The sequence below is a fragment of the Ictidomys tridecemlineatus genome, chromosome 6 (assembly GCF_052094955.1).
Source record: "Ictidomys tridecemlineatus isolate mIctTri1 chromosome 6, mIctTri1.hap1, whole genome shotgun sequence".
In the NCBI taxonomy this organism is placed as follows: domain Eukaryota; kingdom Metazoa; phylum Chordata; class Mammalia; order Rodentia; family Sciuridae; genus Ictidomys; species Ictidomys tridecemlineatus.
The window spans coordinates 67,719,721-67,849,694 of record NC_135482.1 but is presented as its reverse complement, the minus strand read 5'-3'; the positions used below and the strand labels follow the sequence as shown (position 1 = coordinate 67,849,694).

General features: G+C 38.3%; 1 long non-coding RNA gene and 1 other non-coding gene across 3 annotated transcripts; both read right to left on the bottom strand.

The window, feature by feature from the left end:
* Positions 1-17,726: 17,726 nt before the first annotated feature.
* Positions 17,727-106,134, bottom strand: LOC120888322 (uncharacterized). Of its 2 annotated transcripts, XR_005731860.2 has the most exons (4): positions 105,918-106,134; positions 61,860-62,070; positions 20,096-20,211; positions 17,727-18,266 (listed from the first exon to the last, which is right to left on the bottom strand). It is a non-coding gene; the product is annotated as an uncharacterized LOC120888322 (long non-coding RNA). The 2 variants fall into 2 exon arrangements; XR_005731861.2 differs by lacking the exon at positions 61,860-62,070.
* Trnav-aac (transfer RNA valine (anticodon AAC)) lies at positions 99,273-99,345 on the bottom strand. Its single transcript has one exon. It is a non-coding gene; the product is annotated as a tRNA-Val (tRNA).
* Positions 106,135-129,974: the final 23,840 nt, after the last annotated feature.

The window sequence follows — 129,974 nt, the reverse complement described above, 5'->3', positions numbered from 1 at the left end:
CCAGTCTTAGCTTTTGGGAGAACACAACCGGCCCATCAAACCCTTTCTTGCCAGTGAATTTTGAGACTTATTTTGGGATTTTCGCTCACAAATTTCGCTCGCAAACTTGGTCCAACACAGCAAGGTTGCCTTCATGGTGGATTTCTGTTCTCGTTCTTTCTTTTCCACCTAGATCAGGTTTCACTTTTACAAACTATCCTGGTTAGGTCGGTTGGCAGCATCGTTTTGGGATATACCTTTTGTACGGACATGGAAAATCCTGCTAGGGAAAAGTTACATTTTGACCAGCAAGCCAGAGGGGCCTCTGTTGGGGGGGCCTCAGCTCATCTGAGGACGTTTAGGAATCCCCAGTTTTCCCTTGGCTGAACATTTCATTATTTCACCACCCCATCCGCAATTTGAGAGCTCTTCTCTCCCTCCTCCCCTTTACAAAGGCGCTGCCTGTGTTGGAATGCTGGTCTGAGAAGCTTTCTCCCTAGCCTTGTCCTTTCCTTCAGTGGTGATGTGGTCTTGCTGAGCCGGGCAACTAAGGGGCCCCTTCGCTGTGGAATACTTGGTGCTGCCGGAAAGGCAAGAGTCCTTCCCTTGCTGCAAACAAAGACCCCTCAGGAGAGAGAAATGTTAGTTGAATAAAGGAATAAACAAACGAGTTTGACCTACTGCTCCCTTCCTTTTGGAGACGTGGGAGAGATTGGGCAGGGCATAGAGGAAAGGGTTGGGTGTGATCACAATTTTTGCTTTCAATGTTTTCCTGAGGAAATTTGTACAGCTGCCTATTTCCGCTGCACGTGAGACTTCGGGTGCCTTCAGCCTGCACCAGTGTCGATGATTGATAGGGGAGGACCTGATTTCCCCTTTAAACTCCTGTATTCCCCACCCCAAACCTTCTATTCTGGTCAGACCAGTCGGACTTAAACAATAGTCTTTTTTTGCATAGTGCCCAACCTCCCCTCACCCCTCTCAAATGCCACCATCAGTCAAGGCTTAGTCATTGAGCCCTAGCAAAGCCTCGATCTGCCTGCCTTAAGCCCTTCCTTCACAGACCTCTTTTCGCAGGTACTGTTTTCTAAACCAAGCGGTGCAGGACTTTTTTTTTTTTTTTTTAATTAAACCTGTTTTCTGTCTTGCACAGTACTCAAAATTGTCCATATTTGTTAACAGTCCTTTCCCCAAGGAGATTGTGAGCTCCACTGCAGGTTTGGAGTTTGGCATAAGATCAGGGCTGAAAAATCTTGATTATCTTCCTTCTATATACATTCCCTAGTAAAGTCAATCAACTCCTTTTGTCAGAAGAACAATCTGATGGTGGATTAAAGAGAGTCCTAGGAAATGCCTTTATATCTGATTTCAAATGATAAAAAATCAAAAGGTCTCAAAACACTTTTTCATTCCAGGTAAAGCTCAGGTCATTCCTCTGCCTAGTCTGAGGTGTTAAGGAAATCCTCAGGGTTAATGGTTATGGTTGGTGATTTGTGGCCACAATCAGAACTCTTGTCCTTTGGATGTTCTAATGTTTGATGGTTCCTATTACAATATATATTTAAGATAAGTGCAATACTTGTGTAAAATGCAGAACAAATTGTGTGTGCTGGGGTGTGTTGTTGGGAGTGTGTAATTTTGATTTGATGGCTGTATAGTCAGGCTCTGAATAGCAAATAAAAAACAAAAACAAAAAGGTGCTTTTCAATTACTAATTTAATTCATTTTCTCAAGAGTCAATCCGAGGAACATATGCTAACACAAGGCCTGAAGTGCTTTGAGATTTTGTTGTTATGCTTTGATTAGAATGCATAGGACACTGTTCTAGTTCAATTACTGGGAAAACTATATTCCGAAATACCTAATGTTCAGAACATTACCATATTGTTTGATTTCTAAGCTAATGTTCTAGAACAGCAGTATTTTTCAAGTTGTTCCAAAATGTAACCAAGTGGTGGAAAGTGAAGAATTCAGTGAATTATTACCAGTTTATTTTCTTCTTTAATGAAATAGGATAGGGAAAAAAATCAGTGTGCCATACATAATAGCACTATATTCTATTAAACTTCTATTTTGCTTATGTACAAATGTGTATATATATTCTTCTAATTTGTGATGTAAAATGTATTTCTTGCTGTGGGTTTGGGACAAGAGAGTTTTGAAAGCTACTGAAAGTGTATCTTATAGCCTATTCTAAGACAGACAACCAGTCGCAAATATTAGTCGGCCATTCTGGATTTTCATGAGTGCATTGTCAAGATAGGTTGTTAGAAGTTTTTAGTGAGGGCAGATAGCTATCTTCTATATAATTATTTGATCATCATTACCTGATAAAATAGAGAGCTTTTTTTGGGGGGGGCACTATAATTAGTTAATCCTTCCAACTTGTTAAACAGCTGGCTTTTAGGATGACACTCAGATTTCTATTTATCCAACACTTCAGTTTGACTAAAATGGCTTAAATGTTAAATGTACTTTCCAATTGAATGGTTTCCCTCTCTGGTTCATTTCCATGGCTTTCTTTGATCTAGTTCCACCTGTAATTCCAACCTTATCTTCCCTTATTCCTGTGTAGGCAGCTTCTAAGATAACCCCTGTGAATCCCACCTATTCATATCTTTTTTTATAATCCCCTCTCTTGAATATGGGTTGGCCTTCCATTTGGCAGAAATGATGGCATGTCACTCTAAGACTAGGTCACAAAAAGACGGTGTCTTCCATCTTGTTGTCTCTTGTCCTCTCTTTCTTGCTCTCTCCTGCATCTGCTTTGAGAGCAACTGGCTACTATCTTGTGAATTGTCCTATAAGAGGCCCACGTGGCAAGGAGCTGATGTCTCTGGCAACAATTAGGGAGGCCTGCCAATTGTCACATGAGGAAGCTTTAAAGAAGATCCTGCCCAGTTGAACCTTTAGATGACTGAAGTCCCAAGTAGTACCTTTAACAGGGACGGGGGTAAGCTCCACCTGGATTCCACATGATGATAAATGTGTATTTTATTTTGTTCTTTTGGTACTAGGGATTGAACCCAAGGGATTTTAACCACTGAGCCACATTCCTACCATTTTTAATTTTGAGACAGGGTCTTGCTAAATTGCTTAGGGTCTCACTAAATTGTTGAAGCTGGCCTCAAATTTGCAATCCTTATGCCTCAGCCTCCGGAGTTGTTGGGATTACAGCAGTGTACCACCGTGCTCAGTTGTTTATTGTTTTAAGTTACTAAGTTTTGTCACAGTTTATTATTTATCAATACATTATTAACTTTTTCCCTTTGTATACTCAATATTTTTGCCAAAATATATTGTTCAGTGTTCTCAATGCAAACCATTTTTCATTTTAATCATTCCAACTGCTTGAAATATTCTTTATGCCTCCATTTCCCCACAGTTCCTTTATATCTAAATTCTCTTTCCTTTGAGACCAAACTTAAATTCCACTCCTTTTATTAACTTTTAAATTGATGAGCCCATTTGAAATTGATCCCATTCTTCTTCTTTCAACTTAAGGCTTTACAAATATCTTTTTTTATGACACACCTTTTTGTGTTTTTTATGCACTGAAGTTTTATTAGTATCTTTGTTTGTATTAGTAGAGTCTGGCACACCCAGCTAGGTCACTTGTAAAAAGAAGGTCCTTTTTGGTATATAGATGAATTAAATATGCTTTTTTTTTCTTTTTAGTACCCATCACTACCTGAAGTCATTAAAATTTATTTATTTATTTACTTGTTTATTATTTATATCTTCACTAGAATGTAAGCCCAGAAGAGCAGGGATTCAATCTGTTTTGATCACAGTCAGGCACTGCAGATAACAGATTTTTTTCTGATGAATAAATGAGAGAGTAAATGTTTTTGAGTTTCTCTAGAATCAAGAGAAACCTATTATCAAATACACCTGAAAGGCACCTATCTTATTTTTTACTGGCCAAATAGAACCCTTGATTTCTCTATCAAAACTGTTTCTTTTCTAATCTTTCTAATGTGGAAGAATAAGACCATGATTCATAAGGGAGCTCAGGTCCAAACCATGGAGTCATCTTGAATTATCATCCTGAATCCTACTTTCTTTCAAATATCAGATCCATCAGCAAGTCTCAGGGCTCCTTCTCTAGGTATATGCAGAATCCTTCCTCTTCTTACCAGTTGCATTGCTCTGGTCCTAGTCTCAGTGACCATCCCTTCTCTTTGGGATCATAGCCGACTCACTTTTGTGGGTTTCCATTCTCTACCGAGTGGTAGAGTTAGAAAGATCTTCTCACAACATAAATTTGTTGTATAAAGGGATAGATCATTTCTCTTACTTAAAACCTTCCAGTGAGTTCTAATTGCAATCAAAATAAGATCTATGTTCCTCACTCAGCGGGGCCTTACCTGGTTATGCCCTTGAATGCATCCTCAACCTCATCTCCTACCAGTCCTTTTCCCTTTTCACTATGTATAAGTCACATTGATTTTCTCTCTCTCCCTAAAATACACTAAGTTATTTCCTTTCGGAGCTTTGCATTTGTTGTTCCTTCTACCTACTTTCTCATTATTTAAATCTCAGCTTCAATGTCACTGCCTCAAAAAAATCTTCCTTGACTATTCTGGCAAAAGTTAACACTTGTACTCAAACTCTAGTTCCCCACTGTCCGATTTAATTTTTATTGCATGACTACATGAAATCAAAACATATTGTTTAATTGTTTATGATCTTTTCTTTCTGCATCTTTCCTCCAAAATCCCTTTCTACAATTAACTCTGAGGAAAAGACTCTTGTTTTGCTTATCATTGAATCTTCAGTGCCTAGAACATGCCTGATACATAGGACAGTGACAACTTGTTTGTTGAATTAACATATTTAACTTTCTTTCTTAGTGCCTAGAAAATAAACTGAAAAAATGTCCATTGCAAAGGTTTGATGGTGGAACAGTTTTTTTTTTCCTCCTCTCAAACTCAGTCCTCTGTAAGCCATAGCATAAGAAAGAATACCAAGATTTGCTTTCTAATGACTTTGTTCCACCTAATCAAATGACCCTTTGCTATGCAAACAGCCAGATTCTCCTGTTCCAAGAAGGTGTCATTCAAAATTCAAGCTTGAACACTGGCATTATAGAGAAATAATAAAATTACTTTTCCTCCTGTTTCCTCCATACCATACACTTCTCCTTATTCTCATGAGTTCCATACCTTCTTTTTAATTTAATTTTAAAATTAACAAATAAAAATGTGTGATATTTTGAAATACGTACACTGCGTACACGTTGTGAAATAGCTTAGTTGACCTAACATATGCATTACTTTACATACTTATTTTTGTGATAAGAATACTTAAAATCTATTCTCTTTGAATTTTCAAAACACAATATGTTGTTATAAATTATAGTCCCCATGATGTACATACACTATATCTTGAACTTATTCCTTCCATCTGACTGAATTTTATATTCTTTAACTATCATTTCCTCAACCCATGCTTTCCCAGGCTCTGGTACCCACAAATCCATTCTCTACTTCTATGAATTTAAATCATTTCAGATTCCACAGAGAAGTGGTTTGACAAGGGCTGGGGCTGGGAGATCTGCTTCCAGGGTCATTTACTTACATGCTGGCAAGTTGGTGCTGGCCAGTAAGTTCTTGTTGGATCATGTTAGTTGGATCATGAGATGTTGTCTTTCTGTGCCTAACTTAATTTACTTAGCATAATATCCTCCAGGTTTATCCATATTATCCTATTCCATATTTTCTTCCTTTCTTTTTTTGTTTTGTTTTGTTTTTGGTGGGACTCGAGATTGACCTGGGGGCCTCACACATTGGGCAAGTGCTGTACTACTGAGTCCTCAGCCCTTGTATTTTTTTTAATGTTAATCTTTCCCAGGAGCCAGTAAGTTCTTCTCTCAACTCCTTTTCAGTCTTATTGTTTTCTACACCCCTCCCCCACATCGTGTTTAAAAGGTGTTCAATAAAAGAAAAGTTGTATCTAATCTTTGTAAGACAGCTCCCAAGCCTAAAGTAATAGTACTTCTGTGAGCACTTGGCTGACTTTGGTATGCCTTTCTGATGTTGAAGGATATGTTATTTAATACCAATTGAATCGGTGTAACAAATTATTCCAAAATTTAAAAAACAACAATAACTAATTTTCTCTCAAAGTTTCTATGAATCAGAAATTCAAGAGTTGCTCAGTTGGGTTTCAGGCTGGGAGTCTTTTATGAGGTTTCAGCCAGCTGTAAGCTGGGCTGTAGTCACCTGACACTTCCCAGTGTCACTCACTCACATGCTGGCCAGCTGTTCTTCTTCAGGAAAGCTCATCCACAAATATGATTGAGCATCCTCATGATATGGCAGCTGGCTTGTCCTAGAGCAAGTGATCCAAGAGGGATCCAGAAAAGCTGCAATGCCTTTATGAACTTGGCTTCAAAGTTACCCTTTATCACTTCTGCTATATTCTATTAGTCATAAAGGCAAGCTCTGATTCAGCATAGAAGGGGACTCTACAAAGACATGAATACCAGCAAGCTAGAATCCCTGGGAGACATCTTGGAGTCTGGCTCCCCAGAAAGGTTGTCAGCAGCAGGAACTTTTTATTTAGTAAACATGCTATGCAATGAAAAGTGGCTTAAAAAATTACACTCAATATTGCATATAATAGGATGTCTGCAGATAGTTCTGGGGTTAATTCTTGGCTTTGATAGTCTCCTCCATGAGTAGGAGCTCTGACAACTTTAACATGCTGAGGATGTCTCCCATCATGGTCATATGTTGGCTACAGAGGATTGGCAGACAGGGCTGCATTCATGGGGTGGGGGTATATGTAAATCTGTGAGTCAATTTTATTATGAAAGATAACATTTACTGGGAAGTGCTATTATCAATGTCTTGTATCACACTAGCCAGGATCTGGTACTGTAGTCATGTGTAAAAAATACATTATATTGCAAATCTATATATTTGTAAGCACTAGTGTTTTGAGAGTGCTTGTTCATTTTTCAGCAAAATTAAGAAAATTATAGTGCCCATAGAAAATTAGTCTTAAAATTTTTCTGAAAATATTTGGATAGTATTACAGATCTTTTAGTATGAATATAACTAATAATGTTTAAAAAGAAAAACTTTCCAGGGACCTGGTATAAGAACTCTGTTTCCTTTGTGTCCTCCCCAAGTCAAAGTGGGGTAGGAATGGCTTGACTCTTAAAGCTTTTCTGTGATGCCATTGGCCTTCTCATGAGACCCTGAAAAGGTTCATTCCACTAGATGTAGTATGTGTTAATGAATGTAACAAAAAACAGTAGTAGAGAGATGAAGGATTTATTGACCAGGCTCTTTCACTGAATGAACACACACCTGCTAATTAGCAGCAAATCGGTTGGAAAGTGAAATTTGAAAGCAAAATCCCAGGTGTGAGTTCACATACATGCTTTCAGATTATTCAGAATGCACTAAGGTTGCACTGAGAATCAAGGATTAGATCAGAAAACAAGGTGTGTATAAGCTTTTCAAAGAAAGATGTATATGTTTTATAGAATATTACATTATGTTCCATAGTTTTGAAAATTAAAATCCTAGATCCTTACAATTTTTCAAAATAGGACAACTTAAAAATACCTTTATTTTTACAACTTAATCGTTAGCAATCCTATCTTGTCCAAAGACAAATGATAGCAACTAAGTCAATGTATTCTGCCCAAACACTCTTTGGCCATAATGGACCCACATTCCTGGCCTTCTCTCAATTTCCGGATCTTTCTTTGCTCTGGGCCAAGATACCGAAGTAAGGATTTATTAAAATTAGCATACCTGCAATTCTGGTTCTTAGAGGGAAAGTACTTAATATACGGGCTTGGTTTTGAGATCTATACTCCCACTGTTTTGGCTGAGATCTTTGGCAGTTTGTGTCCTAGACGCCGGCATCCGGTTCCAAGTAACCTCTTTTTGGGACACCTGGTGCTGCTGCCATTCTCAAGCCCTCTCCATGTTCACCAACACCTATCTGAAACAACCGCCCAGAACCAACCAGTTGCTGAAACTATTAAGTGTTTTCTTCAGGTGAACTACGCGTCCAACGCACCCCTTTTGAGTGAAATAATATTGTAATCCCGGGATGAATGAGGTCAAACTCCTCAAAATTGCTGTCTCAGGAATAAATTTTGTTTGTGGCTGGGAAAACCAAGTGGGGAATGTTATGGGATAGGGAAAATAACTTGTTTATTTTCCTGGTGGTTAAGTGGGGGTGGATAAAAAACAGTTGGGCCGTGGATGTGCTTTGTTTAAAACGACGATGCAGTGCATTCAGGAGCCTATGAGATGCCCAACCCAACAGCCACCTCCCTTTGTCCTACCGTCTACCCTGGAGGTGTGGGGGACCCGCGCAATGCGGATCTGGGGTGGCGGGGCTGGAGGGGCCGCGGCGCCCCAGAGGCCAAGGCGGAGGCGCCAGGACGCCGCTCCTCGCCTCTCAGGATACCAGGCGGCTACACGCAAGGTCGGGTGCAAGGCCGCCCCGCGCGTCGGAGCCACGAGGAGGGGCGAGAAGGAAGCGGGGGGTGGCGGCCCGAGGGCAAACGGCGCGGGCGGCGCCAGCCTGGGGGCTGCAGCGGGCGGGGCGTGCGCAGCACATCCTCAGGGGAGAAAGGAGCCTCCGCAGTGGTGGGGCGGCCGGGGCCGCGGCCGGAAGGCGGGGTGGGGGAGTAAGGAGGGAGGCGGGCGGGGCCTCCTGCGCGCAGCCCCAGTAGGGCTCCGGAAATTTTCCACTCAGGCTCGGAGCGCCAGCGCCGCCGAGGTGCCGCCCGCCCTAGCGCACCCAGGACCCACGTGACGGTGATTCACCAGGCGCCGCCTCCCGAGCCCAGAACCGTGAAGCGGAGGAGGAGGGGGCAGAGAGAAGGGTGCTGAGGAGAAGGGGGTGGGGAAAGGATGGGGAGAGAGGTGTAGGAGCCCGGGGAGAAGCGAGGCGCGGTGGCCCGGCGGGTGCTTCGAGCCTGCTGCGCGCAGGTGGGGGTGGCGGTGGAGGGGACCACCACTCCCCATCCGCCCCGCCTCCGTGAGCGAAGAGGCTGCCTAGTTCGGGCCAGCCACGCCGCTGGCGCGTTGCTTGCTCGCTTGCACGAACACGACACGAAAAACCTAGAGAGCCCTAAAACGTCAGGGCTAATCTGGGGTGCTTTGAGGAAAGCCTCCTGGAGGCCTTCAGGTCCGGCTAAGTTTTCACAAACGGGCCGGGCCGTATAGGGATGCCCTGCTTGGGAGACTGCAGTCTGGGAAATGGTTAGGCCATGCTGGCCTCTGTCGGCAATTGTGGTGACGTGGAGAAGTGTGACAGTGGGGAGCGTGCACCCGAAGGAAGGGGTGCAGCCTGGGCTCATTATCTGTGTCCAGGAATCCCCAGCCTCTCGTAGTTGTCAGGTTAAATCCCCAGATCCACGAGGAAATCCCTAAGGCGTGGAATTGGGAGGGCAGCTGCTTCTAGAAGATTCCCCATAAAGACTTTTTGAAATCAGCATACCAAAGATTTCCTCTTATCTCTCCGCTCTGTTCAGTGGATATTACACAGACACCCCGCCCATATCTCAGCTCTTGTAAGGAAACATTTATTGCAAAAATACTGCAACCGTTTCATCTCATATCCTTTTAGATTCTTTCTAGTAATTTTGACCTTTTTTTCTTTTAAGCTGTTCCGTCAAGGTCTTGGAAGCAAATTACCTCCCTCCCACCGCCCCACCCATCACTCCCCCTCCCCCCCCCCAAAAAAAAAAGAAAAAAAAAAGAAAAGACACACTGGCCTGAATTGGAAGTTAAAATCTTTGTTTATGGACACCCTTTCCTGGGAGGAAGACAGAGTTGTGGGTCTGCTCTGTTCTTTTTTCCTCGCAGCCTTGTCTGGGGGCAGGTTTCTCTTTTCTACCTCCACCTTTCACACTGAGGCAAAGAACTGAGAGGAGAAAGCCCCTGAACCTTCTGGGGGTCCCCTATTTTCTACATTTCTTTTAAATTCTCTGAAACTATGTGTATTTTCTCATAGTGTCTTTGTAATTAGAATTAGCTGTAATAAGAATGCAATTATATATCGCTAAACTGTAATAAGAATAGCAATTAGATATCGCTTCCGGATGACACTGTTTTACAATCCCTAAAACGTGCATATTCTTTCATAGACTCTGTGAGGTAGGATCTACTCATATCCTGTTATCTGCCTTTTACAAAAGAGGAAATTGAGGAATAGGACAGTTAGGTAACTTGCCCAAAGCCATCCAGCCTGTAAATGGAGGAACTGGAGTTTGAACCCAGACAGAAGAATCCCATGCAATGGTTGCTATGCTATAGGAATTTCCTATTAATGAATTTAATAATATTGAAATTTTAAAGTTACATTTTGGTAGATTTTTTTCCTTTTATTTATTTAACCTTCATGAAGTTTATTTTGGGGAGTTGTTTAAATTTAGTTTGTATAGGAAACCACACAATTTAAAAAAAAAAAGAACTCCTATGAAGAAATCATGCATTCCAAGGCAATATTGCATTTTTCTTACTTGGAAGATCATTGAAATATTTGACCTAGGAACTTGTTTTCTTTAGGAGAAGTGCTTGGCTTCATATAATGTTAGACCATAGCACATGGTGAACTACAGAATAATGACAGGTTCTTTGATCTTCAGTGTTCAATAAATACATATTGATTGGAATGTACTTGGGAAGTGAACACCCTTGAAAGGGTAGATAGATGATGTAATGGCAAATGAGAGGAAATTTCCATAAGACACATAAATATTAGAGAGATTCACTTGAAAGATACTACTGTTTTTTTCTTTCTGGGACTTTCCCTAACAGGCCAAAATTTGATTTGGAGCCTCTCCTGTGTACTGATATCCAGGATCTACTACTGTGGTGCTATCTCCCACATTTTCCTCATTGCCTAGCAGTACTTGCCTGAAGGGCAGGCTTCTTGTCCTGCTCCATGGTGTGTCCCTAGAGCTCAGCATGGTTATGTGTCCTAGAGTGATGGGAGTTTTGGAGAACAGCAGTACTTGTTCACAGGATCAGTTTACATGATTGGTCAGCCTTGTCTTGTTAGGTGTACTGAATTGGGATCTAACAGAAAGCAAGACTAATATACTTATGAACATTGTTCCTCTTCAGTCTTAGAGTCCATACTGAACAACCTCCACCAGCACTTCTTTCTCACATTTCCTTGTACTTTTTCATCCATCGTCCATGTGTCCATCCATCTTTACCGCTAGATATAAACTGCCTGTGATCAGGTATATGTATTTTATTTGTCTCTTCTGTATCTATCCCACTGCCCATATATTTTACACATGATAATTTTGGGTGTTTATTATGTAACAAAAACAACCTTTGAAACTTTTGTGTCTGGTTAGTTAACTATATTTCAGCACCCAGTGAATGGTCAGAGGTTTAGCTATAGCCTTAATCCTGGTCTTACAAATTAGGGTCTTTACAATGATAGAATCACAGGATTTTATTTTTTTCATTGCTGACAGAGACCTTATAACTGCTGTGTCCAATATGTAATTAATAGCCACACATGGCTATAAGTAGTTAAAAACTAAATAAAATTAAAGATTAAGTTCTTCACTAGCATTAGCTACATTTTAAGAGCTCAATATCGTGCCACAAGTGGCTATTATATTGGATAGCACTGGTACAGATATTTTCATTAAGGGAAAAAGTTTTATTGGACAGAACTGATAAGTTACAAAAAATAGGTAAAAGTATTGTTTTGTTAGTTTAAGTATGTTGTTATTACTGAAAATAGTTGAGAATGCTTAGTAGTAGCATTTTTAAGAACATCAAATTTCTATTTCAGATGTCTGTTGTTTCATATAGGATAAACATTTTCTTCCTTAACAGTGGTGTTTAAATTAAATCATGTTTAAACATATTTAGCAGAACCAGTGGTTCAAAAGGACTCCCATTTATTTTCCTTTAAAGTAACTATTCATCCCAGATGACCCTTTGTGGATCTTAATTTTTCTCTTTAAAAATACTGTACTTAGCCAGGTGCTGTGGTGCCTGTGATTTCTTAGCAGCTCAAGACATTGAGGCAGGAGGATCACAAGTTCAAAGCCAGCCTCAGCACTTTGCCAGACCGCCTCAAAATAAAGAAATAAAAAGGGCTGGGAGGTGGTTCATTGGTTAAGCACCCTTGGGTTCAATCCCCAGTACCAATAAATAAATAAATAAATATATATATATATATTTTAATCGACTTGAGTCATTGCATAAGTTTAACATTCACTGGATTTGCTGTGCTTTTTAAGCTTGCATGATTGAGAAACTAAAATACTCAGTAATGTTGGTAAAGGCCAAATGCCAGATAGTTTTGGGCAGACCAAATATATATTTAATGACATCACACATACAATACAGACAGTTCTCAATTTACAAACATTCTATTCAGAAGCAGGCCAAATATAAAACATACTGCATATACCTTCTTTAAAATTCTCTATAGCACAGAATCACCAAGGTAGTCATTGTATAAACAAACAAATTAGTAAATGAAAAGTAAATTAAAAACACATGTTGGGATTCACAGAGAATGTGTGGCTTGAGTTTTGGCAGCAATGAAGAGACTGCAAGAAACTCGGGGAGTTTGTCGAGGTTATTTCAACAGTAGAGCACATTTGCTTAAGTGGTAACTCCCTGACAAAAATAGTCTCCTTGCATCTCCAGTCCCCCATGCTACACCCCTGTGGGCAGTGCATTTCCCCACTAAGGCTCTTCAAATTCTCCAGTTTCAGTTCTGCCATTTTTAAGTTTTGTGACTTTGGGCAGGTTTAGTAGCTTCTCTGAAGCTCCAGTTTCCTAAACTATAAAATAGAAGTAATCACCTGCCAAGTGCTAAGAATTAAAGAAAAATTTATATGAAGATATAGATTAGAGAAGTCATATAGACTCAAAGGATTATGATTATAAGTAATTGTAAAACTCCAAGACACTCCCCTACCAAGGTCAAAGTGGCTATCAGTATATGCACGTGATGAGAATCTGTTCCATCAAAATTTTTAGAAGGGGCTAGAGATGTAGTTTAGTGATGGAGTGATTGTCTAGCATGTGTGAGGCTCTGGATTCAATCTCCAGCACTAAAAACAATACACGCACACACACAGATACACACATGCATATATATATATGTTTGTGTATGTGTGTGTGTATATATATACACACACACATGGATATATATATACGTATGTGTATATATGTATGTGTGTGTGTATATATACACACATACACACACACAGTGAAGGTTGATGGCTTGAAGTTTCTAGGGTACCTTGGGAGGTGGAGAGAGATTTAAAAAAAGGAGATGAAAGACTGAAAGAAAACAGTTGAAATTGGATAGCACCTAGGTAAATGCCACCTTTTCCTTTAAGGAACAAATGTAATTGCTTGCATTTTCTCTGTACTTCCGTCTTCTGTTTCATTGATTATTCCTAAGGCTAAAGTTTCTACTTCACATTCTAATTCTTCTGACATAGCTTGTTTTTTTCAAAAAACAGTGTTGCTTACTTTGATTTTCCAGTTGTCTTTTGCTGATGGAGTTTCTGTGAAGGGCAAATTCAAAGTTCAGCTAGCTGCCACAGGGCTGTGGTAGGGAAGTGGTGGTCCTGGTTACAGGGGAACCTTGGTAGCTCCCCTAGAAACAATGTCAGTCAGCAAATGCTGGTCTAAGACACGGGCAGCAGTAATTAGACCATACCAAATAAAATGAAAACAAACAAATACAAGGAGACAGAGAGAGAGAGAGAGAGAGAGAGAGAGAGAGAGAGAGAGAGATACACACACTTACACACAGGAGTGGAAGGAGGTGAAGGTGGAGGAGGCAGCGACATCAGGGGGAGGGACACCAAAAAGAATGGTAGCTACATGCAAATAGTTCTAAGCACGGTACCTGTGTCAATCATTTAAGCCTCATGACAAGTACATTATTGTTATTATCCCCAACTGAGGCACAGAGTGACTGTACCTAAAGTCACACAACTCTGAAGTGGTAGACGTGAGGATTAAACTTAGGCAGTTGGCTCTAGTGTTTGTCCTCTAACCACTGTATTACTAACTCTCCAATTCTCTGGTCTCAGGACCCTTTGTACACTTTTTTTTTGTACTGAGAATTGAATCTATGGGCACTCTACCACTGAGCAGTATCACCAGCCTTTTCCCCCTTTTAAACATGTTTAGACAGAGTCTCACTAAGTTGCTGAGGCTGGCCTCACTCTTTTGATCCTTCTGCTTCAACCTGCAGAGTCACTGGGATTATAGGCATTTGCCACCATGACCGGCTTTCATGTACTCTTAAAAAAATTATTGAGCACAAAAAGTTTTGTGTCTACTGATATTTACTATGTTAGAAATTAAGAATGAGAAATTTTAAAAAATCATTGATTTATTTAAAAGAGTAATAAACTGATAATATGTTCACATGAATAATACTTTAAAATGAAAATAGTGCTGGGGATATAGCTCAGTGGTAGACCGCTTGCCTAACATGCACATGACCCCAGTTTGATCCCCTGAAAACAAAGATACACACACACACACACACACACACACACACACACACACGATTATATTTCTTAAAACTGAGAATGTCATCAAAGAATGAAGATTCAAGAATGGCATCATTTTGAAGTTTTACAAATCTCTGTACTGTCCTGTACTTCTTTGGCCATGACAGTGGTTAAGAGGAGAGGACTACAAGGTATAAGTAATGGAAATTCAGATGTGTCTTCGGGGAGTGCCCCATGTGGTCTATCTGACGAAGAAGAGGAAACTAAAGAAGATAGAATGGCATCTGGATTTTCATGCTTATTTTAAACTGTAGAAGGTTGTTTGGGTTCTCTCTCATTATCTGTCTACCTAATTACACCCCCCGCCCCACACCCTCTGCCACATATACATTCATTTGAGATCAGTTAAAAAAATTTACTCAAATAGGCCACATGGGATACTCACTGAAGACAGGCCTGAGTTCCCATCTCATATACCCTCTAGTCTCTCATTTCCTCTCTTCTTCTTGACCACTGTCACACCGAAAGAGATATAGTCAGTGTAGAAATTTGCAAAACTGTGACAATTTTGAGTTAAGAATTCAAGGTTGGAAGTGTTTTTGGAGATTATCTGACTATATTTCATTAGGGATGGCCATATCTGAGGCTAGGCAGGCAGATGATTCACTGTTGGTTGAATTGCTGGTTAGTGGCAGGAGTGGTGGTAGAGAAGCCCAGTCTCTCATCTCCTCATTCCCACTCCTGTCATGTTATTAAAATTAGTAAATCAAATTACTCAACCATTAGAGATATCTATTTTCACCCTAAAACTTGTGAGTCAAAACCCATATGGTTTGTGATAAATTCATATACTTCCTTAATGCCATGGTGAAAAATTACCTCTCTGCTTCCTAGATTGCCTTTCCCCAAAAATTCTTGGTCTGTTTCTGTTTTGTTAGGATTTGTTACAACTTCTTGCTTGTTGCCTTTTGCTTCACAGGCAGTGCAGAAGAGAGGATGAACTTGATATTGGAAAGAGGTTAAGAATATGAGAATGAGCAGTCCTGTGACCTGCGAGAAAACTGATTGGCCAGTTCCTGTTATCTGTAGGATCTGCTTTTCTTAAGGATGAGCATATTTTGGTCCCTAAGTTTCCAAGACAAGCACATTCCTGCCAACATGATCCCTGGACAAGCTGTTCTGGTATTTAAAATTGCTACTGAAAGGGGGTGAAGTCCAGGACACACACACACACATTCAGTGGGGGGCGAGCTGTAGTTGGCTATGTTAGCACCTCATTATACAACAGTTCCAGGATAAAGTGATTCCAGATGTGCTATCAGCAAGTAACTAGTACTTAACATTTTTAACCCATTAGGCCAAAATCCACTTTCAGAATTTTGGGGAAGTCAGAAGTTAGTTAATTAGCTAGTCATCCCTAGTTACTTCATAAAGTTGATTCTAAGTTGACTATAATTTGCAGTATATATAATTTGTATATATACTTCAAGTTAGATGGTAATGATTATAACCATTTAAAACATGTATATAAATATATACATACATATATATAAATATTCTACACATATATCTTTGATGATAATTAGGTTTTAATTTGTAGTACTGTTTTAGTGATCATTAAGTTTTCCTTTGTCCTGGAAATTTCATTTAGAAAAATGTTTCTAACAGGTAGTAGTCTAATTTCCTTCCTCTGAGCATTCAAGCTATAACACTACTCATTGTGATTCCTAAACTTCATAGGTAAGTCCTGGGTAAGGACCTCCCTTGCTCTTTTGTAAACCAAGATTCAATTTTTTTCTACACCATAAGCTTTGTAATCCAAATATACAAAAAGGAGTTGAAGAGAAAAGATGATAAATGCCTTTTCTGATCATTTGTATTATTAAGAATATGGGCTGTTTGCATCATTTGGCCCCTAAAGATGAGCAATTGAGGGCAAACATTTCATTTGCTTCCAAGTATATCAGAGTTGTCTGCTGAAATTACATTGTCTGATGAACATAATGGAAAACATCTTAGCTATTTTTTACTTAGTTGAGAATATTGTATCTTAGTAAGCTCTTTGATATAATATTAAAATAGGAGAAAGATTTTGATTTTATATCTAGCTTCAGGGATGCTGGGTGGGAATATTAGAAAATGTTCTTCAGTGGTACCTGTTATGTTGCAAATGGAAGAGCCCCTATAGCAAGGCAGTCTAGGTGTGCGGAATGCTAGCTGTGGACTGCCCAGCTTGATGCCTGCCTCTGTGTTTGACTAGCTGTGTGCTTTAGTGTCACCACTGTAAAGGATGGATAATAACTCCCGAGGGTTTAATGAATCCATTCTTGAAAAGAAAGCACTTAGATCCATTCCTGGCATGCATTTAGCACCATATAAGTCTTAGCTTAAATAAGCAAAAAATCTCCAATTTTGTCTTTTCCATATCAGAAACTTGCGAACAATGAGTGGCAGCTTAAGCAATATGTACCCAGTGAAAGAAAAAACATCTTTGGGATTAATCCACTCTTGGGGAATGTTTTGTAGGTGTTTTAGTCCAACTGGGGTAAGGCTGGAAGAGAAGAAAGTGAAGAAAGTATGGGGATGTGCGAATGCCACTGAATCCAAACTGGGACTGGACCTTGCTCTATAACAATTTCTTCATTATTCATGATGGGAGATGGAGACCCTTGGTGCTACTGATCAGCATGAGATGGACTATAATCTGTGTGTAGATTGTCAAGCATTTGTAGTTTAACAGTGTGAAGGGCTTTCTTTAGAGGGACTGAGAACATTGTGATTTTCTTTGAGTGATTTAGAAAGTCACCCCTGAGCTAGCCAGGTCTAACCCACTAGAGTATACAAGTTTGGTGACAGTCAGCCTGGTGCTCTTGCAGCCCTTCAGGCTCACGTGGACTTTGCTTAGAAGGCCCACCTCCCTCCTGGTTCCCACAGCCCCATCCTAGAACCAGGCTTGACGAGTGGGGTACAGGTTAGATTTCAGCCTCACCACCTCTCCATGGAGGACTTAGTTCAGTAAACAAACCACACTTTGAATGTGGTAGCCATGAAAAGAGGCTTTTGTATTTTGCTTCATATGGTTCAGCTAGAAAGTTATGTTGTTCCTTCTGTTCAATCTTAGTCTGCTTAAATAGCTCAATAGGGTGAAGAGATTGTTGAGTATTTTATCATTGAACCCCATGGTTATTACTCATTATTACTTAAAACAATCCCCAAGCATTTTGTTGACAGCCCAAGACAGTTTTCTATGGGAGGTTTTATTCAATCACTTAATTTAGGGTTAAGGTCCTGCTGAATCTTATTTAAGTCTACAATCAAGGAGAAAGACACCAGAATATTAGATCCTTATAGCTATAGGTCATATTTTTTTGCAAAGCCATTACTGCTTTTTTTCCTACACCCTCTTAATGATTTAAAATGGTGCATTTTATTTCCAATGGTTTGCAAGCTGTAACTGAAAGACTGAGGGCTCTGGAAAAGGCCCTGGCTAAACACCAGTCAGTCTATTGACAGAATCATGTTAGGAGTGTCCTCATGAGATTTGTGGGTTTTGGCTTCTCTTGTTTCTCATCTAATATTTCTTTTCAGTATTATCACAGTTAAATTCTTCATTGGACATGCAATAGATTAAAATCACAATAAAGTTTGGGCTTCAACCAAGCATAGCAGAAAGTCTTGATTCTTTGATATTACCTCCCAAGGTTCTTCTATTAGAGTGTCAGTGCTCCTGAACTTTGGAAGATGCAGGTCAGGGAATCATCCCACACAGAAAGAATGCTACCTGTAGGAAGATACAGAGAAGGACTTGTCTTAAACACACGTGCTTTCATTCCTAGGGACACTGAAGTGATCGATTCTACTGTTCTATTTTTATCCCTTTTCATTTAGAAAACTTTCATTTTGATTCCCATCTCCTGCCCTGAGTCTTCTCCATTCTGAAATGGGTAGGAACCCTGTTTCTCATTTTACTTATGGCGTAAGCATATCTCTAGAAACACACACTTAACACATTAGTTTCTAAAACACTTTTTCAAATGTATTATCACATTTAATCATCAAAATATTTTAAGATGGCTGTTAAAACTTTTTGTTTTTACAAATTGGAAAATTAAAGCTCAGAAATTCATATGTTGTTCTACCCAAAGGATATAATTGGAAGAGAACTGGATTTTTCATCCTTTGTTGAATAAAATAAAGAGAGATGTTCCTACATTTTCCATGGGGTTAACCATGGCTAAAATCTTAAAATATCTTTTGCTCAATTATGTGTAGCATAGTGGTATGGCCTAACTTAGGAAATTAGCTGTATTATTATCTACCTGTGAATTTGTCTCAACTAACTTAGAGCCTCTTTTGGAATGATTTCAGCTTGACTAGACAGGCACACATACACACATACACACAGATATAGAATTAACAATCCTTGGGCAAAACTTGGGGTAGTTAGCATATATGCAACCTTTCAAAGTAGTCAGAGAACCTTGAATTTCTGGTTTTACTTCTCATGAGCCCCAGTTAATCTGATGTTTTAACTTTTTCTAAAAACATTTTATTTTTCCCCCAGTGGATGTTGACACTCAGTTTAATTTCAAGCTTATTTTAAGAATATCTAGGCTTGGGAGGCTGAGGCATAAGAATCATGAGTTCAAAGCTAGCCTCAGCAAAAGTGAGGTGCTAAGCAATTCAGTGAGACCCTGTCTCTAAATAAAATACAAAATAGGGCTGAGGATGTGGCTCAGTGACTGAGTGCCCCTGAGTTCAATCCCTGGTATCCCCCAGTCTCCCCCCAAACAATATCTAGCACCTGGAATATCACAGGCATTTAATACATTTCAAATAAATGACTGAATTTTTCACTGTATGGACAAAGGCAATTTGTACATAGTCATCCACATGGTATTATAGATGGAGCAAGGACTTTGGAATCTGAAAAGATCTAGGCTTGAATCTTCTTCACTCTACCACTTCCTGATGGTTGTACACCTTCCTTAGGAAATCTACAAAACTTCCCTGGTCTTTGTTCTCATCACCTCCAAGTTTGGTGTTACGTTGTCTACTTTGCCATATTGCATAAGAATCATCTCAAATAATGTATGCAAAGTAACTTGTACAATGCTTGACACATAAAGTATGCTCAAAGTTCATGTTTAGAATTTGAAAAAGACAGAAATAGCTTTTTTTGGATTGAAATTATTGTAATTTTAAAAAAGCTGCTTTTTTTTAAAGTTTTTTTTTTAATATTTATTTTATAGTTATCTGCGGACACAACATCTTTGTTTGTATGTGGTGCTGAGGATCAAACCCGGGCCGCACGCATGCCAGGCAAGCACACTACTGCTTGAGCCACATCCCCAGCCCTAAAAAAGCTACTTTTGATTGTTGTTATGTAGTAAGCATGTGAGAGGAATGCAAAAATGTATATAATATCATAGCTCTGCAAGAGTGTTACATTTGCTGTTGAGGCAGTGACAGCCTTAAAGTTCCTGAAGATAAACAAAGACTAATTTAAATTCCATCAGAGAAGTGTGGCTATTGTTGACTCTGAGGGGCTGGCAGCTTGGAGGTGTTAGGCAAGCAGTGTAGATGAGGCTGAACATTTTTGCATCTCACCAGCCAGTTATCCAGTGGTAGGGCTTCCTCATGTGTCTTTAGGAACTTCAGAAGCTGCTGCCAACTGTTGACACTGATCAGGAGGGTGAAGAATTATTAGCCATTGGTTGCTGATGCTAGAATTGTACAAAGCACAGGGAGATGGTCAACTCTCTTCAAGGGAAGACTCAAAGTCTGCCCATGTTCATAATCAACCAAAGTCATATAGCAATCATTGTTGATATGATTTGAAAATATGACATTTTTAGAATTTATTTGTGTAGACAACTTACTAGACAAGCTCCCAGTTGGAAATATTTTATGTTTTCTGTTTAACATTTGTGTATAAAATCCAGATGCATAATCTATCGTATAAAATACTCATGATGATAGTGACAGTTCAACAAGCCTATTGTAAATTTTACTTAGAAAAATGAAGGACCAAAAATAAATATAATTTGAAGGACAAGTATAGCTTTTTACTTGAATATATATTTGGATTTATGAGCCAACCCTCACCTTTCTTTCCTTTTTTCCTCTCCAGATGTCACATATGACCTTTGATCTTCTAAGTTTGCCTTATTTTGCCTAACATAATGTTCTCAACTTACAACCATTTTTTTTTCAAGTGACATATTTTTTTTAAATGGCTGAATAAAACTCCATTGTGTAGATAGACTGCATTTTCTTTATCCATTCATCTGTTGATGGACACCTTAGTCTGGTTCCATTGTTTGGGATTTTGCTGTTATAAAAAGGGTGTGCATGTATCACTGTAGTAAGACTTTAATTTTTCAGGATAAATACTGAGGAGTGGTATACCTGGGTCATAGTGATTCCATCCCTAGTCTTTTGAGGAACCTCCACACTGATTTCCATAGAGGTTTTATTAATTTATAATTTCATCAACAGTGTAAAGTTCCTTTTTCTCCACATTCTCTCCAGCATTTATTATTATTTGTATGTTTTTTTTAAAGTTTCACAAATTTATTATTGAACCAACCCAAATGAGTACTATAGTATCTTCATGGCTAAGGAAATATTATATTCTCAGTTAAATATTCTCAACTGTCCAGATAGTGGTGACATTTTCATCTTGATGTGACAAGATGATCATAACTTTGAACAGAATAAATATGTGTGCCATTTCATGTATAATTCCTTATAGACCCAGCTTGATTCTCCTCTAATGTCTCCTCTTGGAGTTGTACCTGATTTTATTACCAGTTTTCATTCAAATTCATTGGAGAATGGGAATGTTTTTGTTTCTTGGCCAGGAATTTCTTGATCATTAAAGTCTTGTGAAAAAACATTGTAAAGAACTGAATCAAGTACATTTACCACAATGGCAAAAAACAAACAAACAACAAAAAAAAACTAAGAGCTTGTTTGTGTTCTTGATGCCTGCCATTCTGACTGGAGTGAGATGAAATCTCAGTGTAGTTTTGATTTTTGTTTCCCTAATGATGTTTACCATTTTTTTCCATATATTTGTTGAATATTTGTATTTCTGCTTTTGAGAAGCATCTTTTAGTTTATTTGCCCATTTATTAATTTGGTTATTCATTTTTCTGTTAAAAGTTTTTTTGAGTTCTTTATATATTCTAGATATTAATTATCTGTCAGAAGAATGGTTAGCAAAGATTTTCTTCCATCATGCAGGTTCTGTCTTCACATTCTTAATTGTTTATTTTGTTGTACAGAAGCTTTTTAATTTGATGTCATATCATTTATTAAATTGGCATTATTTCCTGAGCTTTAGGTATCACAGTGAGGATGTTGCCATCTGTGCCTATATGGTAGAGTGTTGACCCTGTGTTTTCTTCTGCATAATTTCCTGGTCTAACTAGGTCTTTGATCCATTTTGAGTCAACTTTTGTGCAGGGTAAAAATTATGACTTATTATGAAGTTGTAGTAATTGAGGCAGGGTAGAAATGGCAAAGGCAGAGATATATGCTGATGGAGCAGAAAAGAAGTTAGGAAAAAGATCCATAATGTATGAAAACTTGATATACATGACGGGTAATATAGGGGAAAAGTTTGGTGACTCAATAATGGATTCTGGTACAATGAGGTATTTTATATGGGATAAAAGCAAAAGCATATCCTTATATTTTGCCACACATAAAAATCAGTTGTAAGTAGAGTGAAGATCTAAATATGAAAACACAGCTTTTAAACATCTAAAAGAAAATATTTTATGACCTTGGGATAGGTAGGAATTTCTTAGATAATACTCAAGAAACATAAACTATAAAAGATGGATTAATAAACTTGACTACGTTCAAATTAGAAATATCTGTAATTAAAAGGCACCCAAACAACTGAACAGATGCATGAGTAAGAAGCATAAACATACAAAAATTTCAACACAGTATATAAAGAATCTGTATAAATCAATAATAAAAAAAGAAAACACAATTGAAAAATAGGTGAAATTTTTGAATAGGCAGTGGATAGAAAAGAAAAGCTGTATGGTCAGTAACCATGTGATCATTATGATCAGGGAAATGCAAAATTAAAACTGTCATAAAGTAGGATTTTATGTCCACCAAAACCCAAGTGCTGGTGGCGATGTATAGAGCAGGAAGTAATCTTAATGCATGGCTCATAGGAGAATTCCACTGGCACTACCATTTTGGAAAACAGTTTAATGAAATTTAGTACAGTTGAAGATGAACCTACTGTGTAACCTGCATCTCTGCTGCTAGGTCTAATTCCTACAGAAACTCTCTCAGCAGCTGCCATAGTTCCTAGGGCAGAGAAAGAGATCAGTAAATAGATAATGAAGGAAGGAAAGAAGGAGGAAAAGGAACAAGGGAGGAAGGGCTATTTGTGATCATTGTCCTTTTGCTTTGTTCTGGGTGTTGTGGGACTGTTTCTTCCTTGCCAGTGCAGTCCCGAATCACCCCAAAGATCTCTCAACTCCAGTGCAACTTTGGGACTCTCAGAAGATTATCCTTTACATATAAATTTACATGGAAATGAAAGTGAGGATTTTCATAGCTGATGAATTGAATACATTCTATAAATGTATTTCCTTACAGAATTCACAACGGTCCTTTAAACAGTAAGCTCTAATTGCATATTTAAAATGAATCTACTGTGTAAAATGAGATGTACCAGCATATTATGTGTAGCATAAAATATAGTTATTACTGGATATTTACAATTCTATTGGCAAAGAAAGATGAGACTTGATGCCTAGAGAAGATAAAATGTATTTGATGGGCTCTGAGTAATCAAAATATATTTCACAGGTTTATAAAGAAATGTATATTCTTTTTAAATAGTAAATATTCATATGTACTAAGCCAACCCTTTTATAACATATATTCCCTAGAGCATAGAAAACATGGCAACACTTCTCACTGCTGCAAGAATGTGTGGTTACCCCGGCAACAGCATCTTAGTTTCTGCTTCCAAGTACCACCTGGTGATTTCAAGTCTTCCAGCTGTACAGCATCTATATTTCCATTGAGGAAATAAAATGCATTCATGCATCATCTCATGGAGGATTTAAGAAGAAACAAGCTTGCAAATTTGTGGAAAGAAGAAAAGAAAAAGCAATATATTCCAGCAAAGCTGACTGAGGTTTACAAGTCCTAACTATAATCTTGGAAGCATGCCCAAAGCAGGCAAGACCACTGCATTAGGGCTTAGGATTGTGAGGCAGATTTCCCACCAGAACTTTCAATGTTCACATAGGCTTAGCAACCTAAGAACATTTTCTTATCCCTTACTTGAAGCGCAAACTTTTAAGTGGAAATTATCACTTTCCATATTAACAGTCATTTAGACAAAAACATTTGTGTTTCATCACTGTGTGAAGTATAGAAATATGAAGAAAATAGTGTCCTTGGTTTCATGCTTGTTTCTCAGTGCTCCTAATTTTACCCAAAGTTGTGAGGGCTTCCTTAAATCTAGTCATATTAAAAAGGCCAAATCTTTCAATAATTTCTAATGAAATGAGTCTTGTGGAACTGAAATAGATTTCCATTCATGTTTGAGTTTGTCAGGATGAACCCAACTACTGTGTATAACCTTGAAGCTTTAATAAAAAAGAAGAAAAAAGAGTCCTTGGGAATTTCTGAATTAGTTAGATATGTACTTAGGGGAGGAATAGCATTACTGGACTACAGGGGGACAACAGTTTGGGGACTGATGGACAGAGAGAAAGAGGTATCTGGAGAATATGAACACCCAGCTTAAGGTGTGTATTTAAAGTTTTAACTTTCCTTTTCCCCACTTATTATGATTTTACAAGTACATAGAGAAAAAAATATATGAGAACAAGAGAAAAAAATCACTGAAGATACTAATATTGTTAATCTATTGGAAAATTTCTTTTAGTCTTGTTTATGCATTTTTTCACCTTTATGCTACATTTTAGAAGAGATACTCAAGTTTCATCTATATCACAATTGATTTTCTGCAGAGCTAATTATGGTCTTTACTGCTTCCATGGAGTACTTTAATTCTGGTGTGACATTTTGAGTTTCCTTGCATTTTTTTCTTATTCCAGTCACTCAGTGTTTTTTTTTCTCCTTTCCTCTTAATCTACTCATTCTTGGATTTCTTTCATCTTATTTCATAGTGATTGTATTTCCATATACATCTGTTTAGGATATCTAACAGAAGTTATTCAGAAGTTTCTTTAGTTTTGTAGAGTCTTTTTGGAGGTATCATGTTGATTTCATCCTGTCTCATCCTTGGACAAGGAGAGGTCTTTCCAGTCTAATGTAAATAAGATGTACACAATGTCCCTTGTACTGTCCCCTTGCATTTTGACAACTTCTCCCTCTCTGAAGTAAACATTGGAGGAACATTGGAGGCTTTTTATGTGTACAACCTTTGTTCAATTTTCAAGGTTTAAGATTTCCTCTTACTTCATAAATACCTGTATCTCTTTGCTATGTACCAGATGCCATTGGTACATTGTAGGTGCCAAGGACATGGCAGTGGACAAACCAGCTTATATAAAATAAGTGAGCCTATGATCGCATAATGTATAATACAAAGCTTCTGCTGAGGGAGATAGGAAGTTAAAGAGGCAGTTACTTTCTAAAACTCCCCACAGTGGATTTTATAAAAAGACTCACAGGCCAGATGCAGTTGCGCATGCCTGTAATCCCAGTGGCTTGGGAAGCTAAAGCAGGAGGATCACAAGTTTAAAGCCAGCCTCAGCAATGAAGTGAGGCCCTAAGCAAATTAAGTGAGACTCTGTCTCAAATAAAAATAAATAGGGCTGGGATTGTGGCTCAGTGGTGGAGTGCTCACCTAACACATGTGAGGCACTGGGTTCAATTCTCAGCATCACATAAAAATGAAATAAAGATATTGTGTGTCCACCTACAACTAAAAAATAAATATTAAAAATAAAAATAAATAGAGCTGAGGGTGTGGCTCAGTGGTTGAGTGCCCCTGAGTTTAACCTCCTGGTTAAAAAAAAAAAAAGGTAATATTTGAGCTGACAGAATTGAGGAGATGAGTTCTTTGGTTATCTGAAGGAAGAGCATTCTCAGAAGAGGATCAAAGCTGTTCTAAGACTTTCCCTTTGATTCAGAGCAAGATAGTACACCATTCTAGGGTTCTTTGCAGAGTGATGTCTCAGACACTAAGTGTATCAAGTATTTTAAGAAAAAGGGAGTGATGGAGTCTGCCAGGGGTTGCTGACAGGGTGAGTGAGGGAAAGCCTTATAACTGTCTATAGGATATAGCAACATTTAGATCATTGGCACTTTCAACAAGAACAACTGCAATGAGATAATGAGGGTGAAAGTTGTCTGGGATGGATTCCAGCAGGAATGAGAGGAGCGGGACTAGAGGCAGAGTAGATGCCATATGCGAGTGAAGTTTTACTCCAAAAGGAAGAGAAATTAGGTGGTAGTTAGAGTAGGACATGGAACTAGGAGAGTTTTACTTTTTTAAAATGGGAGAAATGATAATGGTACATTCATATGCTGTGATCCAGTAGAGGATAATAACAGTGATGAAAGAGCAAAAGGACAATGGCTAAGGCAAAACCTTTAGGTAGGTGAGGAGGGGTGGACTCCAATGCAGAAGTGGCGGGGTTAGTCTTATTTAAGAGTGTGGAATTTTCATTCGTGTCTACAGGAAGGATACTGGATATATAGGCACAGAGGCACATTCATGGTGGGAACATAGGCATTCACTCAGTGTGGCTTAACTGGCAGTTAGAACATTTGGCAGATGAAGATACAGTCTGCCATTCTTTGAGCTGCATGAAAGGCCAGCCCTCTGCCTCCCACCCAGCCACACACAGACATAGGCTCTTCCAAGGTTTGTTCTTGATCTTAACACTTGGTTTTGGTAAAGTAAGCATTGCCTTTATGTCCATCCTGCAGATTATAGAAACCTCAGGTCAGACTGGTTTGGCTTCAAACAGAGGGTTGCACACTGATAAGTGATGAGCAGGAGATTGAACACAAACTATTTCTGGGTCCTTCCACACTGTAACCAGTTATCTCAAAGAAACAGGGAAAGGTATTTTTCCTTTCAAAGACTCTGAGATTCATTTTTTCTCTCTCTCACTCTTGCCTTCATTGAAACTCTTAGCCTATGGGATAATTGTGCAAGCGCTCAGCTCATTCAGGTGCATGGAGTGCCTTTACCAGATGGAGGGCAGGTGTGTGCAGTGTACAGATGGCCTCATTAGCCCATTTGCCGAGTAAGCACTAAAGCCTTTGAGGGACTGTGCTCCATCTGTGCTTCCTTCCTTTACCTTTAAGGTACCACACCAATCTTTCTTTTTGTTCTTCAGATTTAGGAAGAAGCAGAGTTTTGTGCTCATTCTGTTGTCCCTAGCCAGAGAGTTTTTGAACTAAAAGAAGTCATTCCAGAATTTCTGGTCTAACCCTCTTCATATCCAATCTGCCTTCTTCAGTTGCTTGTGTTGACATCTCAGGGACCATATAGGATGTGATTTCAGAATTTTCTACCTGGAACATAGAAAACACACACACACACACACGCACACACACTCACACACTCACACACACACACACATATATGCACACACACGCACATACAGAGACACTAACAACTGCCTTGTTAGTTTTTGGAAGAAAACTGTAAGTTGAATGGTGTGAGAACTTAGCCTGGAAACAGCTTTCCCTGCTATTCCAAGGGCTGTCATTGCGCTTATCATGTGGGGGCCACTGGAGGCGGGGCGTTGGTGTGCATCTGGCAGTTACACTGTTCAAGATGCATTCTTCTCAAAATCTGCTACTTTATACAAGATAAACTTTATGTTCCAGGGGGAAGTTGCTTTAATCTATACCTACAGAGTTTGTATGAAGTCTCCATAGACTATTTGTCATTTCATGGCTACTCAGTTCAAACTTGTAATTATAATGGAGATGTTATACAGGTTCAGAGGTGTAGATGAAGGAAAGGGGTGTTTCATGTAGTAATATAGGACTTGGGGGAGTATATGTAGATGACACTTAAACGTTCCTTAAAAATTAAAGTTTAAAAGTTAAAATATTTAGAAAAATTAAGTTTTAGAGTATTTGAATATGTATATACAAACTATTTTTGGAGCAATACATGGATGCTCTTGGGCCCCAGAAGCATGCCTTCTAGAAAACATCTTGGAATGAAAGATGTTCAATTCCATCCCCTCACAGAAAGTTCTGCAGGAGCTCTCAGTTGCATTTGCTGCACTTTGCAATCTCTTGCCCACAAGGCCTCCTTCCACTGGGGAAATGCCCTGGCCTGGGAATGAGAAAAATCAGTCGTTTCCAAGGGTGAGATGATGGCTTTATTAACATTTCCATATATGCTGATTGTGTGCAGGGGTGGGGGGCAGGGTGGAGAGTTAGGCAAAAGCTAGAATTAGTCATATGAATTATGGGCTTGTTTGGAATCTGGGCCACTCCTGCCCTAATCAGTGCCAGTAAATCCTGCAGACAGCTTCAATACCGCCACTCTGTTTCTGTCCCACTCGTATAAAAATCCACGCCAAGGTACAAACCACAATCCTCTCTTTCTTGGCTTTTCATGCAAAAACTATTTTAGAATAAATTTAAATGTCAAACCTTCAAGAACTTTGAACAGAGGAGGCTTCAGCTCATTCAGTTCACAGCCTAGCTAAAAAAAATTTTTTTTAAGAACTTCTGATTGAAAGTATTAACATTTTAAGAGGTCTATATTTTTCACTGAATTTAAGTTCCAGAGAGAAACAAAATTGCTATGTTGAAGGAAGAGGATAAAAGAAGAAACATTGAGAAAAGAGTAAATGTCAACAGCAGCACTTTCAAGCCTGGGAGAGGTTCAGAGGCCCCATGAGTAAATCATGTGGCAATGGCTGCTTTATGTCGTATGTCAATAAGCAGTCTCCACACATTTATAATATTCAACATGGATCTAAAGAGGCATAGACATAAAATGCCATTCCAGACAGACATTCATGAATGTACACATAGAACACACTGCTGGAAGAACTTGGTACAAATATTTTATTATGTACACATTTCAGGTTAAATACACTTTCAGTGTTCATAGTCTGAGCAATGAAAAACACATTTTAAAATCAGTGCTAGATGGCAGGAAAACTTCCTGCAGAAGCTCTAGAAGGTTGATTTTTAAAAAAAATTTAACAGATGTTTATTGATAATAAGAGGCAGGAAGTTACACGATATGTCTCTAGCTTCAAAGAGCTTAAAATATGGTAGGAATCTTTAGGGGAGTTTGGTCATCAGAAAATTTAAGAGAATTTTCATATACCTAGGGGAGAAAGCCATAGAGGAACCGGGAGGCCAAAGTGGCGATTCCAAAATTGCAAAGTAAAAAGAATATTCAGGTAATCTAGACATTGTGTCGATGTATCTTCCCACTTTTGCTTAAAATGTCAGGGATTTGGTACCTGGGTCTAAGACTTTATATTTTAATATTGGTAGAGTTACATTTGCCATGGTTAATGTATAATAATAATTTATTTACATTTCTGTCTTCTCTGCTAGAAAATAAGCACTTGTACAGGATTTCATTTTGTTTGATCTTTTATTCAAATCACTTTCTGTTTAGCATTGTGCTTGTGACAACAGAAGGTCCTACACCTGTTGTCTGCCCATATCAGTGTTTAGTGTTAGGTAAACATGGCATCTTCCAAATGTTGGTTGTTTTGAGTGACACCCTCATGATTTTTAACATAGATGTTTACCACTTGTATTATTATACAAGATAATGATCTTTAATGATAAATAGTATTAATTAATATCAAATTTCAGAGTGCATGTTATCTTCATTCCATTTTATTTCAACTTTATGTCTAGGAGCAAGTTGCAGTTTAGTTCTGGTGTATATATCTTTAATATCCCTCTTATAGTTGGAGACCTTCCTTGCATATGTAGATAGCACTATTTGGCTAGAAGTGAATAACATGGCTTTGTTTCTTCTTTCATTGTTTTAGTTTTATGGCAAGTGATATTATTTTTCTATTTATGGAAGTGACAAAACATTTATTTTGACATATACTTCAATTAAAAAAAAGTCAATTTAAAGGAAAGTAGCATATCATTCATCTATTGTTGTGTATTAGTTCCTAAATCATAGTGGTTTAAAAAGCAGTGACTTATTAGGATTCTGTGTGGTGGCTGGGCTCAGCAAGTAAATTCTTCTTTTCTATGTCATGTTTGTGGGGGTCATTCCTGTGGCTTGGGAGCTTGGCTGGGCTGGAAGTTCCATGATAACTCTACTTGTTGTTTTTGTTTGAAGGTTGTTTTCCCCTCCAAATTCATATGTTGATACCGGAGATGACAGTTCTAGGGCATGATGAAGTCATGAGAGCTCTGCCATTGGGAATGGTATTAGTGACCTTATAAAAGAGAGCTACCCTTCTGTCATGTGTGGACACAGCAAGAAGATGCCATCTATGGAGCAGGTCAAGCCCTCACTGACACTGAATCTGATAGCACCTTGATCCTAGACTTCTTAGTCTCTAAATTGTGAGCATTCTGTTGTCTATAAATTACCCAGTCTCAGATTTTCTGTTACAATAGTGGGAATAGATGAAGATACGGGTATGTCTGTTACCTAGCAGGGGTGGCCAGAATGGCTGTGACTGGCTGAGCCTGCTTTGCTCCTAAGGGTCTATTCTCATTGGGGAGTCTGGCTTGGGCATTTTTACATCATGGCTGGATCCAAAACCCGCCAAGTCTCTTAAAACCTAAACCTGGAAGTCACAAAGCATCACTCCTGCTACATTTTATTATCAAAGCAGGTGATAGAACAGGGCAGGATTCAAGGGGAAGATTCATCAACGTCCCATATTTTGAGGAGGTTAATGGGTCATGTGTTCAAGGATGGGAGGAATCTTTAGTGAAGATTTTATAAACAGTCTACACGAATGTTAATTTGTGTAAGATGGGTTGTAGGAGAAGTGTTAAAACTTGTGAGAGTGTTATCAAATGGCTGATGTTTGGAAGGTGCTGCATGACCCTGGCACCTGAATATCACACTGGACACTCAGTCAGTGGACAGTTTTTAGTATCTTGTGAATACTCATCACAGTGCTAGACACCAAGAGGTTTAAAAACAGGTTGTAACATGATGCAAATCTGGTAAGGAAGGCAAGTATGTAAATAAATAGGTATAACACAACAAACATGATGCATGTTACAACAAAGTGTTTGAAATAACAGTACTGACATTTTATGTGAAAGATGTAGTGCATGTGGGTTTTCTTGGGCCCATATTTTTTAATAGATCTCAAAAAAAGCGTGAAACCCTAAAAGGACCTAAAAGAGACACACAATGGTGTGAAACAGAGAGATCAAAGCTATCAACTGAAAGTGGGGGGTGAGGAAAAGGCTTCACAGAATGAGAGTATTCACAGATGATAAGTGGGATGATGGAGGGGCAGACATTGGCTGGAGTCGGAAGCCAGTCAGAGGTGGGGAGGTGAGATGGGCATGGGAGAGGCAAGGGGAAGGTGGTGAAGGGGGATAAGAGTCTGTGAAGTAGAGGGAGAAGTTAATTCAAGGATGACTGACTTTTTCTAGCTGGGGGGAATAGAAGACTGTAAGAGTGGGTTCTCTGGGACCTTAATTTCAGAATTAATCTTGTTCAAGTTGTAATTGAGGTGTCCATGAGACAAACCAATTAACAATCAGAAATGCAGGCCTGGAACTTCCTACTTGCGCAAGGTACCTTTATAGGAACTGGATGGAAAGCAGTGAATATCCTAAAACACTCCACTGTGGTTAGCAGGTGTGGGAGAGGAAGGTGCCAGGGAAGGTGACTGACCATTAGTATGTAAAGAAGTTAAAAGGAATTTTATCTAATGTTAAGTGTAAAGAATAAAATAAGTCTAATTAGTGGGATAGAGAGGGTTGGGCAGCTGCTTTTTCTAGGGTTGCATGGAAATCAAAGGCAACTTTTTGAAATACAACTTAGAGCTGGAAAGGATGCTGCCTGCCTTCTGTTAGCTTAAGTAACTAGGAAAATTATACTAGCAAGAGATGACCTTTGCCATTTAAGGTGGTCTTTCCCAGAGACCAGATCATCATGAATGATTCTTCCCTAACCACCTCATCCACAGACATCTGAATCTTCCCTCTCTAAGTGTTAGAACAATACAGAGCAGATAATGAGTATAAATGAAAATCCATTCTAGTGGCTAGGATACCAGAGTGCAATGCAGGAAGGGAGGAACCATGAGATGGGGAGAGAGAATGGATGGAAGAAATTGGATGAGGAATCACTCACTGACTACCGAGGGATGAACGTGATCTGGGATTGAGTCCCACTCCCATAGTTATTATCTGGGAATGAGGTTCCTTGTCTAGCGATGTCCTTCTTAATTCCTTGCACACTTTGGATATTGTCCAGGATGGATTGCGTCAGTGTAGGGGATGGATTACATCACTTGAACTTGAATGAAGAAGTGATTGTCTAATATTCTGGGTTTCAGGTGAGCCTATTTGAGGTAATGGGTAGGACACAATCTTTTATTCTTACCCACCTGCACAAGTCTGGGTCCCTCCAGTGAGCAAGACTGGGTGAGAATTGAGCGCCTCTGGGCCAAGCTTTGCCAGAAAGGTGTCATCTTCAGATTATTCTACTCCAGACTTGCCAAAGTAAGGATATATTCCATTTTAAAGAAAATTGTACGTTAAATTACTAAATTATTTATTAAATGTTATATTAAATTATTTATTCTGATTTTTCAGTTACTTGTCTCTGAACACATTTCATCCTCCTTGAAAAATATGAAGTGGGTTTTCAGTGATTCTGATCCTATTTACTTTGTCAGGATGTACCTCCAGATTTAAGGGGAACAAGGATAAATTAGTTCAATATATTTGTTGAAATTATAGGATCCCACAAATAATACCTTTTGATCAGATCATATCATCATTTTAGAGCACATAAAGGTTCCAAACATTGGGTGGAAAAAAAGAATTTAAATGATGGGATCTATTATCAATTTTCAACTTTAGGTAAAATATCATTTCAAAGCCACCATCTTTGAATGCTACTAGATGCAGAGGGCAGAAGAGGTAAATGCTGTGCCAGCCTACCTGCCACACAGCGCAAGACCTTGATGAGGGAAGGGGTTTGGATTTGGAAATTATTTAAAACTGTTATTTTTCTGTCATTTACTATTATTGTGTGCTTCAACCTATAAACTGGCGTTATTCAAAATAGGAATGTTATCAGAGAAGAACTAATTCACCAAATACAGGGACTGTATCAGACTCTAAAATGCTAAAAAGTACACTTTAAAGAAAAGTTGGAAGAAATTTGGGATTAGTGGTGTGGTGCTGCTGTTTCCCTTATCCCATGGTTTCTGACCTTGCCTATTTCAATCATGAATTAAATTCATGAAATCAAATCAATGGCATGCTTGTGAAATTCTTGGTCACATTTTGTGGTTATTAATGCTCTAGAAGTGGCAAGGACATTTTCAACATAAAGTGTCTCCAAATGAAAACCTTCCAGGAGTTCCAGAGTGCTGACACTGGGCTGGGCTATCTGTCTCCCAGCATAGACATACAGTGAGGACCTGAACTTGGAATGCTGCTATTAACAGTAATAATAATACAGAAAATAGTTAGCAATGCCTCTTGTTTATTATTTTCTAGGAACTATTCTAAGCTCCTTCCATACATTAGCCAATTTAATCCCTGCAGTGGCAATGGATATCATTACTAACCTCCTCTTACATGTGAGGAAATTGGGGCCCAGAGAGGTCACACAGCTACCAAGTGAAGGGGCTGGCATAGGTGTCTGGTGCTCACAGGTGAATGACACTGATAGTAAAACTGAAGAAGATACAATTTTTCTGCAAGATGAGGAAGATCACATGAGATAAGCTGCTATATTTTTGAAGTCACTGTGCACACTAAAAGGGCCAATGTCAGCCTCTCAGCCCCAGGTTTTTCAGCTGCCTGGGCTGGGTCCCACCTCTGTGAGGGGACCCTAATGGGACAGAAACTTTGAGGGCTGCTCCTGAGGCTCTTCTCACCTGAGACTCTTCTCACCAACATTCATCCTAGAATTATGAAAGGCTTGAGCTGGAAGGATGGTTAGGGACCACTGAACTCATTTTACAGAGTGGGCCTTAAGGCAGCACATGACCTTATTGTGTCAGTGGTAGGGATTCTTTCTTTTTTGGATACTGGGAAAGAAGACTTTTTTCAGGGGGACAGTTAACCGAGCAGGATCTGGAACCCCACTTATCTAACCTTGTGTCCTTGACAGACAGGAATCACAAAGATAAAACTTAGGATAAAAGAGAAGAGATAATACCAAATTTTATGGAGAAGCATGTGAACAGGAAGGAGACCTTCAGGCGGGATATATTTATAGCTCTGTGGAGACTGTATGGACCTGTGTGTGTGAGTAGGGAGTATTCAGGAACTGTGATGTTTAAGTTCCTTTAATGTTCTTATTTGGTGCCCAAGAGGATTCACTATTTTAGTTTTCATATTGATGCTGTTAGGAAAAGTCAGAAACTTCCAAATATCTCATTGGTGCACAGAAATTCTTGCTGGCACCTCTTTCTGAATTATTATACCTGGGCATCCCTTGGTGCTCCACATTGTGGACAAGGGATCCTGACTCTTACCTGGACACCTGGGTATGGACGGAGGCTCCACTCAGGCATGTTGGAGTAGAGGAATCTCCTGTTGCTGCCAGCATTTTACCCTAGCTCTCTCATTACTGTGACCAGGAAATTATTCCTTTGTCACTCCTTAATTATGCCTCTGGGTACTTTATGGTAGGGGTGACATTTTTCTCTTGACAGTATTATAGTATAGAACTGTCCTTGTCACTCTTTATTGCTTTTAATAATATGAGATCTCTTACGAGATGTATAGAGCTCCATAAACATATGTTGATGGCACTCTTTTATCCATCCTGAAATGGTCAAGGTCACAGACAATGTGCCAGAGGAAGGAAGACAGTGAACACACTATTATAAATAGATGTGCAGCTCGAGAATGACCCTTTCAGACATGGGGACATTAGTTGGCAATAAGGAAGGAAGTGATGAAATACAATAATAATTTTGTTTTTTTAAAGGAAAGTTTCCAGGTGTGTGCCAAATGTTTGCTATTGTATTTAATCTGATTGGCATCTTAGCATGTCAGAGGTTTAAACATGTATCATTTTTTATTGTAATGAAAAATGAATTAAAAGATAAGAATGGAATCGAAGTGAAGTCTGCATAGTCACAAGTTAGCATATCATATGTAATTTTAACTTAAGAATTGTAATAAAACATATAAGAATAGTATCCCTTATATTTTGTCCTTCTGAGCTTTTAAGACACATGCATGGGATACCACCATTTTTAAGTAGTACTGAATTTCCTGATCTTTTGAGTCCTCATTCATCAGCAGCAGAAGAAACATCTGAAAGGTATGTAGGTTTTGTTATTTGGTACCTAAAAATGTCTCAAGGCATTGGTTTAGATTTACCAGTAAATGGGTTGATGACTTGTGTTTATTATACCTCAAAACTCTCAGCACCAGGGGAAAGAGAAAGATAACAAAAAAACAGTATTGCTTTTGATGTTTTCAAAAGTAATGACAATAACATTAGTTGTGTGTCCTTATACATTAATCTTAACTCTTTAAATACTTGTGTAGGCAGGTGTTATTATAGTCATATAAAGGGTCAAGAGTTCAGGCACTCAAGTTAGACTTTGGGTGAGTTAATTAATTCCTCTCTGAGTTGCAATTTCCTCATCTGTAAAGGAAGAATATACTTTAATAATAATAATAATAATAGTAGTAGTAGTAATTATTATTAATTGTCTTAAAGTTTTTTCCTGAAGATTAAATGAGTAATGCATATAAAATACTTTGCACAGTGCCTGTTTTATTATTGCTAGTTATTATCATCTCTATCTTTGTTCCAGTTTTTAGATGAAGAAGCTCAGGCTCAGAGATTCAGGAAACTGGAAAATGGAAAGCAGGAATGGAGCACTGAGGTTTCTGACTCTCAAATCTCTGCTGGTTATCAACTTTGCACTACCTTACTACATTAGGGAATGTTGCTGTGTGTGGAGCACGTGGGAGTGGAGTTCAGCCCTCGGGCCAGGAATCTAACTTTGGGAAAAGGTGACAAGGACATGGGGAAAAGTTGTTATTTATAGTTCGGCCTCAGAGGTGTCAGATGTTGCTTCTGATTGTTGCTTTTCTCCTTCTATGTCTCCTGATGGTATTGTCATTTCCAAGTGTCATGATTCTCCAACCCTAGGAAAATGTTCAGTGGAGAAGGCCAGTTTCCTTGAACATGATTAATTCCATGGATAATAAAAAGAAGTGAGGAAGGCTAACTTCTCAGCCAGATATCTGCTGCCATCCCCTTTTATGTTGTATAGCCTGGATGCTTAGCTTGTCTGTACAATTCTAGTCAATTTGCACGGCTTCATTTGTAGCATCTTGTGGAAAAGACAAAATAAGTGCTATTCCCAAATGAGAGTCATCACAGGCAGAAACACAATAGTCACTGTGGTCTTTTATCTATTTAGTTCCTTTTGAGAAAAAAAGTAAGCATACAAGCCATGCAATTCCCCACCCATTGCAAAAAATTGGATGGGAAGATGCTTTTTATGGTTGAAGATTTCTTTGCATGACATTAAGTCTTCTTGATTTTGCACTCTGTTCTTTTAAAGTGTTTCCAAGAATGACATTTTTCTGTCGTATAATCTCTTGGTAGGCATTTGTGAAATCATATCCTTATTGGTATTTGATTGCTTTTCCCTCTGTGTTTCTATCTCTTGGATTTGCCCTTATGTGAGTTTTGGTTGTTTGCATATTTGTTTTCCTTTGATGGGATATAAGCTTCTTGTAGGCAAAAATAAAGACAGTGTCCTTTTCACTTGCTGTGCATTTAGTACAGTGCACTTCTCAATAAATATCAGAGCACATAGTTAAGTGGATCACTGTATACTAATTTGGATCAAATCTTGTTGGCCACTACCTGACAAAAGAATGAAAAGAGGGGAGCACATAATCTTGACTTTAGGAGATATAAATGATTTTTCAAATTTGGGTACCTTTGGGAGTCACTGATACCAGCATAGGTGTGGAAGAGACGGAAAGGGAGAGAAGAGGGTAAAGAAGAAGAAAGATGCAGAAATGACATGAGGATGAAAAAGAACTAGGGTAAGTAGAAACACATTTGACATTACCAGTTATTTCTTCTTGTTCCCAACCCATCTTGCATCAGTAAGCTTTGCCGTTTCCCCAGCTACAAATGTTCTCATTTATTGTTTTTTTAAATCTTGGATTTCACTGGGCTCTCAAGTGAGAAAGAAATGGAGGATAAAGCTACTTAAGCAGTGAAAAGAATGCCACTATCCTTCCTCTGGACAGGTCAAGAGTTCTAGTATTAGCATGAAGCTAGATATGTAAATCTGAATATCTGGAACAATTGATAGGAAGATTGAGAGAGGAGGAGGAAGTGGGTTCCATTGAGTAGTTTGAAGTAATTATATAATAAGGCATATGTTAGTTTGGGGGAATTACACATAGTATATCAAGAGGAAGCTTGAGGTAGACTTATTACTGTATAGGTAAATATAAATTTCAGTTGATTTCAATGGGTCAAACTCTTGTGTAAGCAATGTTTTGAAATTAATGGTCTTCTTTGTCTTCTTCTTCTTTTTTTAATAAGCTCTTCTTTCTTCTTTCATTTTACTTTGATCTTTTCTTAGACTAACAAAAATGAGGAGAATAGGAAAAAGGGAATGCCTGGTCTTTAAAAAAAAATTTTTTTTGTAGTTGTAGATGGACAGAATGCCTTTATTTTATTTGTTTATTTTTATGTGGTGCTGAGAATTGAACCCAGTGCCTCATGCATGCTAGGTAGGCACTTTGCCACTGAGCTGCAGCCCTAGCCCCAGAATGCCTGGTTTAAAAAAGAGAGCATAAGCAATTTCCTAAATGTAGGCACTAGAACGTTAGCCCTGGGTTCTTTCACTCTAGAAAAAAAAAATGTTATCAGACTTACTTCTGCCATTAGTGGTACTTTTAGAAATATCTTTATTTAAATTTAATTGTTTCTACTGATTATTATGACTTCAAAAAACAGGCTGCTTTGGCACTCCTAAACCTTATTATAAATAGAATAGCTTTATTTCATAGAATTTTGTAGGGTGAGGGCCATTTGTTTCCTGTGTAGATATATCTCCGAAGAGAAAAGAAGGAATGTGAAAGAAAAAGAAAAAAATTATAAAAACAGGAAACAAAAAAACAAACCAAGCATGAGTAAGGAGGAAACATTTTTTAAAAGGTGAAACACTAATTGCCATTGATTGATACATCTGATTTTTGTTTTAATGGAGAGTACATCAGCTTATTCCTAAAGATAAAAGCAGTTCAGTTGGCTTGTTCTGCACACATGGGTGATAGATAGTCTTTGCTGGTCCCCTGCCAGCATTTCAATGTTGACTGTTTCTGGACCGTGGGGCGATGGAGAATGCAGCATTCTACTCATGTTCTCAGTGTATTCCATCTGTAGTGCTTTCTGTCATTTAGTTTCCAATTTGCTCAAAATAGTATTATTTTCTCTAAAGTAGGATGTTGCTGTGTTGCCAGTGACAGGCTCGCAGCTCCATTCTTACAGAAAATTCTGTCACTGTAGTATTAGAGAATAAAATGCTAACAGGTGGAAGTCGAATAAAGCCAGCAGCATGCACAGATGGCAGTGCAAACATCTTAACTTGATTCGCTTTGGGTGTGCTTTGTATTTCCAGGCTCTTTCTTGGTTCAAGGCGATCATTTAGCGAGGCTCTTTTTAATCCACACTTGTGTGAGAAGCAAACCTAGAATTTCATGTGTAGTGGTTTGGTTTCAACGTTTTTTTTTTTGTTGTTGTTGTTTGTTTGTTTTATTTATTTTCCCCCCATTCTCTTATGTCATCTGTTACTCAACTTGCTAAGGAGTAACACAGAAAGTCCTAAAAATTAGTGAACTGGTCCAAAGTTTGGGTGCAACCCTTGTTTATTGCTTCTCCTTACTATGTTCAGCATCAGGACTTCAAATATGGTAAGAGCATCTGTTGTTTCTGATCTCACCAGGTTCACAGTGCAGCCAAGAGAGAGAAAGTCTAAAGAAGCAACTGCTCAGGTTGAGACATTGTCTATGCTTCACAGTATTTTAAAAGAAATGAACCAAGTGCTAGACTTCTTAAACATTACTGTCAATCCATTTTAGTAATAAAGGGGGGAGATGGAAAGCCCCAAGAATGAGAGAAGAAAGGGGAAATTTAGTGGTGGATGCTGTGTAAGAATTTTAAGAGGCTGAAGGGAAGTTTTCCTTCTAATTTTTATAAGGAAAAATTTCAAACTTACAGAAAAAGAAAATATAAAAATAGTATAATAGGTTTCCATAGATTCTTTACACAGCTCCACCAATTGTTAATGTCTTAACAATTCATTTGTATTATCTCTGGGTATAATTTTTGAACTGTACAAGTAAGGGACAGTTATCTTGAGGCTTCTCCCCTCAGTTGTTTCATAGGCATGATCACATTCAGGGAATAAGCAACACCTCCAAAACAATGCTCTCTCTTATGGAATTCACATTCAGATTTTCCTAATTGCTCATGAGTCAAGCAAGGGTCACTTTGCCGTTAGTTGTTGTGACTCTTATTCTCTTGGGATTTGTATTTTTGTTATGCTTTGTTTCATGACATTGAATTTCTCAAGAGTTTTGACTGGTTAGATTGAAGAATGTCTCATATATTGGGTTCATAGGTTTGATCTTCATGAATAGGATCAAGATAAACTTTTTTTGGGGGGGCGGGGGGATAAGAATCCTCCATACAGATATCGTCACAGTATGACAGATTTAAATCTAGAGTTTATGGACTTTGTGGGTTTATATATATATATATGTATGTGTATATATATATATATATGTATGTGTATATATATATATATATATATATATATATATATATATATATATATATATATATATATATAATCTATGTATTCCACTGGGAAGAAGGCTTTAGTTTTTAACCAACTTTTCAAAGATATCTAAAAATTCAGAGTCCTTAAGAGTGAGATTGGGGAAGAGGTAAAATAAGTTATTATTAGTGGGATGCAAGTAGGTATTCAGTCTATAAATTGAAAATTTTAAAAATATAAAATATAAAATGTGAAATCTTAAATTTTGTTAAAACATTAGATTTTATGTGCATTTTAAAATAGTGTTTTAAAATAATGCATAAACATAATAAAAATTTAACTAATATCCAAATGTTACAGTAAATAGTGTCCCTTTGACTCTTGTTCTCCAGGTCTTCTGTCCTTCTTGGCAAAAGAAATTTGTATTCCCAATTTCTTGAGTGTCCCTCCAGATATTCTGTGCATAGGTAAGTAGAGATGTGGACATGTATGCTTTATTTACTTTACACAAATGAGAAAATTTATTGTGGAGGTCTGCCCAAAGTGAAGCTGACTTGCATTAAGGCAATGTACTTGACAAAGCAAAGATTTAAAAAGTGAACCAAAACAAGGCCAGAGAGACTCAGCACTAGGGACCCATGTGTCATTCAGCAATGACTGAGCAGAAGACTGACACATGGAGTGTTTAGTTCCTTCATCTTTACAAAAAATTATTTCTAGTTTTTGTTTTATTGTGGTAAGAACATTTAACATGAGATCTACCCTCTTAACCATCTTTTAACAACAAAATATTGTTAACTGAGGCACAATGTTGGATATCATCTCTAGAGCTTCTTAGTCTTGTGTAATCAAAAATTTATCCATGTTGACTTGCAGCTCTCTGTTTCTCCCACCCATCAGCCCTAGGCACCTACCCTTCTCCTCTCTGACTACATACTTAATATAAGTGGAATCCCATATTTTTGAGTTTCTGTGTCTGGTTTATTTCATGTAGCATAATGTCCTCCTGGTTCATCCCTATGGTAGCAAATGGCAGGTGTTCCTTCTTTAGACTAGGTAGGCCTTAAAGTCTTACTTATCACAAATGTGGCCCCTAAATGGAAGCAGCTTCATCTGTGTGCAACTGAAGAACCAGAAAAGCCTTTCAGTGCCAAGGGAAACACTGTCTCTGTTCAGCTCTTGTTGACAGAGGGCTCCTGAGCCTCCAGACTGGTACTATCCCAAGGGGTCTCAAGAGTCACCTGGACTGTGTGCAGTTCCAGTCTTACACATGGACTTGAGGCCCCATATAGGGGCCTTCTCTGCTCCTGGTTTAGCTCAGCTATGCTTTTCAAAATCAGCAGGCTGTCTTGGTTCTTCCACAATAGGGGAGAGGAGGGAGGGAGAGAGGAGGGGAGGGAGGGAGAGAGGGAGGGAGGGAGGGAGGGAGGGAGGGAGGGAGGGAGGAGGGAGGGAGGGAGGGAGGGAGGGAGGGAGGGAGAGAGAGAGGGAGGGAGAGAGAGAGAGAGAGAGAGAGAGAGAGAGAGAGAGAGAGAGAGAGAGAGAGATCTGCTTTATTCTTTTAAAGAACTAGGTAGTATTTCATTGCCTACATGTACCAGGATTTATTCAAAAGCTGTCCTTTATTGATGAATATTTAGGTTGTTTTCAGACTCCTGCCTCAACAATCACAAGGCTGCAATGAATGAGGTATCTTCTTTTAATAACACATTTTTGGGATCCTGAATGACCAAGTGACCATAGGAGAACAATTAGAATATTTTTTTTTGTTTATTTTAAAATATGGGACCAATTTTCTTCTTTAGTTACTTTTTGTACTGAATAGTTTTGATCCCAATTTCTATGATTTCAAAGTTTTAAAATTTGAGCTTATTTGAGCATAGTTTAAAAATACATTTAATGGCAACTTGACCCCAAAAGGTAACTTACCAAATATATAGAAGTTATTGTTTATTCAACAGATATTTCGTCTGTACCTTTATATGCCAGAGATTACATTAAGATTTTTAATGCATTTTATATTTCCTAGTATTGAAATTCTGCTGAAATTTAGAACTAAAACTATCATTTAAGTTATTGACAATACATTATACCAGTGGGGGAGAGAGGTAAGGAAGGAAAATATTCTAATTTTATTTTAATGTATTTTCTAGATATTACTTATAAGAACTGTAAATTCCTCCCCCTCTTTCTTCCTTCCTTCCTTCCTTCCTTCCTAAGACAGTGCATATACTGTGCTATGGCTTAATATTAAATGTTTTGGAAGCTATGACTCCTAGATTTCTAGTATGAGTTTTTCAAAATATTCTTGATTTAAGACTGTAAGCCCAATATATCTGCATAAATTGATTCTAGATATTTAAATGCATTGATATGCTTCCTTTAATTTTATAGAGCAGAAAATCAGTTATAAACTCTATTCATCCGATTAACATTTATATATTAAAATTATTTACTTATTTTTGTACGGATTATACATACATATGAAAAAACTTTTAAAAAGATAAAAAAGGCATGTGGTTCTGTTCCCCAGAGTCAACCAATGTAGCCAATTTCTTCTGAGATGTTTTGTGAAGATGCAGCAATTATTAAGTGTGCATTTCCTTCCTTTCCTCCTTTTCTCTCTCCAATTTCAATAATTGGCATGATCAGTTCTGCCTCATTATTCTTATATTTTTCCCTAGATGCTTTTTTCCTCACTCTTATTACCTTTTTGGTTTTATATAGGAAATTTAAAATGAATTTGTCTGAATTGAAAAAAAATATCCTACTAATAATTTTGGGGGTGAATACACAATATTTATAAATTAACTTTGAAAGAATTGATGTTTTAATATTCTGAGCCCTTTAAAACAACGACATTTACTTTCTACTTGCTTCAATTTTCTTTTTTTTTATGACTGTTAAGTTAGTGTCAAGGAATTTTTATCTTTTTTTTTTGTGTGTGTTTATATATATAGGTGATTCCTTCTATTATATCTTTAGGCTGTTGTTCAGATGTGGGGAGATTTTTGATTCTCTGCATTATGTTTCTTAACTAGGCCTCATACTGGGTTGTTTTTCATAGTTTGAATAGTTTTTTAGCCGATCTCTTGAGTTCTTTAGCTAAGCAATCATTTTATCTGCACATATCTCTACAATCATATTAAATAAGGATGATTAGGTTGCGTGGCTAGGTTAACTTATTTATGAGCACATTTTATGGAGTGTCTCCAGGTAACTGCATGATTGTAAAGCAATGTAGGCTGTTAAACATGAACACACACAAAACAACCAAACTATAGGTACAACAAAACAAGCTTGCAAGTGGTTCTCATATGCAATTACTTGTGTATCAGACATGTCTCAAGTTAGTGAAAACAAAACGGGATGAAATAAATTGGATACTGAGGTTAAGATTTGTATCACTATTATGAGTCGCCTTCAATTAAAAGGTTTATGTGTTCTTTAAAGCTCACTATTCTTATTAATCTCATAATAAATATACATGTTACAAATTTGAACTGATAAAATATTCTAACAAAATATTACTTTTATTACCTATTGTTCGTGTTGTAGATTCACAAAAGATTTTTTTTGAAAACCAAGTATGGTTGACAAGAAAAATGGAAACACTCCAGTGCAGTTCTCTTGACTCTCAGTTTATCGACATAGAACTTGTCATGGCACACCCAGAGTCAGTAGGTCAGTGACCTAAGAGTCCCTGTCCTTTGTGCTGGAAATATCTGCCAAGAGGGAATTTTAAATTCTTATACTTGAAATTCCCAACAATACTGTTTGTCTACCTGTAACATACGGATTGTTAAGATAAAGCAGGGTGGGAATCTGACCTAACCAGGCGTAGGGTTCCTGTGAATATGAAGGAAATGATTCATTGACAACCCGAGTAAGACCTTGCCCAGAAAACACAGCTCAGCACTGGATCATCAGCATTTGAAAACAAAGTGTCTGAGAGGAATGAGGAAATTGGTTGGAAATCAATCCCTATCACTTTCTCTTATTAGTTTAACAATTTGTTTGTGTTAACAACCAATTGCCACTTGTGTTCTGTTTCACTATTTTTGAGTGTATTTTGGGAACCTTTGTGGTGGTGAGGTCAGCATCTGTACTCCCTCACTGCACAGGTGAGGGAGGGAAGGCTCACAGAGGCTCAGCAGTTTGCCCAGAGTTGGTAGGAGGGAAGTAGTGGAGTCAGAAATTACGATATCTAGTTCTATCTGGGAAGTGGAGGGCCTGGATTGTGTGGTTTAATCTTGTAGAAACTCAATTTTCTAATCTGTAGAATGACTGTAATACTCATTTTACAGTATTGTTATAAAAATGAATGAGATCATATAAATAAAGCATCTAGGTCAGAATTTTCAGGTATTTGGAGTTCAATACATATTTATCTCATTTACATTTAGCTCTTTATTCTCTGCCATGTTGATAATCCTGCAGTTGTAACCTTAATCTATATTTAAAATTTCCACTGCCTAATTCCCAACATGCACAGTAAATTAGGGCATTTGTATATTGAATCCTCAATATAATGCTTTTCCTGGGGACTAACTTACAGCAAGTATCTTTTGGTATTTTATTTACTTACTAACCTCTTTGCTCACTTTTGGATAAAAGACCAAGAGTATTTTGAAGGGATTAAGATGAATCTACAATTTATTAAATCATACCATTAAATAGTCGTAGAGAGAAGTCATAATACATTTGCAAGGTGACATATCTAAAGGGACAATAAGCAACAGGCATAAGCAAAATCATAAAAGTCCATTTATCAGCCAACATGTTTATGTGAGAGATTACACTACTGGTCAGGAATTTCCTGCTGTATGTCATTTTTTTCTATGGAACTTTTCAATAGCTTGTAATGGGCTCTTGTGCTTCCTCTTCAGGCCAGCCTGTTATCAGTTCCACTCAGATATTCCTTCCTACTCAGTTTGGGGTGCTTTGTGACACTTAAGAATGGGCGTGTCTATTTTTTAAGGATTAGAATGTTGATTTATATCCTAGAAGACTCATCATTTCTGCTTCTGCACACAGGACTTTTGTAAGAATGTAGTCTTTTTTTTTTAAAACATATATTGATTCTTTCAGCTTCTAAAAAAAGGGGCCATAAAAATAAAAAATTGACGTGTATTTTATTAAAAAATATTTTCCTTCTAAAATAATATGCAAAGGTAACAATTGAAGATAAATTATTCATTACAGAGAAATCAAATTTGAGGTTTTCTAATTGCATAGATAATGCCACGTGACAGACAGCACCATGGAAAGGGCACGGGAGGTGGTAGAAAGTGGAGTTTGAGTCTAGACTCTGCTGACCATAAAGCAGGCTTGGGCAAGAGGCTTAGGGATTCAGATTCATTTTTTTCTGGCTTTGCAAGTGGGCACTCTATCATTGTTCTTAATCTCTGTTTTGCTTTATTAGGACAAATGTAACACCCTAGAAAACCCTAGTTTGCAGATGTTACATGAAACCTTATTTGTGCAGCCTCATTTCAGTGTGCTGGGATATGCAAATTAAATCTTCAGCTATTTCAGTGTTTGTACAGATAATTGGTAAATAGAAAGCAATGTAGAAGAGATAAGTAGATTTAATGTTTTCTAACTTTCAATGGAGAAACATGACCCTGTTTTTTTTTTTTTTTAAATGAACTCAACAGTAGCCGATTTGATGAATTACTTAGCTTCCTATACACGAACCAAATTTAACCTTCTTTTCTTTTCTCAATTTTACAACAATTTACTAGGAAAGAAGAAAAAATAGTATTTCCTCAAAATGTCTGTTGCATCAACTGCTTAAAACTGTCTCTTGTATCCTGTTAGATGTTTTGACTTACCTAAACTAAAATTTCTGACATATCATACAGGCTTAAAGATTAAAAGATACATTTTATAACTTTTCTCACTGACTATAAAAATGGAGTTAATTTCCAGAAATGCTAGTGTATATTTATATCCTTTTTCAGAGATTCTTTTGGAATACTTCATTTGCACTACTGGACATGGGCACCTTTGGAAAGGAGTGGGCAAAATTATCACTATTTGTAGGTGATCTGATTGCCTCTGTGGTCAAACCAGAAATTCATTAACACTCTTAGAAACAATTAAAAGAATTTAATAAGAAGGCAAGTTGAAATTTAAAATATACAAAACTCAATAGCTTTCTTACTCAAAATTATCAACTAGAAAGTACAGGGAAAACAGAGTTCTACTTTCAACTATAACATAAATTGCATGATGGTAAAAACTATCTTTGTTCACTGCAGCTTCCATAGCTCCTAGAATAGTGCCTGTGGGAAACTAGAATAGTATATAGTGGGCAACAATAGATAGTCTGAATAAATTAATGAACAGTAACAAAATCACAGCAAAATGATTAGAAATCATCTTAATGTAAAATACATAGGTCCTTAATGAAGGAAATTGTTAAACTATACTAAGAGACATAAATGAAAAAAACAGCTCATTCTTACTTGGGAGTATTCAATACTGTGACATCTTCAATTCTCCCTAAAATAATCTACTTATCTAATGGACCAGTCAAAATCTCATGGATATATTTTTTTAAACTTGTTGAACTAATGCTTTATTTCATGGAAGAATGGTTGTGTAAAAAGAGTTGGAAAATCTTTAAAAGGAAGGGTAAGGAGTGGAATATAGGAGTTTTTCCTCTTCTAGACGGTCATTAATTTGTCAAATATGTTAGAGCATTATTCAGTGCTTTGGCATTATTCTAGAACTGGGGATACAAAAGTGAATCCAAGAGACCAGAATGGTTTTTCTCATGGAACTTACTCTCTAGCTTGGAGATACAGACAATATGCAAACAAAAAAGTAAAATGTATAGATGTTAGGTGGGGATGTGTTAAGAAGAATGAAGTGAAGAAGGGGCTACAGACTGCCAGAGGTAGGGTAGGAGGTATGAGTGGGCAGAAGTTAAAATTGTCAATAGGGTTCTCTGGGAGAAGGCAGTATTTGAGTAAAGACCTGAAGTAGGTGAGCCATGAGGATATCTGGGAGATTAAAAGCTACAGTAGTTAAACAGTCTGGTCCTAGCTCCAAACAGACAGAAAAATGGAACAAAATGTTGAGTTCAGAAATTGGCGTAAATAATATGAAGATATAGCATGTGGTAAAGAGGTCAAGAAAATGGACTCTCTATAAACAGTGCTGGGAGAACTTGCTAGCCATTTGGGGAAAAAAAGGTAAGTTGAGATCTTACCTTTGTAAGCAAAGATAACAAATGATTAAAAATTGTCATGCTAAGAAACACATTAAATTGCTGAAAGAGTTTTTATGTAATTAAAAAAACCCCACATCTATTCTTTAATTAGAGAAGGCCTTTTAAAGCATGATAACAAAGCCAGAAATGAACAAAAATTTGACCCCATGAACATTTAAGGTAGATGAGCTGGGGGTGTAGCTTAGTGGTAGAGGGCTTGCCTTAGCATGTGTGAGGCCCTGGGTTCAATCCCCAGTACTGCAAAAGAGTTTAAGGTAGCAAAAATTAAACAATTCATCAAAATTACCACCCACAAAAGTGCAAAAATGTGAAACGCCCCACATATCACAGAAACACTGTATTTTCTTATTCTATTTTTTTTACTCGCTTAAGTTAGTGTGTAATTTTATCTGGTCATGCCTTTTTCTCCTTGCTCTTAAGAGCTGTTAAATTGATAGTACATATTCTAATAAACTGCCTGTGCGAGAGTAGAAATAAAGTATGTAAAAAGCTTTAGAAAGCAAAATTCTCTTTTGCATATTCTAATCACAACCGTAAAAAGAATATGAACACAATTCGTAAGGAAAGAAATAAAAACTGGCAACCAGCTGGGTGCAGTGGTGCATGCCTGTAATCCCAGCAATTTGGGAGGCTGAGGCATAAGAATTGTAGGTTTGAGGCTGGCCTCAGCAATTTAGCAAGGTCCTAAGCAACTTAGGGAGACCCTGTCTCAAAATAAAAAACAAACTGGGCTGGGGCTATAGCTCAGTGGTAAAGCACCTCTGGGTTCAATCTTCAGAACCAAAACAAAACAAAACAAAACAAAACAAAACAAAAGCAACTGGCAGTGAAAAGATGTTTAATTTCTTGAGTAATTTAGGAAAGTAAGCTGAAACAGCATTGAGATGTTTTTTACCAATTTGAAGGACTAGTTTGAGGAGAATCAATAATGATACAAAGGGGTGGGGCAGTGGAAAAGAAGATCGGGATTCTTTGGAGAATATCATGAAAACTGTGGCCACCCAGAAAAATGGTTACATACAGATACACTCATCATTTCATATCCCAACCTCCTGTAATAAAAAGGATATATTTATTCTCATTTTAATAGCTCAGAAAATTAAGGGCTCAGAGAGAGATTAAATGATTTGTTCAAGGCTTCTCTGTCCAAAGGATTTGTTCCAGAATTAAAATACCGCTCTTCTGACTTTAAATCTGCTTCTCTGTTTCCTCCATTCTGGACTGCTCTACTCTTCAGACTTTGTACACTCCAGAGTTGAGTAAAACTGCTTAGGTGGGCCTTTCTACTCTTAAAATCTGGTAGTGCCATAGCAAATATTCTAGCCTATATAGAATAATTATTTAATGAGCATTTGCAGATAATATTTAAATTTTATTTGTGGCAAATTCTGGTGTTGTTAAATACTATCATTTCATTACTTATCTACAGATGTCTATATGAAGTTGTATATTTTGGTAACAATTAGGTCATTTTGATCAAAGCAGATACCGGGTAGTTGCTATAGGGCATTTTACTCCCGCCCCCCCCCCCCACTCCCCCGCCACTCCCCACCATGATCAGATAGTGAAATCTGAAAAACTAAGCATTAGATGTTCATATTTGAAGATTAATTTTTTTGGGGGAGGTATACTGAGGATTGAACCTGGAGTGCTCTACAACTGAGCTACACCCGCGACTCTTTTTAATTTTTTTTTGAGGTAGGGGTTCTGTCTCAGCTGCTGAGGTTGGTCTTAAACTTGCAATCCTCCTACTCAGCCTCCCCATCACTGGGATTATAGGTGTGTGCCAGCACTCCAGGCTGAAGATAGACTATTTTAAAAACAGTCTTTTTCCTTGTTTGGTATTATATATGAAAACCATTAAGGGTAACAGGAAAGGGAAAAATGTCACAGAGGACATTCCCTTGGGATGAATCTAAAAGGTTCCTGTTGTACATAAGGTGCCTCTTTTCAGAAATTTACCAGTGGCACCATTTTTTTCTTCCAGTAAAGCAGAGACATACTTCTCTTTCATACATCTGACCTCTGTAAATTACTTAGTGATGTCAAGCAAGGGTATCCCTGAAGTGTGCTTATTGAAATATTTTCAAAGTATGCAAAATTCTCCATTACTGAAGAAATTGTTCCACAGGAACTCAAGGCTGTAGGATATTGCTTTACAATGACACTTTACTGAGCTTTGCTGTTTGGGGATGAACCAGATCCATAACTAGAGATTAATGTAGAGAAGCAGAAGTGGGGAACAGAACAGAGGTAGAGGATGTGATGTTGAGCTCTCTGGGAATTAGGGTCCTGGAGCTGCTGGAGGGGTGTGAGGTGCCCCTTGAGGCTCTCTGAGTCAGCCAGGCTGTGTGCTAAGTGCTCTGCCCGTATCTCTTCTCATTATTCTTCTTTCAAGCCTATGAGGTGGCAGGTACTGTTATCCACATTTAAAATATGAGGAAACTGGCTCAGACAGGTTTGCATAAATAACCCAAGATCACACAGCTAGTAAATAGTAGGGTCAGGATTTGAACTCAGGATATTTGGACCTGAAGCTTGTATGCTTCTACTGTGAAGCCTACAACATCTAAATCATGCTGACATTTCTCCCAATTTGGTTTTTGGTAAACTGCCCGGAATTTTTAAAACACAAGTGCCACATACTCTAGGTTATTTTTATTCAGAGATAAGAGAGAGAGGTGCAGCTCCTTTTATGGTTTGTTGAAATTTATTCTGTATTTACTACTTTTTGTGCATCAAAACTACCTTATTAGTTGAAAAAAGAGGCATTAATTCCTGTGTAGGATCTGAATAATGTATGCTGTGTAAATTTCTAGTTTTCCTTTGGAGTGTGGTAATTTGCATTTGTCTCTTGCCTTGGTTTTTGGCAGTAGCTGGTAACTTCAAGTATTAAAAATCAGTGAACTACTACATATAATTTTCTATATTGTATGGAAGACAAAAAGTGAACTTGGGAGGCAGATCCTAGTGATCTGGGATTCCAGCTGCAGTCTTGTGTCCTCCTGGGGAAAGTCACAGCAGTCTGAAGGTACATAGAGAGGACTCTTGGCTGCTATCAGTTTACTTGTCAATATCTGGCTCAGAACACAGGAAGAACACCATAGAAAGTCTGAACAGTTTTTCTTCTGCAAGAGAAAAAATTTCACAATAGTGGAAATGTTATGAACATGCCCCATGTCTGATCATTGTTTATTCACTGAATATTTGTTGAGGAGCAGATGCAGGAAATACAATGATGATTTGATGATCTAGTTGTCGTTTCTGCTTTCAAGGAACTCATGGACCAGAGGGGAAGATAATCTATGAATAAATTCCAGTACAAAGTGTCAAGGCCTGTAGTCACAGGGCCATAGTACCTAGGAGAGGTGCCTAGCTCCACTAGAAGCATAAGAAGAAATGTTCCAGGGGAAGAAACATCTATTCTGAATCAGTCTGGCTGCATAATTAGTGGAGTCCAGTGCAAACTGTTAAATTCAGATCACCTGTTTAAAAACTATTAAGACTTCAAGATGGTGACAACAGAGCATTAGATCAAGCACGAGCACTTCTAACTCAATTTTCTTCCACTTGGACCGTAATACCCACACAAAGGGAAAATTCCAAACTATTGTTTAACAAAATGAAGTCAGTCTGGGCATTGATGCTATCTGTTTCTTTTGAAGTATTGTTATTATCTTTCTAAACTCAGTGGGTCTAAGAAAATAACATTTAAATCAATTTGGTATGGCTATAACAATTTTGGAGGAACCATAGGATATTAGAATGGATCATGGAATGTTTATTATTTATTGTATTTTCCCCAGAGAAAGGCAGTTTTGGGAACCTCAGGGAATATGTAATACTTTCTCCAGCAGACCGTGCCTCTTAAACAAATAATTTATTCAACTGATGAAAGGAAGTATTAATATTCATTGGAAACTAGAACAATAACAAACAAACAGACCCCACATGTTGATTACAAAAAGCAAAGAACATGGCATCTGTGAGAGATTCCACACACTTCATGCTGTAAGAGTTTTTATCCATGCTTGCCTGTAGCCATGCAATTTATAGTGCCTCTCAGTGTGTTATGGTTTAGCTATGTCTCCAGAAAGCTCATGTATGAAACAATGCAAGAAAATTTAGGGGTGAAATGATTGAATTTGACTGCTTTGACCTAATCAGTACATTGCTCCAATTATATGGATTAGATGGCTGATAACTATAGGCAGGTAGGGTGTAGCTGGAAGAGGTAGGTTACTATAGGTGGCATTGAGGTATATGTTTTGTACCTGATGGGCAGAGCTCTCTCTCTCTGCTTCCTGGTGGCCATGTCCTGAGCACTTTTCTCTTCCACCATGATGTTCTACCTCACTTTTGGCCCACAGCAATAGAGCCAGTTGTCTATAGACTGATTCTTCTGAAACTCTGAGTGCCCAATAAATTTTTCCTCCTCTAAAATTGTTCTTGTCAGGTCTTTTGGTAACAGTTGTGAAAAAAGCCATGAAAACATTGTAGAAGGAGCCTACCCTACCTTTCCCTTTGAGATTGGGCTTGGGCATGTGACTCAATGTGGCCAATAGTGTGAGGGAAAGCCATGTGAGCCAGGCCTGAACAGACATTCTGGGCAGACACATTTGAAGCAGGAGAAGGGGTTAAAATGGACAAGCAGAAACTTGGGCTCCTTCAAGGTCAGATTTCTATTTAGCAGGGCTGAGAAAATACACAAGGCCTCATCAAGGTCAGGCTGACTCTTGTGTAAGCAGAAAAAACTGATAGTGAGACATCTGCTGTCTTTTACCTGGAGTTCCATCAAAAAAGGAAGCATGGTAACCTAATTGATCCAAAGAGTGTGTGAACAGCTCATGGACACTGAGTGCCTTATCCAAGACTGGGCTGGGGGCTAACTTCCTTAACCCTTTAGGTCCATATAAACTCCTAGACAATAGCCACTCTCCGGGATGCCTCTCTTATCACCTCTGCTTTCTTTCTATTATTCCAACAAATCCTGTTATTTTGATCTCACCCTTGTGTCTGTGGATTTCATTCTTTGAATTCATAAGACAAAGAACTCAATCCCAAGCTCTGTGCTACATTTTTAGGGTCATGGTGACTTGTTTCTCTCTTTTTTCCTTGCCAAGAATCCAGCATATTCCCCCAGAGGAGTTGTTCCTTCATCCTGGATACTGAATGAAGAAGTCCCAACATGTAAAATGTGAGAGAGAAATCTTAGTTGTGCAAAAGCCACTGAGATTTGGGGGTTATTAATCATGGTAACCTGATGAAAGCTGGCTAGCACTGTGTTTTTTTTTTGGGGGGGGGTTACTGGGGGTTGAACTCAGGGGCACTTAACCACTGATCCACATCCCCAGCCATATTCTGTATTTTATTTAGAGACAGGGTCTCACTGAGTTGCTTAGTGCCTCACTGTTGCTGAGGCTGGATTTGAACTGTCTCAGCCTCCTGAGCCACTGGGATTATAGGCATGTGCCACCATGCCTGGCTCAGTGTTTTACTTTTAATGGGGCAATGTTTACAAATAGAGTGTTTGCCTAAAGGACTTTAAGTAAAAAGGGCCAAAAAAATTTGTAGTTCACCACAATCAACTTTTTTTTTTTTTAAGATTACCCTGCTGGTGAAGTGAAGAGCAGACTATTAATTCTTACCTCCTACTTCTTCCTCAAGCCTAATGAGCTCTTTTAAGCAGGAAGAACATGTATCTTTCTGTCTACCCTCATCTCTATGTATCCTCAGTTATGCTACTTTTAGAGGATACATTATTTTATCTTAAAATAAAGTTAAACATCAGCTTTCCCTTCCCCTTAAGGCCAGTATTTTTTAATAAACAGAGCACTGCAGTTATGTTTTGGAGAATACCTTCAAACCTCTGTTTGTTGCTTGATAGCTTAATAGCTGCATGAGTTCTAACAAGATACTCAACTTGTGTGAGCCATTTCCTTAAGTATGAAAGCAGGAAGTCCAGCTTTAAGATTTTATGATCTCAAATTTTGAACAAATGGGGTCTGGCTTCATGAATTTTGCTATACTTTGCACACTGATACAGATTCTCTGATGTGCACAAGGGTTTGTGTAACTTGGCCTACTTCCTCTCGGCGCCCCAGAGAACAGAAGACTGAATCCCTGAATCTGTGCCTTATGAGAGAAAAGCTCTCCCTTCCTCAACATCTCACCTTTAGTACTTTTTCAGGCTGGGGAAGAGGTTGCCTGTGGTATGTCTCTGACCTTGAGGGTAAAGTGACTTTAAATGTTGATCAAGGAAGCAGAAACACCAGGGAAGTATCATTTTTTCCCCCTTTAGCTGTCTGGGTAAGTATAGCTATAACAGAGTGTTGTTCAGGAGGGCCAAAACACTTTGGAAGAGGTGATTCAATTTCAAGTCACAAGATCAATTATGAAAAGTTCTAGAACTACTGATACTCTTACGGCAGACTCATGGCACAGGCTCAGAAGGTGACTCACAATGTCTCTTTCCTTGGACATTGAAGCTCATTACCTGAAAATTACTCAGCCTTGGCCTTTAGGGAAGTCTTAAGTGCCCAGCCCAAATGGCATAATCTTATTTGAAATACCAAGATCTCATGATAATGATCAATGTTGAAAGAGAAAGGGCTCTTGTCTGGGTCAGACCTCATCAGTTTGATCATTTCTGACAGAGAATACATCTACAGGGAACTACATCTGTCATGTGAGGGGTCTGTGCACTTCTGGCTGCATGCTTAAAGTAAGTTATCTCAAGAAAACTAGACTTCAGGTAGAAAGAGAGGCATGCATGCTCGCGTTTAATGCTTCTAACTATAAACAATCTCTGGTGGAATGGACTTCATTTGATGATAATTTATATTTGTGCTTGCAAACCAGGATTATTAAATCCTACCTCACTGGGTGTGATGCAGATAACATGGAGCAAGGTAGACGAAGGCCTCGCCTGGCGTTAGGTGTCATGGGGAGCAGATCCAGTTTTCCCCTCACACTTTGCTCATTACATACCTATCTGTGCCTTACAAACTTGGGGGAATTGTTTGAACCTGTCCTCAAACAGCATGTGATTTAGGAAGGAAGATGAGATGCAGAAATAGACAACTCCTCATGGGGTTTGAGGAGCCCAAGAATCAGCATCTGTCCTGGCTGAAGTGAGGACCAGGAGATGGAGAGAGGAGGGAGGGGTCAGTGGATTCTAGCTGGGGCATGTTGATACGTGCTCTTACCATTTTACTCATTAATTCAATTTCTGGGAATTATCTTAAGGAAATACTTATTAAAAGTAACATAGGTAAGAGGAAAGTAATTACTACCATTTTCAAAATGTAGCAATATCTGGAAATTACATAATTGTTCATCATTAAGAAAATGATAGCTAAATTATTACATAATGACTTCATTAAGTGTTCAACACTGGAAACTGATCATTGTAAAGCCTATGAAGAAACAGGTAAAATGACAAAAAAAAAAATCAAATGAAGAAATACGTACCAGGATACTACAGAGAATTCATTCACTGATGCTGGAAGGCAGTGTGAAGAGGAACAGAGATTTATAGGTTGGAGCAGTAGAAGTCCGAGTGTTTTCTTTTGTAAATGTGGTGGATTGTCTCTGATCTTGTCTCACAGCTAATCCCACCTTACCCTCTGTGGACCTGAGAGGAAAAGAAACCTTTCACTTCCGGCCAATGAGCTGGGGGTGCTGTCTGCCTGGAGTTGTCAGTGGCTTTGACCTTCTTTCCTCTGCTAACTGGAGGAACCATGTTTGCAGTAAGAGAAAATAAAACACTGGAGTGTTAGACTGGGAACTGGAAGGATGGATGGAGGTATAGGGAAAGGGGCAGATAGCCTGGCAGATCCACCTGAACACAGTTTTGAAGTTCCTGAGACAAACCTCTAAATCTGACATTCATGTGATCCCATGAAATTCCTTTCTTACACTAGTTAACCTTGTGCTAGTCACTTGCATTTCAAAGTGTTTTGATGGTGGGACTGATTTAATTTTACAGTGTTTTTATTTGATGTTAGGACTTGCCAAGATTGTTATTTTTTTTTGTTTTGTTTTGTTTTCAAATAAACCTTTGCTGTATGATATGTCAAGATCATTGTATTGTCTTGAGCAACTAATAAAAAAAATAAACCTTTGCTTTCTGAAGTACTAGAACATTTTCTATTGTGTGTAAATGCTGCATTTGTGAATCATTTCCCATTAAATCACTGATAGAATTTTGGTCTCTATTGAACTGCCATTTCCTCTCCTGTCCTTCTTGCTTTTCCTGCAACATCAGCCACATTAACTGTTTCCTCACATCCTGCTTCTGACAATAGTCAATCTGAGAATTCTTTGGAAAGAGTAGCCTGAACCACAATGTGAATTCAAATCTGTACAAGGCAGGAATCTAGGGGAAATCCTGAATCAATGGATAAACACAAATTGAGCAGCTACTATGTATCAGGCACTGGGGCTACAGTGATAATAAAAGTAGATAGAACTTCAGTAAGCTTCCTTTTTAAAAAATATTTTGAGTTATAGATGGACACACTACCTCTAATTTATTTATTAATTTTTATGTGGTTCTGAGAATTAAACCCAGAGCCTCCCACATGCTAGCAAGAGCTGTACCACGGAGCTACAGCCCCAGCCCCAACAAGCTCCCTCAACATGGTTCTTAAGTTCCTTCACATGCTTACATCTGTGGGGTGCATATGTGCATTCACAGAGTTCCAGAGGTGGTTTAGTGTGAGTTTATTTAGAAGTTATTATTTACTTAATACCTTGGTAAAAGGGGGCAATAGGATAACAGGTAATATTTATTAACCTTTTACTATGTCACACCTATATACATTGAGTATTATCTTTCCTGTTTTATCAGATGAGGAAACAGAGGTTCAATGGGGATGTTTAATCTAACCAAGATTACAGAGTCAATAGGTGGTAGAGGTGGATTTCACCTGAAACAGTATGGTTCCTTACCATTGGATAATTCTGCTCACACAATATCATAAGAAATCTGCTCAGAAGGGAGGGTAGAGGGCAGGAAGGGAGATAAGGAGGCTGGTTAATGGGTACAAAATCCAGTTAAAGAGGAGGCATCATAGGGTAACAATAACATCATAGGGTAACAATAATTTATTGTATATGACAGAACAGCTAGAAGAGATATAGTTCTAGGTATAGGAATGCTTGTTAGCAGTACTGACTAAATCATGATGATATATATTAATTCCAAGCACTATCCTCAGGTTTTTCTTGAAATTTAATCACTTGCCTTCTTTTCTGATGCCATTCATTGTTGTAAACTTCTTGGAAGAGGTTTTTATATTCTCAACAATTGGTTCAAACCTATGGAAAAAGTTACTTCTGAGATGGTGTTGCATATTCTTCAACTGGAATATTTAAAAATAGATATTTAGGAAAGTCTATTTCTAGTTTTTTATTAATTGCAGGTAGAAGAATTTTCTTTCTTTCTTTTTTAAAGTGAGACAGTCATATTATTTCCAGTCATCAGGTCAGTGATGGGGAGACATTTCTCCAATTCTATCAGTTATCTCTTACTGCATAACAAATGACCCCCAAAGTTAGTATCTCAAAAGAGTAGACATTTATTATTTGTATTTCTGTTGTTTGGGATTCTAAGAGTGGCTTAGCTGTTTCCTTTAGCTTAGGGTCTCTCACAAAGCTGCGGTTGAGGTATTGGCCAGGCCTCCAATCAGCTCAAGGCTGGACTAGGGAAGGATCCGCTCCCAAGTTCACTCATGTGCCTGTTGACAGGCTTCAGGTCCTTGCTGGCTGTTGGCCAGAGACAGAAAGTCCTTGCCGCTTGGCTTTTCCATAAATGGGCTTCTCCATAAAAGAGTTAGAGGGTGAATAAGTTGGAAGTCACAGCCATTGTGCAACATAACCTAGAAATAACTTTTTTTTTTTCCATATTCTTTGTGTTAGAGTCACTAGGTACAGCCCACACTCACGGGGAGGGGATTATACTGGGCTTGGAGACCAGAAATTGGGGGTCAGCAGGGGTCATCTAAGAGGCTGCTTACCATGGCTAATTTCAAGATAACAAATTAATTTAGAAAAGCAGTTGCTTTTTCATTCACCATTAAAATACCATATTTACCTTGAAGAGACATATAAAGCATATTTATTTTTCTGAAAATATCTGTATGATCCTGGAAGCCCCTAGTCATCACAGGAAAGGTTGGACAACTTGGGAGTTTGTCTTTATAAAAGAAGAAAGTCATCCTTTAGTTGGACAACTCTTCTAAGTCTTTTGACATATAATAACTAGTCTACTAGTATGGGTATAAATGTTTCCATCTAACTTTAGAAAAATTATAAAGACTATATAAAGGGCTTAATTAGATTAGCCACTGATGGCATCTGCTGGCAGGTGGAATGCAATTCATTCCAACCCACCCAAAGGGAAGAAAAATGAGCAGAGCTGCCACCCCAAGCCTCCTGGTGAAACTCCTTTTCTTCCTTTAGGGAAATGTAGACATGTCAGTGAAGGACAGAGAGCAGGTATCATTCCATATATTCAACATGACTGCGCCTAAATCATTTTCTCATTTTTCTCTTCAGTTTTGTTAAAGACTGAGGATATGTGAAAAGTGAAATGCTAATAATGTTTTCTAACCTATTGTAGATCATTTAGGGAACACCCTTTGGAGACCTCAGCTCTAGGCCCAGGATTGTTAGCTCAGGATTTAATGCTTATAGGTGATTTGCTTTCAAGTGTTGAAAAAACCGACTGAAGCTCTAATCAGATGTCCAAAAACCATGAAGAATCACTTTTCTAGGTGATGGACCAAGAGTGAAAAATTTTAAGGAGAATGTTAAGGTTTTGATCTTGAATGTCCCCAAAGGCCCATATGCTGAAAGTGTGGTCACTAGCCTGTGACACTATTGGGAGTTGTGGAATCTTGGGAGGCTTTATGGGAGGCAGTTTGGTCATTGCTAGGTGGGGAGGGAGGGTGTGCATTTGAAGAAGATACTGGGGTTCTAGACCCTTCCCATCTCTCTCATTGCTTTTCAGCCACCATGAGCTGAGCAAGTTTTCTTTGCCATATGCTTCTGTCACATGTGCTGCCACAATCTCATAAGCAGTGGAGTCAAGTGACCCAGGACTGAAATCTCTCAAACTGTGAGACAAAATAAATAATTCCTTCTTATAAGTTTTTTTTTTTTTAAATGCCAGGCATTTTGTCATAGTGACGGAGAACTAACACAGAGAACGTGAAAAGTTTAAAATTCAGAATGCTGCTTGGGCAGCAGCATAGAGATGACTGGCACATAGTAATCCTGGCACAAGGAGAGAGGCACAGGGCCAGCTCTCTCAGCAAGGCAGAGGGGACTGTGTGTGTAGAGGTGGGGGTGCAGCCAAGGCAGTGAGAGTTGGGAGAGGCACAAAAATCAGAATGTGCCACGGCAAAAGGGTGCAGATTCATTAAGCCCAGTGTGGGTTTATAAGACAGTTTAGAAAGAAAATGTGTCATTGAGAAGGAATTAGAATTCAGATCTAAAGGCAGTTTAGGTCCTCTGACTTAAAAACAAACAATACAACCTTTTCCTTTTCTCTCCTCCTATCCTCTCTCTCTCTCTCTCTCTCTCTCTCTCTCTCTCTCTCTCTCTCTCTCTCTCTCTCTCTCTCTCTCTCTTCTCCTGCAGATTAAAACTGGAAGAGAAAGGTAAAATTCATAGATTATATTTTAATATTTTTAAAAATTTAGCAATATCAAAGAAGGATGTTTGGAAAGAGGGGTTTCAGAATGATATTGGAACCCCAAATAAATTTGTGGTTAATAGACATTTTCTAGATTGGGAATATAATTGCTTTGAATTTCAAGCTGTGTCTTGTTTAAGCAAAGGGAGGTGATTTAAAAATTTTTTGTTTCATTGTTGATGGACTTTTATTTTGTTAATTTATTTATAAGAAGTGCTGAGAATTGAACCTAGTGCCTCACACATGCAATGCAAGTGCTCTACCACTGAGCCACAACCCCAGCCCAGGGAGGTGTTTTTAAGATCTCCCCCCTGTTTTCTTTTTGATTTATAATTTTTTTCTATTATGATCTGTCCAGCTCTGGTTTTGTCTAGGTTGCACAATAGCTCCTGGTCAGTCTTTCATCTCTCTCTAAATCAGAAAGTGACAGGCCTCACCTAGCCCGTCACATTCACTTTCCTATTTAAATATTTCCTTGGTCATTGCTCTGAATGTCTAATAGCCCAACTTGCTGTCCCAGTGGATTCTCAAGCCTGTGGTTATAGTTTTCCTGGGGTTCAGATAAGGAGATGAGTGCGGTGCAGGAGCCGTGGGTGTCACTCTCAGAGAAGCTGCAGTTCCATTTTAACAAGGGTCTCTTTCAGACCTTGCTTGGCCTCCTGTTTCCCGAGGCCTAGACTTGCTAACCTTTCCAGAAACAACACTGAGCACGCTGGCCTTCCCCTGCTGTTGTGGAGGCTAGTGTTATTCCTGTGGCCCGGCCAGGGCACCATCCCGAGAAACACGGAGCCAGTGTGCTGTGGGAGTTGGACCTGGTGTTGAAGTTGGCTGTTTGCTCTGCAGCCACAGTGGTTCCCACTGGAGATAGGCCAGGATTGGAGGGTGGGCAGGGAGGCGGCAGGGAGGCGGCTGGGACCACATCCATCTTTCTGAGTGGCAGGTGTCCACAGGACACCGTGGATTGTTCCCTGGGAGATTATCTTGACTTCTACAATTTCTTTTGGCTATTAGTGGCATGAAGCCTCATGCTGCAATTATTTCCAACCTGGCTGGGTTAATTCTCCTGGCACATGGGAGGTAGTTTTTGGGAAATGTGGAGATGTGTGACCTTCATTCAATCACTGCTTCTTGGGAAATGGAGGGAAAGAGTTTTTAGCTGTATTATGAATCTAGTCCCAATGTGTGTAGTGACTGTTGGTGCTTATTTATTTAGTATATAATTCAATTTTTCATTTGAAAAACAATTGTAGAGGTCTACGAGTACAGCTTCTCTGTCTCTGTCTTCTCTGTCCCCTCCCTCTCTTTTAAAATTTGAGGTATAGACTTGAGAGATTCTCCATGTCATTCTGGCTGATTCTGGAGAAAGACCCTACAATTGCAGTGTGGGGTTAGAGCAGGACCTGCAGCTTCCTCTCAGCGATGTATTGTGTGACTTGAGAAAATTTCTTCTCTTCTTTTTTAAATCCCTGTTTTCTCAACTGTCAATGACATCTGTTTTATGGAAGGGTGGGATTCCTTCATCATCAAAAAATTGAAAATGACTAGTAATGCACTAGAATAGCTCCTGTCACATTGAATGAGCTTGCTACATGAGAATTATTATTTTCCTTTATAAATTGTCACCTGTGTGGCAGGCAGGGACTTTGGAGAGAGTGAATCAAGGTTTCTCGCAAGGAGTATGTGTGTGAGTCTTATGACTTGAGTAAGAAACATGACCAGCTTAGTCAACGAGTATTTATAAAAGTATTCACTGACGACATGCTGCAGTGGTATTAGACATCATCATACAGAAAGCAAGCAAGCAAACAAAAACAGAAAACAAGACAAAACAGAAAACAAACAAACAAAAAAACCCCTCTGTAGTCATTAAAAACTTGTAATCATATGTGACAAGACATGGTAACAAAAACATATAAAAAAATCTAACTTTTTAAAATTCAGGCTGTTCTGTAGTTCTTGAGACCTTCTTATTCTTTTTTAGTATTAAAAAAGAAAGCGTCCTGCCATTATCCCTGGATGTCTCTGCCTTTCAGCCATCTATCTGAGGCCTATAATTCAGCTCTGGCTTTTGAAGTAATGTATTTGCTTTGGGTTTGGGGGGCATTGACACTCTCATTTGTGATAAATTCATGTAGGAAGCACATCCAGTAATCAAGGCCCCTTTGCCTGTGTGGGTACCTTGTTGTTCTAGAGGGATTTTTGAGTTCCCTCAGTTTTGCTCATTGTTCCCAAGGGGTCACTTTTTCTGTTATCTCCTGGCATCTCTGCTCTGCTCTCTACTCTGAAGTCTCTCTGCCCTCATCCCACTGCCCTTCACGACTCTCTTCCCTTGAATCCTTTCCAAACAGGTGCCATCTGGCTTTTCTCCTAATGGCTGTGCTCCTAACCCCCCTGTCTTGGAGACTCCCGGCTTCTGAACACTGATGTGCTGCCTTTATTTAGCCCTGACTGCCTGTACATTTCCAAGCTCGATTCTTGGTGCTCAGCGGCATTTATTCTGCTTCCTCCCGGGAAGCCTGTGAGGATGGGGGTCCCAGCCTGCTGTACATGTAGTGTTTCATGTTACTGTGCATAAAATAGTGGGGAGAGGGTGTCTCTGGGAAAGATCTCTGTATACTTCTGCTTCCTGTGGCTTTTTAGTTTGGCAATTCTCATATTAGTCTGATATCTTACTATTAACTACAACTTATTAGGCAAAGATTCTGAATTGTATCTTGTAGGAATGAGCACAAGTTTAGACTGGTAGATGAGTCATTGACTTTAAGGAATTTAAAAGTGGTGGTTTACTAAGAAAATGACAGAGAGAGAGAGAGAGAGAGAGAGAGAGAGAGAGAGAGAAACACACACTGAGGGATTGAGAGTTAAGAAGTCTTGTGGCAGAAAGAAACAACTAAGTGAGGCATTTCAAGTCCCCATGCAACTCACCAATAACCTTCTCCAGAGGGTTATAGAGGCTTCCAAGGGAGAATGAAGAGAAATGGGGCCACAAGTTCTTCTCCCCCTCTCAGCTCACCTCAACCTATTGCAGTGGTAATGCTTGCCATCACTAAGCTCATTGATTATTGAGCCTCACTTATGGAGCTCCTTACTATGTCCAACATAATGCTATTAAAACAAAAAAACCAAATCACTATTTCATTTAATCATCACAAACCACCTTTGAGGATTTATTTTTATAATTTTACACAAGGGAACACACAAACCCAAGGCCACACATTTAGTGAAGGGTAGAGTCAGCCTGTGCACCGGGGTGTGTCCAATCTGAAACCATGCTAAGGCTTGTCCTCATTTACTTACCTGTTCATTTTGACTTTTGATCTTGATCTCCACCACCCACTCAACCCCAGAAGAAGGAAGACCTCATATTTCTTAGTAGTGAGAATTTGCCTTTTCCCCTTAGCAAAGGACTTAGCATGTTGGGTAGGTTCTTCATACCTTTTTTTTGTTGAATGAATGAACCAGTCCAGCCGGTTGCTCTGTGATGGAGCATGGAACCCAGAGCAACACAGTGTCTGGAAGAGCGGCCACAGCGAGGCAGTAGGAAGGAGGCGCAGGTTCTTGTTCTTCCTCTCCTCTAACCATGTGGTCTTGGGCAAGTCACTTAAATTCTGTGGGCCTCAGGGTGCTGCTTATAAGACCTGAAGGGCTATAAGGAACAATGTGATCTCTCTGAAGCCTGATTCTTGTAAGCATGGGGGAAAAGCCACAAGATCCCCTTGGACATGTGTGTCACAGCAAAAGAGCAGGGCTTCTTTGTCTGGCACTCAGGAACTTCTCTTTCTCTCTCTATCTCAGAAACCTTTCTTTGTGATTCACAGTAAACTGTTTCATTTTCCTGTGCCATTTCTCCCATTTGCTAGGGAAATACATCCACACCTGTATCCTTTCTGTGTTTACTATTTCCTGGAGTCTCAAAATTGCTTAGAAGACAAAAATGTAGTAATAATATAGTGAAGCTTAATGACCCTAAAAATCTCACCATGAATATTGTCTAATGAAAACCTTGCTATCACATCTTCCTCACCCAAGGAAATGCTAAACTGTGATAGCATTTTATGCTCTGAGTATCTACAGATTTTTTTTTTTTTAATTTGGTACCAGGGATTGAACCCAAGGGTGCTTAACTATTGAGCCACATTCCCAGCACTTTTATATATTTTTAAATTTTGAGACAGGGTCTCATTAAATTGCTTAGGGCCTCACTAAATTCCTGAGGCTGAACCTGTGAGCCTCCTGCCTCAGCTTCCTGAGCTGCTGGGATTATAAGAGTGTGCCACCACACCCTGTTCTAGATATTTTAATATCACATCAACATTAGTGCTTACAGCAGTTGAATGAAGGTGTCAAGAAGATCACAAATTATTTGGACATAGGCTGATAGGCTGCACAATTGCCCCAAGTCTACATGACAGTCACTGACAATTCCTAAATTGAAATAATCTCCAATCATGAAATTATACTTGTTTCCTAGAGTCAATTCTTTTAGCAAGAGACTGTACTTCAGAAAGAGAGAAGATAGGGAAAGTGAGAAACATTAACAACACATAATCATCTATAGAGGGCCGACAGTAAACAATTTGAAGAGTTGAACTTGATGACCTTGACTTTCTCATGCTTTCTTCCTGGGATTGTAGTGACCAGAATATACCATTCCAGATACAAAAATCTCCTTAGGGAGAGACATGAAACCCTTAATTTTTTTTTTTAATTTGTGAGACATGGAACCTTTAACATGAATGACCAGGGGAAATGTTTATCACTGACATCTTTTGGGGGCAGGAGAAAGAGAGACTATGTGCCCACTGCCTCCGTCCGTTCTTGTTATTTAGAGTACATCAAGAGGGAGACATGAGCAGGTTTACAAGCAGGGAAACAGGCAGAGAGCCCTTGAGTTACCAACATAAAGCCCCACAGATAGAAGAAATGAAGCTCAGGGTCCTTTGGGCTTCCCTTTAATTACTCATCTACTTTATCACACCCTGACATTATTCCCTGTTTCTTAGATTTGCAAGATTAAGATAGGGAAGAACTGATAAAACTCTCCCCATAATTAACATAGTTATTAATTAATTTGAGCCCTCACTTAATTTGCTGATGAAAGAGGGCAGGAACAAGATGCGGTATCATGGAGGGTAGGGATCAGGGGACTTAGCAGTAGGATCTTTCCTTCTCTCAAAGGCAGATGAAGCCTGTTTCCTTTCAGAGATTTCTACTGTTGAAAGGCTCATGATAGGTATTACTCTCAAGTGAAGTGCCTACTTTAGAGATCTCTGCAGTTTATTCTTTCTCCTTGGCTAGCTTGACTGTGTTCAGAGGTTCCTCAGTGTAATCAGGCCTGCGTTGTTTCTGCTCAATGTGAGCTTACTTTGTCTCTTGCTCCTGTTTGAACTGATAACCTCACCCACCACTAGTTAAGTCTAACAAAGGTCGTTGGATAAAGGCACCTGCTAGAACACCCTCTTTTGGCCTCATTGCCTTCCCGATCCCTTGTGCAGGGGATTGGTTATCTTGGTCTCTCCCACAATTGGTTTGGAAGCCTTCTCAGCTGCCCATGTCACTCAGCTCTCAAGGGTAACTTCTGTCATCAACCAAATATTGGAACAGGTGGAACCTGCCACTAGTAATGTGACCCACAGTGGAAAGACAGTGACTCAGTCCTGGCAGCTCAAGTCAGGTTTGAGAGAGGCGACCGTGGGAATCCAAATGCCTCCAGTGGTTTTTGTAGCAAAAGCCTTCATTCCTGAAAAAGGTACAGTTCCAGTGTCATGAATGTGACTGGCTCAGTGCAAACAGACACTCACACACAAAGCCACTTGCTTCCCATTGGTTGCTGGAGAACTTGGTCTCCCACCACCCATGAAAAGAGTTCCAGAAATGCAGGGCAGAGCTAAGATGGAGAGTTTGCTCCAAGGCTCAGACTTGCAACTGAGGGTCTGAGCAGCAGTTTCAAATGAAGCCCATGAGGAAAGAAGTTCATAAAGAAGTTTATAAAACATGCATGTGTCTCTCCTTTTCTTATACAACTTCATTTTGCTGATCTGTTAGCAGTAACTTACAAGCCATTCATTGGATATCAAAAAACCTGTACACATAGTTCTCTCAGCTTTGCTTCTCTTTCTCCCAACATCAGAGCTGCTCTTGGGTCAGGTTGACCCAACCTCAAAATATCTTGAAGTTTACCCAGGTAGCCAGTTCTTCCTGCTCAGCTCAGCCATCCATTGTGACTTTTTTAATGTATGTAAAGGAAGAATAATCTAATAGGAAGGTACTCCACTATATTCAGAGGAGACATGAGTTTTAAGCCAAGTTTCATAAATTAACAGTTATGTGACTTTATCTCCTTTATGAAAGTTACACTGTCTTCTAATACATCCGGTTTTAACTCAGTGTAATAAAGATAAGATGCAAGTCTCTGTCTATGCATGGGACTGCCATGAAACAACTGCATGCAAAGCCCCAAGAACTCCTTGGAGGTAAATTCAGCAAATTGATGTTATTCTTATGATGATGTAAGTGCATGAACATGCTCAGCGAGGCTTAGCTAGGTAAACTTGGGGAAGCAAAAGAGAGGTGCTTTTGTGCTAAAGAGTCAGCAGCCAGCAATTTCCTTTCCCCTTTATGTTCAGGTGTGTGTGTGTGTGTGTGTGTGTGTGTGTGTGTGTGTGTGTGTATCGTCAACATTTTAAATTTCCTGATTCTTTCCTATGAAGGTTTTGCTAAAACCTGTAAGTTTAGACTATCAAGTGAAAAACCATATCCTCTTGTTATTGATGTTTTAAAATATTTAAGTATTTTGACCTAAATACTAAAGAACAAAGTCAATTGTTTAACAAAAAAGGCAGAATGTAAATATTTAGCTTAGGTATTCGGAGCATCTATTTTCACAGTCACAAAACTTCCTCGCAAATGTTTGAGAACAAGTTATAATACAGCTCTTTGAAAAGCGTGGGAAATTAAGGATGAAATAAAAGCCTGACCATAAACTTCCTTCCTCAATTTTGAATGAGATCTCAATGAGATTCTTTTGTATTGGACTTGGACTTTATTAGCTTTTTCGGTGACTTCATAATATTTATTTTTGGAACATATTAATTTCATTTTAATAAGACATGACTGTTAAGTGAAATGCTGAAATACAATTCTTGGAAAATAAAAAAAAATATGCTTTTCATTTTATCTCTTTCGAGTTCCTTTATTTCCAAGAATTGCAGGTCAATTTAAGCTTCACAACGTTGCTTACAAGTCATTCACTTCTTGTTTGAGCTTTTGATCATTTATTCTTTCATTCATTTCAAAGTGAATTTGCCCATTCACTTATTTATACATTAATCATCAAATATTCAAAGACCTAATAATATGTGCCAATCACTATTCTAGGTGCAATTTTATTTTGTAAAGGTATGAGTTTTCACTTAGGCATATTTCTTTTATATTTGGCAAAACAATTTGTTTTAAAGCACACTAGGAAGAGATTGATGTGGCTTAGTATGGTAGTTAGTGGCTGTCTACACTTGGGACTGCCACCATGTAGTTGAACAGGTCAGGGGCAACAACGATAATCACTCACACCAATAGGCCCCGCTGTGTGCAAGGCAGTGTTGCAAGTACTTCCCATCCTTAAACTTGCTTAATTATCACAATAATTATTCATGTTTTCATTTTAGGAAGGAGGAAACTGAATCAGAGTGTCTTACTTTAAATGGTATTGTAAAAGTTACAATATTAAAGATCCCAGAGCCAGAAAAACAGTATCACAAATCTCAAAGTGTTTTCTTGTAAAGATTAAAATAGAAAAGTCATGTAGTAAAGTGTTTATATTTTAATACCCATTAGGAAAAAAGTAAACCATAGAGCAATTGGTCTGCAGTTGCACCAAGTGACTTATTGAAAATGTGGTATGCCACTTACTAGCTGTATAAATTTAGGAAAGTTGTTTCACTTCTTTCTGTCTTAGTTTCCTCATCTATAAACTGAGGAGAGTCATTATGAATATTAAATAAAATTATACATATAAATAAGAAGAATGTGTCTGGTACATTATAAACATTCAATAAGTATTAACTCATTATTATGTTACTGACACTGCATGAGAGAGGAGAAGACTGGGAAATTAAGACAAGTTAAATTAAGATGAAACCTTTGCTAATTAGGAGGTCAGCAACTTGAACCTTATGCAACTAAAGTACTGTATTTACTAAACTGATAGCTATATTACAATTCATGATACAAATTATTATAGTACCCCAATTATATAATGCCAAGAAGCACTTTTTCATAGAAGAATAGAACAGGCTGAAGAATAGCTGATTCTTTGCAAGTCAATTTGCATTTATTGAGTATCTTCTGTGTATCTAGCACAGTGCCCAGTATTTCGCGGGATAAGGAGGTAGTCCACAGAAGGAAACCCAAGTTCTTTTAGCCATGAGCATACATTCTTATGGGTAAGGTGAATCCTACCCAGAAGCAAGATTATACAGCAAAACAAGACAGGATGCCCTAAAACCAAAAGAGCCAAGCAATGTGCCTGGAGTGTTTAGGAAAGTTCCATGTGGAAGACATGACCCCTTTGAGCTACAAAGTGAGATACACAGTAGAGGAGGTGAATAAACCTAGCCACTAAGAGCTGAGGCAGATTAGCAGACAGGCTTGACAAGTCAAGAAAGTTGGAATCATTTCAATTCTTTAACATTTTTGAACTCAGAGTTGATTTTTCTGAGGTATATGGCCTAGAAAAAAGTGTAGGTTTTGAACCCTGATTAGGTTCTCTTCTCAGTCCTGAACTTAGCTGTCTAACTGTATCAATATATTTGAACTCCCCAAGTCTCAGTTTTCTTATCTATAAAATGACCATATTTTTTGAACCACCTAAGTAAACCTAGTAATTATGAGGCTCCAGTGAAATTGAGACAGACAGTACCTTATAAACATAAAAAACAACCTTTTAGTGTAGGAATTTTATGGCAGTATTTTTATTTAAAGATCCTCTCTGCTTTTAGGACACTTACATGAAAAATATGTATAAACTAAATAAAATAGAAAGCAACCTTGTCCCCGGGTAGTAATTTGTTTTCCATTAAGCACTTCTCTGTTCTTGTTCTTGTCTTACAATTCTTTTGTAAGCTACTTCCTTTTGTTGAAATCTTGAACTAGCCTTGATATAGAAACTGGCTGTTGGGGTGACGGTGAATGAGTCAGTTTACTAAAGTTGTTGCCTGATCTTTGAGGAATGGTGGTCTCTCCTGCTTCTTTGTCACGGATTACATCTCCCTCTTGCCACCATCCCCATCACAGAAGCTCACCCTTAAATACTTTTAATTGATGGCGTCTTGCTGTTCTGTAATTCTAGCTTGCAAAATAAGCTCTCCTAAATATATCATCTGATGACTACTCCAGTTTGCTATGCTTTCAATTTCTCACATCTTGGGTTATTTGAAGACATTTATATTTACCTAATCCCCCTTCTGCCCCCAAGGAAAGCAGGATGCTGGGAGGCTCCTCCAAGCACACCAGGAGGGACAAGATTTGCTTCCCTCTGGGTTTTACGCAAGCCACTATTTTTTTTTTTTGACTCCACCATACATCCCTTCCCTTTGTTATGCTTTTATTTGAATCATTGCTGCTGCTGATAACCAAATGTTGTTAGTTTATTTTCCTTGATGTTCTCCCTCCTTGTTAGAAGGTCTAATATCTTCTCCCCTTTGGTCCCTCACAGAGAGTAAACTTTAATGTAAAACTAATCTTCAGGTTTTATGACTATGGATTTAATTAGTTCAGTTAGTTTCTTTTTCACCTGTCTGGGGATGGAAGAGGGAGAAAAGCTGCTATTATAGAACTGTAGTATATGTTAAAAACATAGTTGTTATTTCCATCTTTTTTTTTTCAACTCTTTGAAGCAATATTTCTTGGCTTTAGGGCTAAAATATATTTCCCTTCCTCTAAGAATCTTGCTCTGTAGTTTCTTTTCTTTTCCAGGACATTGTTAAGAGGCCATTATTCTAGGCTAAGTTCTTGCACTGGGCTCAAGCAGACCATACCAAAAGTCAATATGGAGTCACCCTTGCTAAAGTTCCATGTCACCAACTGAAAATGAGTTGCTAGCTGACCTTCCCCAGAAATCAGGAGAGATAATTCCCAAATAGGCCAGTTTCAATTGGCATGACAGTGAAGTTCCTTCTGCCTTTATCTCAACACAAAACAGGTAACTTGAAATAACATTAAACAAGCGATTGTTTTTTTCTATCTATTGCTCTCTGTCCCTATCTTACCAGGAAAGTAACTGAAATGACCAATCTGCTTTTTGTTCTTTGTTTCTACTTTCTTTAGCCCTTCTCTGTCTATAGAACCATACTCTTCTGCCCAGTCTATTGGGACTCTTATTCTATTTTATGAGATTAAAGTGTTTATATTTACCTAGTCCCTGCAGCAGCACCAGAAGAATCTAGATTTTAGAGTCTAAAATAAAGCCAATAAAGATTGCTAAACTTAATTGTCAAAATTTTGTCCTTTGGCAATGCTTTTCAGTCAAGAGCAGATTGGATTGACAGGATAGATTAGGCAAACTTTGTCATAGAAGGAATATCTTGTCAGAAGGACTTAAGCTTTAAGTGTACTATAATCTCTGGTCCATTTCCTGTTTCTTCCTCCCATTGTCCTGCCTTCTTACTGATTGCAATGCTCCTCAAATACTTTCTGCCTAGTGGTCCCCTGGCCTCTTGGATGGGGAATTCCAACACGGTATCCTCCACCTCAAAGAATCTTGGGTTGGGCTCCAATCAGCCTCAGAGGATGTCCTCTGGAGCTTAGACTCTCTAAGCCATTGGGGTGCTGCTTGCTCCAAGTTTTGGTGTGTTTGCACCATCTTTCTCTCACAGAGTTTAGGATGTGAATCTGGTAGCTGGAAGAACTGAAACACTTCCATGTACTCTCCACAACAGAGGGAGGCAGAGAGATGTTACTTGAAATCCTGGAATTGGTGTCAGCTTCTAGAAGTAAGGAGGCTATATTTTAAGGAGACCACAATGAATAGGGAAAACATCTTGGCCTTACCAGCTGGACCTGGTGACATTATTTCTCTTAGCCTCAGTTTCCTCCTACATAAGATGAAACAACATCATCTCCCTTGAGTAGTTGTTTTGAGGAGTCAAATGAGATAATTTAAATAAAGTGACAGGTACATGGTGGGTGGCAGCAGGGAAGGGAGACTTAATATATGGAGTCCATTTCTCTTATGGAGAATAAGTTCTGTTTTGGATACATGTTGTGTTCTGTCTTCTGAAGTTTGTTTTTTGAATTGTAGACACGTGATTTGTATTTCCAGAATATCTCTTAACTCTGGGTGGCTGTTTTAATCTACATTTGCCAGTGTATTAGGGATTCTTGAAGGAGAGTTGGATATGGTGTACTTATCAGTGTGCTGGGATAAAAAGGCATAGAGGGTTGGGCCTAAGAGCTCAGATTGAGCTAGGCTGTCTGGGTTCAAATGCTGCTTCTAAATTAGTAGCCGCGTGACCTTAGTCAAGTTCTCAGTCTCTCTGTGCTTCAGATTCCTCATCCATAGAAGGTAATATTGTATATTACCTTGTGGAGAGGTTGTTAAGAATTTAATGAAAAAAAAATTCAAAGAGGTATGTAAAAGGCTTAGGACAGCACCGGGCTCAGGTAGGCTGTTACTATTCACAGAATATGTCAGACTGCCCTCAGACTGCCTGGGGAGCACTCGTTAGGTACAAGCTTGCAAATGAGTGGGAAGAGAGCCCCTCTTTGTCCTTGTGCTCTATAAGGATGCAGTGTGAACAGTACATACTGATGAGAGATAAAGAGATTAGAGTAGAATTTAGTTCCTGTTTTGGGATGATGTTCTCCTGCAGGATCCTTTATTTATGTTTCAGCAGGACCCTCAATTTCTCTCCCATTTGGAGTCCCTGGGATTCCTGTTGGAATGTATTTTGGCAGTCACTTCTGTGGGGACAGGATCATGGCCAACTTGTTTAATGCTCTATCTGTAACTCTTGGCCTCTGACATAATAAATTCTAAAAGCATGTTTAACAAATGATACATGGAACTCTAGAAAGTGCTACTGGACGTAAGAGATACTATTCTTGCACTTGGTAAGGTCAACGCACAGGGCCAGTGGGGAGGGCAGGGACACTTGAGACACAGTGTTAGTGGGAACATACCGTAAATTTACAACTACAGGAAAAAACAAATGTGCAGGGTCATAATGCCTGATTTAGAAAAACGACCCTATTATATATGCGTTAACCCTAAACCCTGGTGTTCGGTTTAGCACAGAACATGGGTATAGAAATCAATGCAAGACTTTGCATATAAGAACCACACAATAAAAACTGATTAATAATTGTTATTTTTCTCAGAGAAAGCTTTTATGATTGCTGTTTTCCACCTACTAATTGATGGTTTAGTGTCTAAAGGAAACTATTCCATCATATTTTTAGAAGTACTTAAGTGACCTCTAGCCACTCCAACAACTCCTTGAGAGCTATGGCAGTGTCCAGGACATTTTGTATCTTTGTCCAGCTTATGATATATTACTGTTGCCTGGCCCAGTGTCTCTTAAGGAATTCTGCAGATCAAGTGTCAGGCCATGGCAGGAGACTTGTTCTAAAACAATCATCAGCCAGGTTGAAACAACATTAAAAATATTTTTAAGTTTGCCAAGAGCATTGATCACAGTTATTTTTCTTTGCATCTTGTAGTTGTTCTTGTGGTGGTGACTTCCCATGTTATATATGACATCCAACAGTGGATGTCATGGGGAGAGGTCTACCTGCAGCCCATTCTAACTCAACAGCATGATTAAAAAATACAGGAAAGTCCTAGTTGATGTTTGATTCTACACTCATAAAATCTTTTACACATCAAAAGAATTGATATCTTACAGATAAAAATGAGAAGTGTGGTACAAATGAAGATGTGCATGTGATGTGACAAAATGGGCTGGGACTTTGGGAGGTCATTTACAAATGGTAGATGGTTTATGATTTTAATGAATGACATGGGATTTCAGCCTTACAAATTCAACTACTGCTTCTTCTTCTTTTTTTTTATGTCTTCAAGGGGAAAAAAACTGGAAAGACTATTTTTGCTTTGGGATTAGATTTATTTTAGGCCTATTCCTTGATTTTTGGATGTGTGACAAGCCCCTGCAGGGAGAGGGAAGTGCTGGAGTGGGAGGATAGAGCTTTTGATCTTGTGTTTTGCACCAACCAGGCACACACCTTGGGGTGCCTCTCAGCTTTCTGATGGTTGGTTTCCTCATCTGAAAAGCAAGAATCACAAACCTGCCTTACATATGTAGCCCATACTGAGCAACAAGGATTTTAAAATCTGAATCTAGGTTGCTTTTTAATACATATAGTTGTAGAAAGAAAACTAGGCTTGTGCCAGAAAACCAGAATCTTGGACCTGCTACTTCTTAGTTTTGAACAAATTAACTCAGAGACAGATTTAGACCTAGAAGAATTTAAGAGGATTATCTAGTTCAGACTCTTATTTACAAATGACAAAATGAAGGTTTAAAAAAACAAGGAGATTTTGGATAAGGCCATGTATAAGTTGGTGATGGGCATCAAATGTGAACTGGGATTCAGATTGTCCAGCCATGCTCTTCTGCTTTTTGATAAACAGCTACATGGATTTGTTATGATAAAATTATTTTTTGTTTCTGGTGTCAAACCAATTTGAACATCTGTGTGCCAAGAAGGCTTCTTTAGAACAAAAGAGGAAAATAGCAGTCATGACTATCTGATCAGAAGAGGATGATAGAACAGAGAACCTCAGAGTTTAGATATAGCTCAGAAAACTGAGGCTCAGAGAGGGGAACACCAGGCTGGACTGTCACATGGACACACAGGGCCAAACTCTTGATTCTTCATATCATGGCTGCTTTATCCAATGGGAAAATAGAAAAGTACCTCTGTGAGGGAAGAGAGTATGTTTTGCATGTTGTTTGAAATCCCCACCATGGCTGGCACAGTGCTTAGCATCCCATAAGTTTCTCTAAGTGCCTTCTAAATTACATAAAGAATGGAAAGCTACTACCAGAATTAAGGCATTATTAAACACCTTATACTAACCAGGATGTAATCAACATCCTTATCCACACACTGGCATTGACAAGTTCCAGCAGCTTCCTGGATGCCCCCAGCAAGGCTGCTCCTGTCCTCACTTCTGACAGCATAGGTGAGGTCTTTCCTGTGTTTGTGCTTTATATGCAACAACACAATAGGTGCTCATTTGTGTCCGGCTTCTTATGGGGGAATATTTTGATGTTCGTTTGAATCCACAGGAAGTAGGATTCCAAATCGGGAGACTCTGAGAGGAGGAAAAAAGTCTTTGGCATATTGTAGTTTCATTTCATGATGGGAAGCTGGTGTCAATATAGCAGTTGATTAGTAAGAGTGTGTAGGTGTAATTGAGTTGAAACTTGTCCTTATTGCCAAGATATTTGTTCCTTAAGTGATTCACTGCATTTTACGCTAAATTATAATTTTAGCTAGGCCAACTGGTATAAATAAGACAAAACTGAGGAAAATGAAAAATAAAATCCTTTCCCTTATATGCTTTCTCTTGAAATGATTTTAAAACACATTTTTAATGATATATTCAGAAAAGAATGACAAAGTTTCTAAGCAAGTAACCCAAATAAATAGAAACACTTGTCTAAAGATTCCAGATGAATCTTAGTTATCTTTGTATTGCTGCTGTCTAACGAAATGCCTGGCACATAGTAGTTCTTCAATAAGTGGTAGTTGCTAGAATAAGTGAATGATGAAATAAGTTTAAACAAGATGACAAAGGCATCATAAACTATTCTGGAGAATATGTACCATCAGAGTAAAGAGCAATAAATACCAGGAGACTAAACATTCTTTGTAGATATCAAAAGATAATTTTGGAAGTAGTTTTGCCTTTAAGATCTGGAGTCAGGCAGTTGTACCCTCTAATTTCCATGGTGACAGAGATGGCTAATTATCTCCTAGGGTTCCCTTTCCTTTTCTTCTTTCAGTAATGAAGTTCCTGAATATTAGCAAGGTACCCAGCTACTTGGCTAGATGCAATTTTTCACAACATCCTTTGTAGTTACAAAACTATGTTTTTGCTAATGAGAAATGACGTGGGCATCTTCTGGATCTTACTTTTCTAAAACCATTGTTGTTGGTTGGGAAATAATTGTAGAACTGCTAAGGATAGCTCAGAGATGAGTCACATATTGGTAGCAGGGTCTCCCTGCTCACCTTTGTGCTATTAGGTCAGAGAGAAACACACTTCTTTGATATGAAGACAGATTTGGGGGGTGGGTGGATTTCCTTTTCAAGAGGACCTTAGCATGCACACTAATTAATACAGAAATTTGTTCCAGAAATTTGTATGGGTATCCCCATAACAAAAACCCAAGTTTTGTGTTATTGAATAGAAACAGATAGAGGATGACATGGACACAATATTTAGCTAGGCACATTGGTAACACTTGTTACTGTGTGTCACATTGTTTGCTAAAAGTGACTTAGCATTATTTGGAAACAGGCCATGTGCATACCGACCTTAGCTCTAGGGGGAAAACTCAGAATATTTGTACATGTTGGCTAGCCCTCATTTCTTTTATTGATGTGTTGTAAGATGAAATGGGAGTCATAGAATGATTAACCAGAGATAGAAAGCAGAGATATAAAGGAATACAGGTCGGATTCGGGAGGTTCGTTTTGCCTATGGTTTGTGTCTAATATGACTTGGAGCTTAAAAGATTGGGCCATGCAATCTTTCTGAGAAGATCTGCATCCCCAAATAGTAGGTGAGTTGGATGATGGAGGACTTTCCAGGTGCCTTCTGTTAAGGGTTCTTCTGGTCTGATACTGAAAGCTGACCCAGAGCAAGGAGAACACTGGAGTTGTTGGCTTCTCAACTATTTCAAGTGGTTGCCACTAAAGGAAGCCAACATTAAATTGAAAGAGAGAAGGACAGACTGAGCATGGAGACAAGTAAATAAAAGAGAGACTTGGCTTAGGAACTGTGACCAGAGGAGCTCTTTGACTATTGACACTCTTCCATGGAAACCAATAAGTTACAACCCTACTTAAAGATAGGGGTGAGTGTGGTCTCTGCAAAGAAGAAGGGTGCACGTGGACATTGAGAGGAGGAGAAGACATGCAGAGACTGGTAATTCATCTTAGCAACCATTCTTCCTTTGTCTAATAAATACCCTCCCCCTCTCCACAAGTTGGGCACCTAGTCGCCTACCTGCTGACTATATTCCCCAGCCATCTTTGTGACTAGGTGTTGCTATGTTAGTCAGTTCTAACCTGTAGTGGGAGTTTTGTGTTTGAAGATCATTGGGTGTTTGCTTTACCTCGCTTCTTCTAATTGGCTGAGAAATAGCCAACAAGTGGGGTCACCTTGGGCCAAAGAGAGAAGCTGCACATTGGTGACAATAGAGCCACTCCACCTGTGTGGGGCTGTTACAGGAAAGAAAAATAACCTCAGTCTTATTTAAACCACTCTATTTTGGAGGCATTTTTGTTTCAGCAGCTTAACTCATAGTCTAATGAACAAACAGGCTTTTGCACACTATTAAGTTCAATATAAGAATAACAACTAAGTATTTTACACAGGAAGGAATTTGTTATGAAGGATGGACCACTTACAAAAGCATTAGCAAAGCTGAAGAAGTAGATTCTAGTTTGTTCCCAAACCATCCGGGAGTGACCACAGAACTTTACAGAACTGACTGACCAGGGGAACTCCTATGTCTGAGATCAAGAACCTGCTGCTATTGCTGCCACCATCTCTGACCACCAGGGAATCTATGGAACAGCCCCTGTAATGAAGTGCAGGGAGCCTTTACCCACTTGCTAGCAGAAGTATCCATGGCGGTATAGGAAGGCAGATGCTATGGTTTTTTTGTGGTTTGTTCCCACCAAAACTCACCTTGAGGCTTGGTCCTAAGGTGGCAGTACTGGTTGGTGGGCCTGTTGGGAAGTGTCGGGTCATGTGATCAGAGCCTTCATGAATGGATCAATGTCTTTCTCTGAGTGAGTACCTGCTCTCAGGGACTGAACTGCATTACTTACTGTGAGGGAGTGTTGTTATAAAGTGAAGCTGCCCCTCATGTTTTGTCCCTTTTGTCTGTGCCCACTTGCCCTTCTGCTTTCTACCATAAGTTGAAGCAACATGCCCCCCACCCATTGTCAGATTTGGCTGTTATGTCTTGTGTGCCTTACAGCCTCTAGAACTTTGAGTCTAAAATAAACCCTATTTTCTTTATAAATTACCCATTCTCAGATATTCTGTTGTAGCAACATGAAAGTTAATAAGACAGTTGTCTCTGCCTCATTTCCACTTTCTGTATCTATGTTACATTTGTGCTATTCACATTTTGTGACTCAATTTCCTTGTATAACCCAGCTGCAAGGGAATGTGGGAAATGTAGTTTTTGTTTTTGAACCTCTCCAGTCAGAATGAATGGAAACTGAGTGAACAAATCCACAGTTCCAGCTCTTAGTTATCTTGTTACTCAAATGTGGATGATATATTATTTACTTCAGAGAATTATTGGGAGAATTAGATGAGATTTAATAAATGAAAGCACACACACACACATATATTTGCAATAATATCAAACACTCAAAAATTATAGTTTTTATATCATTTAGTTACTTAAAATATACTCTTTGCCACAATCTTGACTCTCTCCAAAATATTTGATTTGTTAGGGACTGATGAGGTAGATAAGGATGCCTTTTTTCTAATAGTACATAAATATCAACCTTTGTATTTTACAAAGCCACCCCCTGAATATAATTTCCTTTGAAAAGTGCTCAGGAAGGTGAAACCACTCTATGGTTTGACAACAGAGAGAGGAATAAAGCTGGAGAAGGCTATAGGGGTCTGAGCATTTTTACTATCTTCAAAAGCCAGCATTCTGTTTTGGAGCAGTAAAAATCCATTATATTTTAAACTGGAGAAGCATTATCAGACTCGCTGTTTTGGAAGCTCTCTGGCTGAATGGAGAATACGCTCAGACGGAGGTTAGAGGAGGTAGTGAGTGGTTGCGATAATTTAGGTGAGTGATGGCAGCATCTTAGACCACTGGGTAGCAGCTCCAGGAAGAGGGGCAAGCAATTTGGGAGGTGTCCTCTACAGGACTTGAGATTGACTACCCCAGAATCTTATCAGTGCAGTTTTGGGGTGAAAAGATAAATTTATATTTCTTAGTTAATATGTACAGAATGTTTGTCAGTACCTTGAGATACTTATTACCTGGTATGCGGCAGAAGTGTGATTCTGATTCATATAATTAGGTGAGAGGAAAGGAAGATGATGTCATCCCTTATTGATTTACAACTCTGAAGGAAACAAATATCATATAATATTTTATGTGAACTGGATCCAAAGTTATCCAACTTGTAATGTCTGAGTGACTAAGCATAGTTAGGCTGTATTGTTATGTATTAGTGACCAAATGTTGGTAAACTGCTTTGTGTTACATGACTATACATTTTTTTTTTTTATGATTTAGACATTTTACTTAATCGTCTGACAAGAGATGTTGTTCAGGGAGGCCTCACAACAGTGCATGAGGGCTGGTCCAGCTGCTTGTGCTGAAGATAACATTGCTAGATTTGTGTTTCATTAACCTCTTTGGATCTTCAGTCAGGGAAAACAACACTGTGATAGTATTCTTATGGTTTCTTTCAAAAAGAGTAGATAATAGAGCGCAATATGCCTGTTTTTTAAAAAAATTTTTTTTTAGTTGTAGATGAACACAATATCTTTATCCTTATTTGTTTATTTTTTTTTATGTGGTGCTGGGGATCGAACCCAGGGCCTCACACGTGTAAGGCAAGTGCTCTACCACTGAGCTACAATCCCAGCCCCAATATGCCTGTTTTAAAATCAGTGATGTCTAAAGGAATTATAGGATATCTCAAAGCTTCAGGGAAAGTGATCAGGTCAAATTCAAAGAAGCTGCCGAGTTCTCTAGCAGAGTCCCTGGCAGCTCTGTTTGCAAGTCACTGGTGGCAAATGTTAATGTTGCTGGTATCATTACAGGTAAAAGGTTGGTCACATTTCAACTTCCTTAGACTTTAGTATTTCCTGTGTAGGCTAAAAATAAACTTGGAGCAAGTTGGTTGAGTTCAGAGGGTAGGAAAAATCAATTTTATTCCAAGGAGGAGAGGCCGAACTTTGTTCACTCAGTGTCTAATGGTAGAATAGTAAAAGAAATGACGTCGTTTAAACCACATCCAAACTGATTCAATTAAAAAGCAGTTATTAGATTTGGTGCCTGTTAAGATGTCTCTGGTTCTTTTTCATCCACTCTGATAATCTAAGTGATAGTTTCTATCCTTCCAATCCTTGAATCTAGTGAGAATCATGGCTGCTGAAAGAGGACTTTTTAACTGTTACAATTTCTAGAAATTTAATTCCTAATGATATCATATGTCTATGACTTTGGCTGACAATTTTACCAATGACTTATTTAATATACATCTTCTGAATACCTACCATGGATAGGCTCCCTTGAGTGGTCAAAGTTTTTTAAGTGCATACTCTACTGAGGACAACTTTTTCCTGTGTCCTCACAGTTGCCGTGCTGCAGATAGAACATGAGCTTCCCTGTGGCGACAGAGGGAGTCACCTGACCAGAGTTGGGTGGATAAGCCAAATGAAGTGTTTCTCAATCTACCTTTTAATTGGTTATTTCCATGTCACGTGTAATTACATGATTCAGAATAATGTAAAGTAGACAACAAATAACATTTGATCTTATATAGGTATTCTTAAATAATATGATAATATTCTTATGTTTTACTGACTCTCTAAAATGGTATAATTTTGGATTATTTACAGAAATTAACAATGAAACTATAGATACAATGAAAACCATGAGGGAATCTTATTTTGAAAATTTTCAACATTTTGCTTATTAATAGTTACTAATTTATCGACATCTTATGAAATCTGTTTCCAGCTTTAAAGCTGTAGAAAGATAAAAGAAGAAAAGTAGGAATATTTAGAAGTCTGATTCAAAGTTTCCTAAACAGAATGCTGAAAGGCAGTGAACTTTTTTTATTCCTAGCCTTGATAGTCACAATAAATTAACTTAAATGTCAGCTTTCAGGTTCAGTTAATTTTTTCCATAATTATAATTTTTTCAAGTGCAAAGAAATGATATGACCATTCTCCATCTCTCTCTCTCTCTCTCTCTCTCTCTCTCTCTCTCTCTCTCAGATATGTTTATTTATATACATATAAATAAACACATATATAAAATGAGGGACATATATACATATACACATATATATAAAATTAAGGATATATACTTTATAATATGTATATGCATTTATATATAATATGCATACTTTACATACTTTATAATATATGTATATACTTTATAATATATACTCTATACTTTATAACATATACATATACATACTATAATATATACATATATAATATGTATGTATATTACTTCCCACATCGCATTCTACCAGTTTTACCTGGGAAATATTTACTGTTCATTGTTGGGTGGGTATATTTTCAGATACTTTCCTATGAATTTGCTAGTAATTTTATTTCTAAAATGCTACTGTAATTTGAGAAGAAAACACTATATACTCTCATCCCACTTTTAGTGAGAAAGATTCTGCAGATGGAAGAATGAGTGGAAGATTAAAGTGAATTAATACTGGCTAAATAAAGTCTTAGAATGCTTTTGTTTCTGGATTAACCTTAGAGAGTTTTTCTACAGTCTGCTATGGACTGAATTGTATCCTTCCAAAATTCATATGCAGCAGCCATAACCCCAACTTGTCTTTAGAGATAGGGTCTGCAAGGTGGTAATCAAGGTTAAATGAGATTGTAAATGTGGAGCTTGGATACCATAGAATTAACGACTTTATAAGACAGAATAGAGCTTGGCTCACTCTGTCTGTGCCTGCATAAAGAGTTCACCTAAGCATGTGGCATGATGGCAACTGCCTGCAAACCAGGAAGAGGGGTTACCAGAAACTCACCATTGGCATCTAGAGGGGTCCAGAAGAACCCCTGGCTCCCTGTCTTCCAGTACCTTACCTGCCTCTGAACCCAATTCAGTTTTTTTTTTTTTTCCTGACTGATCCACTCAGACACCTGAGACTGCCCTTCAGGACACAATCCTGTTTCTGTCATGACTTCTGAACCCAGAATGAACCAAAAAGTTTGCTCAAACAAGCTCATATAGCTCACAAAACAAATTTGTGGAAATTCAGAATCTGAGAGAATTTATCCCTGATCCACGGCAGTAGCAAGAAAGCCTCAAGCCCAGTGGCACTCAGCAGACTCCTGCATCTTGGTTGCTTGATCCTCAGAGAATTAGGAGCTCTGCTTGGGACCTGCCCATGTATGGTGTATTGAAGAGTCAGGATGAAATGCACAGTGGCCAGAGGGTACTGAGGAATGTGGAGGGATAGGAGATATAGCCGGAGCTAGACACAGACTTGATTGTGAAAGACCAGTCTGAGGAGTCTGGGTTTTATCCTGGGTACCTAGGAAAATGCTGAGAAGTTTGAGTTATGTGATGATCACCTTGGCTGCTGTTGGTGAGTGGCTTTAAGCAGGGCAGAAAGGGAAGCAGAACAATGAGTTTTGATAGCTATTGCAGTGATCGAGAGGAAGATGATTTGGGCATAGACCAGGGTTATAGGAGGCTGGGGAGAAGTGGGAAAGTAGGAAATGCATTGGTGTCCAGATGGTCATCCTTTGGAAGATTGTTTCCAAGACCTCCTCAAGGATATCAACAGCTGTGGGTGCTCAAGTTCCTCATATAAAATGGCACAGTATTTGCCTAAGACTTATGCATATCCTCCCATATATTTGAAGTGACCTCTAGACTACTTATTACACCTAATGATTTGTAAGTAGTTGTTATACTGTATTGCTTTGGGAATGAAGACAAGAAAGTCAGTGTATGTTCAGTACAAGTGAAATTGTTATTTTTGGTTGGATATGTAGGAGTAGAACCTATGGATGTGGAGGGATGACTTATTTTATTAGGGCTAAAGGAACTTACTGGCTGATTCAATGTGGTATTGAGGGAAAGCAAGGAACTGAGGAGAATATTAAGTTCTAGGTTTGAGCAACAAGGTGAAGGATGATTGTTACAAGAATTAGAGATCATGTGTGGAAAGGTTTGTTAATGGAGTAGTATTATTAAAATAATATTTTAATAAAAATAATAATTAGCATATTGCTTTGCAGTTCCAGATGTTAATGTCTTTCAGAATTAAAAAAAAAACTGGTGGACATTAGTTTACATTAGATTTATTTCTCCTGATTTGTAGGACAGTTAAAATAGAATCTAACTAAATGTTTATGTTTAGATTTTGAATTCTGTGACTGCTTGACTTACTTGTTTTGTCACAGATGGAGTTCATACTTCTACATTAACCCAACAACTCTATGGAAAGTTTACCTAGACAATATGGATTAGCCATTTCAAACATTTCAGATATATTTACATTCCAAGATTTGCACTTCTTACCAAGTTCTGCACCCTCAAGAGGGAGTGGAAGTGAATACATATCTGTTTACATTAGATCCTAAGAATAGCTCATTGTGCAACTGGATAAAAGGAATAAACTATGTTTGCTGTGTTATTTGAAAGGTCTCAAGGAAAGGAGAAGAAATGAACCCAAGCCATTGAAGAGACTTGAGAAGATGTTGTGGAAGACTCCCCTTGATGTGGCACTTCCTTGGGCTCTTCTGACCACATCCATACATGGTCCATGGCTCATGGATGTGGGAAGGTTGACCTCAGGCAGTGTTATTCTGAGATACTCGGAATTGGATTCCATGCTTGTTTAAAGATTTGCCTTAGTCATGCCATGGAGATTAATATTTACTTCAGTATGTGAGTCAGGAGGTCTGCCTGACATCCCTGAAGACCAAAGTCTTCTCTATGGAGATCTCTCCAGCACATGTGACAACACTGACAATGTCCTTAAGAACAGGTCAATGTATATGCTCAGTGTTGACTTTTTATGGTTTTGACAGTGTGTAATCAGCCCTGCTCTTTTGATCTTTTGCTGAATTCTTAATTAATTGTCATATGTGCTATCAACAATGGAAGGGTGGACTTCCTGACTGGGATGGTTATTATATACTGGTTTGTGTTGCCAACGAAGGTGGCACAATCCATTTTTCCTGATGGTTTTGGCACCATTCTTCCTGGCACTTCATAGATGGACAATGCAATGTTATATATGCTCTTGGGCCTGGCAATAGCTTGGGTGTTTTGGATGGATACAAAGTAAAACACGAACAAGAACCCTGAGAGCCTTGTGAGGAAGCTTGGGTAGTAAATCACATCTCATCTCCCATCTGTAGTGACTCACTGAAGGAAGTGTTTTGGTCCTATACATAAAATGATCAGCTTTCAAACTCACGAAGATTTCCAGTCATTTGCTGGGCATGCTGGCTCATATTTGTTATCTCAGCAACTCTGGAGACTGAGGCAGGAGGATCACAATTTCAAGATTTGCCTCAGCAATTTAGCAAAGTCCTGTCTAAAAATAAAAATAAAAAGGGCCAAGGATGTAGCTCAGTGGTGAAGCACTCCTGGATTCAATCCCCAGTACCAAACAAAACAGATTTCCATTTATTAGTAGTTATTAATTACTTGCCAAGTCTTTCAAATTACGAACTATATTATTACTGTTTCTGTTCAATTAGAACACCTTGTACATTAATTTTCCCCTTTAGTCTAATTTCTGTGAAAATTTAATAAAATATAATCAAATGAAACTAAGCAAATTTTTTTTTCAAAATTTTTATTTATTTTTTTGTTAGTGTATTTTAATTGTGTAGAATATTGGGCTTTATCATGGCATATTTGTACATGCAAATAACATATTTTGATCGTATCCCCCTTCTGTTTTCTTTACTTACTCCCCTCTCCCACATTCCCTTCCTCTTCTCTAATAGCCTCCCTGTTATTTTCATGTCACATTTCCCCCTCCCCAGACTGCACATGAGAGGGAAACACGTGATACTTCTTTTTCTGACTTATTTTGCTTAACCTTATGATCTCCAGTTGTATCCATTTCCCTGAAAATTACATGATTCCATTTTTCTTGGTGGTTGAATAATACTCCATTGTGTATATATATCACATTTTCTTTATCTATTCATCTTCTGACCAATACTTGGGCTGATTTCAAACTTGGTTATTGTGAATTGTGCAATGATAAACATGGGTATACAGGTGTCAATAATATGCCTACTTTAACTCTTTTGGGTGTGTGCCCAGGAATGGTATAGCTGGATCATATGGAAGTTCTATTTTTATTTTTTTGAAGAACTTCCATACTGGTGGCTGTACTAATTTTCATTCCCACTAACGGTATATATGGTTTATGTATTCTTGGTGATAGCCATTCTGATTAGGTGATATGGAATCTCAATGCAGTTTTGATCAAGAAAATATCTTTTTGAGATTCCACATGGTATTTGGATTTGGGTTAGATCTTTTATAGGATTTCTTTTACCTGTTTTGGAAGAAGCTATTAGTTCTTCTTATTTTTATAAATCCAGTGTCTAATTTTTTTAATATTTATTTATTTTTTTAGGTGGACAGAATATCTTTATTTCATTTTTATGTGGTGCTGAGAATCGAACCCAGTGCCTCACACATGCTGGGCGAGTGTGCTACCACTTGAGCCACATCCCCAGCCCCCAGTTTCCAATTTCATAGCCTCTTTTGTTTGTGATTTGAGAGTCAGATGCAATCACAGGAGACTCTGGGTTCTGGCTTTCTGGCTCCTTTGCAGCTTTCTCTCATCTCTGACCTTCTTACTCTCAGTAAAGACAGTGACTCACTAAGAGTCACCAGAAAGTCAGGAGAAAAGATTGAAATCTCTCCCTTCCCAGAGCCTGTCAGTCAGTTGACAATTACCACATGCCCACCAAATATAGAGTTTGCCTTGAAGTCACAGGTAGACAAGCGTGGTTGTGTAAAATCCACTGCTGTTTACGTGAGGTTATGTAGATGGTGGTGAGGGAGACAGAACGAGAAGAGACAGAGGAGTGAATATACTGATATTTCAGTTAGATTTTTTTTTTAAGTTTGCATTTCTCTAACTGCTGGAGCTGTATAACCATTCTTTTTTTTTAAATTTATCTATGACAGTGGAATGCATTACAATTCTTATTACACATATAGAGCACATTTTTCATATCTTAGGTTATATACAAAGTATATTCACACCAATTCGTGTCTTCATACATGTACTTTGGATAATAATGCCCATCACATTCCACCATCATTTCTAACCCCATGCCCTCTCCCTTCCCCTCCAACCCCTCTGCCCTATCTAGAGTTCGTCTATTCCTCCCATGCTCCCTCTCTCTATCCCATTATGAATTAGCCTCTTTATATCAAAGAAAACATTTGGCATTTGGTTTTTGGGGGTTGGCTAACTTCCCTTAGCATTATCTTCTCTAACTCCATTCATTTATATACGCAATGGAATATTACTCAGCAATAAAAGAGAGTAAAATCATGGCATTTGCAGGTATTTCAGTTAGATTTAATACATACATTTGAGATTTTGAGATTCAGCATCCCAAATCTATAATAAGGGACCAGGAGGGCCTCTGCCTACTTTATTAAGATCACTGATAAAAGGTTAACATGGGGGTCCTGGATGGAACAGCAGAAGCAGAAGCCACACAAAAAAGGAAGAGAAAAAATGGTCCCTGAAGTATGTATGTAATTGCAGTTTTGCGTTTTAAAAAATGTGACTGTTAGAGCCAGAAGTGATTTAGGGATTGTAAAATTTAAAGGTTCTCTAACTTCATTGTATATCAGACTCTCTTAGGGATTTGTAAAAAGGATATGGATGAACAGTGGCTAAAACATCTATCCCCCACCCCAGGTGATTACAAAATACACAAAGGTCTGAGAACTACTTATTTGTCCATTTTTCTCATATTACAAAGGAGGAAACTGGCATCCAAAGGGGTTAACATACTCGCCCAAGTTTATATCACTCCTTCCCCAGTTTAATCTTTATTGGCTGTATGCCCAGGCAGGAAAAAAAAATGCATCCACTTTGGAAAGTATCTCTCTCTATATATTTCTGTTTTATGATAGAAAAGAAAGAAAATATGCAAACAAGTTAGGAAACTATTGCTACGTACATACTTAGTGTTAAGCTAAAAATTGTGTAATAGATGAAATATATACTTTCTTATTTCTCATTGTTTTCTACCAATTTTAAAATATTTATTTTATAAGCTTTCCATACCAGGTTTATAATGCCATAGACACAAGAAAATGAATTTGACTACAACCCTAACATAAGTAGGCCATACTTAATTTTTTTAGATGAGAAAACAGAGAGAAGTCGTGTAATTTCTAGCACAGTAAGATAAATCATCATGATTTATAATGGAAATGGAAAGTTTTGGATATTTGAGTCAGTGCGGGGTAGAGCCCACAGCCTCATGGTTCACACAAGACCTAGAGTCCAAAGTATTGGATTTTATCAAAATAAGTTTGGATATAAGTTCATCGACCCACATGTATTCTCCTTTTGTCTTTCTGGCAATGATTAACGCTAGTTTAATGTTCATGTTTAAAGTATGTTCTTCACACTCTCTTACTAAACAGACCTCCTTGTGGAGTTGGTTCTCTGGGTGTTTACAGCCCCCAGAATTGCTTCTCTGAAGCTGGAGATATGGCGCCCAGTGGCCATGTAAACAGACACTTCCTAGTGTAATTGCTCAGAAATGCTGGAGGAGAAACTGTAAGAAAAGAAATTGCTTCCCTGTCTTATAAACAGTCAACTTTGTTTTATAATATTGGACCAGTGCTCCAAATCATTCATCAATGTAACCGTGGTTGGATTTCATGGTTAGGTTTATTTGGGAATCACATTAATCCTTTCTTCTGCATAACAAGCCAGATTCCTTTGATGACAAATTGTCAACCATGGATCTAAATCCAGCCTTGCAAGTAAGATTTCCACAGGACTGCAATTTACCTCTGAGGCCATTTTGTTTTTTTTTTTTCTTGAATGGGGCCACAGGCCATTCTCCTTTAGCTATCAAAGGACAATTTAGGAACTTTTATTCTTTGATTGTTTTAATTTTTCTGATGGTTTTATTACAAATTACCAAAACAAACAAACCAATAACCTTTTAACTAAGATTGGAACTAAGCTAGAGTCATGCAATCCTGGCTTGCAAGGGAGCTCTTGGGCTCATCTATGGCTACTGGGATTGTTCTGTTCTGTTCTACTCACTAGGAACAGTAAGCACTGTGGTCCCTTCACATGTGTGTTTTCTGAGCTTATAAGAACGTTAAACTCTAACATTCAGTCAGAATTCATATTTAGAGAAAAACTTCCAGAGTTAATTCCAACCAATCATTGACCAGCCTTCCTATAATTTTAAATAGTGTTAAGGGAACTTCATGTTTCTAAGAGTTGGTGACATCCTTGTTTAGTTTATCAATGATGATATTTTTTAACTGATTAGCATCTGTTAAAAATTCCATTTTGAGTGTGTTGAATAGTAAATCTCCTTCTCTTATTTTCCAGCTATCTTAACATCTTTCCCAATCACTGGTTTGGATTTCTTATATATGTTTCTAAAAGTATGTTACATATTTACAAACATGCATATATACATATGTGTGTGAGTATATATTTGTGTGTGTGTGTGTATATATATATATTTACAGAGGGTAACATACTCTATATACTATTCCAAATCATTGCACTTTCCCCTTAGATATATCTTGAAGATCTATCCATCCCAATATGTAACATTGTCTCAATCTTTCACCATGGGGGTATTTAAGTTGTTTCTGAGCTTTTGCTATTACAAAGATGGATTTTAAACGGTGGGAATATATTTATGGAATAAATACCCAGGAGTCGGTTGCTGGTTCCCACAATATGTATATTTCCAATTTTAGTTACTATTGTCAAATTGCCTTCTAAGAGGTTATGCTAATTTATATTCCCATAGGCAAGGCAAGAATGTGCCTGTTTTCTATTCAATATAGTTCTTGAAACACTGGCCAGAGCAATTAGACAGACAAAAGAAATTAAAGGCATAAAAATAGGAAAAGAAGAACTTAAATTATCACTATTTGCAGATGACATGATTCTATACTTAGAAGACCCAAAAGGGTCTACAAAGAAACTACTAGAACTAATAAATGAATTCAGCAAAGTGGCAGGATATAAAATCAACACGCATAAATCAAAGGCATTTCTGTATATCAGCGACAAAACTTCTGAAACGGAAATGAGGAAAAACACTCCATTCACAATATCCTCCAAAAAAATAAAATACTTGGGAATCAACCTAACAAAAGAGGTGAAAGATTTATACAATGAAAACTACAGAACCCTAAAGAGAGAAGTAGAAGAAGATCTTAGAAGATGGAAAAATATACCCTGTTCATGGATAGGCAGAACTAACATTATCAAAATGGCGATATTACCAAAAGTTCTCTATAGGTTTAATGCAATGCCAATCAAAATCCCAATGGCATTTCTTGTAGAAATAGATAAAGCAATCATGAAATTCATATGGAAAAATAAAAGACCCAGAATAGCAAAAGCAATTCTAAGCAGGAAGTGTGAATCAGGCGGTATAGCGATACCAGATTTCAAACTATATTACAGAGCAATAGTGACAAAAACAGCATGGTACTGGTACCAAAACAGGCGGGTGGACCAATGGTATAGAATAGAGGACCCAGAGACTAATCCACAAAGTTACAACTATCTTATATTTGATAAAGGGGCTAAAAGCATGCAATGGAGGAAGGATAGCATCTTCAACAAATGGTGTTGGGAAAACTGGAAATCCATATGCAACAAAATGAAACTGAATCCCTTCCTCTTGCCATGCACAAAAGTTAACTCTAAATGGATCAAGGAGCTTGATATCAAATCAGAGACTCTGCATCTGATAGAAGAAAAAGTTGGCTCCGATCTACATATTGTGGGGTCGGGCTCCAAATTCCTTAATAGGACACCCATAGCCCAAGAGTTAATAACAAGAATCAACAAATGGGACTTACTTAAACTAAAAAGTTTTTTCTCAGCAAGAGAAACAATAAGAGAGGTAAATAGGGAGCCTACATCTTGGGAACAAAGTTTTACTCCTCACACTTCAGATAGAGCCCTAATATCCAGAGTATACAAAGAACTCAAAAAATTAGACAATAAGATAACAAATAACCCAATCAGCAAATGGGCCAAGGACCTGAATAGACACTTCTCAGAGGAGGATATACAATCAATCAACAAGTACATGAAAAAATGCTCACCATCTCTAGCAGTCAGAGAAATGCAAATCAAAACCACCCTAAGATACCATCTCACTCCAGTAAGATTGGCAGCCACTATGAAGTCAAACAACAACAAGTGCTGGCGAGGATGTGGAGAAAAGGGTACTCTTGTACATTGCTGGTGGGACTGCAAATATTTGGAAAGCAGTTTGGAGATTCCTGGGAAAGCTGGGAATGGAACCACCATTTGACCCTGCTATTGCCCTTCTCGGACTATTCCCTGAAGACCTTAAAAGAGCATGCTACAGGGATGCTGCCATATCGATGTTCATAGTAGCACAATTCACAATAGCTAGACTGTGGAACCAACCCAGATGCCCTTCAATAGATGAATGGATAAAAAAAAAAATGTGGCATCTATACACAATGGAGTACTATGCAGCAATAAAAAATGACAAAATCATAGAATTTACAGGGAAATGGATGGCACTAGAGCAGATTATGCTTAGTGAAGCTAGTAAATCCCTAAAAAACAAATACCAAATGTCTTCTTTGATATAATGAGAGCAACTATGAACAGAACAGGGAGGAAGAGCAGGAAGAAAAGACTGACATTAAACAGAGACATGAGATGGGAGGGAAAGGGAGAGAAAAGGGAAATTGCATGGAAATGAAGGGAGACCCTCATTGCTATACAAAATTACATATAATTGGTTGTGAGGGGAATGGGAAAATAAACAAGGAGAGTAATGAATTACAGTAGATGGGGTAGAGAGAGAAGATGGGAGGGGAGGGGAGGGGGGATAGTAGGGGATAGGAAAGGTAGCAGAATACAACAATTACTAATTGGGCATTATGTAAAATTGTGGATGTGTAACCGACGTGATTCTGCAATCTGCATTTGGGGTAAAATTGGGAGTTCATAACCCACTTCAATCTAATGTATGAAATATGATATGTCAAGAGCTTTGTAATGTTGTGAACAACCAATAAAAAAAATTTAAAAAAAAAGAATGTGCCTGTTTGTATAAATGCTTGCCCACATAATGTTCTTAAATATTTTGATCATTGAACAATATGATTACTGAATGATGTTCTCTCATTATAGTTGAAATTTACATTTTTTTGTTATGAATGATATAGTGCCTCTTCATACATCTAAATCATGTGTTTCTCTTTTTTTCTGTGAATTGTCTATTTCTGTACTTCCCTTTGTAATTTTTCTTATTGTTTTATAAGAGCTCTTTATTAATAGAGGGAATTAGTCCTTAGTCTGTGATGTAAAGTACAATTTCCTTCGACCTTGCCTATGGTGTTTTCAGACATATACTACAATTTTTTTTTGTACTAGGGATTGAACTCAGAGGCACTTGACCACTGAGCCACATCCCCAGCCCTATTTTGTATTTTATTTAGAGACAGGGTCTCATTGAATTGCTTAGCACCTTGCCATTGCTGAGGCTGGCTTTGAACTTGAAATCATCTTGTCTCAGCCTCTGGAGCTGCTGGGATTACAGATGTGCACCACTTTCCCTGGCTCATAAACTACATTTTTATGTAGCTGAATCCATCTATTTTTGTACTTAATAGTTTCTGGGTTTTTGGGAAAAATTTAGAAAGGCCTTTTCTACTTCTCTGGAATTATTAAAAAATTCTCTAATATTTCTTTTTCTCCTGCTACTTTTATGGTTTCATTTTTCTGTTTTAAATCTTGGTCTAACTGGGATTTTGGGGGTGAGTGGCCTGAGGTAGGGATCTAGTTCTCTACCCCACCCCCACCTTCCATGTGGTTGTGCAGGTCTCACATATTTGTTGAGCTCTGTTTTGGGCAGGCCTGAGATAGGCAGGATGTGGTTGAAGAGTGCAAGAGGATGTGACCGTGCCTTGTAGAGTGGCTCTGGACTCTGGAGGGTGTGAGGTAGCATGCATTTTCTTTGCCAGTGTGTCTGCAATGAAGGCCCTGGAGGGTTCTGTAGAGAAATGTTAAAAGCCCTACAGGAAGAGGAGAATACTGACTCATCCATAGGGAGCAGGGGTGAGTGACTCTGAAGGTGGTGGTGTAGATGAGCAAGCAGTCAAGCATCTCAGATAAACAATCTGTTTTACTTTTGGGGAATGGAATTCATTTTGACCTTTTTATTTTCTACGTTGTCACTGCAAAACCAATAGAGGGCATTGAAAAAAAACTGATTTAGGATAACTCTGAACAGGTCTTTGAGGGCTTATATTCAACTTCAGAGAGACTTTCTCACACTGACATCATCTTAGGTACCTATAAATGCAAGATTATGAACTTTCGTTGACTGTAAAGGGCTCAAGGGTGGGTGCCAAGAGGGCACTTAGATTTTATGCACTTGAGAGACTAATAAGTCCCACAAAATGGCTGTGTTTATTATATTTATCTTTTGCTCTCTTTTGGATGTTTATTTCTTTTATCTATAAGTGTGTTCACAGGAGAGATGAGGCTGGGTTCCTATTGCAAAAGGCCTGATGTGTAACAGCTCAGTTAGAGTAAGAGACTTTCCAGTCATTTCTGGGAAGTTTGCTGACTGGTGTCACTAAAAGTTCATGGACTACAGCTTGTCTTGGGCCTTCCGTGTTGCCCCATGATCCTGCTTTCCCGTTCAGCTCCCTCCTCTATTCTCATTCCACTGGAGTTTGCTTTTGTCTGCATCTTGCATTTCTACTCCTTCAGTGGCTGTGATGGGGGAAGTTTTGGTGTTCTGAGAGTTGATGCACTGCTCAATGTGGTAAAGCCTTACTGTTTCAAGGGGAAGGTGATTGCATGTCTCTCCGTCTCTCCCTTTATTGACTGCACAAAATCTCTCCTGTGTCCTAGAGGACAAAAGAGACCATTGGAGAGGGGCCTCTTCAGCCTGCTGTGTTGCTTTTCCCCTTTTCCTCCTGGTAAACCAGAGACAACAGTCTGCTCTTTCCCAAGGCCAGTCTCTGCCTCTCTCACCTGGATTTTATCACTCCCATCTTTTCCTCTCTCTTTATATTGCCTTCTCCCTTCACATCAATATATCAATGTGCTCGGGATGTCCCATCTTAAATATAAATACACAGAAACTCTGTCTTGGTCACAGCCACACACTTCTTGGAGTTTTTCAGGTTCACCTCCCCTTCCCTCACCCTTTAGTAGTTGGGCTCTGAACCTATCAATTTGCTGAAATTATTTTTGCCAAAGTCTTTAACAACCTCTTAATGCCAAATATACCAAATTTTTGGTATTTATTGTCATTAATGATAGGACCATTTCACAGTGTGGAACACTCCCTCCTTTTTAACCTATTCTGCTTTCTTCTGAGGATCCTCTCTGGAAAACCCTACTACAGAAGAAATGTTACCTGCAGAAGCCCAAGAATGAAGAGTAAGGCTTTCTCAAGTTGTTGAAAACAGGTTTGAGTAAGGCACAAAAGTCTGGTAAGAGGGGTCCCCGTTAAGTTCTGTTAAAGATTTTGTAGTTCAATCTGAGAGCCATTAGGACAGTGGTAAGGTTTTAAGTCAAAAGTGTGACATGATTATATCTGTGTTTTAGAATGATCAGTCAGGCATGAAAAGCAGATTAGGCAGAGAAACCACTTTGAGTTTATGAATTGAGAAACTATTCTCCACTAGGGTTTTCTTTGCTCCGTCCTTACCGACCCCCGCATCATATCCTTGGTGAACAGCTTATGCATCACTTCCTCCAAGAGGCCTCCTGACACCCTGGTGTCCGTTCAGTGTCCCTCCCAGGAGCCCTCAGCGCCCTCTGAATCCTCCCCATTGTTGCATTTCCTGTGCCAACTGTAATCACCTGTTTATAACTCTATTGGCCACCCGAGGGTCGGGGTCAGACTCCTGTTTTTGTTGTTGCATCCCCAGCATCTAGCACACTGCCTGGCATCAAGCAGACGGCCAATCAATATTTACTAGATGAATTAAAAAGAAATAACCTGGATTCAGATATCATTGTTGACAATCTTGATTAGCTGTTGACTCATCTTAATGCTAGCCTTTATCACACACACTTAGCTTTTTACCCTCTCTACTTTATTCTCACAACAACCCTCTAAAGGTAAGCATTATTATTCTCATTTTGGAAATTAAAAACAGAAGCCTTTGAGAGTTTAGAATAATCTGCCCAAAGTTACACAACTGTTAGGTGATGAAGTCAAGAGAACCTAGGGCTGCCTAAGTGAAAAACCATTCTCTTAATCCCTGGGCCAGATATGATGAGCTTTCTTGATTATTTCGTTCCAATGGAGACTCACAGAAGGAGTGTAAGGAAAGAACATGCTACTCAGGTCAGAGTTGTCCCAAGTGGAGCTATTATCTGTACACTTAGAAAGTCAGCTCCCATTTACTGGACCTGAAATGAAGCTTAAGACTAAGCTATTCTCTTCAGTTCAGTTGAGTATACCTCAAAGAGCATTTTTGAGAGCAAGCCTCCTGGCAGGTGCTGACTGAATGCTCCAGCAGTGGCTTTTATATATCAGAGAGACATTGATGGATGGTGTCCTCCGAGGGAGGGAAGCCAGGAGCCTGGGAACTGAGGCATTGATCATTCTCTGGCAGGAGGCATTTTGGGTTCTCTTTGTGATTACTAATCCATTTGGGGAGTGGCCTTGTTTTTCATAATATTTCAGGAACTACTACACTGAACAGTGATCCTGGGATTTACATTATTATTGTACTTGGTGGAAATTCTGATAGACTATTGTTTCAGGACCTTTTGTGAATTCCTAGTCCAGTGGATTAATGTGACTTTGGGGATTTTGATTACACCATTTTACCCTGGGTCTGTCATCTTTATGATGGGTTAAACAGTTAAATAGAGTGTCTTCCTCTTTTAAATCTCCAGGCTCTTGCCAGATTTCATCTCATTTATTCCTTACTGCATCCGTCTTTGGCAAAAGAGTAGCAATTGTGAGCTCTTTCATGGCAAGAAGGACAATGGAGGCCAGGGAGGTTAATTGGCTTACCTTGGTGTGACATCTAGGTTATAGTAGCTCAACATGATAGGATTATGTTTGGGTCAGACTGTTTCATCTTACTGGGAGTGAAATGCACATTTTATGTTTAAGGATTCATAGTGCTTCTATGTATGTTCATTCACTGAAACTCTCAAGGAATCTACTATATATACATCACACCCTTGGGATATAGTAAAGACTAGTAAATGTGCTGTCAAGGAACTGACATTCTAACTGAAGGGGGAACAGGCAAATCAGGTAAACTTAGAGGTGTTACATGTATTTCATTCTATGGAAGACATAACAGTAGAGTAACAGAATAGAGGGTGCTTGGGATGGATGAAGAAAGGATCATCGGACTTCCATGAGATGGTGTCCTGTGAACTAAGAGAAGAAGGATGAAAGAAGCTAAGCCTGAGAAGTCTGGGGAAGAGCTCTCTAGGCAGAGGGAGCAGAAATTGCAGAAGCTCTCTGGCTAAGTGAGACTAGCAGGTTTAAGAAAGAGAAATACCAAATTGTATGGACCATGACTCAGAGGGACACCTTAGAGAATTTTAAGCAGAGAAGCCATGAGGATCTCTTCTTATAGCAGAACTTCTTGCTGGGCCTGGTGGCACACATCTGTAATCCCAGTGGCTTGGGAGGCTGAGGCAGGAGGATCATGAGTTTAAAGCTAGCCTTAGCAATTTAGCAAGGCCCTAAGCAACTCAGCAAGACCTTGTGTCTAAATAAATATAAAATAGGGCTAGGATAAGGCTCAGTGGTTAAGTGTCCCTGAGTTCAATCCCCAGTCACCAAAAAAAAAAAAAACAAAACAAAAAAACTTTATTTGTTCTTCAAAAATGGACTGAGAGAGGCAAAGAACAAAATAGGGAGAATAGGAAGAGATTATTATTATTACAGTGATTTAAAGGGAGTTAATTTTCTTTCTTATTTAATACTGTAAAAACCCATAATATAATTAATTATTACCTTTATTTTCCAGATAGAAACTAGAAAGTTCAGAAGTTTAAATATCGATCTCATTAGAGGTCACACAATCTCAGTGGTAGACCAGGATTTAATTTCAAAGTCTATACTATTGAATACTCTTTTCTTTTCTTTTTTTTTTTATTATTTCTTACATTCATCACAATAGAGAAGTGCCTTACATTCATAATTTTTTTGCATTGCAATTCTTAATACATCTTTATACCACAATTTATCAAATCTCTGTTCGTATATAAGGTATGTTGACACCAAATTCACATTTTCATACATGAATTTTGTATAATGATGACCTTGTCCTTCCACTATCCTTGCTAATCCCATTCTCCCTCCCTTTAGCCTTGGCATATCTTAATGATCTCCTGGGGCACTCTCCAGGGATGTCCCCAGAGACTTTCAAACTATTATATAGAAAAACAAACTCATTGTCTCCTCCTCCATACCAACTGCTCCTCAATTATATTAATGACATCACCCAGACTGATTATCTAGGCTGTAAACTTCAGTGTCTGATCTCTGTCTTTATATTGTGCTTTCCTTCATCAATATATGTCAAATCTATGGCATTATTTTGCCCATTTAAACTGTTATCTATTGCACTTCCATTCCTACCATCATTACCTTGGTTGCGGTCAATTCAACTATCTAGTAGCCTCCTGTTAGTTCCCCAATTTCAGCCAGTCTTTGCCCTCTGCAATCTATATTTACTTGCATCTAGTTGTTATGCTAAGCTCAGGTTACATTATCCCTGTCCTTTTTGAAGGTCATTCCCCTTGGTTTCCATTGCTCCCACAATGAAGTTCATTGTCTAATGTGGCGATCAATTTACCAGTATTGGGTACTTCATTTGTGCCGCAGAAGATTGCTTACTATTGCAAAACTAGACTTATTTGTTTTTGCAGCTAATAATTACCACCAAGTATAACCAGTCATGTGAAGAGGAAGATTAGGAACACACAGTCCAGCAATTACTGATTGAACTCTTTAGAAGTACAGCATGAACTGTGAGAACCAATGCACCGGACACAGCATTCAAGGGCTAGTAAGGTGTTTCCACAGCCTCCTAGGAGAGATTGTTGACCCTACAGCTCTAGGAAGCCACTCAGCTGGATACATTTTTGTTGGATTGGATTGCATGGAAGACTGAACTCTAAAACAGAAGAAGTTCAAGTTAGTCACAGACTCTTTTAACCTTTTAATGGCATTCCAGAAGGAAAAGGAAGTCATTCTTATGGGTAGAAATAATTTAATTTAAAATGTAAATGGAAATTTCTGGACAGAAGGAAATGGTCATTCAGAAAAATATTTATCCTAACCCTATATTCAGTGTTGTTTACTGACAGTAGGTCCCTGAGGGGTGAAGCACTGAATAAACAGGGCCAAGAAACAGGGGAACAGTGTGGTTATTTTCTTAGTTGAATTTACAGACCTACAATTTAGTGGTTCAAATCTGACTGTGCACACCCAGCCAATAGTCTGTCTTTTAGCACTTGTAGTCATAGGCAAATATAAGTATTTTCTGGCTTAGTCCCACTAAGGATTCCTCAAATGTATGATGATTTTCCCAGGGAGGGTCTCTAGTCTACTACATAATCAAAAAAATTTAATAAAAATTATTTTGTTCTATCATTTCTTGTTAAAGAAAAAATTCTTGAGGCTGTTATCAGTGATGCCAAAGGAAATAAATGAGACTTATCTGTGTATATAATATATATATAAATTTTTTTGTGTGTAGCAGGGCTTGAACTCAGGGGTACTTGACCACTGCGCCATATCCCCAGCACTATTTTGTATTTTATTTACAGACAGGGTCTCACTGAGTTGCTTAGCATCTCACTGTTGCTGAGGCTGGCTTTGAACTTGCAATCCTCCTGTCTTAGCCTCCTGAGTCACTGGGATTACAGGTGTGCACCACTGCACCCAGCTATTTGCCAATATTAAGAATTATACTAAAAGTTGTTCCATGTTTTATTCTGCAGAAAAAAGTAATAGTTTTTTAAAGATAAGGTAGAGAAGCTCCATTTTTTTCTACATTCAACTTTAAGGTGAAAATAAGTTTCAATATCTGTACCATAAATGATATGATTTTTCTGTAGCATCTTAAGTATCATATATATGTTTAGCTGACAAGATCATATTGTACAAATAATACTATAACAACAAAAGCAGGAATCAAGCAAGAAAGAAAAATGAAAGAAGACATTGTCCCTAATCTTGCCATTCTAAAAATCTATTTTAATGTTTTTAATTTTAATGTTTCCTTCCAGTTGTTGTCAATATATTATCTGATTTTCATACAGCTACAATCTTAGCATAGACATGAATTTACAATCCATGGGTTTTTTTTTTGCCTGTAATGTTACATAAGCCTTTTTTCCCAGCCACTTCACATTTTTGAACTCTAATGTGCTTTTATAGTGGAGTTGCTAGACAATAATGGATTTCTTCAAAAAGCTTCACTAAGTTCTGCAAGTGAAAGGTTTCACTGCTGTTCTCAATGTTACCATATTATGGCAGTTAATTGTATTTTTACTGTTTCAACTAAGACAACAGTCTGCCAGAGGCCAAACAGAGCTTCTGAGATAAACAGTCCTAGAACACAGAGGAACACATCATGGTCTGTGAGTGCTAAGAAGACTTTAGCTCTCATCACCTACTCAAAAAGAGCACAGAGCGTATTCCACACTACCCTCTGGACATTGAGCTACTGCCCGGGATTCGCCACCTTTACTAGGTGCTCAACAAGAGAAGGAGGTTGATGACATTAGTATAAATTCTAATGACAATGCAGAACCTATTGTTCTCTCTGTCATCTCAAAGCTCCCCAGCTGTCCTACTGAGGTAAAAAAAGTTTTGTTAGAAGCAACAGGAGATGTTAATCAAAGGGTTTGCCTGCCATAGTAAAGAGGATCTATGGAGAGTTTTAGGTTTATTTTTTCCTGCTCTTCCGCATATTTCCCAAGGATTGTGTAGGAATTTCCCTTGGACTTAGTATTTGCCCATTAGCAGACACCAAGAGAATTAGTCAGAAAACTTCCTTAGAATAATAAAACATTAGCTGACTCAGTGGCCCTCCTCAGGAGAGACCCTGAGGGAGGGTCATGAGGTGGGAAGGGAGGAGGCAGATCATGAGGCCTATCTCATGAGCTCCACATGTCATGGTCATGAGACTATGGAAGGTCCCATTAGAGAGCTGACTGTGCATCTGCAAAATAGGAAACTAACATGGCCAAAGGAGAAAGAAATCACCTTCCAGAGTGTCTGTCCTGTACTTCCCACTACCTAGGACAGCATGTTCTTGATTTAATGTGCTCACTTTTACCAGCTTTGTGAATGACATGATTGTCATCGTCATGTTCATCAGCCTTGACTGTGGATCACCAAGCATCCTTGGTCAATGAGGACTATGCGAATTTCCCTCCAAGGACACATCTGTTTTCTGAAAAATAAATCTCGCTAATGACAATTTACTGGTTGGTATTCACACATGAGATGATACACTACTAATATGGCCCCTACTAAAGCAAGAATGCTGTGGCCAAATAACAAAGTACTGGCTGGGTGCCTTCAGGACACACTGGGTATGCCAAGCCTCACATATCCTCACCACAGCCGGACTGCCTCTGTTTGCTCATTCATTCATTGAGCAAATATTTGTTGAGTGTCTGCTCTGTTCCACATAGGCATCGTGCTAGGGGATGGGCTTTCTGCATGAACAAAGCAGGGAAACTTGTGGGCTGAAGAAGCCTTTAACCAAATGAAGAAGACAGGCATTAAACAAACGTTTTGTGAATAAGTGCAAAATTAAAACTATGACAGATGCCATGAACCACAGTACAAGGGGACTGTGGGTGTGGACAGAGATCTGGGGATCTGGTTAGGGAAGGCTTCTCTAGGAAGGAATGTCTGACCCATGGTTGGAAAGAATAGCCAAAAATCTCTCAAACTTACCAAGTGGTCATTATATTCCAGACCCAGGTGTTGGCTGCTTTATACATTAGTGTCTGTGAAGTTTGGACTCAGGTTAACCTACAGGTGAGAAACAGTCTTGGAGACTGTATGTAACTTGGTAAGGGTCACCCAGCTGGTGCTGAGAAGAGAGGGGTGAGGACGGGAACTCAGTTTGATTCAAAGCCTGGGGTCCTAACCACTCATCTCTACTGTCTTCTGTCCTGTCTGAAGTAGAAGTTAACCGAGTGAAGAGGACAGTGGGAAGTGGGTACCAGGCAGGTAGAATAGCCTATGCTAGACTCAGAGGTGAAGGAGGACTGGAAGTTTGTGAGGAAGTGAAGGGAAGGTAGAGTGGCTGGGCTACTGTGGGTCGGGAAAGAGTGTGAAGTAAGGCTAGGGGTGGACAGGACCAGGCCCCACTTGGCCTCAGCAGTCATGTTAGATGGTGGCCCTGCCCAAGAGGAAGCTACTGGAGGGTTCTAAGCAGGGGCCAAGATGATCAGGTTTGAATTGTGAAAAGGTCACTCTCATGGTAGTATAGAGCTTAGAAGGAGACAAAGGCTTATTTGGGGACTTATTTATTACCCTTTGGTAGGGTAGGTAGAAAGCAATAGAAGTTCAAAGGTGAGCCCTAACATTTTGATTTTGTCAACTTAATGGATAATGTCTTCATCGATTGTGATAGAAAGTGTGGGGGATGGCATTGTTTGCGGGAGAAGGGCGTGGATTTGATTTGGGTAAGTTGAATTTGAGGGACTTTTCAGACATCCAGATGGAGTTGTCTAGTAGGTTATTTTATATATAGCTCAGGAGCCCTGGAAGAGGTTAGGGCAGGAGAGAGAAATTTATGAGTCATCCCATGAGAGGTGGTAATTGTGCCCATAGGCGTGGGAGAGAAGTGTAGAGAGAGAGTCTTTGGATTTCCACTACCACTTTTGATGCTTTCTTCTTTGGAATTTGCCTCCAAGGTGTAATGTGCCTCGCTGTGTTAACCCCTCTAACTGTGAACCCGGTTCTTCTGTTCCCTTCCCCATAAATGTTCTACATCCCTCCATCACAGTTCTAAAGTCTACTTTCCTGTCCACACACTCATCCTTTGCACCCATGACTGCTGACTTTTCTATTCTCCCCACCACGTTTCTTTCCTGAAGGTAGCCTAAGCACTAGATCCAGTGGCTCATTTCAGTTTAGTCTACACTCCCTGACTTCCCCCTAAGCCTCTCTGATTGTTATTTTTTCCTCCTTAAAACATTCTCTTCCTCTGGGTTCCCTGAAATTATTTTCTCCTTTCATCTCTTCTCCCTGTGCTCTGTTTCTGCTACTACTCTATTAATGTTAAATGTTTGCAGAATGCTTTCCTTTGTCCCTTCCATACCTGGATGTCACCTGCTTCTCAGCTATCTTGTTCAGTCCCATGGCATCAATAGCCACTGCTGTGTAAAGAACTCCAGAATGTTTCTTTCTCACCAGGATCTGGAGACCTCAGACCCAAATATCCAGTTGCCACTAAACTGTCCCCTCTGCATCCTGCTGACATCTTAAATTTAGCATGGCCCATTTCAAACATTTTCTTTCTTTTTTTTTTTAAAAAATATTTATTCTTAAGTTTTAGGTGGACACAATATCTTTATTTAATATTTATGTGGCGCTGAGGATCGAACCCAGTGCCTCTTGCATGTTAGGCAAGCACTCTACCACTGAGCCACAACCCCAGCCCCCTCAAACATTTTTTTTTTTAATTCTCAAATCAGGGTCCCATATTGTCTCTTTTTAGCTGAGTTTCTTTTTCATTCTCTTTCTCTTACCTCATATTTCCTCTAACCTCATATTTCCTCTTACCTTATACAAATTACTTTATACTTCTTTTCATAGTTTCTATTATTTTCTGCAGGGGCATCTTCTAATCAATTCTTCTTTTTCATTTTTTCTCATTTTTCTATTTTCTTGGATCATACATATTTGTTCTAAACAAATTATATACGTAACCCTGATCGTATTGTTCCTTAGCCCCAAATCCTTAATAATCCTCTATTATCAGTAAGTTAAGAATCCATCCTTAGTGTAGTTTTAAAGATCCTCTCAACCTGGCACTGCAAGCCCTCACTTTTTTCTCCTAATACCACCTAATGTGTAACTTCTAAGCCAACTATGCCAGCCTCTCCTCCAGCTAGTGTGACACTTGAAGGCAGACACTTGTGCCCCAGAATCCTCATATCATCCATACTTCCTACCTAAAACATAGTAGATGCTCACTGATGGTTGTCCTGTGAACGGAGAACTACTTATTAGTTTCTTACAGGTCTGGTGATTTCTAGCTCTTACCCTTGCTCATCATGTGCTTCCTGCTCAGAAGGACCTCCTTTTTTTTTTTTTTTGTCTTAAAAAGGAAGATAATGAAAAAGGAAAAGAATGTGTAAAAAGTCCTTTTTAATTATGAAGTCTATATCTCAGTTCATTAAAAATCTACTCAACCTTGGGCTGGGGATATTCCCCAGTTGGTAGAGTGATTCCGTCACATGCACGAGGCACTGGATTCAATCCCCAGCACCAGAAACAAACAAACAAACAAACAAACAAAAACCTACTCAACTCTCAGGATTCATTTCCAGTGCTACTTTCTTCCTGAATCTAATTCTTATCCCACTGATTTAAGAAACATCCCTTTTTTGGAATTTTCAAAGTATCTCTCCTTGGGAAACAAGGACATTTCAAGGATGTATGGTTCCCAATCCTGTATTTATGTGGTGTTTAATCACTAGGTATAGTTAAAAAAAAATCTGATTCTAAACAGTAGTTTGAAGACTTGATATCTTCCTCTCATCCCTGGTCCCCTACAATCCCTTTCCAGCATCACTTACTCGATGTAACCTGTTAGGGACTGGGCTGCATCTTGCTCAGGGTTAGGGTCTCTGGAACACCTAACATGAGGGGTTACCCATGATAGGGTCTCATTATTTGTGGATCTAAATTAGGTGAAAGGATACATATGGCTGCCAATATGCTCCATTCTTAAAAAAAAAAAAAAAAGAGTCAAGGATTCAGAGATGTGTTTATTTTGCCTCAATAACCAGGGAAAAATTGACAATGCTCCTCTCAGAGAACTGGCAAAAGGAGCAATGTAACCATATGTACCGCAAAGAGTGGCTGTCTCTGCCGATCAGCTTGGAGAAAAAAATGAAACGAAGCCACTGAGAGGGTGGAAACGTGAATATTATGCAAACACAGGCATGTTTGTGTGGAGCTAATCTCTGTGAGAGCCATTCCTTCCCAACCCACCGGCTCGGCTGGATTCAGTTACCAACCCAGCCCAGCGCAGGCACCTCAAATGTATCATGGCCTCGTTCCCACCACAGAGGTTGGGAAGGCAGCTACGTCAAATCACACTCTATTTTCAGAAACCTGTGCTTGTGATTTGAAGTTGGTCACTCCTCGGTCACCAATCGGAGATGGTTATAATTCTCAAATCCTCCTAATTATCTTCATGGATGTAAAATGTTTAGAACTCTGTAGGATTTTTCTCTCCAATACATGATCTTCAAACTCTCTCCTTCTTAAAACAAACCAAGTGATGACCAAAATCTGAGGATGAAAAAATAGCCCTGGTGAATGTACTCTTGACAGCTCTCCCAAAGCAACCACCAAATTATGGGAAAAAAAGCCACAGGGCAGTGGGAAGCAGGATCTAATTCAGTTATCAATAAGTTCATTTTTTCTATATGGAAACTCTTCCCCCCCTCCCTGCTGTGCTGTGGAAGTCCTTTAAAAGGGCTGGACCACTTCAGTTCTCTCCTGGGCCCAAGAGAGTGACTTGGGGTAGTCAGCAGGAGTAGAGTCTTTTGCCCTTAACAGGGGGATGTGAGGGCTGACTTGGCTTTCCATGAAGTGGTAGGCAGGGGAAGAAACTGCATGTGAACTGCAGCGTGATTGTCACTCCTGGACTGGGTTGGGTTTCATTTGAGAGTCAAGTGTGAGTACCATCAACTCTAAGTGGAAGCAAGTTATTTTATTTCTTTGCCCCCAGGATATTTATTGGTAAAATGGGTATAGAAATTCCTGGACCCAGCTTCTTTCACAGGGTTGTTAAATTGGTCAAATCAGAAATGATGTGTGTGTGTGTGTGTGTGTGTGTGTACAGCTAAAACTGTCATCACAGCATTTTTGAGAAGCTGAAAGTATTTTAGAAATACTTTCACAACATGCTCTTGTGCTTTCATTTCATTTTCAAAGAGGCAATCCCCTTTTCAATTTACTAAGTGCCCCTAAAGATTGCGGGAGATGTGCAAATGAGTGTGAACTTGAACTTATAGCCTTACACCAATGCAGAAGGGTGAAACAATTCCAGGATGTTCTTCTCAGATTTGAAGTCTTTTGCCTAAACACAGTTATGCAATGTTTGGGGAGCCAGTTCCAAGTTCTCTTGAATTGCTTATGAGACATTTTGTTTATTAAATAATTTTCTGAAATCTACCAAGTTTTAATGGCTCATGGTTTCATGCAAACATATGCATGACATTTAGAATTACAGAATTATAGGGGAGAGATTCATTACGCACCCTGCATTTTACAGGAAAAGGAAACTGGGTGCCAGAAGTCTAAATGATTTGCCCAGAGCCATTTAAAGTAGAAAGCCAGAGCTGGAACCCAAATCCAATTCCCAGCTGAGTGCTCTTTCTTCTGAACACGTTTTTCATAAATGTTCTGTTCACACGTTCTTTTTCTATGGTCAATGCTAAGTTCTTGGTAGAAATCTGGTATGGTGTTTTTTCCCCAAGTGATTTCAAGGTAAGAAAAATATTTTATAATTGTAATAATGTCTTGTGCTTTTGAAGAATGTATGATTCTTTGTAAAATTTATAACTCAGAAAGTGCTTTCAAGTTCACTTAATCTTTACAACAATTCAGGTGAGATAGTTATTTACACCAGATATAGAAACAAGCAAGTGAGAAAAAGTGGATTGTCAAGGTTTCTAAAAATCAAAAGGGGACCCAGGAAAGGTTACACTTTCAATTTCCTTCTTGGAGTATTTTGGTGCAACCTGAAAATTGATGCTTAAGTGTTTTTTTTTTTTTTTTTTTTTTAAAAAAAACTAGTGACTGTTATTCATGAAGATGACTCTCCCTGGCTCCCTCCTTCATCTGGCTGTGGGCTGAAGCTAGGCTCTGCTCCAGTGTGTCCTTCCATACTGACATCCATGGTACTGTGACATGTAGGCCACAGTGGATTGACTTTTCCAGTTTGTCACCAAAACCTTATTTGAGAAAGGCCTTTCTGAATTTGTAGTAGTAATGGTGGCAATCATCATCATCACCATCATCGTGAAACATCTGCTGTTTGTCAAACACTTGTTTCGAGTTCTGTTCTAGGTACTTTACAAGTATTAACTTATTTAATTTTCCTAGCAAGGCTGTGAAGTAGACCCTCTTATTATCTCAGGTTTACAAATTGATGAAACTGAGCAGTTAAGTAACTTGTTGCAGGTAACACAGCTAGCAAGAGGCCAGTGATATTTACATTTTAATTTTTTCTAGTTGTTCAGTGCTTTGTCTTTGGGTAAAGATCCTGTCCTCTTTCTCAAATCTAAAAACAGTTAGGTTGGACTAGCTGATCTTGAGAATTCGCTCTAGTTCTACGTGGTTAATAATCTGTTATGTTTTATCTTATGCCCTGTGGACCTAGGTTGTCCTATGACACCTATTCTGCCCCTTCTTACCTCATCTAATTCCAGGGATAAACGACAGTCATACATCATTATCATTTTTATTTATATATAAACATGAGATGCGCTACCAATTTGAAACATTTTAACTTACTTGGGGAAAAACAGGGAAACTAAATAACCACTCCTGCTCTCTTCCCTCCCGCTTTACTTCTTAAAATATTTGTTTTAACAAAGTCTTTCGTCAAAGGAAGTACAAAGTCCTCCACAAAGGAATACGAGGTTCAAACTCCCATAGTTCTGTCCTTTACCCCACATGTTTATACACACAAAACCTGGTTAAGTCGGGGGATATAGCTCAGTTGGTAGAGTGCTTGCCTCACATGCATGAGACCCTGCACCACACACACACACACACACACACACACACACACAAGAATAAGCTGGTTTAAAATTAACAAGAGGACCACCCAAAACCAGGGAAATGGAAGGCGACATCACCAAATAAACATCAAGGCTGTGTACAGGCATCTGCAAGAGAGACCAGCCACACTACTTGGAAAACCATGTCTCAGTGTGTTCTGGGTGCCCTGTAAGTATCTGAATTCATAACCCTTTAGAACATCAGCTGGTGCAAGGCCACCCTTTCATCACCCCTACAGTATGAAGTCCCTGAAATTGTCCTCATTTGTCATTCAAGATGCCCAGCTGTGAGTTCAATGGTATGCTTTGTGCAGTTCACAAGTGAATCATCACACATTATAACTTCCTCAACTCAGAACCAATGAGTTTTTAAAAAACAATTAAAGATGTTGAAATTTGTACCTTTTTGTATGTGAAAGCCTTTTATGAGGTACATTTACCAAATCTTGAAACAAACCCAAGTGTCAGAAAAAAAAAAAGACAGGTTCATACCATGTGGAGTGGATTGACACTGAAAGAAACGGGTAATTTGTTTCCAAGTGTATTTGACTGGAAGGGGTTAAATCCCCACTTGAGTTGGTACATTTTCCTCATGAATTAAGCACTAAAGTATGTCCATTTCATCATTTTCCTCACACACCTTGCTGTCTTTATTATGCTGTGTCTCTACTTGCCTGCAGACAGAGCTCTCCATACTTTGCTTCTGACTCTAAATAACCGTGATCACTCATGATGAGAGAGTATTGGCTCATGAGATGGTTGGGAGATGTTGAGAAAGTTTTGTTTTGCTTACCAAGCCATGCCTATTTCTTGCATAATGTGACTTTATCTTTGGATTGAGAGCATTGATCTCACATTTTCCTTCTTTTTTTTTTTTTCCCTCTCTGTGTTTTGATTTGTAGTTGATGGTTACTATTTAAGGACTTAATCTTCAGTCATGGAGAGCTGGGTGGAATCTAGGGCATGAGGGCTGGGGGACAGGTGATTTCTCCCTGGTACTCTGTGTCTTCTACAATTCTTTTATGGGGGTATGGGGGATGAATCATCCCCTGGAAGAGGGAAAGTTTCATTCGTATATCATTCATTGAACCTTTCTTTGTGTAAGTGCACAAAACTGACAGACACCTCTGGTAGTAAGGTGTGTTCTGGGTGTCCTGTAAGTATCTAAATTTATAGCCCTTTAGAACATCAGCTGGTACAAGACTACCCTTTTCATCACCCCTACAGTATGAAGTCCCAGAAATTGTTCTCATCTGTCATTCAAGATGCCTAGCTGTGAGTTCAATGGTATTTCCCTAAGTTTAAATGAACAGTTAATGTTTCAAATGTCTTGGGCAATAATGGTTCCCCTTAATGGCAAGAACAGCTTTGTCACTGGGGATGCCCATGGCAAATTTCCTTTCTGTGGGACTCTTCACCATGAACCTGTCACTACCAAGGCTTTGTTGAGACTCTGAGCTACATCTGTGTTCTATCGTGAATTCCATGGAGTTTTGCTGAATGTTCATTACCTATGAGGACAGGAGGACTGGCAAAGATGGGTATGGTGAAGACTGGACATGTGTTGGATGCTGGTGATAAAGATGTGATCCTTGGTTCTTCCCTAGGTGCAGAACAGCCTTTACTTAAACAGTGTTTAAGTAGGGTGCCACTAAAAACACTTTCTCCCATCTTTTCATATAGGATTTTTGTGAATCAGAACTGGATTCTGTCAAATAGGAAGGAGTGTGTGTGTGTGTGTGTGTGTGTGTATGTGTGTGTGTGTGTGTGTGTGTGTGTTGATCTTGGCATACCTTTTCCCACAATTGAAGGGCCTGCAATCGGGGGGATATGATGACCTTCACCTATGTTCTCTCCCTCAATCAATAACCAGAGGCAAAGGTAATTACTTATAGTAACCACTTGAGTTTTTTGCTCCACTGTATTTACAGTTAGAGGAAAACAAATCCTGCAATATGTACATGCTTTCCATCAAGGATATAGCACGAATGTCAACAAAGTGTCCTTTTAAGTCAATATTTGCCAGGAAAAGCACAGGCTGTTCTCCGTATTATTATGGCACATAAGGATTCACAAAGTAAAAACATTGAATTTATTACATATTTATACACAAACACTATGAAGCATAATGGGATAAAAACCAGGTCTACATTTTAATAAAATCCAATTTACACGTACTCTGAAAGGCAAACATTTTGTACTTACATAGATCACGGATGGAGTTTTCTACCCAGTCTGTTGTGGAGAAAAAGCAGCTTTAAATTTTCATTGGAAAATCAAAGTGCTTCTTTATTGGATTCCCTTCAGATGAAGCTGAGTAGATGAATAATGTATACATCTTATGCCAATTAAGAAAAAAGTGCTGTGATTTGTACAGCTATGACTGAGAGGAGTCAATTGATACTTGAAGGCAAAGAAGACAGAAAATGAAAAGATAAATGGGTGGAAAATTCCACAACTCAAAATCCCAATGTTCCCTCAAGGACAAGATTGTTACTTGAGAAGGCTCTGTTGGATTTTTGGCATTCTTACATTATCTCACTTTGAAGATGGAATGTAAACCATGGTTTTCAGCCAGTATCACAGTTCTCTGAAGGAAATTCAATTGTATTTCCTAGGACTTTTTGGGAAAGCTGAATTTTCCTATGTCTAAGTGAACAGTTAATGTTTCAAATGTCTTGGGAAATAATGGTTTCCCTTAGTGGCAAGAGCAGTTTTGTCTTTGGGGATGCCCATGGCAAATTTCCTTTCTGTGGGACTCTTCACCACAGAAAGTGGTAGCTCTGTCACTACCAAGGCTTTGTTGACACTCTGGGCTACATCTGTGTTCTATTGTGAACCCCATGGAGTTTTGCTGAATGTTCATTACCTATGAGGACAGGAGGACTGGCAAAGGTGGGCATGGTGGAGACCGGACATGTGTTAGGTGCTGGTGATAAAGATGTGATCCTTGGTTCTTCCCTAGGTACAGAACAGCCTTGTGTTTAAGTAGGGTGCCACTAAAAACACACAGAGTCTTTGAGCTGAAAGTTACTATTACAATTTTCTGCTTCTCAGCACAATTTGATACTTTTCTAGGCATCTGAAGTAGTTTTGAATAAAATTTAAATTACCAAAGGAAACATCGAAGAAGATTTAATCTCTTGACTTGTTTGCATATTTACTAAAAAAAATAGAGGGAAAGATTATTATTATTATTATTCTGTGGTGCTGGGGTCTGGGGCCTCATGAATGCTAGCAAACACTCTACCACTGAATCACATCCCCACCCATGGGGGTGGGAGGTTATTTTTTAAATAAAATATTCATGCAAACATCTGGAATTCAAATTTCTCTTCTTGTGTTTGTGTCAATAAATAACATATTTAAAATGATGCTTAAACATTGGTTATTAGTCACCTTATTTCAAGTAACTAGGGATTTTATGTATAATGCAAAAAGGTCAGTTTTTTTTACAATAATACATTTATTATAAAACTATTCACAATTATTCCTATGTCCCTTTAAAATTTTTAATATTAATTGATTTTATTTTTTAAATACATGACACGAATGCATCATAATTCTTATTACACATATAGAACAATTTCTCATACCTCTGTTTGTATATAAAGTATGTTCACACCAATTCATGTCTTCATACATGTTCTTTGGATAATGATGTCCATCACATTCCACCATCCTTGTTAATCTCCTGTCTCTCCTTTTTCCTTCCACCCCTCTTCCCTATCTAGAATTCAACTATTCCTCTCATGCTCTCCCTCCCTACCTGACTATGAGTCAGTCTCCTTATGTCAGAGAAAACATTCAGCATTTATTTTTTAAGGAATGGCTAACTTTGCTTAGCATTATCTTCTCCAACACCATCCATTTACCTGCAAATGCCATAATTTTATTCTCTTTTATTGCTGAGTAAAATTCCAATGTGTACATACGCCACATGTTTTTTCAATCCATTCATCCACTAAGGGCATCTAGGTTGGCTCCACAGTTTAGCTATTGTCAATTGTGCTGCTATAAACATTGATGTGGCTGTGTTCCTGTAGTAAGCTGTTTTTAAGTCCTTTGGGTATAGGCCAAGGAGAGTGATAGCTGCATCAAATGGTGGTTCCATTCTCAGATTTTCAAGGAATCTCCATACTGCTCTCCATATTGGCTGCACCAATTTGCAGTCCCACCATCAATGTATGAGTGTACCTTTTCCCCCACATCCTCACCAACACTTATTGTTGTTTGTCTTCATAATAGCTGCTATTCTGTCTGAAGTGAGATGGTATCTTAGAATAGTTTTGATTTGCATTTCTCTGATTACTAGAGATGATGAACATTTTTTCACATATTTGTCGATTGATTGAATATCCTCTTCTGAGAAGTGTCTGTTCATGTCCTTGGCCCATTATTGATTGGGTTATTTGCTTTTTGGTGTTTAGCTTTTTGAGTTCTTTATATACCATTGAGATTAGTGCTCTATCTGATGTGTGAGGGGTAAAAATTTGCTCCCAAGGTGTAGGCTCTCTATTCACCTCACAGATTGTTTCTTTTGCTGAGAAGAAACTCTGTATATCAGTGACAAATCCTCTGAGATGGAAATGAGGAAAACTACCCCATTTACAATAGCCCCCCCAAAATAAAATATTTGGGAATCAACTTAACGAAAGAGATGAAAGATCTATTCAATGAAAACTACAGAACGCTAAAGGAAGAAATCAAAGAAGACCTTGGAAGATGTAAAGATCTACCTTGCTCTTGGATATTATAAAAATGACAAAAGCACTATACAGATTTAATTCAATTCTGATCAAAATCCCAATGGCATTTCTCATAGAAATAGAAAAACAATCATGAAATTCATCTGAAAAAATAAGAGACCCAGAATAGCTAAAGCAATCCTTAGCAGGAAGAGTGAAGCAAGTGGCATCACTATACCAGACATTAAACTATACTACAGAGCAATAGTAACAAAACAGCATGGTATTGGCACCAAAACAGACTGGTAGACCAATAATACAGAATAGAGGACACAGAGACTAACCCATAACATTACAGTTTTCTTATATTAGACAAAGGCACCAAAAAACATGCGTTGGACAAAAGATAGCCTCTTTGACAAACGGTACTGAGAAAACTGGAAATCCATATGCAACAAAATGAAATTAAACTCCTATCTCTCACCATGCACAAAACTCAATTCAAAATGGACCAAGGACTCATAATACAACCAGAGACTCTATGTCTAATCGAAGAAAAAGTAGGCTGTAATCTCCATCAAGTGGGATTAGGCCCCAACTCCCTTAATAAGACTCCTATAGCACAAGAATTAAAACAAAGAATCAATAAATGGGATGGACTCAAACTAAAAAGGTCAGTTTTTAAAAAGATTCATTAGCATAAATTATAAAAGAGTATAAAGATTGTATGTATGATAGAATAATAAACTAATAGAGACTTACAAACTTCTTCAGAATTTAGATATATTTCTTATTGTCTCTCACCGTGGTTTTCAAATCATGTGTGTGTTTGTGTGTTTGTGCGTTTGTGCATGTGTGTGTGTGTGTGTGTGTGTGTGTTCCCTGCAGCCTTCTCACCCCCCACATGGACAGGATTGAGAAAAGGGTTGGTATTCAAAACATTCCTGGCCATGGCTAAAGCATTTGATGAACTGCACCATAACCTTTTCACTTAGGACTAGATTATATGGCAGGGATGCTATACCTAGGGTTGCTGCCTTGGCATGATAGATCCTGTAGCTTTTTTAGGCCACTCATTTTAGAGTCATGTTCGGTTCCCTAGCATGGGCCCTGACTAGAGCATTAATGTGGGGCTTTAATGGGCCTTTTCCTTTCAAAACGGTGAAGGACTTTCTTATGAGGTTGATTCCTCCTACAGTTTAGAATGCTAACAAGAATTCAGTTAGATTATTTCCCTTTTACCTTAAGTAATCTATGAAATGCCCTTAATGATAAGAATTATAACCTTTGAGAACTCTGAACCAATAAGGGAGATATGATACCAAAATTTTCTAGTGACATTTCTACTGTGTTAGTTAGGGAGGTTCTTTTGGTGAGAAATCACAGAAAGTGACTGGAAAAAATAGAAAACTTATTAAATCAATCCTGAATATTCTCATATGATTCAAGGAAGAGTTAAACAGATAAGTCTTGGAAAAGTGAGGAACTATAGACATTTAGAGAGTATGTCAAATAGTCTTTGGGGGTGCTGGGTCTTTTAGTGCCAGATTACCAATTGATTTAGTAGAAATAGTCTTACCTGACCAGTGTGGGTCAAAGGCTTGGTGAGAGGGGTAAGACCACATGGCACATATCATATGGGTACTGGAGGGAAGGAAGGAATGTGACTTATAGGCCACCCCTGTGAGAGGTATTGAATTTAGACATCTTAGCTTTCAATTCTCTGTGAACACACATGTACACACACATATTTTTTCTCTCTCTCTTTCTCTCTCTCTCTCTCTCTCTCTTTCTCTCTCTCAGTAGCTTTATTTTCCAGTAATAGTTATAGGGAAAATGATATGCAATACCAAACAAGTAATTTAAAGGAATATCATCTTCCTTAGTATGAAGTCACTTCCTTACCATGAGGTCAATGGAACAGAAATGTAATAAGTGGGAAGTAGTGTAGTGTAGAAGTCATATGTAGTGAGTAAACATATAACACTGAAATGCTTTGTGCTACCAAGATCCCAAGCTGGGGCTGGGGATGTGGCTCAAGTGGTAGCGCACTCGCCTGGCATTCGTGCAGCCTAGGTTCGATCCTCAGCACCACATACAAACAAAGATGTTGTGTCTGCCAAAAACTAAAAAATAAATATTAAAAAATTCTCTCTCTCTCTCTCTCTCTCTCTCTCTCTCTCTCTCTCTCTCTCTCTCTCTCTTTCTCTAAAAAAAAAAAAAAAAAAAAAAAAGATCCCAAGCTGCATGTATCCTTTACTTCACCTCTGGGGTCTCAAGGGTCATTCTTACCATTATTCCCTGATTAATTGATTAATTTGCTATTTAAAAAATTTAATTTTATTGTAGTAAGGACATTTAACAAGAGAACTATCCTCTTAAATTTTTTTCTCAGTCCTGGGAATCAAACATAGGGCCTTGTGTATGCTAGGCAAGCACTCTACCCCCAGCCCTCTTAACATTTTAAGTGTACAATACATTATTGTTGACTATAGGTACAATGCTGTGAAGCAGGTCTCTAGAGCTTATTCATATTGCTAAACTGAAATTTCATGCCCATGGATTAGTAACTAACTATTTCTGCTTCCCTGGGACTCTGACACCACCATTCCACTCTTCAATTCTATGACTTTGGCTATTTATATAATTTATATAAGTGAATCATTTAGTATTTATCTTTCTGTGACTGGCTTATTTCACTTAGCACAATGTCCTCATATTCATTCATGTTGTAGCATATTATAAAACTCCCTTCTGTATACAGGCCACTGGATAATATTTATATCATGTGTATATATACCACATGTTCTTTATCCATTCTTCTATCAATAACTATTTAGATGTTTTTCACCTCTTTGCTATTATGAATAGTGCTGCAGTGAATATAGGAGTTCTAATATATCTTTGAGATTTTTATTTTAATGCTTTTGAATAAATACTAAAAAGTGGGATTGTGGGATCATATGATAGTTCTAATTTAAAAATTTCCATAGTAGGTACACTACTTTGCATTCTCATCAAAAGTGTGCAAGAGTTCAAGAGTTCTAATTTCTCTACATCCTCACTAACACTTGCCCTCTTTTCCTCTTTTTGTAATAACCATTCTGACAATTGAGGTGATATATCCATGTGGTTTTGATTTGTATTTTCCTGATAGTGACATTGAGAATTTTTCTGTTTATCTCTTTGCCATTCATATATCTTCTTTGGAGAACTACTTAAGGTATTTAATTTTTTGTTAATTATTGAGTTGTAGGAGTCTCTTATATATTTAATCCCATCCTGTTGGTTGCTTTTTCTTCTGATGATTATTTTCTTTGATGCAAAGAACTTCTTCCATTTGATGAACTCTCACTTATTTTTGTTTTGTTGCCTGTGGTTTGGTGTCATGTCTATAAATTATTGTCAAGACCAATGTCAAGGAAGTTTTATCCTATGCTTTCTCCTAGGAGTTTTCTAGTTTTGAGTCTTGTGTTTAAGTATTAAATAAATTTTGAGTTGGTTTTTGTGTACTGTGTAAGATAAGGGTCTAATTTCATTCTTTTGCATATCGATATCCAGTTTCCTAATAACGTCTGTTGAAGAGACTATCTTTTCCCTCTGTGTATTTTTGGCATCCTTGTTGAAGACCACTCAATTATGTATGTATAAGAATTCTCTATATCCTGAGTATTGAACACAGGATTATCTATTCTATTTCATTGGTTTGTATATCTGTCTTTATACCAATACCACACGTATTTGCAGTTTTGTTTTTTCTTAAGATATATTTGGCTATTTATGTTTTTTATGTGGTAGTATAAATTTTGAAATTGTTTTTTCTATTTCTGTAAATATACCCTTACAATTTTTACAGGGAGGGCAATGAATCTGTAGATTGCTTTGAGCAACATGGATATTTTAGCAATATTAACTCTTACAATACAGGATGCTACCAATTTTTTGTATCTTATTTAATTTCTTTCATCAGTGTTTTGTGGTTTTAGTATATAATTTCCCCTCCTCTGTAGTTAAGTTTATTTTTACGTAGTTTATTCTTTTTGTGCTATTGTAAATGGGGTTTTCTTAATTTTTTTCAGATAATTTGTTGTTGGTGTATAGAAACACTACTGATTTTTGTATGTTGGTTTTGTATCCTACAACTTTAATGAATTTATTTATTGGTTCCAACAGATTTTTTAATGTAATTTTTAGGATTTTCTATATATAAGAACATGTCATCTGCAAACAGACAATTTAATGTCTTATTTGAATGCCTTTTATTTATTTTTATTATCTAATTGCTTTGGCTAACACTTCTAGTGCTATATTGAATACCAGTTGTATGAATAACAATGTTTGTATTGTTTCTAGTCTTAGAGGAAAACCTTTCAGCTTTTCACCATTGAAAATTATGTTAGCTATGTTCTTATTACAAGTTTTATTTTCTTTTAAAGGAGGGACTTACTTCTGTCATTTTGTTCTTTGATTTTTGTATGTTTTATAGCTTTTTTTGTCATTTCTTATTTCCTGTATCACTGTTTTCTTTCTTATTTAATTGATTTTTTTTTGTAGTGAAACATTTAAATTCATTTATTTCCTCTTGTATATATATTTCATATCTATTTTCTTTGTAGTTACCTTGGGATTACATTTAATGTGTGCTATAAATTGGATTTATACTAGCTTAACATTAATAATGTAAAAATAGTGCTTCTTTACATCTGTCTCCCCACTCTTTACAATTTCTGATGTTCACAGTTCCACTTTTATAAATGTGAGTCCAAAATATAAGAATAACTAAAAAATGTATTAGCTTTTTTGATTATAATGAAAACTAAATGGGGAGTTACAGACTGAAGTTACAATAATAATAAAGCTAATAATAATAATAGCTTTCAGACTACTTACTTTTTAAAATTATTTGTTAAATAATAGAAAACAAGTAGAATTACAAACCATGTTAGAATAATTTTAGTTTTTATGCCCTGAGATGTTTTTTTCTTTTTTGCATTTTACTGAGATGTTTATTTCTTTTTTTTTTTACATTATAGATTTTTATTTAAAAATTTATAAGAACTGAGTGGTAGTTTTTGTTCCCTAACTTGTTCATGTATAGCGACACAATTCCTGTCATTATTATTGGAAAATATAAAATTTAATTTTTATTGTTTATTTTTATTTTTTAAATTTTTAAAATTATTATTGGTTGTTCAAAACATGTTTATTTCTTCATACAACTCCAAGTTACTCAGGTACTCTGTAGTGTCTTTCACTTCAACCTCAAAGAATTCCGCCAGCATTTCTTGCATGGCAAGTTTAATGGTAATGAATACCCTCAGCTTTTGTTTATCTGAGAATGTTTTATTTTCCGTCACTCTTGAAGGATAGTTTTATCTAGGATTCTTGGTTGACAGTTTTTTGTTTATTTGTTTTTTACTTTAAATAGATGAGACCACTATCTACTAGCTTCCAAAGTTTTGGATGAGGAATTTGTTGACAATCTGATATAGGATCCCTTGTTATGTGATGTCCTCTCTTTTGTGTTTAGTATTTTTTCTTTAATTTTTGATAGTTTATGTTTACCAGTGTGGGTCTGTTTGAATTCATCCTACTTCAAGCTCATTGAGCTTCTTAAATGTTTATATTCACGACTTTCATCAAATTTGAGATTTTTAAAAAATATTGCTCCTTTATTCTTTTGTCCTTTTTTTTTTTTTTTCTGTTTCTTTTCCTTCTGGGAGTTCCACAAAGTATAAGTTGTTTTACTTAATAGTAACACATAGTGCCCCTAGGCTTTGGTCACGTTTTTTAATATGTGTTCATTCTGTTTCTCAGACTTGACAGTTTCCTTTGTCCTCATTTCAAGTTTTTTCTTTTGCCTGTTCAAACATGTTACTGAAGTCCTCTAGTAAATTTTTCATTTCAGTTCCTTACTTTCCAATTCAAGAATATCTATTTGGTTTCTTTTTTTTTTTCTCTTTTTTTTTTTTTATTGGTTGTTCAAAACATTACAGAGCTCAAGACATATCATCTTTCATACATTCGACTCAATTGGGTTTTGAACTCCCCAAATACATAATACAGACTCACTTCTGTTTCTATTTGGTTTCTTTTAGGGTTTTATATCTATTGATATTTTCATTTTGTTCATACACTGTTTTAATTGCTTTCTCTATGTCTTCTTTTAGTTCTTTGAGCATCATATGACTATTAAAATCATTGTCTAGTAGATCCACCATCAGTCTTTTTTTTTAGAGATTGTTTTTAGTGTTCATTTTGTTCCTCTGAACTCTTCTATTTCTTTCATTTCTTTTATTCCTTGTGAAATTTTGTTGAAAACTATACGTTTGAATCTAATTATGTGCTATCTCTGGAAATCAGATTCCCTTCCCTGGGGTTTATTGTTCATTTAAAATAATTGATGTAGGTTGTCTCTGTGTTAAAAATCAGCCTAGGACATAAACTTAAGGTCTTCTCAGGTATTTTCTGAGACTTTATCTTTCCTTGCACATGTATGATGACTTTTTAGTTTCCTTTCTATATATGGTTGCTTTTGATTGTCCTGGCCTTTAATATCTGGCTCCCAAAAGGGAAAAAGAGAAAAATTAAGGGGAAAAGTCATTTGGAGGGGAGGGAGTTGCAACAATGGCCACCAGCTCTGTCTACACCTATATAATCAGAAGCAGAAATCAGAGCACAGCTATTAAATATTTGGAAGACAGGGTCCCTTTTACTCAACATGGCTCCTACAAACTGTGTACAAATTGCTCCAGAAATACATGTATGGCTACCTGCCGTGGGGTAAGAATGTGGGGAATGGACAACCGTTAATCTGTGGAGAACTGAACTGACCAGAACTAATTGCATTTACAATCCAAGCCTTCACCTGAAAATTACAAGTCTTCAGTAGACTTCAAGTTCTAAAATAGTTACATCTGACAGATTGTGACAGAGTAATTGTTGGATTGGTTGGAAAGATAGATTCCTGATATTTCTTACTCCATCACCTTTTCAGAATCTTCCTACTCGTGTGTGTGTGTGTGTGTGTGTGTGTGTGTGTGTGTATGTGTTGCTGGGGAATTGATCTCAGGGCATTAGATATTATAGGTAAGTGCTCCATCAATGAGCTATACCCCAGCTTGTTTCCTTCATTTTTGGTGTAATATTCTCGCTTCGCAGTTATTTTTTCTTTCTTTCAGCATTTTGAGTATATATCCTACCCGCTTCTGACCTGGGTGGATTTCTGCTAAAAACATCCATGATATCTTATGGGGTTTCTTTGAATGTGATAAGTTTCTTTTTCCCTCTGGCTTTCAAAATTCTCTGTCTTTTGACAATTTGATTACAATGTGTCTTGATGTGAATTTCTTTGGGTTTATCTTATTTGGTGTCTTTGGGTTTCTTGGATCTGAATGTCTGTTTTCCTCTAGATTTGGGCAGTTTTAAGCCATTATTTCTTTAAATAAGCTTTATGGTCCTCTCTCTCTCCTTCTAAAATATGTATGATGTATATATTTATCCATCTAATAGTGTTCCATGAGTCCTTTTATGTTTCTTCACTTTTTTTCATTCTTTCTTCTGACTTAATTATCTACAGTGACCTGTGTTTGAGTTCACTGATCTTTTCTTCTGCACAGTCTAATCTGTTATTGAATCTCTCTAGTGAATTTTTCAGTTTAGCTATTGGGTTCTATTTCTGTCCTTCACTTTTTAATATTATCTCTCTTGGTTGAAATTTTCCCTTTGGTCACACATGTTTTCCTGACTTCAGTGAGCATCTTGAAGAGAATTATTTTTTAGGGAATTATTTTAAGGGAAATCATATAATTCCATATTATTAAGGGTCAACCTGAGATGATTTATCTTATTTCTGTCTTTGGAATATCTCTTCAAAATTCTTCAACTTTCTTACTCCCTGTTTTGCTATCTGTGCATTAAACAAAACGGGCAGCTCCCACAGACTTCTTGGAATGGTTGCATACAGGAAAGGACCCCCATTTATTAGCCTGCCCAGAGATTTTTCATGCCTCTATAAAGTCTTTCCTTTTCCAGAGAGCCAGAGAAAATCAAGCAGCTATGGTATTTATCTACTCTTGTGAAATTTTTTTGAAAACTATACATTTGAATTACTCGATTGATTAACTCAGGGAAGGGTTATGGCACCCTCCAGCTGAAGCCGCCATCTTTATTTTCTTCTGGATGGCTAGACTGTCCTGGACCCATCAAAGCTTCAAGATTGGTGAATCATATGCCAGTACTTTAGGCAGATTTGGGGAGCTGACACTCTGAACACATAGATAAACATTTCCTCTCCAGAGAGAAATTGAGAGCTGGGCTTTTTAGTCCATTTACTATGTGCAGAGCAGGGGGAAGGGTCATCATTGTCTGACAGCCATGCTGCTACCTCTGTTCTCCCCTGTGTGGCTAGACTGTGCCAGACACATCAGAGCTCCAAGTCTGACAAGACAGAGGCAGTCCTTTAGGGAACTCCTTTAGAAAAGTTGGGATGCTAGACATGCAAACTAATCTCTTATTTTGCCTGTTGAAGCCATGGGGACTCTTCCTGATTGTATGATGCTGCCCTTGGGGCATGGTCCATGGCAAGAAGCTTCCCAAGTTTCTCCACAGGTTTTGGTTAGTTTGATTTTGTGTTCTTTCAGGGATGTAGAGTCTTTCAATTAGTTTATGTCTCCTCACAAACGGAGTTTTTCTGTGGATTGTTGCTGAATTGGTGTCTTTATAGGGTAAATGAGGGTCCAGGTCTTCCTACTTTGTTGCCTTTCTTATGTCATACTATTCAGATTTATCTTTCTTGACATCTTATTCTGGGCCAATCTTTATGTTAAACACTAGGAACTTAACAACAAACATTTTATAGTTCTGCCTCCCAAAGAATTGACAGTCTAGAAGGCAATTCTAGAAGGCAGTCTAGAAGGCAAAGGATAAGTCACGATTTCAATGGGAGTAAATTTCAGAGTAGGGGTCTAGATGCTAGGAAAGACTTCCTGGAAAAGTATATAGGAAAATGAAGTTGGGAAAGAGGACACACAGATGACCATGAGTGAACATTTCAACCATAATATGCAAGATTCCAAAAGCAATGGAATATTTTTTTTTAATTTTGAGAAATGCAATTCTCCAAGTATGGATTATGAAGAATAAGGTATGGAACATCATGTGAAGCTAGGGAGATCAGCTAAGATCAAATAATAAAATTATGGTGAGTTAGATGAAGGACTTTTCTTTTGAAGACAGTGCAGGTTTTATTGAATTATTTCAAATGTAGGATATATGATCAGATATTTGAGTTATAAAAATTACTCTAGAGATTGGACCAAAGCTGATAAGACTGGGGGCAGGGACACTAGTTAAGAGAATAGTTGCAATTCCAAAGAGTGAGCAGCAAACTGAATCAAAGCAGTGCTAGCAGTTACAGAAAGAAGTAGAAGAACATAAGAGAGCAACAGGGTCTGTTATTTGATGGTAAATGGAGAGGGGTAAATAAGGAGTGGTTGAGGATGGAACCAGGCTTCTGACTTGGGCAACCCAGAGGATAATGTGGCTGGTCACTGAGAATAAGATTAGAATGGGACAGAAGTAGTGAGTTCAGTCTATGGCATGGTGCACTTTAAATATCCATGGAACAGGCAAGTTGAGGTGTCTAGCAGTTATTACAGGTCTGTGATCAGAAAAGGATCTGAGATTAAGATGTATATTTGGGGGCTGTGATGTGGCTCAAGCCGTAACATGCTCGCCTGGCATGCGTAGGGTGCTGGGTTCGATCCTCAGCACCATATAAAAAAAATAAAATAAAATAAAGATGTTGTGTCCACCAGAAACTGAAAAATAAATATTAAAAAATTCTCTCTCTTTAAAAAAAAAGATGTATATTTGGGAGTCAATGAGAGTAGCTAAGAGAAGTGTTAAAAAGAGCTTGTTTCTGAGTTATTTTTCTCAGCTCTGATGGGGCCCGCAAATGGTCATGCCATAAAGATACAGGGTCTTCATAATTTCTTTAAGGGAATGTAGTTGGGAGGATCTGATATTGGTATCTTTGAGAACAATCACCAGTGAGACTGAAGCTAACATAAACAATCCAGGAAAAACTTCTCTTTTGCAAGGCAAATTTGGGGTGATGCAAAGGCAGAGAGGAAATTTATTTTTTTCATATCAAGTACTGTGTGTGTTCAAATGAGGTATTAAAAGGAGAAAGATATCCCTAGTGCACCCTTTCAAGCCACACAAGCAGGCACTTGGTTTAGCATCTGGACATACTCCTGTTCATGAGGGTTGGAGCTGGTGTAGCTGGAATACTGATCAAGTAGTAAACTGTGTTCTGTCTTCTTCCTGGAGTCACTGATAATCATATTTGTCCGTAGACTTAGTTCCTTGACCAGGGTCTGGCAAATGGAAGGTTTTCAGGAAGTGTTCATTGATTGTGTGGAGGGTTTTTCATTTGGCAGAATGAAAAAGAACTTCAGTGTATTGTCTTAGAATAGAGTCAGGGTGACTTTTAGGGTGGATTGGAGGCAAGGTCCAGATCTTCTTGTCTAACATGGAACGCTTGGGATTTGTCTGGTACTCTGGACTCTAGAACTGTGGAAATAACCCATGATTCTATTGACAAAAATTTTCATGTTCGATTTTTGTTTGATGAACTGATTTTTATAAGTTATTAGTTAAACATTACAGCAGGGGTCAGGGGAAGAGTAGCATCAATGGCTGTGTCAGTTAGGGTTGTTAAGGTTATAAGTCATGGAATTTTTAAACTGAAACCAACTTAAGCAAAGCAAAAATACAGTTTAATGCCTGGTTTTAAATATGGCTCAATGAAGTGATTCTACAAAGTTTCTCTCATCAGTTTTGTTTCTACTTTCTTTGGGTTGATTCCATTTTCAGGTAGGCCCTTCTTTTGTAGTTGCAAGATAGTTACTAGAATCTATAAAAACCTCCAAGCTGAAATTCTAAGAAAAAAGAAGATGTTGTGGCATTCCCTGCTAGAGTCATTTTGTCACCCATAAAACCATAATTATGACCAAGAGAAATGACAGTACAGATTAGATTAGACCTAATCTTATGCTCTACTCTGAGGCCAAAGTACATGGGCTAGCTTGGAGGAGGAGGTTGCTTTCCTTAGAGGGAAATCTAGGTCCAGTGACCAGGAGAAAGGGGAATGAATGCTGCGTGACAAAATTAACTTATGGCATGTGATTATTTCCTACTTCTGCACCCAGTGCAGATACTGACCCTCCTTTGTGGTACTTCTCCTTGCTGTACGTGGATGTGGCTCCAGCATCTTTGTCAATGACCTCTCTAGTCAGCCACTAACAATCCATCAGGAGAGGCAAGCAAGATGAATGCTTTATGCCATCATTTGTCTAGAAGCAGAAAATACCAGCAAAGCCTTAAAGAGAGGTGTGCTTTCTTTCACGAGTAAATGAAGGCAGAAGCAGATGAAAGAAATTCTATGGTAAGGCCAAAGCTGGTCATTGATGAGCGTTTTTAGTTACCTGCCTCTGTGTGTGTTAGTTTATTAATAAGAAATATTTTATTTATAGGTTCTGAAAAACTCGCTGGGTTGTGGAATAGTAATAAACTTGTTCTTTTCAGAGAGACCATGAAGTGTTGGGAAACATTCTGTGATTTCAGTGGGCACAATGTGGCCAGAATAACTCCTTATTTTCCTACAAGAAAAATGCAAAACAAAAACAAATGAGGTCAGACTTAAACAGATTGCTCCTCTGGGGCCCAATGGTCAGGATTTCAGGAATTCTGAGTGGCATCCTGTTCTGTGCTCTGGCACCCGGCACCAGCATGAGGGGAGCCATTCCTGCCACCACAGGAGTCCAAGGAGACCCTGCCCCACTGTGCAATGTTCCAACACTTCCATTACTGGTTTGCTTAGGCCAGAAACTCTAAGATTAAAGATTCTTTTTTTGTGTGTGTGTGTGATTTTAAAGCTTAACTTTCTTGGTCTCCTCTTAAAACGCCCTTAGAAGGGATCTGTGAAGAACAGACCATTAAATTCTGCTGGTCCTTTACAACTCTAGCAGGAGTGTTAAATTATCCTTTGAAAGCAGCTTTTATTGTATAGGAAGTGGGAAAAATGTTGTGGGTGGGTGCCACAAAGGAATAAAAGTGTCCAGAAAGAAATGGCCAAAGACAAATGCCATTTGTCTCACTTAGCTGCAGCCTTGGGCATGTAATTTTAGAACCTCCAAATTGCAATGTGATTGTTTTGTCCATCCACCCACCATTAATTGAACAGATATTTATTTTGAGCATCTACTATCTGAGGCACTTAGGTGCATAAAAAGATACTGACTCTGATTGAGAAATAGATGTCTAATAAATAGATATCTATATCTAAATAGATATCTAATCACATGCAGTAAATAATAATAATAATATCACTATATTTTGTAAATTTAAAAAAAATTTCAAGTTAATGATTCTAAAATGACCCTAAAAGTGTTTGTACCCTCCTATATAGAAAATGTTATTTTCTTAACCATAAAATGTATTTTCTTAATATTCTTTCAGAGTTGAGCAAACAAGTTAGCATGATAATACTGAAACATTTCACTTTGTCAATTCTATAGCATATGTAAATTGTTCCAGCAATATCTACATTTCTTTCCTCTTTCAAACTCTCTTCTAGTCCTCTCTTTTCCTTCTTTCTTCTCTATAACCATCTCTCTGCCTCTCTTTCTTTCTATAACCTCATCTCTTTTCTCTTCATTCTCCCTGCTCTTTAATTGTTCTTTCTTCTCTTTCTCCTTCCCCTCCTCCCTCTCCTCTGTCTTTTCTCCTTCCTTGTTATCACTCTCTTCTGCTTTTGGAGTTTGATCTCATTTGCTTCTGCTCCATGTTAAAAAAAGGAGTAGTTTGACCTCTACACTAGTCCTCTCTTGACCCAACGGAGGACCAAGAGAACTCCACTCTTTGAGTACACATCTATAAATTACTTCAATTATCCAGTTGCAGTGATGTTCACATTACTGGGTCAATCTCTTGGCCAGAGGAATGAGCACCATAATGAAGTCCACCCGTGTTGTGGGCCTTAGTTACCTAAACAGCATTCTCATCAGTGCTAACTGGATCTAGAGAGGGTGGTCTCTCCTACAAAGTAGGAGTGTTATAATCAGAAAAAAATGGGAGAAGGAACACTGAACAGGAAAAAGCAAAGCAAAACAAAACCAAAAAAGGCAATCTCCATCTTCCTGCTCCATGCCTAGAAGACAAGTATTTTCAAGACCATACATCATAAGAACTACCTTAGAGTTTTAAAGAATTTTTTTTCCTGGGAAAAAAAATCACTGAAGACAAGCTCATATCCATGAATATTTATTTCCATGCTATCTTAAGTCATTATCTCCTATTGAACATGAGAACTAACATGTTCTTTAACAACTAGTGACATTCCTTCTGATGCAAAGAACAGGCTGTCATAAAAAAGCAGTTTGTGAAAGCTATACAAAGCATTTAGAATGAATAGTATAAATAATTAAGGGATCAATTCAAATCAGTTCAACAAATATTTATTGTCTATTTTTTACTTTGAACACAAAATTAAATTTTACCAGGAGGAAAATAACAAAGTCAATAGCTGACACACATTTTAAAGGAAGGGATCTACTGAGGAGATCTATAGCATAAGTACTCAGACTTGGGGTAGTGATGTGGGGGAGCAGTGGGGGTTGGCCCTACTGGTGAATGAGCACCACATTCCCTTGGTGCCTAAAGGGAGCGCTCATGTGCACCATCTCCCTTGAATCTGAATGACTGTTGGGTGAGGTGGGCAGGAGAATCTGCATTATCCCCAGTGAGCAAAGGAAGTCCAGGGAGGCCCAGCATCACAAAGGTCACCTAAGGGAGCACGAGGTTTTCTGAGTGCAAGGTAGGAACTTCCCTCAGTGCCTCACCATCAAGCTTTCTTTGTCAGGAGAGGATTGATGGAAGACCAAGTCTCTCCTTCTTAGAGTGCCCTTCTTCCTTGGGCTACTTAGGATTCATCTTCTATGGCCTTGCCTTCACTGGTCACAGATCGTCCCTGGCTTTCCCAGTGCCGGTATCATTTAAGGAAGTGGAACCCACAGTTGGTTAACCATCAGACTTTCCTTGGGGCACTTCAGTATTCCTCTCAGCACATTCTCACCTCCCCTAACACACACAGTCCTGGTCCCAACCCCATCAGGACTTTGGATACCATTCTGACTTTGTTTTAGGTTAGGAACTTCAGAAAGCTGACTCTGAGACATAGGTAGTAAGGCAGAAGTCTTTTCCAAGGAGTGACAGTGGGGAAGGAAGAGAAGCTAAAGCAGGATTGGGTGCTGGGAGCCATCAAGCTGCACACAGACCCAATGAAGCCTCTCAGCCCAATGGAGAATTCTGGAGCAAAGACCCTGTACTATTGCCTTGCTCAGTTATAGTCTGAAGGCTCTCGGGAAAAGCATGATCTTGGCTTGGAAGCTGAAGAGGCTGACAGCTGGAGGCTGCTGGTTTGCCAAGGTCCTCACAGCTGGGCACAACTCTTCCCCAGGGTGGATCTGAATTGCACTCCACCATTATGCCACAGACATCTTAGAGAATGGTGATTTATGTTGGATATTTAATTGTGTTATGTCTTCAGGTGTCATCTCAGCATGAGTACAACCTTGGGGCTGGGGTTGTAGCTCAGTGGTAGAGCACTTGCCTAGTACTTGTGAGGCATTGGGTTCTATTCTGAGCATCACATAAAAATAAATAAATAAAATACAATAAAGGCATTGTATCCATCTACAATTAAAATTTTTTTTAAAGAGTATAATCTTGTTAGAGTTAGGTTTGTTTTATAGATTTGTAAAAATCCCTTTCTATATAGAAATAAAATATAAAAATATATATTATAAATGTATAATATATAAATCTAATAAAAGTAAATTTCCTATTTGATCATTGCTTGAATTAGGGAAAAAAATGACTTTGTGCCTCTGAAATAAAAAGAATTATGTCTTCAAAACATCCACAGAAGAGAATTATTATCCCTCTTGGATGAATTTGACCAGTTGGAACTAAGACTAAATGATAAACCTTGGCTTTATTTAAAATTTAATCAAGCTTCATTTTTTTTTTTTTTGGTCTTTTACACGGCAAATAGTAAATGTATTAGTAGAAACAAATTCTCTATGTTTATACTTTGGAAGATGAGTAAGTCTAGGCCAGTCACAACTCTTGGATTTAGAATCGATTGCCTAAGAGACATGCCTTTCAAAAGAAGCTGGCTCTCTGTCCTTGAGTGATGGGCTGGCCATGATGTACGTTACCAGCCCTCAGATGCCTCTTTGTTTCCATTGTGGCTGTTATTGTACTGCCCCTCAGTACTCTCAAGCTCATGGAATAAATTTAGGGACTGATGAGTGCCACTGGGAATCCTTCTGTGCAGGAGGAGCTGGGAACTGGACCAGTCATGAACCCAGGCAGATACGTGGGATCACAACTGAGCAGCATTTCCACATGCCAAGTCCTCCTCTTCTTTCAGAAGCAAGAGCAAGTCACTCAATTTATTTTGATGGTTCAAAAGCTTTAAAATATGTTTTCTGGGTGACAAAATATGCTTGATAAACAGAACCATCCTTTAGAAAGTTGTGCTCAAATAGCTGGCTTCCATTCTGGGCATAGAACGGTAACAACTAAAATGACTAATCTCACTAAGTATTGCAATAAAAGTGCTGACAAAACCTTGACTATATATTTCACATCTTTTAGTACCCCTGTAATTACTGCTCTAGTTAAACACACACACACACACACACACACACACACACACCTCTACCTTTTAGAGCACATTTGACTCCTATCTACCTTTATCATCACCATCCTTCCCATTGGATAGACAGACTGACATGTTGACCCTCCAATATCAGTTATTTAACTGTCCTGAAAAGGTAAATATGCTTTTGAATAAAACATCTTTTAAAAAATGCCATTTCCATAATATGAGATGATACTTTGTTGTTTTTTTTAAATTTTTTAATATTTATTTTTTAGTTTTCGGCGGACACAACATCTTTGTTTGTATGTGGTGCTGAGGATCGAACCCGGGCCGCACGCATGCCAGGCGAGCACGCTACCACTTGAGTCACATCCCCAGCCCCTGAGATGATACTTTGGAGGAAAAATAATTGATACTGGTTGACCAGAATTTGGACTTGGACATTTACTAAGTATTATGTTCTATCTATACTTCATTATCTTTTCCTGTGCAAATGAACTAGTTTTATATCAATGAAACAGAAATCTAGCAATGAAAATCATCTCTAGGAAATTATTTTAGAAAATGTTCACTTGAAAAGATGTTTTAAGTTTACCCAGAGGTAAACCAGGAGGGCTTTCTTTTTTCTATTTCTTTCTTTTTTTAAAATTAAGTTTATCTCTTTATTGCTTAATATGTTTGGAATTGTTCCTCAAATGTCATTAGTGCTCCAGGTGTGTTTATAGTCAGAGCTGCTTTTCCTAATATGCTTTCATTTCCACATTTTCTTTAAAAAGCCTGCGGAGAGCAGAGGGTGAGAAGGGTTGCACATGTCCCATCTTTTTAAGACCCACATGTGGGACACTGGGTGTGTCCAGTATTTGTAAATACTTCCACAATTCTCAGTCCTACCTTGGCATCCCTGTAGTTTTATAGCATTGAGAGATTGGCCATTCCCAGAAGAGCCTCTGGGCCTATTAACACCCTGTCTTTGGGTACCAATGGTACAGCTTCATCCTTCCAGTCAGATTATACAGAACATCTGGGGATGATTAGGAGCACAGACTTGGAATTGTACAGACTGGACTTAGACGCAGGGTCTGTCACTTAGAAAGTATGTGACCTTGGGCAATTTTATTTAGCTTCTCTAAGTTTCAGTTTTCTTACATGTATGAGGAATGATATTAGAACATCTCATGGATGCTATGAGAAGAAAACAATGTGCATAAAGCTCTTAAGATACTGCCCAGCACAAAGAAAGTATTCATAAAGTGATAGCTATGTTGAAATTATTATAGAAATCCAGGGAATTAAAAAAAACAATGTAGAATGTCAACAAAAATTTTTATAGACGTAGGAATCTACTTTGGGAGAACTCCTGTTTACTCAAGATTCTTTTGGTTGTAGAGAAACAAAACTTCATTTAAACTAACTTCAGACAGAAGGGGACTTAATGAAAATTTGTAGATGAATCCCACTGGGTGAAGGGGAAATGTGGAATCAGGAGCCAAGAAGGAGCTGGGAGTAGAAGCCAGGGTTGGGGTAACTCCATATCCACATAGAGTCTTACTGTCCATATGGCCTTCCCATCCCTGCTTCTGTCCCTACTTTTGCTCCTTCCTTTGTTTCTGCTGACCAACCAGATTTCTGCACTTACTCATCTTGCATGGCATCACAATGGCAACTGGCTTGTGTGTCTCTAGATACACAATTTGTAAGAGAAAATCTGATTGACTGAACTCTTCTGTTTGAACCAACCTGCTCAAGTCATAAGGCAACCTGTCTAGCCAATGGGTTGGCTCCTTCTTAGATAGCTCTTCATTCATGATACAATCAGTCTTGGCTCATGCAGTTTAGGGTCACGTGGATGGGGAGAGCAGGTTTTTTAGAAAAGAGTAAGAATATCTAGTACAATGTTTCTAGGGGAGTTGACAATTTTACTTGAAGCAGTTTTGTTAACTGGGCCCAGGCTCAGAGAACTAGGAAAGGCCTGAAAACTGGTGGTCCCCCGACTCTTCTACCAAATGCAGCTATAAGACAGTTGCTTTTCAAAGCAGTAGGTTAGAATGGGAAAGAGCAAGAAAAGGTAGTGCTGATGGGAGAGTGTAGGGGAGGCTAGGAGTAGGAAGTACCTCAGGTGGGCAAGGATGCTGAATCAATGTGGCCCAGGATGTCGAGGCAATGTTTCTCCTCCGAAGGGCCAGAGGAAAGGAGGCAGGGGCAGTTCTTTAGGTTCAGGGAAATGGCTAACCCAACAGAGAGAAGTTTTTCTAAATTTCTTAGGCCTGGAGCCCGAGGGGTATGATTTTTCATCTGTTTTCTGGGAAGGAAAGTGGCCATTTGTCTGATGGAGTTGCTTGTGTGCTTCACCCTCCCACGGGCATTGCATTCTCTAAAGAACTGGGCGATGGTGGTAGGTCAGTGAGGACTTGGGCCCCCCAGCTTAGCCAAACAAGGAACTCTTCACATTCTCCCCAAGGAGGGATGGTTGAGTCAGTGGTACAGTTGAAATGAGAGAGAAGGAAGCCTGTGGTTGTGGAGAGGTCTGGAATGAGGCCTAGCCCTTGAACTAACTGATACAGCATCTAAAGCTTTCACTACCAGTTAAACATCTCTACATTTTTGCTATGGTTAGGGAAGGAGGAAGTTTGATTATGTTAAAGTCTCCCAGTCTCATTCAGTGGTAATTTCCTCTTGGTAAAGAATATGACCCACTGGGTCAAGTGGATGGGAAGGGAGGGTCTATTCTCCCCTGGGCAGTAACCCCACAGCCTTGACCAAGAGAAATAGAAATCTGGTTATGGATCCGTGCCCATGTCTCTGCCCATGACAGAGAAAGGAGAGGATGATGATCAGCAGCATGGCAAGGGGAAGTCCAGGGAATGGGATTGCCAGTAGATAGAAGTAATGACAATTCAACCAACAACAATAACATTTACCATTTATTTAGTATTATCAAGAACTTTTATATACTAATTTATCCCCAAACCAGGAAAAGCAGCTGTTGAAATATCTTTTGCACAGATGAAATAAATGAAGCTCAGAGAGATTAAATAACTTGTCTAAATCCATATGGTGTTTGACTTGGAGTCTGTCTACAGGTCTATCTGATACCAACCTATGGAAGTTCTATTACCATTTGCCAATTCTCCAGACTGAGATTCTAAAACTAACACAGAAGGTAAAAACAATAAGAAAGGTCTAGATGGAGAGAAAGAAGGAAATGACACAAGTAGGCAGAATATGAGGAAAGAGGCTTAGGATGGGCAGCCATTTGGACATAACAAGTTTACTGAATGAAAAGTTCAGGTCATCTGAGTTTTCTGAATAAAGAAGAAAAGGTAGAAGGCTTTAGGACTCCTCTGCTAAGGAGGAAATTTTTGTTGAAAGGTGCTGAGAAATGGATTAAAAAAAATACATCCTTCCTTGGTCCCCACCCCATAACCTGAATTCCTGTACAGTTGAAAATAAGCATTTTATAGAGTTAAGGAAAAGAAATGAAGGGTCCTTGGGCACTTTTGCCCCCAAGCGAAGAAGCAGTGTTCTTTTCTTTTACTAACATTCAAGTAACTAGAAGTATTCTGGATGGAACTAAATTTCAGAAAGCTCCGAGGAGGCACACAGGTGCAATGCCACTTGTGACAGCTGACAGGCCACATCCCCACCCCTCCGGGCCCTGCCCCCTGCTCCCTCCTGTCCTACAGCAGCAATGCTGACAGCTGATCTACGGAGACAGGCAAATCTAATGTTACATGCCAGGGACTAATCCACAGGTCAACTTCTGAAAAGTGAACTCTTCCCTTTGGGGCATTTACCATTTTCATTGGAAAAATTATACTGTACTAAGAAAAATTTCTAGCAATATCTGCATTCTGCTGAGTAAGGGGGAAAGGCCCCATTATGTTCTCTGTGAAGATTTCCCTGAATATAAGACTCTCCATTAGGAATAAAATAGTGAGGAAACCTTGAGGCTGATGTTTTTAGCCTGAAGAGTGATGTCTTATTTCAAAGAATTTCAGCAAAACCCCAGATACTTAGGATCATTTGTATCTACGTATGACCCTAACCCCCCCTCCCCCCGAAATGTCACACAACGTGCCATTTTGCTGGAACAGTGTAGGATGGGGAGACACCTCATTTCCTAGATTGTGCTCTGAAGAAACTATTTCCAAGAGAATTCCTTGAAAAAAGGACTATAGTTAAATAAATTTGGGGATTGCTACAAAGAAGAAAATCATCTGTTAGAGGTTCATGATATACATTAGCTTAGCAAGAAAATCTGTTTGTTTAACTCAAAATTTCCCCATCTTATTAATCTAGGAAAATGTTTTGCTACCAAATACTATTCACATTCTACAGTGGGCCGGGTACCTGTGCTCCTGAACAGTGTCATGAAGAAGCTGTTTGGGAAACGCTGACATCATCTTTTACAGCATGCTCTGAAGTCAGCCAGGCCTGGGTTCAAATCTTATCTCTCCTTTTTATTTCTAACTTTTTTAGCCTCAGTTTCTTCAATAATGTGTACTGTGAAAATGCAGTAGTTTATATATAAAGTATTCCTTTATTTTGGGCACTTATGTTATTTTTATAATTTAAAAAATATATGACAGTATAACAAACATGTCACATGTAGATTATAAATATATTTTGATTGTAACTTGCAATTTCCTTTGACTAAAAATAACTGCATTAGGGAATACATTATTAGAAGTGTGAGTTTTGACTATGCTATAAACTCTCCAAAATGGTCATGTTCCTACCCCACAGCATGAGTCTCCTCTCCAAATCTTTGTCAACTCTTGGAAGGGCTCTTAATTTTTTTTTTTTTTGTAATCTGAAAGAAGTAATTTTTTAAAATTTGCATTTCTCTAATGGCTAGTTCATATATTTATTGGTCATTTTAAGTTACCTTTTCATACATTTTGTATGTTTTTTTTTTTTTATTTTCGATTTTTTTGGTACCAGGGATTGAATCTAGGGGCACCTAACCACTGAACCACATCCCCAGCCCCTTTTACGTTTCATTTTGAGACAGTGTCTTACTAAGTTGCTGAGGGTTGGCCTTGAAGTTGCAGTCTTTCTACCTCAGCCTCCTAGACTGCTGGGATTACAGGCTTGTGTTCTGTGCCCAGATGTTTTTAAATTCATTTTTTTTTTGGTATTTTTGTTTTTTTCTTGATCTGTAGGAGTACTTTATGTATTTAGAATATAAAATAGTCATTAGGTTTTTTCTTTGTGAATGTTTTCTCTCAATCTGATGCAGGTCTTTTTATTGCTTATCAGTATGTTTTTATATTTAGAACATTTTTACTTTGATGTAATCTTATTTATCAATATTTTTCTTTATGGTGTGAGCTTTTGTGTTTTAATTAAAAATCCATTCTTATCCCATGGTCAAAAAGATTCTCTTGTATTTTCTTCTAAAAATTAAAAGTGTCACTTTCTTCAATAGATCTTTTAATCTATGTGGAATTGATAGTAGAACTCAAATTTATTTTTTTCCCTCCCTATAATTTCACTACCCCCTATCCAACAGTTTATCTCTCCCTCACTGGTTTATATCTATCTCAGTAGAAGCATAAACAGAGTCCACCCTGATCCAAGCCACTGTCTTTTTTTTTTCCTGGATTATTACAGTAGTTTCTTAAGTGTCTCCTTGCTTTGGTTCTGATTCCCTAGGATCTAATTTCATTCCAGTAGCCAGAGTGATCCTTTTAAAACGTGTGTGATCATGTTGTTCCTCTGCTCAGAATTTTTCAGTGTTTTTTCATTGCACCTAGAGTAAAAGTCAAAGTCCTTCTTATAACATGTAAGGCTTCACTTAATCTGTCCTCCTCCCCTGTTATTTCTTTCATGTCA